The following is a 144,179-nucleotide window of genomic DNA, read 5'->3' as shown; positions in this document are numbered from 1 at the left end:
CTGTTTCTAGGGAGTGGGAAGGCCCAGGAATAAAGGCCTGATCATTCCTGCAAGAAAGGCATAGTTTTCAATCCCTGCACTTGGGCTCAGTGTTGCCATCCACAGATTTGTTCCTACTCCCAGCTCCCTGCTACCCTGCCCAAGGGCTGAGCAGAGCTCTCAGGTTCTCTTCCACTCCCACTTTGGAGTCCTGGCCACAGGGCCAAGGGAGACTGGCCTTCAGGGGCTGGGAGAAGGCTTTGCCTCTGGCCAGGAGCCTCCCTGCTTCCCTCCACACACACATACACACACACACACACACACACACACACACACACGCCCAGAAGCTGCAGGATTCACACCCTGTGGTTCCTGCCCCAGCCTCTGCCCTGGGAGTGGGGGACAAGCCTGGCTGTGCTGTTGGCCAGTCCTGCTCCATGGGCAGTTTTGGCCACTCCCTTGTTGCTGCTGAGCATCCTCCTAAAATCCCACAGGCTGGGGAGCCAGTCCCCAGAACAGGCTGTGGCCTGGGTGGGACCTAGGCAGGCGGTGTGGTGTGTGTGTCCACAGGGGCTTTGAATCAGCACACCCTCATCCAGATCCAGCACTGCCCTTCCCAGGCCCAGAGCTCAGCCAGGTCACCTCTCAGCGCCTCCCAACTGTAAAGCTGGGGAAATCAGAGTGCTTATCGCCACAGGTGGGTGACTGTGAGAACTTTGTGGTGTTTGCCTAGTGTCTGGCATATTCAGGGCACAATAAAAGTTTTCTTAAAATGACCAAAATCAGAATCTTAAGCTATGCAATTACACCAAAGCCACCATTCAAGTGGTGTGGGGTTTTTGGTTTTTTGTTTTTTTTTTTTTTGTGTGTGTGTGTGTGTTAGAAAGACCAGAGTTTTCAATTGCTTTTGTCTACTGACTAATGATCTTGAAGAATTTCTATTGAATATATCAGGTTTTCTTTTTTTTTCTTTTTTTTGTATATCTTTTTTAAGGCATTACTCATTCTTAAAATTCGATTTAAAATTTTTACCAAGTTGTAAGAATTATTGATATTTTCTTGACATAAATCCTTCATGGAATGTATTTATAGTGAACATGTTCTTAGGGCGGGTCTTACATTTTCATTTTTCACCAGGTAATTTTCAAGAGCAGAAGTCTTTGATTCTTGAGGAAATTGATTGTGTCAGTCTGTTTTCTGTTACTATTAAAAAGGTACTTGAGATTGGGTGATTTATAAGGAACAGAGGTTGGTTTGGCTCGTGGTTCTGGGGGCTGGTGTGCATCATGGCAGAGAGTGTCATGTGACAGAACAGCAGATAAGCCTGCTCGGCTCTCTCTCTTCTCATCAAGCCACTAAAGCCTTCTTGGGGCCTCCATGCTCATGACCTCGTGTCTAACCCTATACCCCACTTCCAAATACCATTAACACATTATTGTGGGGATTAAGTTTCCCACGAATGAACTCTTAGAGACACATTCAAACAATAGCATTGATTTATCAATTTTTTTAATGTTCTATGCTTTTGGAACCTATTTAACATTTCCTTCTGTGATTATAGAAGTTTTATAATTTTAGCTTTCATGTTTGCCTCTGGATCCACTGAAGCTAGTTTTGTGTGTGATCATATAAGGGCTGCAATTCACCACCAATTGCTAAATAGATGGTTTTACCTTTTGATTTACTTTGGTTCCTTCTGTCAAAAGTTAACTGACCATATATGTACGAGTCGGTCTCAAGACTTGTTCTTTCCTGCTGACTGTTTGCCTAATACTACTGTGGTTTTAAAGCAGTTCTAAAAGCAGGCAAGCATAGTTCTTACAGGTTGTCGCTCTATTTCAAAGTTGTTTTGTCCAATTGGCTTTTTAATGCTCCAATCTCAGTCATAAAAGGGGAAAACCAGGACCACTAGATAATATGAGGAAAGTCTGTAACATAAGAAAATTAAATCAAAATTAAGAAAGAACAGACACAAATTAGAAGAAATAAAGAAAATGCAAGTAGTGAAGATTTTAAATTAATATTCTCAGCAATATAAGAAGATATTGGGTCCATGGATGGAAAACAGGAAAGGATTAAAAGGAGTAGAGAATTGGATGGGTTTATGAATAGGCACACATGCACACACAAAGTCTGAAAGCCAACAGAAAGACTGGAAGATAAACCTGGGGAAATCACCCAAAATGTAGAGCAAAGAGACAAAAAGGTAAAAAATTGGAGAGAAGAGATAAGAAAATTAGAGGCCAGTCAAGCAGTTTATCATCCAAGCTTCAGAAAGAAAATAGGAGCAAAGGAATTATTAATAAAATTCAAGAAAATGAGTTTATTTGATTTAAAAATGTAAACTATGAGTTTCCACATTGTAATGCTCTAACAGGCTCCCAGCACAATGGTTCAAAATAGACCCAGGCAGATCTCTGAGAAATATGAAAATACTGGGGATGCAGGGAAGATTCTAGAAGCTTTCAGAGAGACAGAGAACAGGACCAGAAATCAGAATGTCTTTAGTCTTCCAAACAGTAACATTGGAAATAAGAAGACAACAGAACAACACCTTCAAAATCCTGAAGAAAAGTTATTAGTGTCCTAAAATTCTATATCCAGCATATCTATCAAACAGATGTGAAAATAAAGAGATTAAGAGGTTAGAGTTCTCCAAAATATTTACTGCCATGCACCCTTTCTCAGGTCAATACTGGAAGGTGCAAGTCACACACACACACACACACACACACACAACTAGAAAGTAAGCCAAGAGAGAGGAAAGCTTGGGATACAGAAAGCAGGATTCGACCCAAGAAGGAGTCAGGGGATTTCCAAGATGCAGCTGAAGGAGGCTCCGGGGGTGGAGGGCAGCCAGCCAGCCATACCAGGGTGGTCAGAAGCCCAGAGGAAATTCTTCAAGATGAAACACATAAAATACCTAATGTATCTATCCACATGGAGAGGATATGTAGACCACTGATAGGAAGTCTAGTTGGTGATCATTTCTGAGAAACCTGAACAAACTATAAAACAAAGAAAGGATTCATGGTAGAAGAAATAGAAACTTCAAGAAATGGCAGTACACTACATGTCTGAGTGTGAATGGCACTTACATGGTCACAATAATGACAATGTCGTGTATTTAGCTAACTAAGATTTAATAAGCCATACTTCAAAGAAAGAGGGAGAGAACGGGTACAAGTGTGTTTAGGGGTGTATGTGTGTGTGTGTGTGTTGTGTGTAAATTATGGGATTGTAGGCAAGTAGGGTTGGAAGAGAAACCCTCATATTTTATAGTGTGATTCTATAGGTAATGCTTGAAATTGGGGGGAGGGATCAAGACGTACCACAACAACTGGTCCTCTGTGTCCATGGGTTCTGCGTCTTCAGATTTCACCAAACTCAGAGAAAATGAAAAAAAAAAAATGCATCCTACTGAACACCAATAGACTTTCTCCTTATCATCATTCCCTCAACTATACAGTTTGACAACTGTTTACATAATGTTCACATTGTATTAGGTCTCATAAGTCACCTACAGGTGATAATCTCATTTTGTGACACAGTGGAGTTGCAAATTATAAAAAAAAAAAAAAAAAAAAAAAAAAAAGAGTAGATTTTAGCCAAGTGCGGTGTTGCACACCCATGGTTGACATGGTAGACTGAGGCAGGAGAATCCAAAGTTCAAGACCAGTTTCAGCAACTTAGCAAGGCTCTGTCTCAAAATAAAAAATAAAAACAACTAGGGATGTAGCTCAGTGGTAAATTGCACCTAAATCCAATCCCTAGAGATAGGATTTCCCAAGAAATAGAAAGTTACATGTAATTTATGACTAAGTGTGCAGAATTTACAATTCAGGTTATTGGATTTTTTGTTATTTGTAAATTAATTACAAATTAATTGTAAATTAATTAGCCCTCCTTTCTATCAGTTCAGTTTTAATGAGCTGTGTTCACATTCATGTATGCATTTTGGATAGCGGCCCTGCGGCCTTTCCCCCGCCCTGGCCTGAGGCTCTGGGAAACAACCCTTCCCTTGCCGGAGGACTCACTCCCCGGCCCTAGCAGTGCTCGCTCCCTTGCCAACATTCCCTTCATGGATTCACAGACTAGTTTTCCTGTTAAAGTTAAGCCTCCCTGTCCTCCACTCACACTCAGATCTAAAAAGAAACGACATGTCAACAATACCTTCTAGCCAAGTCCCAAGGCCCATGACAAATCTGAAATGTCCTGGTTGCAGAGCTTTTGTGGCTTTCCTTTGTCCTTGGCCCTGAGGGACACTGGCCCTGAATTCTGGAGTTCTGGTGCCATGACCCAGACACCAGGCCTGGGTTTCTGCCACTGCCACCTACTTGCAGATTTTTCATCAGGAAAAGCCAAGGGGAGGGCCTGCTCCTGTAGTATCAGCTTCAAGGCCCAGCTTACTTCTTTTAGAGATTTCTAGAGCTTTCTGGAAAAGAATAAGAGGGCTCCAGGCCCCAGGCGCAAGGATACTGTTGCAGAGCTGAGTCAGAGGGAGATGGCATGTTTTTACCATTTTTACTACTCTGGGCACCACAGCCGTCAGCCTTTCCACCAAGATGTTAGACCTTATAATTCAGAGTCTCTAGCAGTCACCAGAGGTGTGCAAAGTCTTAGGTGGGTCAGGAATCCGTAGTAGCCCAAGGTGAGGCACTTAGCTTTTTAGCTCAGTGACTCAGGGAGCGGGAATGGATGAGTTGTAACAGCTACCGAGCACCTGGCACTGTTCAGACATTTAATGCATTCCCACTTAATCCTGCCTGGAACCCGGAGAGGTGCCTCTGCAATTATCCCAGGAAATGGGTGAGGACAAGGAGACTCAGAGGATGCCACAGAGCGCCGGAATTGCATGTCAGCAATAAATGGAGACCTGGGATAAAAGCCTGCTCACTCTCCCAGCCCTGACTTGAGGCCCAGCTGGTCACAGCCTCTGGGCTGCCACCCTTCCCATGATGGCCACAAGGTCACATCTTTAGGAAATAAACCTGGATGGTGCACCCTACTTGAAAGGAATCACTCAGCCATGGTACCAGAAAACATAAGCTAATAAAAGTACTTAATCTTTCTATCTGTAAAATAGGTTAAGAAGCCTTAATGAAAAACTGAACATGCCCATCACACAGGGTTCTGCTAAATAATCATAACTGGATGACACTAATAAAGCACCCAGAAGAGAGCCTGGTACTTATAATGTGTTCAATCAACAATATCACTTGTTACAGCTAATGTTACAGTGAGCCTTCTGCTTCCAGAACACCCATGTGCCGTGGATCTCCGGTCAGCAGTCCTGATTTTCTGGGACACAGTGGAGACCAAGGTGTTTGTGTGGTGGAGTTTAGGATCCTATGGTATTATTTCTGGGGGAGGGGAAAGGCGTTCTGAGTTGCAAGTAACTGACTTACCTGTCATTTGAAAACCAAGCCTGTTTAGCTATGGGACATCTATGAGTTTCAAACCCTTTATGAAATGTCTTAGACACTTTGGTTCAACTAACATCCTACGTGATGACGTAGATATAAAACAGATTTTGCCCTGTGGATGGGCACAGTAGAGGTAGAGGTCGTCTGGAGCCGACTCTGAACACAGGGTTCTGCTGAGCCGAGTGGTGAGGCCCCCAGTTACATGACGAGCTTAGGATGCTAAGGCCAGGAGGGTTATTTGGCTCATGGAGGATGGTCGTGTGTCCACCACAGATGGGTGTTTAGGGTACAGAGATGCCCTTGTGGAGGGCTCTGTCCTATTTTGAGCATGCCTCTGTCGAGCAGCGGTGACTATTTCCTGGTGGCGGCAGGCTAACGGGGGCGCTCTGCTGAATCCTGCTTATATTGCCGATATTGCTTTCCATGGATCAAACAAGGCAGATCAAAGTCAAGATTTTTCAAAATCCTCCTGCAGGAGGAAATTCCTCCAGGCCAAGCTTTGAGGTTTTCCCAGTCCTGGAAACCAGCCCCGTTCTTCTGGCAACAACAAGAGAAAATCCTTTTATTTGTGCCAAGCAGGAATATATTTCTTCTCAGAAACTATTTCATAGATTACGTGTCATTTTCTACTTTCTGTTTCATTCTTGTAGTAATTACCTGCCTTTAGGAGCACGGCGGCCCAGCATACAGAAGCATGTTTAGACAGATAAGCGCCGCAAGCCGGCCCAGGAGGGAGCGGGGTTGGTCCTGCAGCCCTCTACATCCCAGGACCCAGGCTGTGAAATCAGAGCGGCGCTGCATTTGTGAACCAAAGTCTTGCAGCCAAAAGAGTAATTAAAAAGAATTCCAAACCTTACCTGGTTTTCTCCAAACTGTAAAGGGGATCCAAGTTCAGACCCCACCGCAGCAATCTCTTCTCCTCTCACCAGCTCCTCATGCCCACCCTGCCAGATTCCAAGCATCTCTGTTCACAGGTCTCCCAAGTCTTTCTCCATACCAGCTCAGCACAGAGGGTCAACTGCAGGATGGTCTTGAATAGGCGCCAGAAAGTTGTAGGAAGTCTGAGTATTCCCTCTTCATCTTGATAGTTTTCCCTTGAGGTTTGCTGTATTCTAAATTATATCCTTGTTATCGTCTGATGATACAACCTGATGTGCTATAGTAGTTTGAACTCAGCTGGCTCAAGGAGTGGTATTTAGTTCCATTACTTTACAGGTTTCCAGTAGCCCAAATGGCAAAGCAAATCTGATCCCAGTTACTATACGAGAATTCTTAGGGCCTCCCACCCTTTCTCACAGGATAAACGGGAGACTCTGCCTCCTTCTATTTGCACACAACTGGCTAACCTACCATACTTAAGGTTAAATAAAGTTCTGCAGATTGTTGTCAATAGAATGGACATTTTTTTGATTGTACAGCCAACCACCATATCCATTTGTTCCCCATTCATGGATTCGACCAGCCAACCACTGATCAAAAACAGTTTGAAAAAAATTGTGTCTGTACGAACCATGTATGGATGATTTTTTTCCATTGTTCCCTAAGCAATACAGTACAAGAATTATTTATATAACATTCACACTGTGTTATTATAAGTAATCTAGAGGTAACTTAAAGCACCCAGGAGGATGTCATGCCATATGCAAATACTAAGCCATTTTATATAAGGGAAGTTGATTCTCAGATTTTAGTATCTAAGGGGGGGGCGGTGGGTCTTAGAGTTCTACCATGAGTGTGGGCTGATTTGGGTGTATAATTAAGGAAAATAACATGAAATTTTGATATACACGTATGAAGTTAAATTATTACTATATTCAAGCATATTAACATATCCCATCATCTTACATATTTACCTTTTTTTTTCTTTTGTGTGGTAAAAGCATCTAAGCCTTTGAAAAGGCTGAGAGAAAAGGCTCACCCACTTACAAGTCTACATCCTGTGGAAGTATCCATCAAAAGGGTAGGAAGCCAGCTCCTTGGCTCACACCCATAATCCCCAAAACTTGGGAGGCTGAGGCAGGAGGATCACAAGTTCAAAGACAGCCTTAACAACTTACTGAGGCCCTGAGCAACTTATTGAGACTGATCTCAAAATAAAAATAAAAAGGGCTGGGGATGTGGCTCAGCAGCAAAGCACCTCTGAGTCCAATTCCTGGTGCCCAAAAGTAAAAAATTTTAAAAAGTTTAGGGGAATTGAAGACTTTCTCAGACAGAAAAAAAGTGGGGGAATTTGTTGCCAGTAGACCTACCTTGCTAGAAATATTAAGAAATTCTTTAGAGAGAAGGAAAATATGTCAGAAACTCAGATCTCCATAAAGGAAAGAAGACCATCAGAAAATAATTAAGTAAAAGAAAAACTTTCACTTTTATTATTCTTAATTGATCTAAAAGTTTATTCAAAAGGATAATATCAATGTTTTTCATAATATGTGTCTATTTTATATACTTACATGTGCTTATACATAAGTGAGATGAATGGCAGCAATGACATGAGGATGGAAAGGAAGAATTAGGGATATTTTGTTATCAAGTGCTTGCGCTGCCTAGGAAGCAATATGCTATCATTAAAGAGTGGACCTGGCCAGGCACAGTGGTGCCTGCCTGTAATCCCAGCAGCTTGGGAAGCTGAAGCAGGAGGATCATGAGTTCAACCAGCCTCAGCAACTTAGCAAGGCTCTAAACAACTCAGGGAGACCCTGTCTCAAAATCTAAAAATCAAAGGGGCTGGAGATATGGCTTAGTGGTTGAGTGCCCCTGGATTCAATCTCTGTTACAAAAATAAATAAAAATGTAATTGATATGCTAAAAAGAGAGAAAATTGAATCAAAACAACAAATTGCAGGAAAAAGTATGGAAGACAAAAATCTGGGGAAAAGAGCACTAAATAGAAAACACTAATAAGTGTGGTAGGTGTTAATTCAACTATAGCAATAAGCACTTTAAATATAAGTGGTCTAAAAACATCAGTCAAAAGAGATTGCCAAAGTGGATCAAAAACAAAACTAAATGCTGTCTACAAGAAACCCTGAAGACAGCCAGGGATTGAAAGTAAAGGGATGGAATGCCCTCCTGCCATGATTCTCACCTCAGGCCCCCCAAAAGAAAGTTTAAACAAGAAGAAAAAGACAGTCTTAATGGATCCATATAGAAGTAAAGAAATCAAATCGAATCAATAATTACTAACCTTTTGCAAAAGACCCTGAGGAGCCAACTCAACATTAAAGGAAAAGAACAAAGATGGAGGACGAACACTCCTTGACTTCAAGGCTTATTATAAAGCTACAGTGATTAAGACAGCATGGTGTTGGCAAAAAATAAAAATTAAAATAGACCAATGGAATGGAGTAGAGAATCCTAAAATACACCACAAAGCCATCTTTGACAAAAGAACAAGAGCAAAGGAGCCGAGATCATCTTTCCAGCAAATGGCAATAAACAACTGGAAGCCACACGTCAAAAAAAAAAAAAAAAAATGGAATTGGGGCTGAGGCCGTGGCTCAGTGGTAGAGTGCTTGCCTGGCATGTGTGAGGCACTGGGTTCGATCCTCAGCACTGCATATAAATAAATAAATTAAATAAAGGTCCCTCAGCAACTAAAATAAGAAGAATCAAAACACAGAACTTACGCTTTTCTCAAAAATCAACTCAAAGTAGACCATAAGCCTGAAACACAGAACTATGAGGTCCCGGTTCAGTTCTATCTGTGAAACAAGAGACAGACGAGTCTTAACCTTACTCTCCCCCACTTCATCTTCAAAGAAAGGTTATGAATGGATGATTCCCAAATGTCCCATAGGCCTTAAATTGTGACTCTATACATCACCTTTTTACAAAAGCAAATGCACTAGAATTCCAACAGAAATCCTAAATCAGAGACCAGTAGCAATTGTGAATATTAAAATAGATTCATGGGAGAAATGAAAACATAAATGAACATTCTCAAACGAATTGCGTGTTCTCTAACAACCTGCACAGTATAGCTAGAGATGTTATTGAATAAAAAGTCAAAGACAATAACCAAAAAAAAAAAAAAATCCAATGAGAGGCAAAAATGCTCTGATGGGAGGAAATTAGGGAAATTAATAACGATCTGCCTGAGAAGTCTCTTGAATTGGTTAAGGGCAGATCTTGAGAAAATCAGCACTTTCCATAAAACTAGTCAACTGAAGAGGAATCCCTATGAGCAGCTCCAGACCATCTGCTACGTCTTGTTCGTCATGCTTTTATTCATTTTCAAGTGACTTTGTATGTGGCAGCCCCGAAGATGCCAAAGAAGAGATAAAGTAGTCCTCGGCTCTGAGAAGCTCCAACTCAGAGAGGCCACAGCCACAGTGAGCAGGCTCCTATGCTGAGAAGTCTAGAAGCAGCTGTCACTGCAGCAAATAGATGGGGCCCACGGTGACAAGCCAAAGCCTCACGTCCTGGATCCTCCAGGGGCTGCCACCTCCCCTAGGCCCTTCCCCCTCTTTAACGTATGAGACCACTGAGGCATCAAGGATGTGACCCTCAGCTGAAGCCCTAGATTTCTAAGAAACAGAAAGTAATACTCCCATCAAAGATTAGGAAGCTTTGCAGAACCCTCAGTGACTGTCTGCCTTAGGGCAAGAGGCATCTAACTGTGCAGCTCAAACCAGAGCAGGGAGAAAGGCAGGTGGGAGAGGGAGGATCAAAGAGCAGCTCGTGGGAAATCCAGCCTCCATAGACAGGTACAGGATGGATGATGATATCCTGAGTTGTCCATGTCCTTGATACCATCTATTCATCTCTAAGGGTCTGACTCAGGAGTCTTTGTGCCTCTCTCCTTTTGTGCACAGAGTGTGCCTATCCCAACAAGCCTTTCTTCTTCTTTAGGTCCTCCCTTCCAAGGTGGTGCTGGATCTAATTCATTCTAATAAAAGCATCCACAACTCCAAGCAGTATGGCTTTCAAATCTGAATAATGGGCCACCCTCTGTGCCTCCCCTGCATCAACACTCAACATGAACACACAAGAAGAGCATGCCCAGCATTCTCTTCCGGGTCCTTTCCACAGTGCCTTGGAACCAGGAGTCTGGGGACCATAATGACTATTCCATTTGCAAGTGGTGAGAAGGGGCCATAAATTGTCCAAATTCCTTCCTGATACGGAGTTCCTGGATATTTGGAAAGTTTCACCTATCTTTTAAAAGAGCTAAGATCTGAAACACCAAATTCTCAAGCCTCTATGTGCATACAGTATCTTTTCAGCAGCACTCGGTAATCTCCACCACATCTTTTACAAGAAGCTGAGGTCATATGGAGTACTATTTAAATCTTGACCCCCCCCCCCCACTTTTTTTTTACTTTTTCCTTTTTGATATCAGCTCACCTTTCTTTTCATTATCCTTGCTAGAGACAAGATCCAAATAAGAAAAATAAAAATAATGTTTGGGTATATTAAGAGCCTTGGATTTGCCCCTCCTTCCCCTCACCCCACCCCCTGCATGCACATGCATGCACCAACACACACACACACACACACACACACACACACCACTAACTGGTGTACCTGGAAGGGGTCAGAGGGGATCTCTGTGGTCCTTTCTGCTCTAGCACCCTATGCTCTACCCAGTTTTGCACCCCCCTTGACAAGCACCATGCTTGACGCATGGCAGCTGCTCCTTACACATCTGGAGTGGGCGAGGTGGGGTGCTCTGCTTCTATGCTCCACATAGATTACGCAGTTTGAAGTTCTTTGCTCCCACTTCCGTAGGTGCATGGTGATCTGGACAAACATAAGTCCTATCCAAGGGAATTGTTACTACTGTTGTCTTCCAGGCCTTCCTTGATTGATTTTTCAGCAACCAATTAAGATATTTTTTAAAATACCATGGTGGCCAAAAAGAATATTTCTGGGACTCCATTCAGCCTACAGAACAATTATGCATCCTCCTGCAGGAGGCAGGATTCAACCTTGGCCTCAGAGGTTGAATTTGGAAAAGAGTTTGCTGATGCAGCTACCCCAGCCTACCCTCCAAGATGTGTATGTGTGTGTGTGTGTGTGTGCACACAGGGACCCTTACCATGGACCAAATCAGCAGTCACAGGGTGGGCAGTGACGCCGCCTGTGAGGGACATCAGAGTCCTGCAGAAACAATCCACTTAACAGTCATTACAAAATCCCAGAAAAGCATCCCAGTGCCAAGGTGCACAGTCAGCACCCTGGTGGTCACAGAGCACCCCTCAAACCCCTGGGGGTGCCCCTTGCAGACTCCGATGCTGAGAGGTGAAGCTGAGGCTCTTCAATCTGCAGCGGTGACTTGAAAGACAAAGTCACAGGGGCAAATCACAGCCGAGCAAGCAGGACAAGAGAGAATGACAGAAGACCAGGAGAGACAGAATGAGTGGAGGGACTTGCGAAGAAGGTGAGCACTCATCCTATCTGAAACCTCTGGAGGCTGGGGCAAGGGCCAGTTCAAGAGTTTAAGGGTTTTTTCTCAAAGAACCCCAATCGGGTAGGATTCAGGGGCCCCTTCCAATCTGAAGTTCAATGTCGTGCTCCAGCTCTGGCAAGTTCACAATGTGATGTTTTTCTTCTCTGGTTCTTCGTCTTACCTTTGTGAATCTCTTATTAGATGGAGACTGGGACTTGGATTTATCCTCTGAGATCTTTCTTTTCTCATGTCTTCTCTGTCTCTTCGTCCTTCTGAACGATGTTCTAGAAAGAAGTCCTTTGGTTTGATTCTCTAGTTTAATAGTTCCATCCTAAGAGTAAAAGGTCACTGGACTTTCTTAATTGTGTTCGTCGTGGTTTAACTCCCCAGAGCCCCTGCTGTTCCACCATTGCAGTGTGGTCCTGTTTGAGAGTTGTGACCCTCTGAAGGGCACACTTTTTGAAAATGTCATCTTCCATTTGTTCTAATGGCTCGGTTTATTTAAGTTGTGGCTTTTTGTTTGTTATTGAGTCTGTGGTTTCTCTTTTGTGGTGCTGGTTTTCTTAACCTCTGATGGCAAAGTTGCGTGTTAAGTGTCTGTGACCCACTGGGCGCTGTTTCCAGATGCTCTCTCTGTGACCTGCAGCAGTCTCTGATGATGGGAGGTGAGGCCAGTTGAAGAGAAAAATGTATTGATGGACATGTGTCACCTGAGTGGTTCATCTACTGGAATTTCCTGGATTTAGTTTATCAACATTAAATTCATATCAAAGTTTAGAAATTCCAATCAGAAGAGAAGACTTATTATAAAAACAGCAGTGCCTGGCATCTGGCATCCCACTTCCCATTCTTTTGCCCAGGCAGAGGCCACCACTTTCAACTATTTTAGGAGGACTCCTTTGGTAGGTGTCACCTTTCTCTAAAGAACCTGTTTATAGGTGACTCTTCTGCACATTGGGTAGTGCGTCAGACTTCTAAGTAAACCACTTACATAGTCATCCTTTGATACGTGCAGGGAATGGGTGCCAGGCACCTCCAAGGGTACCAAAATCCATGGGTACTCAAGTCCCTTGTATAAAACGATCTAACATTGACACAACCTATGCGAACCTCCTGTATACTATAAATCATACTGTGAATGCTGGACTGCAGTTCTAATCTGCAAAGATAGTCACACTGTTGATGAATGAGTGTAATTCTAATAAAAGTACAACCACCTGGTTGGCATTTTCATGAGACATAAAAGACAAATATTGGAAATTCACTTATTTGTCAACAAGGTGACTCCTTTGTTCAATCTTTTTTAATACTACAAGAATAATTCCTCGATTTTATGTGCTATTCATAATGCAACTGTTATATATGACACTCCTAAGTTTAGATTTTCGCCATCACTTTATTAAATGGAGACAAAGGACCAAACAAAGCAATCACTTACAGTGATTCTGGTAACAATACCCTATTGTGGCCATCTGAAGGTGGTGCTATGGTTTGGATGTGGATATTGGATATGGTCCCCCAAGGGTTCACACGGTGGCAGGTTGGTCCCCAGCATGGTGGTGGTGAGGTTGTAGAACTGTTAGGACAGCAGGCTTTGTGGAAGGTGATCAGGTCATTGTGGATGCCACCCTCAGAGGGAATGATGTCATTCTCTCAGGACCCCAGTTAGTTCCCATCAGAGTAAGTTGTTTTACCAAGAACAAGACAGTCCCCTGAATCTCTCCTGCTGCCTGTCTCACCACTCTTTCTCTCCCTCTCACACACACTCCTGAGTGATGCCATCTGCCATGTTGTGATGTCCTCAGAAAGCCTCACCAGAGCTGAGCAGATGCTGGCATAATGCTCTTAGTTTTCCAAAAATGTGAGCTAACTAAAGCCCTTTTCTTTATAAAGTATCTGGCCTCAAGTATTTTGTTACAACAACACAAAATGAACTAAGACAGCTGTGAAGGTGATGACGCTGGACATAGAACTGGGGGAGATGCTGGATAGAGCACTAATCTCTGGGATATATAAAGACCTCAGAACACTTGATACCAATAAATAAATAAATAACCTAATCAATAAATGGGCAAAGGAACTGAACAGATGCTTCACAGAAGAAGAAATACAATCAATTGACAAATATATGGAAAAAAATGCTCAACATCTCTAGCAATTAGAGAAATACAAATCAAAACCACACTGAGATTTCATCTCACTCCAGTCAGAATGGCAATTATCAAGAATACAAGCAACAATAAATGTTGATGAGGATATGGGGGAAATGTACACTCATACATTACTAGTGGGACTGCAAATTGGTGCAATCACTCTGGAAAGCAGTATGGAGACTTCTCAGAAAACTTGAAATGGAACCACCATTTCACCCAGCTATCCACTTCTCAGTTTATACCCAAGGGACTTAAAATTAGCATCCTAGAGTGATGCAGTCACATCATTGTTTATAGCAGCTCAATTCATAATAGCTAAACTATGGAACCAACCTAGGTGTCCTTCAACAGATAATGGATAAAGAAAATATAGTACATATACACAGTGGAATACTACTCAGCCATAAAGACAAATGAAATTATGGCATTTTCTTGTAAAAGGACCAAGTTGAAGAATATCATGTCAAGTGAAATAAGCTAATTCCCCCAAACCAACGGCCAAATATTTTCTCTGATATGCAAATACTAATTCACAATAAAGGAGGAGAGTTAGAGAAAAATAGAAGTATTTTGGATTCGACAAAGGGGAATGAAGGGAAGGGAGGGGGAATAGAAATAGGAAAAATAGTAGAATGAATCAGACATTATTACTATCCTATGTTCATATATGATTACACAACCAATGTAATTCTACATCATGTGCAACTAGAAGAATGAGAAGTTATACTGCATATATGTATAGTATGTCAAAATGCAAGCTACTATCATGTATAACTAGTAAAAACAAATAAAAAAATATGAAATAAAAATAAATAACAGTGTCCAAAATAAAAAAGAATTCAGGAGCTATGTAGACTTTACAAAAAAGTGTTGCATAACCTTAGCAAGTACATCACCTCCCTCTGAAGTTCTCCATTGCAAATTCTTAACATTAGTCATTAATTCTATGATACATACTTAGAATTTGATGGCAATTTGAAAATGAAATTTTAAGAAGTACATAAAGTAAAAGTTTTCTTTAATTGCAAAAAAAAAAAAAAGCTGGTAGAGATGTACAGTATCACACCTGTATAGTTATTTCCACCCTATGATACAATAGAAAAAATATTCTCCAGAACATAAATATATAAAATGTAAAGTAGCTAGGGAGAAATGAGTTTTGAGTATTTATCACCTTTGAGTTTAATAAAATATGATATAATTTAATTATCTATGTAACTTAATTGTTAAAATGGCTTTGTTTAATGAGCTCACAAAACCCTTGTGAGTTTAGGAATCAACTACCCGGTCAGCTCGAGGAGGCCTCACCAGCCACCGGCTGAGGGGTGCAGGGGGCAGGGCTGGGCCACTGTTCCTGGAGGCAAATCCGTGGTAAGGCTGGGGGACAGGAGCCGGGGACAAGGGACAGCTGTGGAGAGCTGCTCCACCAGGAGCAGGAGAAACAGAACCAACACGCGCCTCTTGCTGGGCAGCTGCCCTGGTGGGCATCTCCCTCCTCCTCACCTCAGGCCCAGCCCAGAGGCCCTGTCCCCAGGGAGGTCAGCTGTGACCGCCGGCTTCACACTTCTCCCTTTCCACATCCCTCATCCCATTCATAAGGACTTCCCAAGCATCGGCCGCCCTCCCCAGTGGCTTCTAAACCACCAAGGATGGGACTGTGAGGTTCCTGCCTCATCCTCCTGGGGACCAGCACAGAGCCTGGCCCTTCACCTGTACTTGTGGCATCAACCTGAGTGTCTGGCTCCAGCCTGGACATGAATCCAGCCATCACCGCCCTCGGCCTTATGGAAGCCCCGGCTTCCTGTTTGAATCCAGGTTCAGATAACAAGTGCAGGTGCGCTGGTGGCCTTATCAACTGGGCGAGTTTTGCAGGGTCACCTTTCAGATTAAGGGAGGGGAAGGCAGAGCATGAGGTCATAGAGGGAGCCTCTGGGGCTAGTTTCCATGATTTCAAAGCAGTTTTGTTCTCTTATTTACTCACCCATTCATTGATTCACTCATTCATTAACAGATATGCTTTAAACACTGACTGTGCCCAGCCCTACGGAAAGGCATCGGGCACCTGGTACCTGTGCAGTCTTTGGCAGAGCAAGGTGGATTGCACAGGGTTCTGGAACCAGGCAGATGTAGCCTCAAATTCTGAGTCATTACTGGCAGCCCATGTCATTTTGGGTATCTTTTTTAACTTCTCTGAGCCTCATTTCCATCCTTTGTGAAAAGAGCTAATAAGGTCTGTCTTACGAGGCCAGATGGGCGCTACGGGGATGAAATATCTAAAATAACCAGCCGCTGGCGGGACTCCATACCTTGTCCTCCCTGGCCCCCTCCCACACCTGCATCTCCACCACCTGCGCTGCCTCGCTGAGTGGTTCTTCCCCCTCCGTGTTCAGTGTTCAAGCCACTTGAGAGCTATGTTTGTTCTGCACTGGTGCCATTAGCAGCTTCTTGAGGTGCAGTGCCCAGACCACCGGCATCAGAGTCACCCAGGGAGCCTGTTAGGATGCCAGTCCCTGGGACTGAGAGAGTTTTATAGCATCGGGATCTCTGGGGGCAGCTCAGCAGATGGCATTGCAGACACATTCCAGAGGCAGAGGCGTCGGCACTTGGCACTCCCAGGCTCTGAGAAGCCCCTTGGCAGCAACCATTGGTGCCAGAGGTCTAGACTTGGCTTGCAAAGAACCAGGATGGAGAGAGGGTCCAGAAACCCGTGAGCCTAGCAAGGGGGCGGGGAAGGAGCAGGAGGTGTGACTGACGTTGGCACGGACGCTGGGGTGAGAGGGGGTGAAGAAGGTGCCAGCTGGCAGTGTCCTGGCTGGGCAGACACCGAGGTGCCACCGAAGCCCAACCGTGGGATCTGCCTGGAGGAGGCAGAGGGTTTCAGGTGCCCACTCCCCCAGGAGACAGGACCCCACCAAGCCCCACAGGTGGCATCCTGACAGTGAAATTCTCCAGGTCAGTTCTGGCTTCAAGTATTTTGTCACTTATTAGATTGTGGCCCACTGACATTCCTAGCTGTTCCTGTCAGGGGGCACCACGGTCAAACACTTGGAGAAGAGTCCAGGTGCTAGGGTCCATCTCCCATTCCATCCTGACTCTAGTCCTGGTCAGGGGTGAAGCCGGGAAAGTCATGTGACTTAGTGGACCCTCCCTTTGCTAGTCTGTAAAATGAGGATCACAAAGTCCACCTCTCAGGATGCTGGTGAGGAAATAATGGCTCCAAAGCCCAGCATGGAGACAGGCACACAGCGTGCTCTCTCTCCCTCCCCACCCAGGGTTCCAGAACCCGAGCCCAGGCGGCAGCCTGCCCCTGGCCCAGCGGAAGGAAGTCCACGTCCCGTTCACTCGGCAGTTCTGGCAGTCCGGTCCTGAAGCCACCCACAGCGATGATGTTTTTGTCTGCGAGTTGGACTTTGATGGACAGCCTGCACTGAGCACAGAAGGTTCGCATTTTCCGTGGGGTGGGCAGGCGGGACAGGAAGTGGGGAGGCGCTGGGAGGCTAAGATCCAGAGCCTGTGGCCAGCAGGCGAGCCCAGAAGGTGCCAGAAACCCGAGGTGGATGCACAAGTGGCCAATGAAGGACAAGGGGACCTTGTTTAAGACCCAGGGCCTTGGCATCTCTGCTGAAAAGGGTTGTGAGGCCCAGGCCTGGGAAGTAGCCCAGGCTGCTGAGCAGAGATGTGTGAGTCCGCGATGCCCTGCTCAGAGCTGCGGCTCGCATTTGGAGGAGAGTCGGGTTATAGATGCCAGGAGGGGCCAGCCTGGGGCCGGGCGCCCTGTCTAACTAGATTCTGTGGCTCCATGGCCAGTCCCCTGTTTGTCCCCCATCTCTGTCCTCACTCTACTTTTGGCCCTTGTCCCTGGATCGTCACCCTCGGGACCTTGTGGAGCAGGGCTGGGACCCACGTGGACATCCATAGCAGTAGGGGGCAGCTCCTGCCCACATCCCCGAAGCCTTTCTTGGAAGGTGCTGTGGAAACAGCACTAACAACTCTCAGCTTTGGGGGCTCTCGTGGGGACTTGCAGAGGCTTCCTAGTAGCAGGAAAATGTGTGCTCTGCTGGCAGCCAATGTAAAACCGCTGGAAGGCAGACAACTGACCCCAGCTTCCCCACCCCACAGGCCACCAGGGCACTTGACCCAGGGGCTCAGAAGGCCCTGAGAGAGCCCTGGATTTGGAAGCAAGTCTCACTTCCAAGTCCCAGAGCTGCAGGGTGTGATTTCATGGTGTAACTTTGCTGGTGTGTTTTAGGATTATCATTATAGTCATCCCCCAGTGTCATGGGGAATTGGTTCCAGGACCCTCTACAGATACTAAACTCTGAGGATGCCCCAGTCCCTTGCATAGAACCTACTACATACATCTTCCCATATACTTTAAATCATCTCTAGAGAACTTGAAATGCTTCATATAATGTAAATGCTCTGTAAATGCTTGTCATGCTGTGTTGTTTAGGGACTACTGACAAGAAAAAGAAGTCCCTATATATTTGTTACAATTTTTTTTCTGAATATTTTCTATCCACAATCTGTTGAACCCATGGATTCAGAACCTGCAGACACCAAGGCAGCTTCAAGCATGTGTCCTTACAGTGACTGTGGTCCTCCTTGTCCCAGTCCACCTGGCCCCCTCCCTCCTGGGGAATGGCACTGCCCAGCTAACGAATGGGAACACGCTGTGGCTCACTGGCCTCTCCGTGTTGAGCCTGTGGCCTGGAAGAGCCTCTAGTCCCTCATGATGGACCGTGCCCTACTCTCCAAGGCCCCTACTTTGTTCCGCAGCCCCTGAGCCAGTCTCCTGCCTCCAACGCCCCCTCTCTGCTGCAGGCCAAACCCCACAGAGCCCAGCCATCCACACATCTCCTCTGCCCAGAGTAGTCTATCCATGACCCCTTCCAACATCAGGCCCTGGTCTTTCTCTCAAGTCCTTTGTCCTCTGGCCACTAGTGGTCAGGGGAAGCAGGACAAGGCCACCAATATATTGATCACCATAAAAAAATGGACTGCAGTTTGAGGAACTGGAGGCTTGAGAAACTTGGGCAGGAGGGCTCCTTGAGGTGGCCTTCAGCAGTGACCCAACTCCCCCACCCTCACCTCTGCCCCTCTGTCACCATCACACCTTCCCCACTCAGAATTGTGTCTGTGGTGGAGGCAAACTGGCGTGGCCTGGGCTGTGACACCTGCAGCTTTAACCATCTGTCACCCCTTCTCAGTCAGCTGCCCAGAGGCTGCGGGAGGAGTCCTCCCAGGAGGTCAGCCCTAACCCTTGCACAACCCAGAGAGCTAGGGCTTCCTCTCCTGAACCTGATGCTGGACCTGCTCTCGTTCCTCCTCGGCCTGCAGGGTCCAGCTGAGAAGACCACCCCCCACCTTCCCATTAAAATCACAGGAAAAAGGGAAAGAGCAGCTCCCCCAAACCAGGAGCCGGGTGGAGAGGTCCCTCTGGGAAGATGAGCCCAACCCTCCTGCAGCAGCAACAAACACAAGCTCATTTCTGCCAGCACTGTCCTCGGGGGCCCTAGCCCCCAGCTTCCTGGATTCCAGTGGGTGTGGCTAGTGCTGTCCTTGGTCCCCACACTCCCCAGCACACATGCCATTGTCTCCCCACCCACATGATGAATCCCAGGCCTACCCCAGCACCTGGCACAACTACGTATAAGAACACAGTTGACTCATAAAAATGTCAAACTGAATGGCTGTGCAAGCCACGGTACATCCAATGTTAATCTGGCTACCAGCAAGTGGTTTCTAAGCTTTCCAATGACCAGCTTGGCACCTGACTGATATGCAGGTACCCTCTGACCTCCCCCAGCACCCCTCTGCTCAATTCTGCTATTGGGTCAAGTACAGGGATCCCCCACCCAAGGGAAACCCATAGCCAGGTCCCTGCCCTGTGCCCGCCTCCTCTCCAGGGCTGGCCCAAGGAGGGTATGTCCCCTTGTTGGACCCTTCAGGGTCTGCACCCTTCATTCCTCCTGTAGGCCGAGCTAGCATCTCCTCTAGTCTGTTGCATGTCTCCCGCCTTCCTACGTCCCCAAACCAGTCATGACAACGACTTGCTATGAGCATAAGATGACTCATTTGCTTCTAGCCCTTGATTATGGCTTTGGCCTAACTGCATGGTCTTTTTTAAGAAAACATTCATCATGCCTTGACATAGACCAGACACTGGGCTGAGGAGAAACATCATGAAATGCTCACAGTCACCCACCCTGCGGAGATAAGCACTATTATTTCCCCATCTTTATAGTTGGGAGACGGAGGCGCTGAGAGGTGACCTGGCTGAGCTTCTGTGCCTGGGAAGGGCAGTGCTGGATTTGGATGAGGGTGTGCTGATTCCAAAGCCCCTGTGGACACACACACCACACCGCCTGCTTGGGTCCCACCTGCCACAGCCTTTCCTGGGGACTCTGGTTCCCCAGTCTGTGCCATTTTAGGAAGATGCTCAGCAGCCACAGCGGGTGGCCAAGAACTGCCCGAGGAGCTGGGCTGGCCAACAGTACAGCCAGGCTTGTCCCCCACTCCCAGGGCAGAGGCTGACTGTGTGTAAATCCTACAGCTGCCCGCTGCCCAGCTGGGTGTATGGAGGGACGCAGGGAGGCTCCGAGGGCCCACAGGCCAGCCTCAGCAGCCCAGTGGCCAGGACCCTAGAGCAGAAACTGGTATAGAGTTGTTCTTGGCCTTGGGGAGGAGGGCTACAGGGAGAGACAGGGAAGAATGGTCCCCCAGGATGGAGCTCCCTCCAGCCCTCTGCCTGCAGTGCCCTTCAACTCCCTCTGCTTGGCTGACCCCAGCTCTGCTCAGACATCTTCTTCTGGAAGCTCCCTTGATTTCCTCCCGCCTTCCAAACTGGATTGGGCTCTCGTCTCTGGTTGTGCCTGTGCCCCACCGTCTTGGCTGTTAGCACATTGCATCTGATGGTCTTTATAAGCCCCTGCATTCTCCCGAGACTGAGCTCCATGGGTGCTGACATGGCATCCTCCCCATCTCTGGGTCCGTCCCTGTTGCCCAACACAGAACCAGAAAGTCCATGGTGTCAGGGACAGGAGGGACAGGGGGCAAGCGGAGCTGTGGAAAAGGAAAGCACCCGGGTCTGTGGCTGCTGACAGGTGCTGGGTTTTCTTGGAGATGGGGGTGCCTGCAGGAGCACGTTGGCAAGCATCTCTGTAGAGGTGGCTTGTCCCTATGATAGTCCTCACAGCCATGAAGGTTGTGTTTGCAGGAACTTTGGCTTCTCCCACTTTTCTTCAAATAGAATATGGGCCCAAGGCCCCAGGCTGCTCTTCTGTGCTGAACCTCTGAGTATGTTTGCTTTGCCATCTTGAGTGGAGCTGACTGCAAGGGCTCAGAATGCATCCCCGGATGGCCCTGGGTGTACAGGTAAAGGAGCATCTGTGCAGTCAGGGGACAGCACAACCCAATACTGTGGAAGGGACTGAGCTGTTGGCTTCTGGTCCACATTTCTTGCTCCCGAGTCTTTGAAAGTTAAAACATACTCTACTTGCTTGGAGGACAGAAAGGAACCCTAATCTTGTTCTAAGTTTCTGTGGCTATGAGCTCTTCAAGTGGGGTCGATTCAGGAGCTGATGCCAAGCCCTCCAAGCCTGGATGGTGGCAGCCACCATGTGGGGATGGAGAAGGAGCCTCCCTTCTGCATGTGGCAGGTCTCTGAGTGCTGATCAGAGTGATGCCCCCACCCAGGCAAGGCCCAGAGATGCCAGCCTGTGTCTGTAGGACGAGGCTCTACCCTCCAGCGAGGGATGCTGGGAAGCTGACTGTCCAGGTCCATTCTACATCCTAGAAATCTGGAGGCTCCTCACTAGGACTCAGAGACTTGTAGACAGCGGCTAATCACATGTTAACAGCGAGAGGTGTATTAAGAGCAGGGGTCCAAGAGAAAGATCTTAGAATGTGGGGGGGAAGAAAACATTGTTTATTTAGAAGGGGGGACTGAAGAGACGAGTTTGAAACCAGTGGCTTCGGACCACTCAGGAAATTCAGAATCTAATAACTGGAGAGGACAAAGGTCCAGCATGGAGGCAGCAGCATCACTGGGGGAGGGGATTCTTACCAGTATTTAGGGCGTGTGGCTGAAGGTGGTAGGCAGAATAAGGGACCCCAAAGATGTCCCTATCCCAACCCTGTAACCCGTGACTGTGCAAGCTGAGTGCAAAGGTCACTCTGAAGGTGGGACTAAGTGAAGGACCTTGAGACGAGGAGAGGATCCCAGACTGTCAGGGCGGGCCCCATCCAACCCCATGAGTCCTTAAGTCTGAGACCCTCTCCCAGCTGTGGTCAGAGGAACATGTGACTGTGGAAGGAGGGCCAAGGAGCAGCTGACTCTGAGGACAGAGGAAGGGCCCTGGGCATGGGATAGGCAGCCTCTGGAAGCTGGGAAGCAACAGGGGATGGATTCCTTTCCAGAGGATCCAGAAAGAGGCCCAGCCTGCACCACCTGCTCTCAGCCCAGTGACACCACCATGTTCATAGTCATGTGTGGCTGCAGCAATAGAGAGCTACACCATAAAGGCCACTCTTGAGCTTCACCCTCTTCTCTCCACCACCCTCCTGCCACCGCCAGCTCCCGGCTCCACCCCGCCAGCATCTCTGTGCTCCTCTCCGGCACTATCCCCATCACCTCCACTCAGACAGCTCTTCCTCCCTGCTTCTCTGAACCATCAGCCTCCCCTCCAGCCGGATTCCCTGTTAAAAGCCGGTGCCTCTTTACTCTCTTCCAAAAACCCAGCTTAGATGAGGAAAATTCCAACTTCAAACTGGTCTTGACTTCCTACTGCGAAAAGAAGAATGTCCAGTACTTCTACCCAGCACACAAGCCAGTTTCCTTCTTGATTAGCCAAATCTGTCTCCTTGCCACCTTTCTCTCTGTGCCCGCCCTTCTTTTCCCTGTCCCCTGACTTAGCTGGGAGAGGGGACCTCCATGGCCAGTCTCCAGATACTCAGGGAGCACCTCTGCTTTCAGGCCGCTGTGCAGGGTACAAAGGTCTAATATTTCTCTTCTCCAAGATCACTCACTGCCTGACTTGGCGTTTTTCTGTGGTGCAGAGATCTCATTCTGTCTTGTCTTTGCCTCCTGCCCTGCCATCTTGCCCTACTGTGGACCAAGCTAATTAACCAGGACAGGCTTGGGGCTCACTCATCTTCACTGAGCATGGGACATGCAGGAGGAGAAAGTGTCTGAATGTGTGCTCCTATCACAAATTATCATAGACTGGGTGGCTTAAGCAACAGAAATTGATGATTACTCACAACTTTAGGGGTTGGGAAGTCTGAGATCTAGGTACCAGCATGGTTGGGTGCTGGTGAGGGCCCACCTCTTGGTTCGCAATAGCCATCTTCTTACTGCTTCCTCCCCCAGAGGATGGAGAGAATGAGAAATTGCTCGTGTCTTCTGATGACAGTGCTAATCCCAATCATGACCTGATCACCTTCCAAAGCTCCCACCCCTTAATACCATCACATTGTGGGGTTGAGATTTCAACCTAGGAATTTGGGGGGAAGCATGCAGTCCATAACAGAGGGTGAGCTTAGGCTGCCCATAGGAAGAGTCAGGGCAGTAGGGACAGCTGAGACCTTTAACAAGTAATCCTAAAGGCTACATTCTACAGCACTTGACAGTTTCCTAATCACATACAAATCTAAGAGCACATTTGTGTCTCCAGTAGCTAATTTTGGCAAGAATCTTTAAATCCAACTGCTGACATTTACTAAGCACTTAGACATTAACACAAATCCCAGGAGATAGAGAAAAGGCCAAAATTTTCCTTACAACTCAGCTCAAGAAGCAAAAATGAATGAAAAAAATCACGGAAGCTGTAGTTCTCAGGCATCTCTATCAGAGCGTGTGACTTATCCTCCCAATCACCTGCCTCTGAGGCAAGCATGTCACAGATTGACCCCAGTGTGGCTTCCAAAAGAGGCGACCCCATCACTGGTGTCTGGTACTACAGCCCGCACTCCCTCCACACAGCCAGTGGGGAGCGCTGTTCTTTCCCAAGGTGATAGATTCCAACTTGAGCTGCAAGGACTAAGAAACTGTCTCTGATTTTCCCACGTTGAGGCAGCTCACCTCTGGGTGGTTGGGTTGAGATGTATCGACACTGCTCATTATGGGCTGTTGTGCCCCACGCACTGGAATTCCTATGTGGAAGTCCTGACTCTCAGCACCTTACAACCTAACCATGTTGACCATAAAGTCTTCAAAGAGGTCATGAAGTTAAAAGGAGGTCTTTAAGGCAGTTCCTAATCCAATGAAACTAGTGGTCTTATAAGAAGAGGAAATTCAGACACGTGGAGACACAACAGCAGTGGGCGCAGACAGAGGGACACCCGCGTGAAGACGCAGCAGGAAGGCGGCCATCCGCAAGCCCAGGGAAGAGGATGGCACCTTGATTTCAGATTCCCAGCCCTTAAAACTGTGAGCAAATAAATCTGTTGTGTGAGCCACTCAATCTGTGAGATTTTATCCTGGCAGCCCTAGAAAATGAATATTTCAAATCCATCCATACCTACTAGAATAGTTAAGAAGGGTGGGGGGGAAGGAAAGAAGGAAATTGACAGTAGCAAGAGTTGGGCAGGATGCAGAGCAAGTGGAATCTGCCTTCATTGCTGGGGGTAAGTTGCAAAGGTAAAGCCACTTTGGAAAAACAGTTTGGAATTGTCTTGTATGGTTAAATGTGCACCTACCATATGATCGATCAATTCCACTCCTAGGTGTTTACCCAAGTTAAGTGAAACTTATGTTCACTCAAAACCCTGAGCATAAATACTTAGAGTAGCTTTACGCAAAATAACTTCAAATTGAAAATAGCCCAAAAGTCCTTCAACTGGTGAAAGTCCTGTGTAGCAAACTGGTCTCTCAGACAACAGCATTTCAATAAAAGGAGCGATAAACAGGATGGATTTCAAATGCAAGGTGCTAAATGGAAGATTTCTCAAAAGGCCATTATCTGCACAATTCTGCTTATATAACACTCAAGGAATGACAAAAAATCACAGGTCTAGAACACTGGTCAGTTGAGGGGCAGGGTGGCAGTGCCAGGCAGTGCAGCTGCCCTGGGTCCGCAGTGTGTGGGTGGCTGCACAACTGCACACCTAGAAATAGACCCCAAAGAGCCAAGTTAACTGCATTTTTTTTTTCCATTTGAAGAATTTTAAGTGAAAAAAAAATAATGAGGCTGCAGTTAAAAAAAAATGCCCTACAGAGACAGGTCTGAGCTCCTGGAGGAGAGTGGACGCCAGTGCTTTCCTCTGTGAGGCACTTGTCCTTGCAAGCCCTGTCCCCTGCCTTCTCTTTCTGTCCTCTCGTCCTCTAGGGAGGGCATTGAGTGGGATTGCCCCTGACAGCAACATGGAAAATGGAGAGGGGACTCCCTGGGGAGCCTCTCTGGTTCCAGAGAGGACATCACACCTGCTGGGCCCTCAGCAGTACTCAGTGGTCACCAGCTGGGTGCAGAGCTGAGCCAGGTGGTTGGTTTGGATTTGGGCCTTTGTGGACTTGGGCAGGAACCAAGCTCACAGATTCCCTGGAATGGGGGGTCTGTATGAGGGGCACTTGCCAGCAGCCCTCAGACTGCCAGCCTGCCAGTGTCACAAAGGGGGCTGCTCCAATTGCTGGGGCCACAGAGCAGGGCTTCACTAGAACTGGCCCCACGCTCACCCTTGGGTTTCATCAGCTGGGACCCACATGCCCAGAGCTGCCCTCTTTCCCTTGGACACCAGCGTTACAAAATGTGGGTTTTACGTTTTTCCGATAGAGCAAGGCCAACAGATGGGGAGATGCCTGCCACTGGGAAAAGAATTTGTTAAATGCACGAATCTCTAGGGAAGGAGGCGGCCATGGTGTGGGTGCCATGGGGAAGCACCAGGTCAGGCAGGAGGCAGAGGGGGAGGAAACATTGCAAAGGCCTTTATTGCAGTTTCCGAGGGAACAGAGAGGCAAGGCGAGCTAAGCAGGTGCCAGAGTGGCTGGTTAGTATGCCGTCGGCTGTACCTGGTACCTGTTCCTACATCTAGTACCGGGGATAGAGAAGCGCGACAGAGGCAGGGCCTGGGGTGTGGGCTTGGGTCCACTGGCTGGTTTATGAAAGGTTTCTTGCTGTCTTTGAGGATTGGTTAGCTGTGAGAGGGGCTGTCCCCAGGGGCAGCAAGGCCCGAAGATGCCCAAACTTCAAAAGTACAGAATAAAAAGATGTGATTAATGCAACAGCCCCGGGCTGCAAAGCAGGGGCTCTCACTCTGAGCCTCTCTGGGTCGACCCCTCCCAGACAGGATCTTCAGTGCCTCGGCCTCACACCCCAGCTGGCCTTGTGGCAGTGTGGAAAGCCAGAGGGAACAGAATTTTCCAGAAGAGTTTGTGAATGCAGATACATTGTGAGGTTCTCCTGTCCCTCCCTTGTTGGGTTTTGCTACAAGAAAGAAACCCATCAAACTGTCCCTCGCGTGGCCAGTACGTTCACAGTCATCACCTGGCCGAGCCTCACATTCAGCTTCTGAGCTGGTGCCGCTGTCCCTACCTCACTGATGAGGAAACTGGGCTCAGGGAGACAGAAGGACTGGCCAAGGTTTGTTGCTACCCAGAATCAAAGCTCCCCTTGGGAGAGGCAGGGGGAGGGGCAGCTAAAGAGGTCAGAGGCACAGAAGCCTCCAGAAGCTCACGGTCTTCTTGAGGAGATCAGTTGAAAGAGTGTGAAAAACCGGGAGGATGACATCGAATTCCGAGCACAGGAGAGAGCCCAAGCTGGAAAACAGGAAGGCTCAGGAGGGTGGAAGGGCCCAGGGGACCTGAGCTGGGGGCCTGGGGAGCACTGCAGGAGGGAGGATGTGATGGGATGGAGCTGGGCAGATGCTGTCTCCAAGAGGTCAGGCCCCAGAGGACTTGAGACGCCCAACGAAGACAGAGAGCTGTCTTCTGCTTCCCCCGTATTAGGAGGTCTCAGGAGATACTTGAAGAGGCTCCCAGGCCAGATGGAGTGAGGTTTTAATCCCCCATTTTATCAATTACTAGTTGTTTTGCCCTCAGCAAGTTACTTAACCTCTCTAAACCTCAGTAGTCTCGTTTACAAAACAAGGCTTACCACGAGGAATTAATATCCCCAGAATCATTGCCATGATTACAGGAAAGCGGGGCGGGGTGGGGGGGTATAGCTGGGTGGAAGAGCCTGGCATTGCCCGGTATGCACGAGGCCTGGGTTCCCTCTCCCACAACACACACACACACACACACACACACACACATTTTTTTGATTTAAAAATAAAGGGTTAAATAACCATGTGAGGCATTCAACACCATGTTCAGCATACACCAGGCACTCGGCAGCAAATGCTCACTGCTCCTTGGAAAGGGCACCTAATCTCCTGAGCATCAGATACCTCATCAGTAAAATTTGGGAGATAAGACTTTAAAAAAACAACCATGCAAATTTATTCAACTGGCCAAGACAGGGGAGCCCCTATCCAAGTCTTAATCTCGGAAAGTAGAAGTTGGGGGAGGAGGTTGACAGGTCTTAAGTTCTCAGGTGTGTGATTTCAAGACAGCTCTTGAGGGACTGGTTGGGTAGGCAGAATCTAGGACATGGGACCTGTGGGCTGGGAGTACAGGGAGGCCAGGCCATTGACCCAGCTTCGCAGGCCAAGTTGTTGCTATCCAAAATCCTCTACAGTCGTCAGCTCAATGATTTTACCTCGTCCTGGTTTTTTAGCACCAAAAAATGGAAAGCATGCTTTGTCCCAGGGCTTCTTCCCACAGAAACAGGAAGTTATGTTGGCTCAATAAGGATGAGGATATTTATCTCAAAGGAGTTTTAGGAAAGCTAAGTGAAATTATGGAGGAAATGTGCTTAGCACAGTCTCTTATGAACATTGCTATCAATTAGAATGATGCAGAAAATAACCAAGACAGAAGGTGATAGAACAATTTAAGTAGGGCTACCAATCGTTCCAGTTTGGGAGTAGGGGTGTTTCCAAAATGGGGAACTTCCAATTTTAAAACCAGAACAGTCGCAGGCTATGGAATTTTTCACTGCTAAAACCAGGCAAGTCAGGTCTTGCTGGCCACTCAGTTCAAGACAGGAAACCCAACTTGCACATAGATGGGAATTTAATTAGTTCTTTTTTTTTTTTTTAAAGCATCAGAAATGTTGAAAAATGTTTGCAAGTTCCAGAGTAGAGAGGGTGTTGCTTGGATCATGGAGAGTAGGTTCCTTAGTGGCAGAGCTCTGTATCTCAGCTAGTGTTTTCTAGAACCCTGCTTTAGAGCTCTGCTTCCTTCAGTCTTCTGTTCAAAGGAAAAACTGAACTTGAATGCAGACACACTCAAAATTTGGGTTAAAACCAAGTTAGATGTACCTGCCCCCTTTGCCTCTGTGCCTACACTAAGGCTGGCTCCTCTGTTAAGGAGACCTGTGCTGGGGCTTGGACAGCACTGGTCCCCGTGGTTTTCACTACTGCCCTGCAAGGACACATGTTCACAGCCACATGGAGACCAGGAAATTAAGGTGTAGGGGTGGCAGGAAGGGGCTTTCAAAAGGTCATGCAGCTCTGAAGGCACAGAGCAGCTGGGACGTGGGGTTGTTAGGAAAGAACAGGGGTCTCTCCCCCCTGGCTCCTGAGAGTGGTCATCCACTACTGCCCTGCCCGGTGATCAGATCACCAGGATTAATGAGTCAACAAGACTTTCAAATCACTCTTAAAGGTAAACAAGTCACCATCACTTCTCCTTGAGGTTTGAGAATTACTTTTCCTCCCCTGGGTGAGAAACGGGTAATCTCCACCTAATTGAGCCCAAGGCGAGGGCTCAAGTTTCTCTGGGTCATCCATTGCTTTCAGCCCCCTCCCCTCCTGGCAAGTGCTCTTTCTAGGAGGCGCAGGGTTTGCTGCAACTACAGAGAGGGGGTGGGGGTGGGGGCACCCGGCCACAGCTGAGCAGTTTCCCTCTATCCTGCCCCCAGGAGCAAGGCCCCCTGCAAGGCTCTAACCACCCTGATCTTATCTCCTCCTGGAGAATTTTCCCACAAGGAAGCAAGAAAGGTCAGCAGCATGTCCTGGGAGCCCTGGAGCAGGCCCACCTCCTTCCGCTGAAGGGGGGCTTTGGAAGGGGCCCCTGAGCCCACAGACACCTAGGTGCTGCTGGGCTCTTGTGTCCTAAAACATACCAGGGACTCTGAGTAGGGGGGTACCACCAGGGTGCCTGGCCGGCAAGATGGCTGAAAAACAGCTATACCTGGTGCTGTCATTAAGCTCCTACATGATGGAGTTTAAAAGTGGCCAGCCTTGGTGGTAGGGGGTGGGGGACAAGGTTAGTAACCCTCATCCTACACTCGTGGGTCTGAAATGCCACGTCTTCGTGATTCATGCACCATCTCCATTATTTTTGCTACATCCATGTCCCCCCCCCCAGTACCATTCTGCAATTTTTAAATTAAACCATTTGTTTTATTCTTTAATAATTTGAAAAAGTATTGGCAGAGGTAAATGGAAAACCAGTATCAAAGTATTATACATAGAAAGTCACAATCAAAATTACTGACTACTCTTCAGCAATGAGAATGAACAATGGACCACTAAACAGCCAGGCGAGCGGAGCCCACACACATCAGGTGGGGAGAAGCCACAGCCGACTGATTCCCTGAGACATGATGCCACCCAAAGGCAAACTAACCTGCTGTGGGGAGTAGGGAGAGGGTGTCCCAGGGAGGAGGGAGAGTGACTGGACAGGGGCAGGGGCTCCAGGAGCCCAGAAGATTCTGTTTTCTAAGATTCAAAATGATCAAATGCTGTTCTCCATCAGGTGCTGGTTTCCCAGGTTGCTCTGTTTGTGACAAATTCATCCAGTTTAACATCCAGCTAACATCGATTGTGATGCTAAACTTCAATATAAAAAAAATTAAAAATAGGTAGAAATGCAGAAGTGCTGGGGTGTATTCAACTCTAGCCAGAAACCATGGTCAGTTGAGGGCCTGAAGCTGAAGTGACTACTACCCTGGAAACCAGGTGTCAACAGGGGCTGGAGATTGAGCTGATCTGTTCTCCACCCCTCCTCATAGGATGTCATGGCAGAGAGCTGGGAAAGAAGCCACTTCTCCCTGCGACCTAGAACTTGGGAAAACATTGAAGGAGGAAGGAGCCTTACTTCCAGCTCCAGGTAAATTATTAAAATGAGACCCAGTGGCAGGCTGGGGACACCTCCTGCAGGATGGGAAGCAGGTGGACAGGCTGCAGTGAGGTGGGGGCAGGGAGTCAGAACTGAAGCCTCAGTGCCAGGGCTCAGGCTGGAGGGATGGCCTTGTCACCGCAGCTGCACAGCTGAGGAGCCGGCTCTGGGGACTTTGTCCACTGCCCTGAATTCGCAGGGCGCCACCTGCCAGGTGTGCAGGCTGCGCACTGTTTACTTCCTGACTTCAGGTCTGGTCGAGAAAGTGGATTAGTGGCGCCACCTTTCCTGGACAAAGGGAGCTGGTGGAAGGAGCGGGTCCCCAGTGCAGTGCCGCCCAAGTGACCTGCCCCAGATCTAAGGCTCCCCCCGCGGAACTCCAGCCGAGAGCCCCATCTGCAAGGAAGGGCTGGGCCCAAACGCCACGGCCACACACGAAAGCCCCCAGTCTGCCTGACTCTGTGGGGCCCCCTTCCTAAGGGGGAGCTTAGGAGCCCGAGCTTCCTGGGGCCCTCCGCCCCTTGGGCTGGTTTAGTATTGAGCGTTAATGATTAAATGGGGGTTCTCCATTAACCCGCGCGGGCCTTTGTCTCCGGGCCGCCTAGGAGCCTCCTCCTTTGAAATGCCACATAAAAATGATAGATGACCTTTTCCTCCCTCCCGGGGTCGCCAGGTCCTGTCTCCCTTTAAAGTCCTAGTGGGCAGCACAGGGCGCGCCTTGTTTAAACACAAAAGCTCGAGGCCGCCCTGGGCTGCGCGGGAGCGGCCGGCCGCGCGGAGATAAGTGCCCGCAGCTGCAGGCGGCTGAGGCCGCGGGTCCCCAGAGCCACCGAGGCCGGCGGGAAGGCGCCCGCTGTCCCAGCGAGTGGGCCGCGGCCCAGAGCTGGAGGATTCGGAGAGCCATTCTCTTTGTCAAGGATGCGGTTGATGCCCCACCAGGCAGGACAAGGCTGGAGGCAGCAAAGCGTGTCTTGTTGGGGACTGAAGGAGAAAGGGGGTGGGTGCGGTTGGCCATTCCAGCTGCTGGCACCCTACACTGCTCAGGGCTGCAGGGTCCACGCATCCGTAGCATGGCATCCCTCTGAAGCTTGTTAGAAATGCAGAATCTCTGGTGGCTGGACGGAATCAGCCTATGACGAGATCCCCAGGTGGCCAGTGCTCCTTAGTTTGAGAAGGCTGGTTCGAATAGCCAGGGGTTCTCGGCATAACAGCAACATGCTGGCTAATAGGCATTGAGAGCTTATGGGCCCAGACTGCTTTAAGCACCTGGTGCCATTGCCCTATTGAATCCCATTGAATCACTTTCCTGATGAGAAGGTGGAGTTCCCAGAGTTTTGTTTTTTTTTTTTTCAGAAGTCACATATCTAGGGATTAGAAGCTCAGGCTGCAACAGGGACACATGCAGCCCCCACGCAAAAACCTCACAGGGAACTCTCCTGTGTGTGTCATTTCAAGTTAGGGATTGTCCTTTGGAAAAAACAGAGGCCAAATCCTGGAGGGTTAATCCAGCTGAGGTGGATCAGCAGGAAGCAGTCTTGGCCAGATTGCCTGCCACCTCCTAGAGGTGGACACCCTGCAGGCCTCCTCCCCAGATCCAGCCTCAGGAAGACACAGCCGAGCTGGAGGAACCCAAGCCCCTCTGCATACACCCACCCCAAGTGTTCCATGGCACCATGAAAGGGTTAATTTAGGGCTCAGTCACTACATAAATCTGTGTTTATCTGCTGCAAAGTAAGCTATTTAAGTTTCTGATTTACAGTCCTCGGTTTTCATAAAAGTCAGTCATTCCCAGTAAAAGAATGTGGGTTAAATTTATAGGATCTGCATTAGTCTTTAAAGCCTAAAGCCCGTCTATGACTCACTCTCCATAATGTTTTTGCTCTAGTCCGGAGATATTCATGTGCAAACAGCAAGATTCAGATCTCTGCCTTGAAAAATAAGACTTTTGGGGGGAACTAATTATAATGGCGTCAATTGTACTGTGCTTGTAAACTTGCCGTCAGCGGGCCCCCCTGGAGCCTGTTTTCCAGGGGTTTTATTCTGCAATAAAATGTGCTCTGGTTTGAGCTTGGCATATAAGACCTCCACTGGTATGAGCAAATGTTTTTTCCTACCAAATTATTAGAAATAAACAGCCCACCAGTGGAAAGGCAGAAAAAAATTATAAGCAAGGAAAATAAATCTTGGAATGTTTGCATTTAGTGACTTTAATAAAAATCGGTCACTTAGCCCAGCAGCCCAACTGACGAAATGGAGCCGACCTGGTATTTTTATTTTAATTTGAGTTTGTGTTTTGCCAGTGTGAAATGGGGTCAAGGCAAGACACCATGGAAAAGGTCTTTGATGTCTCCTTGAAAAATATTTTGCACTGTGACTTCACAGTACTTAGTGTCCTTCCCACCCCCCACCCCCAGCCTCCAGCTTAAGGAACCGATGTCCAACCCATGACCGTGACACTTAATAAAATATAGCCATCGTCAACAATCCCCTCTCCAACTCCTGCCCCTCCCCCAACAGAGTCAGAATTCAAGACAGAATCACATATAAAATTAAAATGCTGATCAAGATAACAGTATGATTAAAGGGGATGCAGGAAACTAGCCTTTTAAACTTTCTCCAAAGCAAAGCCAAGGTGAGGGGCCTCAGTGCAGGAGGAGGGGAAGGAAGGAAAGTCATGTGGATTGGGCGGTCGGCCAGTTCCCGTGGAGCTGGGTTAGGAGGTGGAGGCTCGCCAACGGGTTGGGAAATGGAGAGGGACGATGGAGAAAGACAGCAGAGATCCTTGGTCCCAGAATGGAGCCAGTGCTTCCCACGGTGTGAGAGAACAATGTGGTGAGATTTTCAAGAACTTCATTCAGCCTCATTGTGGGTAAAGGGAAAGACTTAGACGTTGTTGTTCTGAGGAATTTGTTCTTGGTCAGAGTTGGGAAGGTTGACTGCAGTGCCACAGAGTGTTAGTCAGATGACCAAGGCTTGCCCTTGACAGGGGAGGGAGCCGGGGAGTTGACAGTGGGTTTTCGGTACACAGAAACAGGGCACGCACAACATGACCAATCTGCATGTGGCTCCTTCGGGTTTCCCTAGAGCTGGGACAAAATATCCTGTTGGGCCTTGTCCTTAACTCCCCTTCACCTCCACCTCAGTACAGGGTATTGTAGGAAACTCCCCATGAGGAACAAACTGTGGTCCTGCCTCCACTAGTTCAGTGGGCACACAGCATGCCTATGGTCTACTACAGTACCGCATTTAGGAATGGCAAGAGCAATATGGAGGGAGATGATGTGTGACCCTGGACACCAGGAAGCCTTGGGGGAGGAGGAGGTGTCCCCATGGTTCTTGAAGTCTCAGTAGGAGTGTGCCAGGAGAGAGGAGAGGAACAGGATGATCTAGGGAGGAAGAAGAATGGTTAAAATGGCCTGTTTAGAAAGAGGCAGAAGGCCTTAATGGGTTCCTCATGGGAAGTGTGAGGACCACGGGCCATGGCAGAGACCCATGAGCTTTTATTCTTGACTTGATCCTGCCAGTCCTGGGGCCTTCTCTGACCCACTGTGTCAGGTGGGTGCCCTTATTTGTGGCCCCAGAGTTTACTCCCCTCCCTCCTCATCACAGTACTTTTCACTCTGTGGCACAATGTCATGTGTGTTCTCCCTAGGGCACACTGAGCTCCTGAGGATCTTGTTCACTGTTATAATCCCAGCCCCGACACCATGCCCAGAGCATAATAGCTATGCAAGAAATACTGGGTGCAAAGTCAATGGAGTTTTTAATAATTTCATTATAATGAATTGAAGACTTGTAGCAGGTGACAGAGAGCTTGGAGCTGGGCTGTGGAGAGCTTGGACCTTGAGTCTGAGGGTACACCAGAGTAGGGGAGCCAGGAAGCAGAGATCCATTGGCATTGGCCCGCAGTGGGGGGCTGTGGTCTGTGGGAAAGAGAAGGGGCTTCTAAAGACCAGGATCACAGAGCCTGGGGTAGCAGTAATAGCATCATAGATAGGGACACCTGTGGGCAGAGTGCTTTGGAGATGATGGTGACCAGAGGATCCCAGAGAAGAAAGGGAGGGAGGTCCACGTGGGATGTGCTGTGGTCTAGGGTGCCCTGCCTCCCAGCACAGTCTGTACCAGGCAGGTAGAAATTCCACACGGACAACAAGAGAAAGCCAAGGTCCGAGCTGAGAGGCCACCTGTTGTGGGGAGACGGAGCATCAGGCACTGGATGTGAAGTGCCCTTTGCCATGGTCTCCACCTTCTCAAGCTATTTTAGTTGAGATCACTTTGGACTCCCAGTGGGGTCAGTTCATTTTCCTCTGACCTTGTTTGGATCTTAAAGCCCCATAAATTGGGGTCCTCTCTAGGCATGTGAAGGGTAACCCAGCTCCAGCAGCACATTGAGAAATAGCTTGGCTGGCTGGAGCCTTGAACTTTGTGTCACATTGTGAAAAATGCTCTTGGACAATGAACAGCCTCCCTCCCCTCCCTCCGCAAGCTCCTGTGTTAGCTCTTTTGCAATAACGCCTACTGTCGGCCGCAAGAGTGTCTAAGCAGGTGCTCTCCACCCACAATTTGGAGCCACTCAGGGCATTTATGGGGAATGGAACAGAAGGTTTGGTCCTCATAGCCAGGGGGCAAGAAAATCGAAATGCAGGGAGGGTCAGAGGTGCACTGAGGGAGAGCAAGGGCCAGGTTGGAGTGAAGGTAGGAGGTGGGAGTGGTAAACTGGGGACACCGGCCTGAGGCCAAGCCTGGGGGCAGAAGGGGCTTCTGGAGACTGAGAGAGAAAATGAGGTGAGTGAGGAGGCATTTCCAGGGCTTACACCTGGAGAACAGCCCAAGAGCCTGGTGTCCTTTGGGATGGACAGAGAGGGGGTGAAGGGCCCAGCCAACAAGTCCTGGGTAACTTAGAAGACGAGGCAGAGGTTCCGGTTAAGCCCAACTCTGGACCAACAGTTGCCTCCAAACCTGCCCAGATCTCATCTCCAGAAGAATGGGTGTGAGAGTCCTTGGTCACTCACCTCCAGCCCCACAGGAGAATGCAGGACAGACTGTCCTCATTTCCCCAGGGGAGGGGCCAGGGCATGGTGATGGCACACGGTGTCATCCTCCTACACAAAGACTGAGGCAGAAAGATTGTTCGAGGCTAGTCTGAGCATCACAGAGAGAACCTTACTCAGAAAGGAATAAGGGGAAGAAGAAGAAAGGAGTTCCCAGGTAGTCTCAGGTATGTCTCTAGTGCATAAGGAACTTCAGGAATCTGCCTAAGACTTCTTGCTCTGGTCTTCATTCCATGCTCTGGTCAGCACTGACCACTGAGATGAACTGACCTTCTGTTACATTTCTAGAAGGAGCCATGCTTGTGCAGGAAGGGCCCTCCCAGCAGGAGAGCAGTGGCTGGGAGTACCTTGGTCCCATAGTGGGCAGGCCCACCAAAGTTTAGCCATCAGCCTTGACAATGATGGTGTCTCGATGGACTCATCAGGGTCAGGGGTCTTGGTCCAGGCAGAATTTATCTGACAAATTTAAAGACATTTAAACAGAGCAGTGCTTTGGATATGGTTGTTGTTGTTGGTGGTGGTAGTAAACTTGAGTGTCCCCCAAAGACCACTGTAATTGAAAGCTTGGTTTACAGAGAGGTGTTATTGGGAGGTCAGGTCTAGTGAGAGGTCTTTAGGTTATTGAGGGCATCCCCTCAAAAGGGACCCCAGTCTCTCTCTTCTTTCTCTCTCTCTGCTCCAGTTCAAGAACTAACCCTTTTGCTCTTCCATGGGCTGTGGGTATGATGTGCCACCACGTGCTTCCCTAACCAGAAATGATGTTGACCAATGACATTGAACCCCTCTTAATGTGCTAGTTGACCGTCCGTCTTTCTTGTTTGAAGAAAAGCCTATTCAAGACCCTTGCTCATTTTGACTTCTGTTGTCTGTTTGTTGTTGCTTTTTAAGAGTTCTTTGTGTAGTCTAGAAACGAGACTTAGCAGATGTGTGACTTTCAAATATTTTCCCCTGTTCTGTGGGTTTTCACTTTTAAGCTAGTGGCTCTTGATAGGAAAGTGTTTAATTTTGGCAAAATCCAATTTATCAATTTTTCTTTTGTTGAGTGTGCTTTCTGTGTCATAGCCGTCAATAAATCCAGCGCCATGAATCCTGTCTCTATGTTCTGTCCTAAGAGTTTTATAGCTGTGGATGTCCTATCTATGTCTAGCAGGAACTGTCACAGACGTGTGGCTACAGGGGACCAATGAGGAATGGCCTGGTGCCTCAGAGCCAGCCAGGCAGGGACGCTGTTGCCATCCCTGGGGCTGGGGCACAGCTGTAGCTGTGCCAGAGGGGCTGGCACCACTGTCCTGTGGCAGAGAGACACCCGATCCATAGTGCCTCCCTGAAGAGGGCACCAGGAACTCTGTTTTCTGATCTTTGCTGGTGTCCACCCCCGACCATTGGCTGAATCCTGGCAGCAGGAAGAGGGCGAGAGGACTGGTCAGTCTCTTGGTGCTGAACAGGGGGATAAAGAGGAGAGAGTGGATCTGGAGGTGTGGCCAGCAGAAAACCCCAAAATGTGTAAGTCCTAACACTGAGGACCTATTAATGTGCTCCCTTATGGCAAAAGGGACTTGGTAGATGGGTTTTCTCAGATCTTGAAAAGGGGAAATTGTCCTGTATCACCCAGGAGGACCCAGTACACCCAGAAGAGTCCTTGTGAAAGGGTCATTGTGAGAGAGTGAAAGATCTCAAGATACCTACCTACAGGTCTTGAAGATGGACAAAGAGACCACATAGGAAAGAATGTAGGGACCTCGAGGAGCTGGAAAGACAAGGAAGTAGGTTCCCCCTGAAGCCTCCAGAAGGAGCGAGGCCCTGATGACACCCTGATTTTGGCTTAGTGAGACCCATTTTGGGCTTATGGCCTCTAGAAATGCAAGATCATGAATTTATTTTGTTTATACCACTAGGTCATGGTCATTTGTCATAGCAGCGGTAGGGAAATCACACAGGAGGGGCTGGAGGGTTCCTCTGCCTTGGACCTGGGATTACCATGGGAAGGAACTCTAGGTCACCATGTTACTGTCTCTGGGGAGACCAAACCTCATGAGTCCCAGTCCCTGGTTCGTTTCTCGAGAGGGAGAGAAACTGCCATAACTGCCTTTGGTGATGGAATGTCACAGGTTGGATCAAAAAGGCGAATCCCTCTGAGTGACAGAGAAATCGCGAATTTCTTTTAGAAACTGTGTCAGAAAATACCAGAAGCTGGTAGAAAATTCTATGCAAGGGGTTTGGCTCTGGTTGAGCCTGGAGTTAATTTAATTCAGACAAATCAGCAGTGAGGGAGCAAAAGTCGGATGAGAATAGGAGAGAACGGACGAGCTGGGATCCACGAGGGCGCACTGGGAGCCACGCGGGTCTCCCAGCTTTGACAGCATGGGTGATCGGCTGAAGACCCTGTGCCCTTTGCCACACACCTGCACAAGTACCTGGCCCAGGATCTGGGGATGCAGAAGAAGGAGATTCAGTGGGAAGTCAGAGAGCAGCAGGTGCACCTCCCGCCTCCAGCCAGTGAAGTTGACAGCAGAGCAGGATCAGAGGTGCCCTGTGCCCCAGCCCAGCCTGCACAGCATAAAGTGGCTACCGAGTCACTCAGGTCCTCGGATCGCTCAGTGGCCATCCTAACCTAGAACCATACAGGAATGATGGTTTCAGCCTATCTGGGTTGAAATCAATGGTGGAGGCTGATCTCTGTTAAGGGACTGGTCTGTGTCAGGGACTGGACTCCAGCTTCACTGCCTTCTCTAATCTAATCACATGGCCAGTTACCTCCATTTTATCAGCAAAGAAACTGAAGCTCAGAGGGGTCAAATGCTTTCCTAAACCAGGCGGCTACTCCAAAGAACACACAAACAGCCTGTGAGTGCAGGAGATTCTCAGCACCATTATTCATTAGGGAAATGCCTATCAAACTCACATGAAAGACCTCTTCATATCACTAGGATGTTATGATAGAAAAGACAGAAAGTAACAGTGTTGTCAAGGATGTAGAGAAATTACGACCTTCGTGCACTGCTGGTGGGAAGGTGAAATGGTGCAGATTACTTTGGAAAACAACCTGGTAGTTCCTCAAAATGTTATGCATAGAGTTGCCATATGACCTAGCAATCCACACACAGGAATATATATGCTCAGGGGAAATGAAAGCAAGCATCCATGCACGAATGTTCACAGCAACCTTATTAGATTAGAAATGACCCAAGTGCCCATCAACATGGATAAATAAAAGGTGATCTCTTTATAATGGAATATTACTCAGCCATAAAAAGAAATGAAGTACCACACATGGTACAACATGGATGAACCTTGAAAACATTCTGTTAAGTGAAAGAAGCCAGACATAAAAAGCCACATATCATATGATTCCATTGACATGAAATGTCTAGAACAGGCAACTCCATAGAAACAGAAAGAAGATCAGCAGTTGCTTAGAGCTGGGGATGGGAGGAAAGGGCCAATGTGGAATGATACTAGTGGATACAGAGTTTCTTTGGGGGGTGGTCACAATGTTCACCAATTCACACTGATGGATTATAGTGACGGTCACACACCTATGTGAATGAACTGGAAACCTCTGACTTGCACGGGTTCACAGTCTCGTACTTCAGTGAAGCTGCTTTAAATATTGTGCTACATATAGAGAGCAAAGCACAGGATCCAGCAAGGGTTTTTCCGACTGCAAAGCCATGCTGCCCCTCCGTGACCTTCAATGTCCCTGGGCAGAAGACGTGCCCAGGGAGCTTGTTAAACATATGGATTCTCTTCCCGGAGTCCCTTCGGCAGAGGTGGCTGGGGATCGGGAATCTATGTGCTTAACGAGCTCCCCCAGCGAATCGCACACAGGTGGTCGGAGACACCCTGGAAAACCCTGCCCCACTCTGCATAGGGGTTCTGCATCTCGGAGCCAAAAATGGCATCTGGGGAGTCAATGAAATTAGAGAAATGAGAGATTTAGGGAGCCCGTATTTGGGGGTTTTGTTTGTTTGTTTGTTTTATAGACAGCATTGATTTCTTTTTTCCTCACTTGGAGAATGGGTAGAGGGAAAGAAGGGAAGGATTTAAGATCAAGATGGAGGAAGTCAGATGCTGGGAGGGGTGCTGGCGGGAGCTGTGGTGCAGGACTGGGCAAGAGGAGAGGGAGGGCGCACTGAGGAGGGAGAAAGGCAAGGGTCTGTGGAAACCACTGGAAAGAGGAGAGCGCTCACCCTCCCACACTAGCCCGGCTTCCTGGGTGCTTTGCTTCATCTTCAAGTGTGATCCTCGAGAGAAAGAACTGCAGTGAACTGGAGGTGACATCAGTTCTCTGGGGCTTCTTTTTTGAAGAACTAATTTGAACGAGTGAGGAATGCACCCAGCAGTGGAGGTTAAATTTCAATCTTTTCCGTGCGGGTCCATCTTTGTTCCCTTTACCTTCTCCTTGAAGTGGAAATGATTGATGCTTAAGCAACTCCAGCCATTGAGTAATGTTTATTCAGACTGCAGAAGAACCAGAGAGGGCTTAAGAATAAGGTGGGAGTTTTCCCTTTGAATGGCACGGGTCAAGCCTTTGAAAGTCAAGTGTATTCCCAATTGCGCGGTACAATAAAGATGGAGGGGCCGGCAGGTGAAAGGTCTCCCGCAGATGATCAATGCACAGCGGTTAAGTGCAGCTCAAACACTCTCGCGAAGCCACCTGAGCTGAAGCCCCTGGTTACAAATATTGACTGAGCCCTGGATTGTTTTAAGAAATATCTTACATCTCGTGTGAGCCTTTCAACCCGGGAACTGGAGAGCTTGGTAAATAAGCTTCTAAAGCAGGAAAGAAGTGAGTCACCTTCTCATATTCCAAACTCTAGATATGCCAGCTGCCCCCTCAGAGGTAAGTGGGGACTGGTGATGATGGTGGTGGTCCCTGGAGGGCCCCAGGCTGCTATCCACCCACCGTCCTGAATGTGTGGGCTTTTCCCCATCGGTCAGCTCAGGGCCCATGGAACGGTGGCTGCCAGGACTCAGACCGACCCAAACACACCCAAAGATTTGGCGTGGCACATACCTTTTGATCTAAAACCACCCAAGCAAAACCAGGCAAGAGTAACTACTTCTTTCTCTCTGTTTTGCTAGGATACTCTAGAAATTGAATGGGTGACCTTTGAACTATAGACTAAACAGGAGGCCAGGGACCTACCCCCTCCTGGGAAGCCAGGGAGTGTTAGGAGCTCTGGGGGGTCTTGGGTAATGGACCATCAACAGGCATTTGTGGGTCACTGTAAGAAAAATCAAAACAAAAACAGCCTTCTGCTCCTCTGATGGGGTAAGGTAGGGAACAATAGTCAGAGCCAAGAGTCTTCCTGAATGCTTCACTCCCTGGTCCTTGACCCTGAGCTGCAAGGAAAAGGTGGCATTCTGTACTGAGAGGACCATCCACCCTGCTGCCAGACATGCCCACCAGACTGGGTCCAGCTGCAGGTCAGGCCCAGCATGAAAGACAAGCAGGATGGGGGACATTGTCCCACATTTCCAAATGGGGATTTCAGCACAGGTTTCTCTAGACGGAGCTGAGGGTCTGGGAAGGACGGGGACACCGGAGTTGGCCGGTGCTCCTGGCTGCTTTAGAGTGTGGACTATGGACTCCAGAGCACTTCCACCTCTTTGTGCATTTATATTTTTATTCCCCACCTCTCTTCATCCTCCCTCCACCCCTTTCAGATTTTTTACTAAAATCATCTTTGAAAAGTCCCAACCATTTCTGTGGAGTTAAGCAATAAGAGAATTTCCCCCTTCCTTAAGTGTGTGGCATCTTCAGAAAGGAAGAGAGATTTATCAGGAGACCAAAGCCAGAGAAGACTGCGAGGGCTGAGAACAGGGGCAGCTGGGGCAGTGCCCCTCCAGAGCTGCCTGCCCCTGCCTGCTCATGCTGCAGCCCTGGGAGGTGCAGAATTAAAATACTGTTCACACGCTCTGCAAGCCAAACTTTTCAAGTGTACAATTCAAAGTTCAATGGTTTTTCGTATATTTTTAAAAGTTGTGCAGCCATCACCACTATCTCACCTCCAAACATTCTCATCACCCCAGAAAGGAAGCGCCTGCCCATTGGTGATCACTCCCCGGCCCCTCCATCCTCTCCAGCCTCCCAGGAGATTAGACAACCACTGATCACTGCCCGTCTCTCTGGACTGGTCTATTTGGCTACTTATTGCAAGTGGAATCGCCCAGACTGTTTGTGACTGTCCTCCTCCATGTGGCCTAAGAGTCCCAAGGTCATCCCAGGGCACCTTGTTATGTTCACTGCTGTGCGTGGCTGAGTAACATTCCAACAGTTCTGGTCACTCATCGGTCTGTTGATAGCACAGTGTGGTTTCCACTCTGGGGCAGTCATGGGTAATACTGCTGTTCACATCTGGATCCAGCTCTATGTGATTTTCCCTTCCTCAGAGCACCCATGTTTAGAGCATGAGATGCCGAGAGAACACCCCGCAGGGTTTACTCTGGTCAGAAGGAAGAGAGAAGGGGAGGAACACAGAGATTTATTGAGCTCTTACTGTGAGCTAGGTGACATACCCCAACACTGGGCAGTGAACTTTCCATTTACAGATAAGAAAACTTTGTCAATAAAAAGAGGTCAACAGATTTCCCCAGAACACATCACAGTTGAATTCAAAATTGGGGGCAATTCCCTTGCACCCGGCATCCATATGCAGTTCATAATGGCTAGGGGACAAAGGTCGGGTGTCAAATGATAGACGAGTTTGTCAGTCAGCTTTCTGTCACTGTGACAAATCCAGAGGTAACAACTTATTAGAAAGAAGGGTTCATGTTGGCTCATGGTTCCAGAGGTTTCAGTCCCTGGTCACCTGGCTCTGCTGCCCCTGGGCCTGTGGTGGCATAGCCCGTCATGGAGGCAGTGCAGCCACTCATCTTCTGGTGGCTGGAAAGCAAAGAAAGACAGGAAAGGGCTGGGGTCCCAAAGGCCCCTTCTAGGGCACAACGGCCTAGCTTCCTTCCACAGGCCCCATCTTGTCACCAGGCCCCATCTCATCAAGGCCCCACCATCTCCCAATAGCACCCGGGCTGGGGACCAAGATTTCAATCCATGGCCTTCGGGGGCCTCAGATGTGCCCACATCACCGAGCTCTTCAGAATCACTCATCACAAAGTTGGAGGAATCCTTTACCTACAAGTACAGAAGGTCAAGGTCAAAAGATGTTATGTGACTTTCCCAAGATCACACTCCTTGCAGGGGGCAGGACAAGGCCCGGACGGACCCTCAGTCTCCCTTTCGGAGGAAGAGAAGCTGAATGCGCCCTGAGATGTCCGGCAAGGACTTCTGCATTGGTCAGAATTTGCAGCATGCAACCCACGCCCCACGAGGCACTGGTGAGGAAAGGCAGGTGTGTTTTCTGCCCTCCAGGAGTGGACATCTAAGGGGGAAAGGCCAAAGTTAATAACTGAGAACCTAAATGAAGACAGAATTCTTCAAATGTCAAAGGGGCAGAATGGGTTGATCATTCAGGAGTGTGGGGCACAGGACCTGGTCAAGGAGATAAGAGAAGTCCTGGGTCACGGCCATCAGCCCAGAGGGAGGCCTGGCTTCCTGCGCCCACTGTGAGGCACGCCTGGTCTGAGGTAAAGCCATGTGAGTAGCCAGTGCTGGTGAAGCTGTCCCACACCAGCGTGCAGGAACAACACCCCTCAGGAGGGCAGGAGTCACCGGGGCTTTATGGAGGGGAGAGGGAGTGATCTGCAGCTGGGAGGTGGAGACAGTCCATGACCCCAGGTGGGGGCTCCTGGGTACAGTGGCCACAGCAAGTGGAGGATTATGAGAATAGACCTTCACCTTTCTCATCCAGGAGATGCCTGTCTCTGGCTAGCCGTCCAGTGGCCCTCTCATCTGCAGTGCGGTCAGGGTGTGGGAGATGGAGTAAATCCTCCCCCTCCCACCCCCAGCAAAATGTCTTTATGACCATTTTGAGACCGGGCAGATGTGACTAAGTTAAGGATCTACATTAAGATCCTTAACGGGAAGATTCTCCTGGTGGGCAGGATGTAATCACAGTATCCTCAGAAGAGGACACAGGAGGGTCAGTGTCAGAGAAAGAGCTGTGAGATGGATGCAGAGGTCAGGGTGACTGGAGGAAAGGACCTCTAGCCAAGGAATATAGGAGCCTCTAGGAGCTGGAAGACAAGGAAACAGGTCCCGCCCCAGCACCTCCAAGGGACACAGCCCTGGTGGCATCTTGACTTCAAGATTCTGACCTCCAGAACTGAAGATGTTAAGTGTGTGCCTTCTCAAGCCGTGACACTTGCAGTACTTTGTTACATCAGCAATAGAAAATGAGCACAGAGGGTTTAATGAGGTCCCAGCTGTGCACGTTCTTTGTAGGAGAGCCTCTGGGGGAAACTGGAAGTGTCCACGCTGCTCAAGAGCAAGCCCAGATGGGGCTGCTGCTGACCTACCACACATCCCTATGCGAAGATGACCCTCCTGCCCCCACCGAGGCCTGAAGATAGCACGGGGGAAGAATTGGGAAGGTGGGCAGACACGAGGGGCCCATTCCCCTTTCCTCCACCTCTAGCCTCTGGCCTCGGCTGGTGACTCTCCACACTGGCATCAGTTAGAATCACCTGGAGCACCATGAACATCTCCCAGTGACCAGCCCCACCCCCCAGAGCCCAGGTGGGCTTGGTCTGTGGTGTGGCCTGGGCGTCACTATTTTTAAACAGTCTCCCAGGTGCATCCAGTGTGCAGCCAGAGTAGGGCGCAACTGGCCAAGAGGGCCACGGTGCTGGCACAGGGGAGCATGGCTCCTCGCTGACAGCTCCGCTGGTGTCTGGTTTCTCCCAGCCCCTGCAGCCTGGCGTCAGCCTTGCCCGCGGAGCCAGCCCCTCCCAGACAGGCAGGCTCAACCATCAATTTTAATTCAAAACTTCTCCTTTTTACGATTTTCCATTGCTCAAGGCCCTGAATGTGCTGAGAATCTTTCTCACGCGGTGACGGGTGGCTCAGCCAAGGTGGAGAGCTTTTCTGCACGTCCCTCTTCCAGGTACATCGGATTTCAGCAGAGGCGGCTCCTGCTCCTCCCCACGCGCTCGCCCTGGGCAGCTGCTATTCTTTGCCTCTGTGGATACAGTTCTATCCAAGCGCAAGGCCAGGGACTTTGCTGAACTCTTTGTGTGGCAGCTCCTTCTCTGGGGCCAAATGGAAAGAAAATCCAGATAATCGTGGATAATGTAGTCGCTGACAGGCCCCGGGCGCACGGCTACACCTGTGCAGGAGCTTGTCACGGCAGGAGTCCCTGCTGCGCAGCCACCTGAGCTCACCTGCATTCCTAGGTGGTTTCGTTTCTTGACTGTGTGCCTGATGTCCCTGAAATATCCAGAAATCTCAGCTGAAGGCAACTTGGAACTGGAAACAATTCCTGGTTTTGCTACCTGCCCCCTCCTCCGTGGCCTGAGCCTCAGGTAGAATCGCCCCAGTCAGTGGCCCCCAGTCCGGGAAACCTCAGAACGGCACTCAGGGCCCTGGTACGCTGGAGAAATCTGATCCATTGGGCCTGAGCAGCTCCTGGGTCATGAGGAGGCTGCTGGGCCCTGGACTTCACTTCGAATAACGAGTCCTGAGGTTTCAACTGGCCCCAGATCTAGGTCCAAAGCTGGTGGGGGCCTTCATGAAGACACCCTTGGTTTATAGACAGAAGCTAGAGAGATGCCAGGTGTACCCGAGGGCAGTACCAGGGCATCTCCCGTCAGGGGCCTTACTGACCCCTAGGGATGATGTTGCTAAAAAGCAGCTGGTGGAGAGGCCTCCTTTCCCTCCATTCAGTTTTACACTCTGAGCTAGAAGCCCACACTGACCATTTGCCAGATCCTTGGTAGCTCCCGTAGCCTAGGGGATACCGGCCAGCTGCTGAGGGCAGAGGCTGGGCCTCTCTTAGATCTCAGTCTCTCCCAGACCCCAGGCCAGGCCTCCTCTCCCAAGCCAGGACCTAGGAACACCCCTGCCACTTCAGAAACTCAGCCCAGCCGTCACCTCCTCTGTGGTCCCACTGCCTTCAGCTAGAATTAATGGACCGCCCCCCCCAGCCTCTGCACACTGCCCTTTCTCTCCTCTGGCGCTTTCCTGGTTTTATGATAATCATCTCCCCTGCTGGCCTCTCAACACCTCAAAAATAGCACCTGCCTGGCACGTGGCATTGGGTCAATGCTTATTTAAAATATAAATGCAGCAAGTGTTGGGCCATCTGGCCTCACGCTGTGCATGGACTGGATGCAATCCTTCTCTGACAATAGAACAATAACACAAGGGCTTCAGAGCTGCAGGGAGCACAGAGGGCACTTCTCAGTGAAGGGAAAGCAAGACAGAGCGTTATCACCCTGAGACAGGAGGGGACCAGCAGAGTTCTCTCTCATCCCCCTCAGTCCTCTAACCAAAGAATAAAGTGTGGGCTGCACTGACCACCGTGGCCTATGTCACCTTCTTGCCAGGTTCTGGCTGAACACTTGGCAGGTGGGGGGAATGTCAGGATGTGAGCCCTGAGGACCTCTCGGGCAAGTGAGCTTATCCCCACAAAGCCAAGGGGCAGGCTCTGGGGCAGGCATCCCTGACCGCCACAGGTCTGTGGGAGGCCTCAGAGCTCTTGGGAATCTGTATTTCTTCCTCTCTTGGTGTGTTTCCCTGTGTGGGACAGGCCCATGTGACATGCTCCTTAGGCCTTGGGCACTTATTCTTGGGGAACCTGCTCCCTAGTCCATCAGCTAGACTAAAGTTCATCCCAGGGAGCCCTGGAACATGCTTTCATAGAGCCATCAAAGCAGAGTGAGGGTTGGCCTGTAGACAGAAGACTGTTTTGGAGATGTTCACCCATCTCTAAGGATAAGGGTGTGGCCTGTGCCCTCTGTAGAGTCTGGGCTCCTAGGTACACCTGTGCAGCCCTGTCTGGCTGCAGAGGGAGGCGGGGTCAGGAGCAGGGAGGCGGGGTCAGGAGCAGGGGGGCGGGGTCAGGAGCAGGGAGGCGGGGTCAGGAGCAGGGGGTGCCTTGGCTTTTCTTCTTACACAGGCTCCAGTGCCCAGCTGATGGCCTCTTTTCTGCCTTCAGGATTCTTCCTCCAACCTCTCGCCTCTCCAGGAGAGAGAGGCGTGAGTTCACTTTGGGGTGGAGTATCTCACCTCAAGCCAGAAACTGACAGCCCAGGTCTAAAGGCACCGGAAGTCATGTGGACCCAGAAATCAATTTAAGGGCCTGCACTTCTTCTGGAGAGGCCCCTCCAGGTGCAATTGTACAGTTTTGTCTTTTTGCTGTGGCACAAGCCCAAAGCTCTTTCTAGGGACACCAGCTTGTGTGCTGCTCAAGGGGACTCCTGCCCAGGGGCCATCCCAGCCCCTATCTCTCAAGACATCCCTCCCCTTTGCTGAAACTGGCAGTGTGGGGGACAGGTCCCTCTAGCCCCCGTGCCTTCTCCATGCCTGGCCCCCGTCCTGACAGATGCCCCTGGTAACAACACCAGCAGCCGGAGCCTCCTGACCTGGGCTGGCCCAGCAGGTGCAGGCTCCTGCAGCTGCTGCCCCTCCACATTCCTCCCCGACCTCACCTCTGGTCTGGCCCAGACAGCAGCTCCCCAGCCAGCCCTGGCTGCACAAGCAGAGACAGGGAGAGGTTCTGCTGGGCTCTGCCTGTCCTCGGCTGACAGGTACCTAGGTGCGGTGTCAGGAGGGGCCAAGCCCAGCATGTTGACAAGCCCAGCGGCTCCTGCTCTGGATCCTTTTGCAGCCAAGACTCTCTTCCGAGGCCAGCCACAGACACAGTGCAGGGAGGGCACTAATTAAGCTGTAGGCCCTCCCAGAGCCCCAGCTCATGTGTAATCATGCTCTCTGGACTCAGAGCTGTCTTGGGTGCTCTGGGAGAGCTGGGAGGGAAAAGGGGAGCTGCTGATTGAGAAGCTGATGGGGGCTTTTAGAATGGATTTCCGTGAAACTGACATTTACACCATTCTTGCAAGATCTAGCTCCCAGAAGAGAACCACAAGCCATGCCTGGTTCTGCAACATGATCCCAGAAGCTCCAATCGGCTGGCCCCAGGGGGACTGACTTGTTCTCTCTAGGTCCAGGGCCCCCTGCCTGGTGTGATTTGGAAAGGTCCCTTCCTCTGGCCTGCAGAACTGCCTCTGCTGCGAAGCTCACCCACCTAAAGTCAAGGAGAGCTTCGGTGTTCTCTCTGCTTTGGCATTGAATTCCGAGCCCTGGGCTTCACTGTGGGAGACCTCAGTGGGAAGGACCATGTTCCAAGATCTAAGTTGGGGCCAAATCTTTTTGTCCCCAACTTGTGTTTTATAAATCGACGAATTAAAACATGGCCTTATTTTGATACCTAGTTTTTTCCAAAGAGGGCCAGAAAGCATCAGTGGCTCAGGAAGTCACATGGGCAGATGTGGCACAGTGAGTCCTGCGTCCAAGTCCTCAGGTCTCAAACACAGCAATTGCTGACGTTTTTTGAATTGTAGAGTAGAAGAAGAAGAAAGTGGGAAAGCTGGGGACCTGCCCAGCACCATCCCACAGCAGCTGGGGCTGGGACACATTGCCGTGCAGAAAGGGACGGAGCTGGAACCCGGCTCCCATTGCCACCTTGGACACGTGTTGATTTGTGGACTGTTGGGAAAAGGCAGGTTGGGCATCAATGCTCCGGGAGCACGTTCCAAGTAGAAACCCTCAAGCTGATGAGCTCACAGCTGAGGAGCCCACCGCTGCATGGGCCCTGCTGACACCTGACGAGTCTGGGCCAGAGCTCAGTCTCTCCCAGAAGCCCCACTCCTGCTCCCCGTTGCCCTGACTTTGAGGAAACCCAGATACCATGAGGCTCAACCCAGTTAGGCAGGGGCTATTTCTTTTAAAAACAGAGGAGGCAGACAAATTCCTGCCTGAATCTGTTAGCCTGGTCCCTGTGGCCAAGCCCCAGGAATTCCGTCCTGGCTGGAAACCCTCAGGCCTCAGCACTTTTCTGAGCACCGGGAATTTGGGCCAGAGACTCCACCTCGGATTCCCGTTCCCAGAATGTCAGCAAGACGTGTCACAGGGAGCTGGCCCTCCAAGGCCTTCCAGATCTGTGGGAGGAGGCTAGGGGATCTTGGTCTCTATATTTATGATAAATTGTGAAATATAAGCAACTATTGTTTGTTAGATTTTAAATAGAAATTCAAGAGTTAAGGAACTTACCCAGTGCCTGGTAGAGAGTAAGTAACCCCTAAATTCTTGTTATAAGAACAATACTTTTCTAGTTAAAAAGGTAGCTCTGCCATTGTGAACACATTTAGAAAGCACCCCCCCCCAAAAAAAAAACACAAAGAGCAAAACTAAATTTATCTGTCATTTTAATTCTTAGACATGGTAACTTATTGATGTATAATCCTTCCAGATTTTTTGTACCCATAAACAAAGTATATTTAGATCATAAGCTGAGTTTGTAGCATAACTCATAAATGAAATATATTTATTCATAAAAATAGAACTGTGTGGGTATCATTTGTAGAGTTGGCCCTCGGTACCCACTGAGGATTGGATCTAGGACCTCCCACAGACACCAAAATCCGAGAATGCTTAAGTCCCTATATAAAACAGCGTAGCATTTGTATATAACCTGTTCATATCCTCCTCTATACTACAAATTATCTTTAGGATACTTATAAAAATGAATGCAATATAAATGCTGGGTAAATCATTGTTACATAATGTATTGTTCAGGAAATGATGACAAGAAATTGAAATCTGTGTGTAGCCAATACCTAGGCAATTTTTTTTTCAAATATTTTTGAATTGCAGCTAGTTGAATCCACAGATGCAGAAGCCATGGACGTAGAAGGCAGACTGTATTCTCACTTTACAACATTTTATAAACTTCATATTAATAAACATTCATCAATTCATTCTTTTTTCATGTTTGCATAGTATTCCACTGTCATAAATAGTTTTTCAAACAGCCTCCTTGGGCATAATTATTCACTCATCTGCCTGATGATTCTCTCTGGATAAGTCTCAGAAGTAGAATGATTCTGGTGTGTGTGACGTAGCTTCTCTTCAGAATGCAGATACCTGTTTTCATCCTGAGCTCTTTGCTGATACCGACAGCGCATATACAGTTGATCCCGTCATGGATTCTGGGTTTGTGAATTCATCTCCTTGGTGAAATTCATTTGTAACATCAAATTTGAATTTGGCAGTCTGTCTGGCAAGCATGGAGCAGGGAAAGTTCTGCGCTGCCTCAGGAGCCAGCGAGGCTGAGCAAGGTGGCGCCGTGCCTTCTGTGACCTTGGTCACTCTGCTGACAGGGGTCTTTTCTGGGCTGTTTAGGGCCACCCTTTTTGCGTTTGGGTGCTTTTTATCGCCTATTTCACTGTTGAAAACGGCCACCAAGCACAGCGCTGACATGCCTTCCAGTGTTCCCGGGTCAGGAGGGCTGTGATGTGCCTCCTGGACAAAGTGTGTGAGTCAGACAGGCCTCCTCCAGGCCACCAGCTCAATGCCCAAGAATCGGCAATGCGTGTCCATTCAGGGGTCTCTAACAGAAAGGCGCGTGCTCCTGGGTTCAGCCCTGATCTGTTGACAGGCACGTGGCAGCCAGAGGCTCATGGAGTTTCCCTAGAGCGGGGTCCAGGGTTCCCTAATTCTGGATCTACCTAGACCTGATAGATCGCAACTGCCAGAAATGCCCGAGGTTGACGGCTGTGTCTGAGGCCTGGGTCTCCGCCTGCCTCCAGACGTCTTGCCTACGCCTTACCAACCTCCCTTTCCTTTCCAAAAACCTCTCCAGAAAGTGATCTGTGGTAAATATGTTGCCCATTTTTAAATTTCAAACTTTCAATGCTCCCCTCACCCTGCTCATAAGAAGCATTCGGTTAAGACAGTGCATCCCAAAGTCAGAGGCTGTGCTCCATGTCACTCCAGCCCAGCATGCTGAGTGTCCCTTCTTCCTGCTGAGCGAGCCCTGCTTTTGCCTGGGATCCTCACTTGCTGGTTCTCAGAGGCACCAGCACCAGCCCACATGTCCCTCCAGGTGGCACCCTTGACCTTTGCTGCCCGCTGAGTCGGAAGGCCATTGATGGCACTGAGGGAAAGTGGTGGCCTGGTGCCTGCCGCAGTCTGGCTGGGCACAAATCACGAGCCACTGAAGCAGAAACAAACTTTATTTTTGAACTGCAGGAAAACACTTCACACAGCTCCCGGGGAATCCTCCCAAACGCCACGAGGCTCATCCAGGAACCCCCATCCGGAAATATCTCTCCCGGAAATCCCTCCTCCTGCACTTCCCCAACCAATGGGAACTCTCGGGGAATCCCCGGAAATCCCCACGGAGAACTCCAAATAGTGCGAGAACTCAAAAGTTGCGGCAGAGGCGGATAGTAATGCCTCGCCTGTCAATCAATACTGTTGGCAAAATGCCAGGGGCCATACAGACTCGGCCGTGGCTCTCAGCAGGTGCCCATAATCGTATTTCCTAATCTAGATAGTAGGAAACAAGGTTGGCATCTGATGATAAATGTGTTTATGTGGCAGAAGAAAAATACTTGCAGAAGAAAAAATATTTTGTGACATGAAAATCACACAAAGTTCGGATTTCAGGGTTCCTAGGTGCCCAGAATGCCCACCTGTCTCTGTCTGATGGAGGGACACTAAGTCTGGTAGAGACCAGGCACATCTGAGGCAGGTCCTCTGTAGCCCTTGACAAGAAGTTTGCCAGCCTTCACCTGGTTAGGAAAGGCCACTCGGTCACAAAACTTTGTGGTGCACGTCATGCGTGAGGCTGTTTTGGGTTACAGCAGAAGCTCTCCCAGTCTTTGGTCTCCAAGACCTTTATAATCCTGAAAATCACTGAGGGCCCCCAAGAGCTTGTGTGGAGTTCAAGTCATATCTGTTGCTATTTGTCATATCAGAAATTAAACTATGAGTGTGTAAAATATTTATTTAGTAGTTAGTTGAAAATAACATAATGAACCCATTACATGATAATAAGGAATGCATTTTTGTAAAAAAAAAAACAAAACTATTTTTTAAAATCCATAGCAGCTGAGAAGACCGAAATTGACTGATATTTTTTCAACCCTCTTTACAGTCTGTGGTGGATTCTCTGATGGCTCTCATGTTCACTCTGCTGACACCCTGCCCAGGCTGCACGCGGCCTCCCGGGAAATCCACCATGTACCCATGAGACCATGAGAGTACCCTGAGCTAGGGGATGAGGAGCTACTGTGACATGCCACCTGTGGTCCTGGGAAGGACCAAGTAGTCTCCTCCCATACCTGCTTTTGTTAAAAGCAGAAGGGCAGCCTGGATACTCAACCTGAGCCCCAGAGGAAGCCCAGACTGCTCTGAGCGCACAGCCAGGTCTGTGATGAGCTTGCGGTACCCCCAGCTCCATCGGTCGGGCAGGTAAGAGCACCAGCCCACAATCACTGACCATCACTAAGCACCCAGCACCATTTCAAGCACCTGGAACACAGAGTGCTAACTGCATACCCTGGTGTCTGCCTTCCTCCTCTTCTTTAATTATAGAGCCCATGGGCTTATGCTGGTCCCTGGCTTCCTGGGACTGACCCCATGTCTACAACCTCCCTTGCACTTAGGTGCAGCCATGAGACCAAGTTCTAGCCAGAATTGGGGTACAGAAGGAGCCGTTTGCCTTTGCTTTCTCCTCCCCTAACTATTCCAAGGTCATGGACCTGAGGAGGGGTATGGCCCAGATTCCAGCCCAGCCAATTGGAGTTCACAGCCTGCGCTTTACCAGCTGCCTCTCCCTGTGCAATCCTGCCACACACAACTGGCCCTCTCCATTGTGGGGGCTGATTTGCTGGCTTCGTTTACTATTTATAAAAACCTGTTGCTGTTTGATATCAGCTCCCAGGAGAGAGCCACTGAGTGGCCAACTACAAAATGGGACAGATATTAAGCCCTTTTATTCTCAGCTCCTCTGAACTTATAGATGTATAGACACACATGCACACATGCACATGTGCATACACACACACACACATACACACACATACACACACAGATGGTTATGCATTCAACTCACTCAAGATGAGAGGTCAAGTGCCTACCTCGCTTGCCAGAAATTGGCTTTTACTCCATCTCCACACGATCATGGTCCTGACCCTCTGGTATTCGCTGTAATAGAAATCATGTCAAGAATCAACTATTTACAGTGCTTGTGTTGCGTCCAGGGGAAACATCATTCATTGGCCATTGGGAGTCCCATATTTATTTTCCCCAAAGCAAAAATGAGGTGGAATTTCTTGTCCCCAGTGAAGTAGCTTCTCACAGCTGGGCCACCAAGTGGTGCCCTTCTTGGACAGGACACCCAGCCAGCCCTGAGTGAGGACATGGCCAGCACATGCTGCAGACCACGGCACTAGTCAGGCTGGACAGGGGTACCCTGCAATGACCAACTCACCCTCAAAAAATTCAGAGCCTGAACGTGACAGTGGTGTGTGGGTCAGGGTCTGCAGGACGGTCAAGGGAGCTGTGCTCTGTGGCCATTCAGGAGCTGACAGCAGCCCCTGAGTCTTCCAGCTATATACTCTGGAATATCTCACCTCCACCATTAGTGTGGAAGACAAAGAGGGCACTTGGATATCCGCCCCCCAACCTGGAAGTAGAGCACATCACTTCCTCTCATGGCTCTTTGGTCAGACCTCATCATTTGACCTCATCTATCTAAAAGGGACAGAAAATAAGTGGTGGTAGGTAATATATTTGGGGATCAGGAAGTGCTTCTGCCACTGCCGGTCGGCAGAAACTTCTAGACCATGAGAGCTAAAGCAACCTTCCTAGTCCTTGGTGGGGACGAGTGGGAAATTCTAAGCTTCAATTAAGGAGAAAGCACAGATGCCTAAGGACTTCCAGGTGCATCTCTTCCCAATAAAAAAAAAAAAGGCTAAGGTCTTGATAAATGGTTGATGGATGAGGAGCACGGGCCAAGCAGGGCTGGAGAACTGGGAGGCCATCATAATTGATAAGCAGTAGAAATGATCCTATGACTTCATGGCAAGATCAGAGTGAATTGAGCACTCTCACTGGAGCCCTGAGGCCCCACACAAGTACTCTGGCTGCTCCAAAGCAGCCATGTTGTGAGGAAGCCCACATCCCCTGTGGAGAAGCCACATGAACACCAGGAACAAGAGATTTCCCAGCCAGCCCCAGAGGCAGCAGCCCTCCCTTCTCCCAGTTCTAGCCATTGTCTGAACTGCAACTGCACGAGAGACCTAGAACCATCCACGCAAGCCCTTTGCAATTTCCTGTCTCACGGAAACTGTGAGAGATAATAAAATGATACTTGCTTTAAGCATAGCCAGTGGTGTGCTGGTCAATTTTTATTTAATGTAAGGATGTCCAGGAAAAAAATAAAAAGCAACCCTGATTTGTAGTGTTTACCTATTTCTGTGGTATCAATACTCCCACAAAGGCCAATCTCCAGCTACCAACGAGGTGAATAGAATTGGAACGAGAGGCACACCATGGCTCTCACATCCCTGGGGGAGCTCTAGAGCAAACCCTGGAAGAGAACAGTCCAGAGCTAAGGGATCTCCTGATAGGTTCCGGAGCTCCTTCCCAGTTTACAGGATGGGGCCAGAGCCAGCATCTGCTGAGACTGCTGGAGCACACCGTGCCAAGGTTGAGACCGAGGCCCTCTGGCTTCCTGGTGGACACCCAGAGCATGGCACCTCTGTCGACCCTGAGGCCCTAATTTGATAGTATCTTCTTATCACTTCTGACAGGTGGGTATGCAGACAGCTGTGGGCAATTAAGCCATAGCCCCTTGGGGTGTTGAAGACCATCTAGGTCTAGGCTGGGAAGCCTGCCCTGAAGGATCTGGCCAGTGCCCTTCCCCAAGAAGCCTGGGGAGTGTGGGGCCTGCTGTGAGAACGAGGTCCTGTTTCCAAGGAGACAAGACTCACCACCCACCAACTAGGAGAAACATCTATCTGGCCCGCACCAACAGGACCCATAGGAAAGATCAGGAGAATGGCTCTGTCATTTTCCAAATTAATAAATTTTATTATGGGACAAATGAACTCATCAGAAGAGAAAATTAAAATTACATCCAATCCCCACTAAACGCACTGAAAATTTTTGGATATTTTGTTCAGTCTTTTGCAATAGACAGCATAAATCCCTTGTACATCCCACATCTTTCATTAGTATTCCGTTGTCTCATGCCCGCATATCCTTAGATCTTACAAAAAATAACGACTGCATAATATTCTATCATTTGGTATTACTACTGAAGACTAGATGGGTAGACTGTTTCCTGACATTTTAAAGTGACCCCCCAAATGGATAGCCCTGTGTTCTTGTCTTATTGTAGAGCATTTGTAGAAAGGGGAAGACATGATATTGGGATGGGGCATCTTTAAGGCTCTGGGTGAACATTTTTGTTTCCCAGTGTCTGTCTGTGTGAACTCCTACCAGCAATGGGCAAGGGAACATATCTTATAGGAATTTGATGGGCAAAATGAATTTTCATGGTTGATTTGATTTATATTTTTACAATACATTTAAATATTTTTTACATATTTCTTGAACATTTATGTTTTTGTCATTAATCACTTTTGCCTATCTTAACATTGTTATCTCTTTCTTCACTTTGCAGTCAACTTTACATAAACATAAGATTAATTCTTTGTGAAATTTGTCATAAACATCATCTTAGTGTTGCTGATATCTAGACACATGAATATTTCTGTGGTCAAACTCAATAATCGTTTACTTTTAAGTCTGTTTCTAAAGTCCCCCTCTCAGGATCTGAAGTTTACCTGTGTCTTCCACTTTTATGCTACTTTTTGCATATAACAGCTAAATACATGTGGAATTTATTTTGGTATACGGGAAAAGCTAAGGATTAGCTCTAATTTTTTCCACATGGTTGGTCCTAACATCATTTATTGACTAATCTCCTTTTCCTCATGGATCTTTACCATGTACTAATTTTTTATCTATATCATCTCTATTAGGGCCTGTGTTTCAGACATTTGTTATATTGACCCATCTGTTCATGGTTTAATTTGGCATTGAAGTTTTATAATACGTTTTATTTTTCTTCTTTCTCCCCAGTGATATAATACTTTTAACATACTTTCTCAAAATATTCTGGACTGGATCAAGCTACCAAAATTTTCTTAAAAGGAATAATCCAGGCTACTATCGGCATGGTCCGAATATAATTCTTGTTGACCTGAGCAGTGACTTACCAGGTTTACAACTTTCTTCTGGAAACTGTTCTTTAGATACCTGTCCCCTTACTCTCACCCCACTCATACTGGCCTCAATAAATCAATTTGCATTGTCACCCTCTTCTTAGGAAGGGAATTATTTGCTAGTGGCCAGAAATCAGAAAGTTTCAACCAGTCACCTTCATTGCATGGAGGCAGGGGAATTCCCATTAAGGAGACTAGTAGCTGCTCATTAAAGAGCTCTCAGCACTGGTACAAGCCCTACTTGTAACTTCATCACTGAATTACCCTGGGTGTGCTGCTGTACCACCCTGGAACTCTGCCGCACCATCTGCAAAACGAGGCTTCCAGACTGGACACCCTCCCAACTCTACCACAGTACCCCTGGTGGCTGGCAGCCCCTTCCAAATCCTGCAATGAAATCTTCTGGTTCTGCTTTTGTTTCCCTTCAACCAGAATTTGTCAGAACTCTTCAGTGGCACCAGGTTCAGACAGCTCTGTGTTCTCCTGAGCCTTCTTGCTGTGTGAACAGTCCTTTCAAGATACCTGGGATAAAAGTGTCCCCAGTGCATGAAAGCAGATAAAAAGCAACGTCTGTACGGTAGAAGGAAGTTGGGCTTTTCTTCCTTCCCTTCCTCTCATTAGTTTAACTTCTGACCGATTTAAACATTTGTTACACTTTCCCTGGAAAATTAAAAGTTTAATTTGGAAAGCAGTCATGGAGTAAAAAATCTGTACGATGCAAAATATGGTCGCTAATGAGTGGCACTGATTTAACAGGACATAAGGAAGAAAAATAACAAATTTTGGAAGAAAGTAAGCAATTTCACAATGTTTCCACTTGTTTCAAATCCAACTTGCTTCCATTGCTTCAAGGGTTAGCTTGGAAATTTTTCTCATGAAAGCGCAGTAAATGTTCCCGAAGACAGTTTATTTTCTGGGCTTGGAATTAATGGGTAGAAATGACAAATTTCCTAGAACAACTTCTGGGAAATTTGTGTTGATGGTTGCTTCTGAGTTCAAGCTTTCATTCCCCCCTCCAGCAAGAAATATACCAAGTCGTGCAACCACATGGCACAGAGCAGCAAATTCTGGCTTCTTTAATTAAATAGTAATAATCCTTTGAGTCTTTGTGGCTTGCATTGCTTGTGTGTGAATGTGTGCTTCTGTGTGTATTTTTAATACATTTTTAAATAGTTTAAGGAGCCATCACAGAAGAATCTTCTTGCTGCCCATTAAAAATTCTGATTTTACACCATTAATTGGCATTTTCCAAACACTAAGCACCCAATTTGGAGTCTACAAATAAAACACAGGCCCAGATGCTGCGTTCACACTTGCGCTCATTTAGCACTTCATAAGCAGTTCATTAAACTGATAACACTTGGTAACACTGGCTCTCTCCGATTCCCTCAGCCTGCAATTGTCCTCAGGCATCCAGCGAACCCTTCCTAGCTGAGAACTACAGGAATTTACATTCTTGACGTGTGTCTCTTAATTATCGACACCCTGGCCCCTTTGTGGCTCAGAGAGGGCGGGCTGGGCCCTGCATGCCCCAGCGCACAGGGACAGGCGGGAGGCGCGGGCGCTCACTGCGCAGGGGTCCGGCCTTTGGACGCGCACCCGACAGCCCAGGAGCAAGGCTGAGCCTCAAGTTCTCCCAAGCAGCACGGCTGGGTTTCAGCTGAGCCTCTGGGCTCTGCTAAGCAGCTTCGTCCTGGGAAGAGTCGATCTCCCCGTGTTCCAAGGTCTTCTGATGCGTGTTTGCCACCTTGAGTGTCCTTCCAAGAGCCGCATTCTAAGCTGTCCAAGCTCCATTTTAGAAAATGGCTGTCGCCGGCCCGGTATGAGCCCCCTCTCCTAGCATCGACCTCTGCGACCTGGGGTTGTGACATTACTAGAGAGGCAGTGGGAGTCCGGGGGTGCACCTGCCCACCGCAGTCCACGACGGAGAGTACAAAGATGAACTGCATTGGCTCTGCGCGTTGTGCCAGGTCCCGCGCGCGGCCTATGGGTGTCCATTCCGTTCCGCGACGATCCCATGGACTAAGTGTGGGGCCACAACGTCCTAAATTTAGTGCAGGGACTGCGAGGTTCGCCTCACCATAGTCACAGGGCAGAGAAGGACGACCCTCCCAGCGCTGTTTAGTGAGCGCCAGGCCTGGTGCTGAACAGCCGTGGCGCACAGCTGTCCTTCCACCCTGCCAGCCGAGGACCCCTGTTGACCCAAATCTGCAAAAGACAAAACACTGGCAGAAAGACGGGATGCAATTAGAACTCAGGTCCTCTGACTCCAGATGGCGCACATGCGCCCCCCCACCCCCACCCCCCCCCCCGCTAAGGGTGGCTCTGGGGAGGGGCGCGCATGGGGAATTGGAGGGTCTGCAAGCCAGCTCCCGAGGCTTCACCCCAGACCATCGGAAACCTGCTCCCTTATGCCCCCGCTGCCAGGGCCTAGCGGGGTCCCCGGTGGCCGGCGTTCCCACGCCTCGCCCCGGGATGGCTTCCAGCCCCACGGAACTGATGGGTGACCGATGGCTAGCTGATGAGTAACTGGCCGCGGCTGATTAGCCACAGAGGGCTGCGGCGAGGCCCGAGGCGGCCCACGACCGCCCTTTCTAGGCCCGGAGCCCGGCGGCCGCGGAGCCGGGCACCGAACCTGGAATCTAACTTCCAGCCTGTGGTCGGGGCCGGGAGTCAAGTGAGCGACCTGAGGAAGGACGCGCCCCGACTGTGCAGCCGGGCACACGGCGCCATCGTGTGGCCAGAGCGGGCAGGGCAGGCGGGGCTGTGGCTCTTACCTGGGCTAAGACCAGGGCAGCCTGTGATCGCTGGGGGGAAACAAAAGGACCGCTTAGTCCCTTTGGGGACACCCCTTGTCTCTAGCGCAGGACGCTGATGGCTCATGTGACTACAGCAAAGGGCCAGTGGAGTGCTGCTTAGCAGGGACGCTTTTGTCAGGCCTGAATTCTTAGTGGGGGATATTCCCAAGGCTTTTTAGGGCGCCACAGGGCTGTTCCTGAAAAGAGCACAGATGGCAAAGGAGCTTGGGAACCTTCTTCTTAGGAGATGCATGGATTCCCCAAACGCGAGCAAGGTCAAAATGAAGACTGAAGTCTCGATTTGTTCAGTGGCTCACTCAGTCAACAAAGGTGTACTATGTGCTAGGTCTCAAGGTGGGTGCTGATGATAGGAAAGAGGACAACAGAAGTCTTAGGGGTTTTTTTTTGGGGGGGGGGGTGATTCTCTTTGCCAGCCCGGTGAAGCCCCTGGGCCCCTTCTCAGAATGTTTGAAATAAAGCAAGGAGTACAGAGCAAGCCCCCTATGCTGAAATACAGCTATCAAAATATTGCTTTATTGTAAAATAGTCATTCATATTATTTTTAATATTTGATGCAACAAGATCTGCAGACTGGTCTTTAATAGACCACTCTACAATCACTTCAAAATATCAATGAGCCCAAATGATATTTTGAGATGAGTGCATCAACTGTAACATGATAAGAAAATAACTGATTTCTGTCGGGCAAAATTACAGGTGCTGCTAATGCACTGGGGCATGTTGCCTAGATTCATAAATGAATAAAATGTTAGATTTCAGTTACAGGTTAATGAAAATGATGTCAGTATTTCCCTATTCAGGTTCACAGACTCTCTTCCCTAAGGAAAAAGAAGAGGGACTTTACCCACAGACACCCTTGGTCAAGAAGCCTCAGGTGAGCAGAATAAATAGGAGGAGTGTGGGTGGTGAAGGACAGTGAGGGAGTCACAGGGTGACTTACTAACAAGGTCAGAAGGAAGGGTTTGTGTGAGAGCAGTCTGGGAGGCCAGTCACCCACTTTGGACCTTAAGGAGCCCATACAGAACTTGACATGGCCACCAGGGGGCGCCAACTCCCCCAAACAGTCTTCACAGTCATTTTAAAAATTTGAATTCCGTCTTACAGGATCTGAACTCACCCTTTGATCACAGTGTCCCCAATCCCTACAGCCTGGGTCAACCTCATGGTCATCTCTTCCCCAGGCCCTGAAGGCAACTGATTTTGCAACTTTGCCACCCAGCCTGGGCAAGAGCCATGTTCTTGCAACACTGAAGCCCCCAGTGTTTAACCTGATTAAAACAAAGGTCAGTAAGAGTCTCTGAGTTCTCTGCGGGAACCAGGCTCTCTTCAATGTGAGGAGCCCCAGGCACTCCAGGCCCTGGTCCACCCTTCCTTGGAGCCAGGATTCCCCAGGGCCCCTTCTGAGCCAGCGCCTATGTGACATCTCTTTTCTGGTCCAGGCATTTCCAGGCCTGCGGCACACCACAGGCAGCGTTTGGGGGTGGCTGGTGAGTTTCGAGGCGGCCTTTGTATTTGGGTATGAAGCAGTGTGGCGAGCCTGTCGGGTGATGTCAGAGCTGGCACCAAAGGAGAACAACTTTGTTGACAAGAAGATTAATTAGACAAATGTAGTGCCCATCAGTTATGGCCACCACCCCCTCGGGGGTCAGCTCTAGTGGAGCCTTTGCTAGAGACTCATTTCATCTTTTTAAAAGAAAGCTTAATCTCCTAACAAGACAGGCAAAAACCAATTCATGGTGTGCCAGAAAAGCAAGCACCAACAAGCCGCGAGGTTCCTGCAAACTGCCAGACCGCAGGGCTCAGGCTGGCCCAGCCTGGGAGCCGGCAGGGCCCCTTCCTTCTACCTGTCCAGACCAGGCTCCAGGAAGTATGTGGAGCCCCGCAGCCTCCCAAGTGAGGAGGACGCCCTGGCTGTGAGCTCTCTGCCTTCTGCTGTTTTTCTGCCTTTCACAGGAAAGACAGAGAGGGGTGGGCGGCCAGCCTGCAGGGTCTCAGAGGTTGGAGGCTCCTGCCCCCTACACCTCCCTGAATTGCAAAGGCCCTCTTTCTCCAACAGGAGCCTGCCTGGTGTCCCGTTATGGAAGAGACAGTGAATTCCTAGTGGGAGTAGCCTCATTTAGTATTCAACAAATATTCATTGAGCACGTTACAGAGCAGCAATGCTGGGGATAAAGGGGTGACCTCAACACTGTGAGTCTCGGGGAGGGGCTTCTATTCTAGAGGGGGAGACACCCCAATGAGTAAAATAAACATATAACATAAATACACAAAAAAACTAATTTTTCCAATGCTAAAGGTCAAGAACAAGCTCAGTGAGAGGATGCGGTGGAGAGGGCATGAACATACAGCCATTTTGGAAAAGGTGCCCTAAGGAAGTGAAATTGGGGTTGAGACTTGGGCTGGAGGGGAACCTGCCTCCTACGATGCCAGATATCTGTTGACTGCATGAGTGAAAAAAGAAAAAGGTTTCCAAACTTGCTTCTCACACATAACTTCAGTGTGTGTTAGATGCTCTGGAAGGTAGGGGAGGAGTTCTTGCTAACATGTAGATTCTGATTCTGAAGGCTGGCGTGGAGCCAGAAAGTGGCCTTGGAGCAGCTCTCCTCTCCCACACAGCCTTCCCCCTTAGACAGAGCTGCACCCCGCCCGCAGCCTCACCTGCATGCAGGTGCTCACCCTGGATGGCTGCTGGCTCCGCAGGCCCTGACAGGAGGAAGCCCCACAGCCAGGCTCTGGCCCTTGAGGGCCTTCACAACCCAGGGGCTACACCTCCTGCAGGGGCCAGGCAGCCCAGGCCTGGCCTGCAGGGAGGCGAAGCCAGGCACAGGCTCTGCCGTGGAGGCTCCTCTGCTGGTTTGCTCTGTGGAAATGGGAGGTGGCTCTGGCCTTCCCACCGAGGGGCTTCTGAACCCGTCACCAGGGTGAGGTCAGGGAATGGTGACCACTCAATTACCCTACCCAGTCCTGCCCCCTCCTAGGATTCCCTGAGGCCCTAGTGGCCTTCCAGACACTGCATCTATTTTTGAGACCCCCACCTGCAGGAGGCAGCTGTGGCTCCAGCCTGCTTCTGCAGGTGGGACACAGTTGGGTGATCTGCCAAGAGAGGGTCCCTGGGTGTGCTGGAATGGGACAGTGTTGCTGGCCCTGCGAGGGGCACAAGGTCAGCACAGAGCTTCCAGGTCTTCGGAGGACAGGAGCCAGCTCTGCTATGCTGAGCACCCTTCCCTGTCCAGCACCCAGGAGCGGGGCTGGCACTGCCTCACAGGACTGTGCCCTGTCTCTCGGGGTCCCTGGGGCAGGGGATGCACCCACCTGGATCCTGCCCCCTGTCTTTGTAGAGTTCACTGTGGGGCATCTGGACTCCTGAACCCACCCCCAGGTCTGTTGGGCCTGTCCCTGATCCAGTCATTCTCCTGCTCAGCTGAATGTGAGTGTGCTGGAGCGGGGACACCAACGGAACTTGGACACTTGGGGCTGGTGGATCTGCACACATGGGGCACACACGTGTGCAAGGCCTCTCCAGTGCAATAAAGAGCTGCAGTGAACTTGGAAGGGCTGGGCTGCAGCCTGGCTGTCTGCACTGACCTGTTCTGATGGCAACTCTGGAAAGTCCTGAGTTCACTCCTGGCCTCCCAGAGACAAGGAAGCTGTCATCAAGGTAGAAAACTGACATGTTTTCTCTAACAGTTCATCACGTTGACTTCTGAGGAGACAGAAGGTACCAGAATCCCAGGACCCTCCCCATGGTTCTGAGCAGAGACTGAATTTCCATCACCGTGGTCCTTCTTACCTCCAGACTTAACCGTCCACCAGCTGTGGGAGGTGAGGTTGGGGGACTCCAGCCACAGCATCTCAGGGAGCCTGTTTAACGTGCAGATTCCAGGGCCACCCGGAGACCGGATGGCGGCTGGAGGTGGGCCTGGGGAGCTGCGGGTTTTGCCAGACTGGTGACTCAGAAGCGTGCCAACCACAGCTCTGGGAGAGGCGTGGGTGCTGACCGTGGAAAAGAAGACGGGGCTCTGTGTTTGAACATTGCTGGAGAGCACAGACCGGAAGTTTCCTGCTTCTCCAAATGTAGGTATGGGAACACCAGGTCCCATATTTGTAGGGAACTCCCTTTCCCAACAGCACATGAGGGAGAATCTACACTTATTGGGTCCAACTCTAGAAACCACTCACATTCTTCATGCGTCCTGCAATTCTCTGAAGCCCCCAGGGCACCATGGAAGGGAGCCTGAGCCTGCCACCAGCCTGTGACTAGGGGCTTCTTCCATTGAGGCACAGGGGCAATACAGGTGACTTAAATTATCTGACTCTAAGAAATAAACGTCAATGTAAAGCATCAATTCACCTTCCTGGTCACAAAGAGAATGCAAATGGATTAGGAAATTTCTTGTTGCGTGGGCTAATGGCTTTGGAGGGCGGAGGTGTCAAACAGGTGTTGTTCAAACAGCTCAGTGAACCTGAGATCTGCCACAGGGTGAAAGGGGACCTCGTCAAGATCCATTTTCTGTTCTCTGCTGCCCTCTGCTGTCCAGTGCTGGCGGAAACACCTGGGCACAAAGCATAGTCCAAGGCATCACTCAGGTTCTAGGAGGTTTCATACACACCTTATGAGACAGGTGGTCCTGTGGCTGGGGGTAGGGGTGGGAAGGAGGCCTCCAGCCCCACCTTTCCAGGGGAATTGCAGGCAGAACTTGGATAAAAGACTTCACAGAGCTCGGGGGATGTGTGGCTGAGACTTTTTACAACTAGAACAAGCATGACTTTTAATTTTTTATTATGGAACATAATAAAACATAGTTAACATTTGCAAAATATAGGACATACAGATAAGGTGAACATTTTAAATCATCTGCAATCCTACCATAACCACTGAGAGTTGATCGTGAAGCCATCTGGATTTTTAATGTCAGTGAATGTGATATAATATTCTGTTGCATCTTACTGTTCTACATGTCACGATTCCACATATTGTTTTGAAATTTTATCTTTTAATCAAGCAGGCTGCATGGACATTCTTTCTTCTAACGTTTTATTGAGCACCAATTACATGTGAAAGAAACGTGTAGAATGTTTAGTACTGGACATAGGGACCTGTAAGCAAAGCCCACAAGGGTGCTGCCTTCACAGATTTACTGGACTATTAAATAGAAAAGGAAGACAAAGAAAGAAGAAGGCACAATGTGGAATGATGAGAGCGGCCACATTTAAATAGGAAGGTCAAGGGAAGCCTCTCTGAGGAATGAAGGCCACTAGAAGTTATCAGAGAGAAGGTGCCCCCATTCAGTGGGACCACTGGACTAGTCCCAGGACCTGAGAAAGGGTGGGTGGGAAGGGGCACTGGTGGGGCTGTGATAAGCTCAGGGCACCTGGTTGAGGCTTCTGTGCTCCTGTGGGACCCCTGGAAGGAGAAGCTTCCAGTTGTGGGGAGTCCAGAGCCTTGACCTGGTGTAGGCTGGTGGTCCAGGGATGGAACTCATGCTTTATTATCTAAACACCGAGGGAACGTATTATGGGATTTTCAGATGCTGGTGGTATGATTTAGGCTCTGCTTACCCACCAAAAGGTATAAGTGACCTAGGAAGAACAGAGGGATGTATGGCAACCTGTCAGGAGACTTTGAGGACATCCAGGTTGGAGGTGACCCTTCCAAATCAACATCATTTGCACGGATATCTTCCTTAGCACAGGATTCCACTGCAGGCATGCACTAGAATTGCTTTAAAGCACTCTTGGGTATTTAAAATTGCAACAATTATATCTCTGCAGCTAAGTTTTTGTGCTCATCCTTGTTCTCTAGAAAAACATCTAGAAGTGGAATTTCTCAGCCACTTTGAAGACTTCCTAGGCAGCACTCAATGATGCTGTAGGTAAGGGGTATCAAATTGCACTCAGGTGGGTCCAAGGGCTCCCTTTGCTCAGCCTCTGGAGAATGAGGGCCCTGACTGAATAGCAGAAGCTACAGTGAGCGGGTAAGAGCCAGCTCCAGATGTGGTGGCTGGAAAGGAGGCCCTAGGAAGAGCCTGGTGGGAGGGATTGCCACACTTAGATGCTGAGTTCCAGCCCAAAGTGGTCAGACAGGAGGACTTTCCCTCCCTTCCCTTCAGAGTGGAGGGTACCCTCCCTCTGGATGTGAATTAGGCAGGTGATTGGTGGAGCCCTCAATCAATTAGTGAAAAGAAAGGGTAAAGAATGGGAAGGAAGGCGGAGATGCCAGGTGCACATAATGCCCACTTCGTCCTAATGCTCTGGGCCTCTCCCACACCTCCAAGCCAACCCTGCACCGTAGCAGATCACTGGCAGGATTTTTCTTAATAAAATATGACCACCATAGACTGTAGCAGTGTTCTAGGTCCTACGTGTGGAGATTCATTCTGTACCTACAGAGATGGCAAGGTCCCACAGACCAGGAGGGCAGGGCAGGGAGACCTGGGTGCTCAGGGCAGGAGCAAGGGGGGGAACAATGAGTCCTGAGTGGATGGAGCCCGAGGGAAGAGCATGGTGAGCACGGTGAGCCCAGTGAGCCGGAGTGTTCTGGACCCTGGAGGGAAGCAGAGGGGCAGGATGTGGCCCTCACTGACACGTATTTAAGGGCTGACATCAATGACAAGGACCATTATGTTGATAAGCATGCAGAGCCCAGTGCCAGCCCTGTGTCCTGGACTGGATATGACCCCAGAGCTCCATGTGATGGGGAGGGGTGACGGAACTTTCCACAAAGGCTCCAGTGACACCGAGAAGGGAGGCAAGAAGGGAGGGACAGGGCCTGCCCTGGGGATAAGGACTCCAGGACCAGGGCTGCTTAAAGCAGCTGGGTGTTTGCTGGAGGAGCAGAGGACGGATGGGGAGCTAGACACAGAGGTCTGGGGCCACCAGATACCCAGGACACTGACCTGACAGCCTCCCCCCACCAGCACTTCATGGCCGACTAGCTGCTTGCAGAAATTTGCTTCTCATCAGCGCGGATGTCACCATGTTCTTAAGAGAGAGGGGATGGAGATGGAATAGTCCAGCTAGCGAAGGATAGAAGGTGGTGCCCTCAGGCCTTGATGCCACTGCCCTTTCCTTTATCCCTGTGATGGCCTGGAGAGTGGGCCAGGATGCCTGCGGACCTCTTGCTGGGAAGACAGTCCTCACTTGGCCACGGGGACTTGGACAAGTAGGACAGCCCTTAGGGGCAAGTCAGCCCTTTGTCACTCACTGGTGGAAAGTAAGGAGAGTGGAGACCTGTGGGTCAGGGTGCAGGTCCCGCTCGCAAGACTCCCGCCAGACATGGTGCTACGCTCTGGTGACTGTCTTTATAATGTGCGTGTACAATTCAGGTGAGCAGGAATAGAAGCCCTTGTGTGTTGGTGTGGCCTGTAGCACAGCGAGACCAAGATGCCCCCCGAGGGTTGACTCATCTCAGCTTTCTCAGTGTATCAACACAGGGAATGAAAAAGGAAGCAAAGCTGATGTTTTCTTACTTTTATTATTAAGGAAGTCACAAACTGTGATGTGAGGGCCGATTTTGGCCCAAAGATGTATTTTGTTACACTTGCCCTGGATTTGTTTTAGTTACACCAACATTTTAAAATCTGGGTATAACATAGTTTTTGAACTTTCAGCTCCTTTTCAAAGTTTAAAAGATCTGACACCTGGAGTCCCCATTGTTCTGTGCTAACAGTGGAGCTGAGTAGCTGCTACTGACTTTCCTCTGGAGCCCACACCCCTGGGACTGTCCCTTTACTCCCCTAGAGCTGCCCCCAACCCAGAAACTGACTTTCTATTTCCTCTGGAGCCTTTGGATCACAGTCATCCATAAAAGGAAATTTGGGGGTCCATTTGAACCTGATCTAGACTATAATTGAGCTGTTGACATAGGTCACATAGCTCATGGGCTGTTTGTGACTCAAACCTGCAAATCCACAGGGGATTGGTTTCAGGACCCCAATACCAAAATCGTGGATGCTCAGGTCCTTACATAAAATGGTGTGTTATTTGCATATCATCTATGTGCCTCCTCCTGTGCCCTTTGAGCCATCTCTACAAGGCCTGCAATACCTAACGCAATGTAAGTGCTATGCAAATAGTCATCATACTCTATTGTTTAGAGAACAGTGACTTGAAAAAGAAAATCTGTATGTATTTGGTACAGATTCAGCCATCATGGGCCTAACTATATAGTACACTTCAAGCAACAGCAGAACATGCTTTCTAAATACTTTCCATCTGGGGCTGGTTGAACCCTCAGCTTCAGAACCCACAGATATGGAAGGTGATGGTACATTCATTCCATCCCAGGAGCCCACCAAACTGCACTAGCCAATCAGCCAAAAATACAGCAATGCTTCATGTTCTTATTTTTTTTAAATGTTCTAAAAGCAAACGTGTAGGGATAAAAAGCTGTGGGCCTCAGTGTCATGGGTTGTCACCAGTTCTCAGTTATACAGTGTGATTGTTACTTTGCTCATCAGTGGAGAAGCGCCATGAGACCTGTGGAAGATCTGTAGAGGCCTTGCTCTCTGCCACGAACCAGAGGAGAGCACTCACATGGCAGCTCCAGCAGAGCACGGAGCAGTCTAGCCCGGGTAGGAGGACACCAGGGCTTCCTCAGTCTTAGCTTCTTCTTCAAGAAGCGCCCAGATGTGTTTTCTTTGGTTTAAAACTACTGAAGGAGAGGCTGAGAACCTAAGTGGAGCCTTCTGTAGACAAAAGGGCTAGGGCACCCCAAAGGGCTATACTTGAAAAATAATAGTGCATCAGAAAAAGACCAAACCTTGTAAGGAAGGAAGCCTAGTTTTGAATCATCTCTGTTCCCAATTGCATCAGGGTAACCTGGAGTTGCTAATGCATCTGGTTTGTTTAGCTGCCTGCAATAGACATAAATCAGTCCTCTCTGGAGGATTCAGAGCCTCACAGTGTATAAAACACCAGACATGATTGATCAAATGATCCAAAATGATTGATTAGGTCTACTTACAGGAGAATCCATTAAACTGACAGCTGACTTCTCTATAGAAATAGCAGAAGCTGGAAGACAATGGAATGTCTTCAAAGTGTTGAAAGAAAATAATTGTCAACCTCGATTACCCACTGAAAATATCTTTAACACATGGAGGTGAGATGATTGCTTACTGGTGACAAGTATTTAGAAGTCAGTTACATTATTTCCCCTGCTTCTGAATGCTTGAAAATTTCTAGTTAAAAAAAATGAAAGCAAAACAAAGACAGTAAAGACAAGAAAACTGAGAGAATTCTTTACCAGTAGACTTGTACCAAAGAAAATACTGAACATTGTTTTTCCGACTGAGAGAAAATTATCCCAGTTGGCAGGAAGGACCAAGGGGCAATGGAAATGTGAGTTGACATAAACAAGTTTAAATGGATATTAGCCACATGGGATATTAGTAATATGCCTTGTCATATTACTTATAGGTGATAACAGTTGTATGTAAGTCAGAAGCGGGTTAGGCAGAATTAAAATGGTCTAGCTCCTTTTCACTGTCTGGAAGCTGGTAGGAGTAATAATTTATATTAAACATCAATAACAATTCAGGGTCAAATGATGTAATTGTTCAGATAATCACTAAATGGGTAGTAAAGAATTTATTAACAACGACATAATGGGGGGAAATGGAGTAATAAAATACTAATTAAAGAAGATAAGAGGGGAGAGAAAGAGACATAAAACAGGTGGGGTAAATGGACAGCAAATGATAAGATAGTAGATTTAACTCATATAGTAAATATTGTTATATATAAATGGACTAATGCTCTGATTGAAAGACAGATTTTAAAAAATGATGGTAATTAGAAGACATATAAGTTATATTAGGGTTAGAGAAGGCTAAATATAAAACAATATATGCCCATGGGAAAAGAAAAATATTGTAACTGGGCTAATACCAAACACCATGGATACTAAGGAAAGAAGCCAAGAGCACAAGAATCAGGGAGGCCTGGACCCAGTGGTCTCATCCTAGAGGCACCTCACCCTCTAGTCACCACCTGGCCTGAGTGTCCTGGGCCTTGAATCAGCAAATCAAGAAGCAGGTGTGTGAAAACCTGGAAACACCCAGCACTGTGGAAAATGCTGGAGATGCCACCATGGGGAGGCCCACTGGGCCTTGAGTCCAGTGGAGGCTAGCCCAGTGAACGGTCCATTATTTTGTAGAGGAAAGTCTTGCATTAAGCTGGGAGCTTCTGAGGGTTGGGGTGTGAGATGGGGTGAGTGCCATGCATTCAGATGTGTCCATGTTCCCCAGGCACCTACAGCAGGAAAGGGGCATCAGACAGCAAGAGTAAAGGAGTATCAGACAATAAGAGTGTCACGGGGTGGCTCTGCAAGTCCACACACAAGGATTTCAGGACCTCTGCACTGTGGGATAGAAATGACAGCTTGTTGAGAGGGAGTCATGGCCTGGCCCTGGATTATGTAGTCATTTATACCACTCACAAGTGAACTCGTGCCCGAGGCAGAGACCTGGTAAAGGGTCCTGGGCCGGAAGCCGTGTTGTTCCACTGATGTACAGGAATGATGGGAGGGGCAGGGTGGTTTTCTTAAAGGCTGGATGAGAAAGAAGGGAGGGATATCTTCATTGCTGAAGCTCATCAAGGCAGAGGCAAATAGAAGTGGGCAAAATAACAGAAAACTGTGATCAGTTGGATTCAGGGTCCCTGAATACTGGGGGCACAACTTGTATGTGCACTAAAGGCCCCATCAAGTTCTGCACAGAATAAGCTGGTTGAACTCCATTCATTTGGGTAGTTTTCAGTCTTACCTGCTCACGGTGTTTCAACAAATGTTTGGTAATATTTCACAGGACACTGTAGTCCCAAGGAACACAGGTAGAGGTATATAATATTGAAAAGGCATTCTTGGCTCTAGAAGCTCAGGAAGCCAAAACTATGGAGAATCCCTGACTCTTGAATCTCCCCCAACCACTCGCATGGCTCTAGACAGTCTGACAAACTATACTCTCCTAGGATAGCACAGTTTAGACAGTAGAGTCTAGGGATTGTTGATGCCTATAATTCTCTCTGGTCAGCAGCAGCCAGCAAAAAGAAACACCAAAAAAGTTCTGGATGGGTTGAGAATGGCAATGAGAGCAGAAGGCCCAGTGCCTCATGGGGTAAGTCTGGTCTGGGTCCAGAGGCAAGAGTGGAAGCCAAAATGTGGGCTGGGGTTTGCTCAGTGGTAGAGCACTTACCTCACGTGCACAGGATCCTTGGCTCCATCCCAGCTCTCCCCCTCCCAACAAACACATGGGTCCTTGCCTGAGACAACAGAGTCTAAATAAAACAAGAGCAAGAGCACAGCAGCGAGGTGTGAGAATTCTGTCACACGAAGAAGAGCAGGGACATTATCCTACAACTCCACATCCCTGAGGAATTCTGGGTCCTCATGTTTGGTCAACAGTTTAGCTTCCTAGGGCAACATGACAAGTTGCCACACAACTTGGGGTCTTCAAACAACAGAAGTGTGCTCCCTCTCACTTCTGGAAGTCACAATTTGAAGTGGGTGTCAGCAGGGATGAGTCTCTCCAGAGGCTCTGCAGGTCCTGCCCTGTCCCCACAACTTCTGAGGTCACTGGCCATCCTTGATGCTTCTGGGAAGTGACAGCACAATGCCAGGCAGTGTTTCCATTTGTATTACTGCTAAAGTATGTCCAGCTGCCTGGACAGCCTATAGCTTAAGATGGGACAGTCTGTTGAGCCTAGAGAGACAGTGGCAATTGCTTGACAGGCCCAGGGAACAAAGAGGTTTTCCCAGGACTCGGCTGCATGTCACCAGGTCTCCAAGGGCAGCAGCATTCATGGCTCACTGCTGAGGCTGCTGACTCAGACCCACCTTCCCCCCTCTGGGAAGCAGGCAGTGAGGTCAGGCCACTCTGCTAGTCTGGACTTGCTTTACCATTAATGGTCTAATGGCCTCCAGTGGCTTCCACATGGCCAGTTCTCACCCAGCAAGTCTCCCAGCGAATCTCACCTGGGAGTGGCCAGCTGCCAGGTTGCTCAGGGCTGGAAGGAAAGGAGGAGATGCAGAGGGGCGTGGTGGGTCTGGAGGCAAAGCCAAGTAAAGGGAGCGCCCTCCCACCTGCAAGTGCAGGCAGAGTCCTGACTGCCTAGAAAACCTCAGGGCCCATCTTCTCTTTAGCTTCGCTCACAATGCTTCAGCCTGCAGTGCTATTGGAGGTCTCAGTAGCTTATTTATTGAATTGAAGCCAGCCAGGATTTCTCAATAGACCATAGACCAACCAGTGGTATCTGGAGCTGATCCTGAGAATCTCTGAGACCATGGCTTGAATGAGTGATGGCCACTGCAGCCTGTCTGTGTGATGAATGTCCTTCTGCCACCGTCAGGAACCAGTGCCATCCTTTGCTGCCCTCATCATTGAAAACAGAGCCACCGCTGAGGCAGGAAGACAAGGACCTAGGCTCCAGAGCACTTGACCAAGTAACAGAGCAGGTGCTGAAGACCAGAATTTGATTTTTCAGCCAACAGCTACTGTTTCAGAACCCCCCCACACAAACATCTACTATTCATTCAAAGAAAACATAAGGACAAAAGATAAAGCGCTGACATTTTCCAATAGCTTCTGCTTGAAAGGGGAGCACCCCGAACCTGAGCAGCCTAACGTGCTCCAGTTTTGCAGACTAATCTCGGAACATCCAAACTTCCCCCCACAAAAGCCTGATGAATGTTTTGAAGGCTGCGTCCACACCTATGAGGACAGTCCTCTAATTCTGGCCCCCGCTGCTTTCCTCGTGGCACTGGGAGGAACTGGATTGGAATCTCAGGCACCAGTTGTTTTAAGCGAGGCTTCCCTTGTGCCTTGTCTCTTCCATTTGTGTCCAGATGCTGCCACCTGGCCTTGGACCTTCCAGCCTCCAGAAGCGTAAACCAAAATAAATCTCCACTCTACAAAGTTCCCCGTCTTGGGGGTTCTGTCGAAGCAGCAGTGGGCTCTGACAGCTGCCTGGGGAGAGCAAGCTCCAGACTTGTTCATACTGGTGGCAAATCCAGGAAAAGACTGAACTGAAAGGTGCCCCAAGAAGTCCCAGTTAAGAACAGAATAACGTCACACACTTGCACAGTGCCTCGGGCCAGATACGGCTGTAAGGGCTCGCATCCCTCAACCACTCTATAAACACAATGTATGGTCCTTCATTTTGCACATGAGCAAACTGGGGCAGAGAGAGGGGCAGCCTGTTAGCCATTTGTGCATAGCCTGTAAGCAATGGGGTGGGATTCTATCCTAGGAAATGCCACCTGAGTCCAGGCTTCATCCACTACACTGGACAGCCACTCCATGTGGGTGTCCCTGGAGACATCTCACGGTCACCAACAGCGCTTTCTGGTGGTGGGAGCTAGGAATACTACCAAGGGCAGCCTGGGAGGCAGTGGGCACCCCATTACAGGAGGAGTGTATACAGAGGCAGGGTGCCACTTTGAAGGGACCATATCAAGGCTGTCCTTGCAGCTGCAATAGAAGAAAAGCTGTGGTGACATGAACTAGTCAGAAACCCAAAAAGGCTAAGAGACTCTTCAGCGTGCTCCCTTCTCAGGGTTTTTGAGTTGGGGTGGCTCTGGTTTGTCTGAAGTGTTTTGGGTTTTTCTTTCTCAATGAAGCATCTAGGCTTGGAAAAAATTATTTGATGATATAAATCCTAGCTTCGTATATCGGAGTTTCTCTATGAGAAAAGACATGAAATCCTTTTGTGTTGACCAAGATCAGGTCAATTCAAAGAGAACACCAATATTATGCTCTAGAAAGAAGACCTCTGTCCCTGTAGTTCGGGTGGCAGCCTCTGGCAGGGCTGAGACCCTGGGCCACATGCTGAGCATTACAGAAATCCTGGTGAGTGGCATCATTGCTCTGTCCCCTGCTTAGAATGGCATCCTATACCCAGGATTCCCTGGGTGACTTCCCACTTCAAAGCACTCCAGCATAAGGAAGGAAAAAGAAGGAAGGAGGAAGGAGGAGAGAAAACAATGAGGCAGCTGTGTTGGCTGAGATACACATGGTTCAGTGCTTTACTGCAGGACTTCTCAGATCCTTTAGTGAGCTCATATACATGGTCAGTCTCCAGGAGGCTTGAGAATGCCTTCTCTTCTCAGACCATTTGGTTTCCCCTTCTTTTATTTTTTTTTTTTTCTGAGGCATATTTTGTTGGAATTTCCTCTTGGAAATAATATTCTAACTTTAAATTGTCATCTCTGAATTACAACCTTTGCTCTTCCCAATTACTTATTTCTGCAAATACTTACTGACTACTGTGAGCCTGGCTAGTCTTCTGGGGACATCTCAGAAAAGACTCATTTCTCCCTGTGGTTTACTGAGTTCAACTTATACAGGTGGTAGGGCTTTGGTATCATCCATAACCAGGGCCAAAATTCTTTGTGCCAAGCTCTGTTCTAAGGGTTTTACAGCTTGATCAACAAGGCAGGTCATTAAGCTGTCATTAAATCCATTTTACAGATCAGGAAATGGAGGCCTGGGGTTGTCAGGAATCAACTGCCAGATGCAGAGCTGGAACTCAGGCCTGGGGCCCCAGCTCTACTGCTCCAGGGAACAGTCTCTCAGGCACTTGCAGAGCTGCGGAAAGGACGCTGAGTGGCAGAGTCAGCAGACCACCTTGTGGGTGATGGGAACAGAGTTCACCCCTAAGTTGCTGCCCCCAAACATGCACACACAGGAGCAGAAATCCTGGCTTTTCAGGACAGAAGCTGCCTCTTGGTTTCATATCTGATTAGAGATTTCAGAAATGAAAACACCAAACCATGACACATCATTTTTCGAAGTAAATATACTTTGTCCTGTATTTATCAGCTACAACAGAAGATGTTATTACACTAAACACTCCAGGTATTAGGTTTTCTTAAATAAAATAACACGTACATTTGTTAAAGGAAATAAATATGATGAGAACGAGCAGGGTAGTTCTGTGCCAAGAAAAAAAAAAAAAAAGGAAGATTGGAACACCTGTTGATAAATTTTCTAGAAGCTTCTGCAGACAGAAGACAACTCTCAGAGCTGTCAGGGAGAAGGCCCAGGGTGAGTCCTTGGGCTGTCCCTCCTGAGGCCCCTCCTCTAAGCCTCTGTAAGCTGGGCCCTCCCTGGGCCACTCTTGTGGCCCATTAGCAGTCCCTTTCTTGGGGCCAAAATGCATATAGCTGATCCCTCATCATATGGGCTGAGGCTGTCTCCATTTTGACTCAAAATTCAGCCTCCTCTCTGGCTTTTCCCAAACAGCCAATCACATCAAGCATGTGGGGGCTGTCACTGTTGTATGGACAGTTTGTGGGGTCCAAAGGGGAAGACATATTGCAGCCAGAGGCATTCCTGAGAAACCACCATTATGTGTGCGTCTTCTCCTAAGAGGCCTCCACATCATCACTGGAGAGAGCACAGGGGTGAACAGGTCTTCTAGAATGTGCTGGAGCCTCTTGAAAGCTTTGTCTGTCTCCAAATCCTACTTATCCCAGGAGCAGTATCAGCTCCTCTCCATCTCCCGCCCCAGAGGAAAGACCAGAGGAAACAGATCATGGGCTGACAGAGCCACGTGTGAGCAGGCAGGCCTATGCTGGCTGCCAGCCCCAGCAGGTACACCTCTCTAGCAGGCCCCTGTCCTTGCCCTCCCACCAGGCCCAACCTCCCTTAACTTGCATCCATTTATCTAATATACATGTTAGACATATTTATCGAGTGCCTTCTATGTGCTACAACCTTCTGGGATCTGAGGACAGGAGGAAGCCACAGGAGATGTGGACAGAGACAGGAAGCAAGGAGCAAGATCCTGAACGGCCCCGCTGCCGACAAACCATGGAAAGGGATTTTATTCTAAGCATAGTGGGAGTCTCATCAGAGGTGTGGCCAGGACAACATGTGACAGGAGATCAGTGAGAAAGGCACCCCTGGTGTTAGGACCAGACAGCACAGCTAGCTGCGCAGTGTGAGCAGCGTGGGCCGAGACCTTGCCTCCCAGGCCTGTGCTTCCCTCTCTAGGGCTGGAGAGGGGTCAGTGGTGGTCTGCAGCTCAGCATAAGCAGGGCTGGCAGCTCCTTTCCTTTCTTTGGGGTCTCATCTGTCTCTGCCACCTTGTCCAGTCATACTGCTCTGAGGACAACTTTTTGTAACCTGGAACAGCTAACTAGGCCTTGCCCAGTCCCCCGGCCTGCACAGTGCAATGCATGCAGGCCTGGGCCCTGCAGGGCTCTGTGTGCTTCCAAGCAACAGGCCCGCCCACCCAGAGGACTGGTTCCGACAGTGCTGAGAAAGGGAGCCAGCTACTGGCTGTAGGCTCTGGGGTCATTTTCACATGTCCATGGCGTGCCTCTTGCTGTGGAGTGTCTGTCTGTCTCACACTCAGCCCTGAGGGTCCTAATTCTGCTCACCTTTCATGGCCATGCTCGTTCCAAGCCTCCCCTCAAAGCCTGCAGTGAGTCAACCTGCTCCTTCCTCCTCTTGCTGCGTAGTGACTCTATAATGGAGACCGTCCTGGTTTTGCTGTCTTGAACCATCGATCAATGCCTATATCCACTGCTGAGAGGCTGAGCTTTGTGCATCCTTGATCAGAGGTGAATTTCCCTTCTCCTCTGTTTCCTCCCAACGCCAGTAGCCCTTGGGGATCAGTGGGAAGGCAGAGGGGGAGGGAAGCCCAGGACATGCCCGGCTTGGACCTTGGAGATTGACCTATCACTCTCCCTCTGAGGCCTGGGAAAGTTGAGGCTGAACCCTGCTGCTCCTGTCTCCAGGAAATACACAGAGCAGGAGGAGACAGGAGGAGGAGAAGACGGGGTCCCAGCAGCTCATGCATGCTCCTGCCTGTGCCCTGCCTGGCAGGCCCTCAGCTGGAGGGCCCTTCCCTTCTCTTCCATCCAATAAATTCCAGGCTTTAGGATTTAGTTACAACTCCTTCAGGAAGCCTTGCCTCCCATTGTGACAGCACGTGACTCTTCCATGCCAGCCTTAGGCTAAGGGAGGTGTTTACCTTCGATCACTCTGGGGACAGATGTGGCCTGTGCAGCTAGCTGGTGCCGTGTCCTCAAGACACCAAGGCTGAGCACATGGCTCTTGCTGTCCTTCAGAACCTGCCTACCCTGGAGAAGTCCCAAGCAATCACAGAGGGACCCTCGAAACAGCACTTGGGGTGGAAGGCCCCATCCCTAGCCTCCTTGCAGCATCTCCAAGCTCTCCTTGGCCAGAGCCTGCTGAGATCACACTGGCCCCAAAGCAGCACTCTCACTTGCTCCACTTGCCATTTAGTCCATTCTGCCTGGAAGCTTCTCCTCTGCCACCCCAGCTTTCCCCTCCCGCCTCCCTCTTACTTGTGGCCGAGTCTTCTCCCACCACCTATTTGCTACTTTTGGTGCTCTTTTCCCAACTCCTCCAAGTCAGGTGTACTGCACATTCCTGACCATCTTGCTCATCTCTGCCTCTGAGTACCACCCACAGGGTGAGGGGTCCTTTGAAGATGTGGGGAGCTCAATAAATACTTTGAGTTTGGTGGTCCCTAAAAATGGGAATAGGGGTTTGAAGGGACCTTGGACAGTGGGATTTTCAGGAAAAGAAGTGCTGAAAGTGGACAGAGCCAGTTTCTGGAGATGCCTCAAGGACACAGACAGTGCTGCCCTTGCCAGGCATTGTGACACACACCTGTAAACCCCAGTGACTCAGGAGGCTGAGGCAGGAGGATCATTAAGTTCAAGGTGACCTCATCAACTTTGCAAGAAGCTAAGCAACTTAGGGAGAACCTGTCTTGAACTAAAAATTTAAAAGGGCTGTGGATGTAGCTCAGCAGTAGGGCAGGCCTGCGTTCATCCCCAGGACAGGGAGTGGGGGTGAGATGGTGACCCACCTGCATCCAGATTTCTTTCTGTCCAAAAACATTTTCAGAAATCAGTCCCAGAGGGAGCGTTTCAGAGGCTGCAGGAATCAATCTGTGCTTCTTTCTTCTCTTTCCTTCCCACTTCCACTCATTCCATTCCCTGTTCCTGCTCATCTCTGGACACTTCAGCAAGAACCCCTGTCCTGAATGAAAGGGAACAATGAGATCTCATCCCCCTTCCCAGGAGAAGCCCAGTTGACAGATTGCACATGTCCCTGAAAAACTGCCAAGGATGAGAGAAGATCTTGCAGGTATCTGTCTCTCAACTGCTGAGGGAGTCAGTATTATCACCATCTATAAATGAAGCTCAGTTAACAGGTGGCCACAGTCAAGCAGCTGGAGTGCCTGGAGGCGGTCCCAAGCTCCACTCCTTTCCCCCTTGCTTCCCATCTCTGGCAAGGGTGTTTAGAATCCTCCAAGTGGATTTGCTAGAGGCAAAAAGCAAAAACCAAGGTGTAGTGACAGTGTTAGCTAGAGTGGCTCCAATAGGTGCTGAGAGATGAGCCACTGCCATTCCCAAAGCTCAGACCCCAAGCAGCAAGCAGAGCAGCGCAGCAGCATTTGAGTGAGCTAACATGGGAGTCCTGTGGGATCCTGTCCTCCAGGCAGCTTTCTAGCTGCCTAATAGGGAAGGTGTATTTTCCTTGGTCTACACTCAGCAAAGATCAGAGAAGCAAGGGGCTGACACTCAATTTTTATATTTCTGATTGACAGACATTCCTGTAAAACACTGGGAAGCAAAAATCTGTAGGAAGGAATTATGTTGTTGGACAGGTAGCTTTTAGGAAAACCATCCAAGTTATTACCCCCAATCATTCTTAAGAAATAATTTCTTAGGCTTCCCTCCCACAACATTCCTCTGCAAACTTATGGTTTGCCAATTTCCTTCTTGAACTTCTTCCATTTTCTTATATTGCAAACTTTCCATTCTTCACTTCTGATTATTCTGTTCCATTTCCTGGTTCAGCTCTGTAAGATTGTTTGAGGTCTTAGTCACCAGGAGTAGAGGATTCCCTGACCCAGGATTCTTTTCCCAAGTAAGACATCTATTAGATTCTCTTCTGCAATAGTAATGCATGCCACTGGTTGAGAGCATGATGATTTTTCGTATTCTAGCTTGCCTGAAGTGTTTTGGCTACAAATGATGGCAGAATAAGATTGGAATTAAGTGAGGGTCTCATAGCAGAACAGGTTTGAGGGTGTTGGAATAAAACTGAAATTTGCTTAAACGAGTTTTGATAATGAAACAGCTCTAGGAGTTGAACTTACCTGCCATTCACTGATGGCTTTTACCTTAGAATTGTCCAAAGGGAAAAGATTCATAAACAGGTAGGAGGACAGGATCCCACAGGACACCCATGTTAGCTCATTCAAATGCTGCTGCGCTGCTCTGCTTGCTGCTTGGGGTCTGAGCTTTGGGAATGGCAGTGGCTCATCTCTCAGCACCTATTGGAGCCACTCTAGCTAACACTGTCACTACACCTTGGTTTTTGCTTTTTGCCTCTAGCAAATCCACTTGGAGGATTCTAAACACCCTTGCCAGAGATGGGAAGCAAGGGGGAAAGGAGTGGAGCTTGGGACCGCCTCCAGGCACTCCAGCTGCTTGACTGTGGCCACCTGTTAACTGAGCTTCATTTATAGATGGTGATAATACTGACTCCCTCAGCAGTTGAGAGAGATACCTGCCCATGTATATGCATGGTCCTTTCCTGGAGCCACTCCCATGAGACTTGGGCCCTGAAGGAGCCAGAGGGATGGGTGCATGCCACCACCCTTCTCAGCAGGTGGGTCCTAGTGAGCCAGTCTAGAGAAATCACAAGGGACCTCATGCTGATCAGTGGCCAGTCGGGTAGCTGGACATCAGAGATTACATCATAAGGAAGCAATTTCTAACTCCTCAGGCAGGAGTTAGAAAACTTCTGTCAAGGGCTAGATGGCAACACTCTAAACTTTTTAGGCCACCTGATCTTTGTCGCCAAGTACTCAATTCTTGTTGAAAATAGCCATAGACAATGAACAGGTGGGCCTGGGTGTGTTCCAGGAAAATTTTATTTACATAAACAGGCAGATGTGGGAGTGGGGCTGTGACTGCACATCATGTGCTGGGGCACCTACAGCAGCAGACACCCCCTACAGCCCTCTTCCTGGCCCCAAGCCAGCAGTCTTGCTTCATTTTATAAAATGCTGTCACTGGAGGGAGAAGGTCAACCCCAGGGCTACATTTTTAGGAAAATGACTGAGAAATGTCTTTTTATCTCATCTCAAATTCATCAAATCCAGTCTTTCTAAAGTAGAAACCAGCCTTCTTCCTTAACAACCTTTGGCTTTGCTAACTTTAAATACAGAGGACGGGAAAACTGGGAGCCACGTGGCCCATGGAAAGGAATCCTTTTTTCTCTTGTATTTAGGATGGTCACTTGTATTTTATGCATGTTTCTCAGTGACCTTAAAAAATACAAAGTAAGGGTGGTATTCTTTGGATTCTTTAGGCAGGCAAGCCCAATAGTGAATAGAAATGCCTGAAATAGTCTGCAGGGTCTTGCCTGATAGGCTGAGTCACTTAAAATCTGAGCAGAAGAGAGGTGGGCTCTCTCTCGACTTTGTGTAAAGTAGAATCCATTAAAAATGCCTTTAGGGGCTGGGGATGTGGCTCAAGGGTAGCGCACTCGCCTGGCATGCGTGCGGCCCGGGTTCGATCCTCAGCACCACATACAAACAAAGATGTTGTGTCCGCCGAAAACTAAAAAATAAATATTAAAAATTCTTTCTCTCTCTCTCTCTCCCTCCCTCTCTCACTCTATCTTTAAAAAAAAAAAAAAAAAAAAAAAAAAAAAAAAAAAAAAAATGCCTTTACATTTTAATTGAAAGAGTTTTCATTCACCAGGTGTTTTGAGTCAGGTCTGAGAAATAGCCCCATTGGCTAAAACATTCTCAACTGTCTGCCTTTCCTGCCTGGCAGAATTCTCCACAAGTTTGTACCTTAATGCTGTTCTTCAGTCATGTACTGTTGCTGGAAACGAAGATATCAGGATTCACTGAAATGTAGCCGTGTCCTCATGCAAAATGAATTCTCCAGGAAATAAGCAGCAGAGAGTTTTCTGATCAGTGTCTGTCATGGAGAGACTTTCTAATTAGGTAGTGTGAGAAGGACACAAGGTTTACATGGATGACACTTTGCTGACCACTTTAAAAAGAACGAAATGTCCTGCAACCACTTCCAAAGCCAGGAGAAGGCCTCCAAGACTGAAGAGGTAAGCTGCCTTTGGTAGAACAGCCCTTGAGCAACAGAGCAGGGAAAAGGCAGCAGAGAAGGGAAGGAAATGGCTCCGAGATCAGACAGGAGGGAGGAGCGCCTAGCACGGGCCTTCCTGTCACAGAAGTTGCCGACTGTTGCCCAGGCCCCACCAGGCAAGACTGGCATGGAATGTGGGGGGCTCCCTGAAGCCATTCTTGCTCTCATTCCCCTCTCCAGCTGCTGTCTCACTCTGAGGCCATCTGTTGATGCATCCTCTGTAAGACAGTGTTCTTAAAGATGGTTCATGAAGATAAACCAATACTCAGAAAGGCTGCATATGAAAAATGACTCAGATTTGTTCAGCTCTTGACTCAAGAAGCTTCAGAGAGATAGGTATAGCAGTTTCAGCTCGATGACCGCACTCCAGAGAGCACTCCCGAGTTCCAGTTGGAAGGGGACTTTCAATTGCATCTGAACACACACTTGGTCTATCTTGTCAAGAGCGCTGACAGCTACACTAACTGGCACTGTAGCACAGATGCAGGATCCTGGCCTTGTCTCCCCACTGGGAACCAGCTGCTAGCAGGGCTTTGTCTCACTTCTTTGTTTCTATAGTCAGGTAACACTTTGCTGCTTATCTGTTGGCCTCAATCTGAAGACTATTTAATTTTCAAAATATACTGCTCAGGAATAAAACATCTTCCTTTTCCTCTCTGCTTACTAAGTTCACATTCTGATTCTTCAGTTGGTTGGTGGTTATGGGCTGAATGCCTGGATCCACTCTTCAAAGTGAAGGTATGAGAAGTGATCAGGTTTAGATTAGGAGCTGAAGGTTCACTTGGCAGCTGGGATTAGTGCTCTTACAAGAAAGGGAAGGTGGAAAGATCTTGCTCTCTTCATGTGCATGCAAAAAGGGAAGGCCAAGTGAGGACAACTGAGTCTGCTGGCACCTTCCTTGATCTTGAACTTCCAGTCTCCAAAATTGTGAGAAATAAAGGTCTGTTGTTTAAGCCACCCAGTCTGTGGTCTGGCTTTAGCAGCATGAGCTGAGACAATGGTTGAATAATAAAAATATATCCGAACAATCACCTTAAATAATACACAATATGAAGAGAGCTGTGCTTGCCCACAACCTTTAGAAATTCTAATGTAACCTGCCTAAGCAAAGAAAGAACAGTGGAGGAAGCCAGGTACAGGACCAAGGAGTGAGTCCTGAGTGCTTCAGCTGAAGCACTTAGTCTGGGAGCAAGGACTCCTGGCAGGCCTTCCTCTCCATGCAGCTGTCTCCTACCACTGGGAGTCAGAGTGGTTGATTCCCAAGGGTAGAGAGAAGCTATGACCCTATCTAAAAATCATACATCCTGGTGGGTGAGGCCATGTGCCACCTGGAAGGTCCAGGAGGGGAAAGATGGAAATGACAGTGGGTCCCCACCAGGAACTCAGAGGCAGACGTGCCCAGGTATGGGTATCAGTCCTCTCAATGCTGACCCTGGAGGCTGGGCAGCTGGACAACTCCTGAGCAGCCAGCACAGCACCAGGCTTCACACACCATTCAGAGAACATAAGGGCCTGGCACACGTCCATAATCCCAGCTACTGGAGAGGTTGAGGCAGGAGAATCATTGAGTTCAAGACCAGCCTGCCTGGGCAACTTAGTGAGACTCCGTCTCAAAATAAAAACAAAACAAAACTCGAAAAACACAAGCCCTGAGTGGAATGTCCTTTTTATTTATCATTATTGTAAGTTACAGACATTTAAATTCTCAGCAATAATTTATAATTGTTACAACTTATATATTTCAGCCATTAGAAGAACACATACACAGAAAATTAAAGTACAAAGAGAGATGTAAAAAATAAGGTTACTGTAATGTATCATAGAAGAGGTTGAAATTCAAAATATCAAAGACCCCACATACTGAAACTAAACATAAAGTTTAAAACCTCCCCAGGAGAATATGAGCCTAAAATTACAAATGTCAGCAACTGCCTAAACCAAAGAATCAACTGTATTTTCAAGGTAAGAAAAAAAAAAATGCTTTGGTAAGCTATCTTTAAATACCTCTGCCCTGTTTTCATCTGGAATGATTGTGTATAAACACAGGCACAGCACATATTCGAGACTCAGTCTCACAAACTTCTTTACTAATTTTTCAAACATCTTTGTACTTCAGTAAATGAGAAAAGTGATTCAGTCTTTTGAATTTTAAGTTTAAAAAAAAATTAAAAGTATTTCCAGGAATCTTAAAGCTCTCTATCCAGAAGTAGAAAATGATACACACCTTCAAACTCTGAAGTGTTCACATTTTTTGAAGCTCAGTATAGGATAGAGAACTTGTTCTTAATATGACAGCCCACAGACTTCTGCGCATACACGACCTTACACGGTGGGAGAGCTCACAGGGGCCTGCCTTCCTCACTGGCCTGGGCTTCAGCCATGACCGTGGCCATAGCCTGGTCAGCTCTCCTCCCAGCCTACTTCCACCCTCGGCTTCCCTGGCACATAACCTGTCACTCCTCGATTAGTTCCTCCTTGGGGGATTCAAGCTCACTCAATAAATCTTTGCCAGCTGCTCCAGCTTTTGAAGCAAAAAGAAGTGCACCCTGTTTAAATCCAAGGTTCTTCAAGCTTCGAGCATAATCTGCATATATAGCAGTAGTGAGTTTCTGTAAACCACAGTTAAGGAAAGAAGAGCAGAAAGAGTGGGACTGATGCTCCACACAGGATCCCAGGGGCAGGAGAAGGGCCAGCCCTACCCTAGGGGGACCTGACACCCACGGTGGGTGGGCAGCACAGCAGGAGTGCAGGCAGCTCTGTGCAGGGAGAGGTGATGTCTCAATCTGTAACATCACTGCACTCTTTGCCAGCTGAGTGGACGCTTCTCCTTCCTGAGGATCAAGCAACATCTTTCCAGAGTCTCCCACCACCTACACCCAAGTGAAAACTAGAAAAAGAAAGATGAGAGAAGAGAACCTCCCAGACACCCCTGCTCTGTGTTAAAGTCTGAGAGGCCAGCAGCTTGGGGGGGCAGGGCATGGGGCGTGGGGCAGATATTCACTTCCCTAGCCTCTACATCATGGTGCTGGACTTTTGGACAGCACTGGTATGCTGAGTTTTGATGTCTCAAAGTAGTACTTTGAACCAAAGTCAATTTCACCAGTAACAAGCTACATGTCCTTGAGTAAGCTTTTGCTTTAGTTTTTAGTTTTCAAAAATTTTGGTTTAGTTTTAGTTTAAAAAAATATATATGTGCACAGAACTAAATACCTGACATATGGAAATAAGGCCAAATGTAAAAATTCAAGTAAAAGTGCAATGAGAAAAGTAGGGCTATGCAAACACAAGGGATTGGAAGCTGTATCCTTAAGCCTATTCTGTTCAAAGAAAAATATGTGACTCAAGAGGCATCTAGAAGAAATATTATGTTCTTGATTGTGGGTGGCCCACATGGCCTGCCTTTGAGACACATTTCTCTGAAGTGTTCTGTCTTGTTCCATATCAGACTGTCATCATGGGTGCAGTGGGAATCTTTCTTTTTTTTATTTTTCAGTATATACTTTCCAGATAAATACACAAAATTTATTTAAGAATACTATTTTATAGTACCAGGTCCTTATGCCTTTCTTAAATTATTTCTTCAGCTTCCTTTGAAATACAAACAAACATTATGGAATTGGGCTCCTCCTGTGCAGTCCTCTCAGTGTCCCCTCCATCAAGCCAAGGCCAAAGCCAGTGGTACAGTGACCCTTGCTCCAATTCTTCCTCCTCCCATCTCTCCCACCTGGCTTTGGTGAGTCAAAACATGGATCTTTTTCAATATAATATCATTTCTGCCCAGGCAGTTTGACTAGAGAAATTCCAAGCCCCACTCATGTCACTTCTTCCCCCTCAGCATCAACACCCTCATAAAGGATATCTGTGTCCTCACTGATTTCCAACGCACCATACTCGAGACACGCTTCCACGAACAAAGCGGCTCTGTCGAAGTACCGCATGCTGTCCAATACAACAGAACAGGCGTGAGCCTTTGCGGCCTAGAGGCAGAACCACCTAGGGGTATGTTTCTATATGAAGGTTTGTACTCACGTTCCCAGCACCCAGGCCCAGTTCAAAAAGGGAAGAAGAGAGAATACACAAGTCCTCAACCCAAGCTTTGCTTCAAATGCTTATGAACTTTGTCAAACACTTTAAATCACAGTAATCTACCAAGGCATGACAAAAGACTATGTCCTCACTGTATGGACTGAACAAATAATCTTTTGTCATATTCGCCTCTTTTAGTTTTCAATAAGCAAATGTTCCGTCAGAAGCAATGGGTTCCCTTCCTTGAAAAGGTCAGAAGGGACACCTTGCTGTAACCCCTTTTTACCACTCTACGGGCTTCCCTTCAACTGTTCTGCTTAAAGAGGAATCCTTCCTGATTCTCTCAAGATTTCTTTATATTCAATTTTTATTTTTTTACATACTAAACAAGCACTCTACCACTGAGCTATATTCCCAGGTCTTTTTATTTTATTTGACACAAGGTCTTGTAAGTTAACAGGCTGACCCTGAACTTGTAATCCTCTTGCCTCATCCTACCGAATGGCTGGGATTATAGGCTTGTGCCACTGCGCCCACCTGGGAGAAGGATATATTCATTTTAAATAGGTGCCTGTTAGGGTTGGCTAATATATTGGTAGTAAAATATCATAGTTTCTAGACCAAATGAATTATGAATACAGATGGTTCAATTCCCCTTCAGGTTTAAAAAAAAAAATAAACCTAAATTGGATACTTCTTTCATCCACCAGAGCCTCAAGGAAGTGTGACTGATCAATCAGGGCAGTCCAGAGAGCCAGGGGCACTTGAGATGTACCTGTGAAGTGTCTCTGCCACACTGGAAAAGCAGCCCAGAGAGAGCAGGACCAGGAGGGCCTTTGACTTCTGATTGACTTGTGGGGAGCAAAGGTGGTCCACCCACCGCTTCAGAACATCAGCACATTCTTCAGAATTCAAACGGACCTGGAAAGATGCCCACATTAGAAACAGAAACATCCTGCATTAAAATAATTACATCAAAGCGAGATCTGTTCCTATGAAGTAAACACTAGCCTTTGCTTTACCAAAACAATGCCCCGAGTGGCTGCTTACCACAAATGGCAGCCAGTGACAGTGACCTGCACCTGTGGGACCAAGGGGCCTGACAGTACCCCTGGACTGCAGGCTGGGTCAGACTCTAGCAGAGAGAAGAGTCAGTTTCTTTCACTTATTTGTTACCAATACAAGCTCTATTAATAAGAAGAGATGCAACTTACAAAAAACAGAGGGAGAATAAGAATTTTAAGAAAAATATTTATAAAGCAAGTTTGCAGGCATAAAACGCTTCCAAATCATAAGTGAGAAGTGAAGACAGAGCTTTCTACTTCAAATGCTCCTCTGGAATCACCTACCTTTGCAAGCCACGCTGCCCTATTCCACTCGCCATACGTCTGCAGGTAGCGGCAGGCGTCCGCAGCTTTGTCTATCAGGCAGAGCAACTGAACGCCCTCTAGAAGACAGAGAGCAGCCCTCTCAATAGCAACCTTCTGGACACATCATTAAAGAGTAAAATCAGCTGCCATCTGCTTCCATCTAGTCTTGAGCATCTTACACAGGCTGAGGATACAAATCTGAAAATCTGAAATCCAAAATGCTCCAAAATAGGAACCTTTTTGTGCACTGACATAATGTCACACATGGAAAATTCCATACCATGAAACTTTGTTTAATGCATAAAATTATCAAAAAAATTATATAAGATGGCCTTCAGGCTATGTGTATAAGCTATATAGGAAACATAAATGAATTTTCTATTTAGACTTGAATCCCATTCCTAAGACATTTCATTATTTCTACACAAAAATTGCAAATTTGAAAAAAGAAAAATAGAAAATCTGAAATATTTCTGGTCTCAAGCATTTTGGAAAAGGGGTACTCCACCTGGAACTAATGGAGACATTCTTGACTTAAATTTTAATAGAGTTCTACAAGATTACCACTCAAGTAATAAACACAAATACTGCCCAGAGAATAAATAGGTAAAGCCCATCTCACTAACAAGCTTGATCACACACACTAGATTTAGTGTGTCTGGGACTGTCTGGCTTATCTCTCTTATTTTTACAATTATTAATAGTGCCCCTTTCACTCTGAAAACAAGTTCTGGCTTAGATGAATAAATTACAGCCACCTGACAAATAGCTAGCAATAACTTCTTTCCTTCAGCATACACAGGAAAGACATGTCCTCAGTAACAAAGCACTTAGCTGAGCATGGGTCTGACCTTCCTGAGCACTGACAGATGCCACCACAAAGTGTACCTTACCTGCCAACTTGCCATTGGCAATCATGTTGGTTGCCACCAGCTTAATGGTGCTCTGAGAGGGACCTGATGAGGTGACAGTGGTGACCAAACAGGCTTTCAGTGAGTCACAATAATAATGCTGGTTATCTGCACTTGTTTCCAAAAGCAACTGTACCGCTCTATCTGTCTAATAAGAGAAACAGTTTTCTAATTATAATTAAGAATATCTTCCTCCAGTATAGCCTTTTAAAATTCATAATGTGGAACACTAAAGTCTATAGCTTAAGGAATACATTATTTTCAAAAAATGCTCCTGAATGTTTTGTTTACATAAGCGAAACTTAAATAGAAGAGCCACACTGCTTCTCTAAAGTAAATATAAAAACAGTGGGATATCAGGTGCTTTCAGCTCCTTGCTGGTCGATGCAGAAATGACAAACAATGCATCGGAGCTGGGCTTTACCCTCAATCAAGGAAGCCAAAAGCACAAGCTGCCTAACCACATTTGTGCTTTCTCACAATGCTACTTGTTTTATTTTTAAAGAAAGCCAAAATTTATTGGGAAAGGGACACACACACACACACACACACACGACAGTCTGAAATACTAATCAATTAGAAAATTCATGAAGCATGTAAAGAGTTATAAAAACTGACATACTTGACCCAGGAGCAGTAGCTGGTCTGTACATTTCCTGGTGTGATCATAAGTTGACCGCTTTACTTCCTGTAGATTAACCCTTTCTAGTTGAAATTTCTAAAGTACGAGAAAAACAAAAAAGTTGAGATGGATTATAAAAAACTTTAGAGTTATTTCAATTTTACTATACTTGAAAAGATTATTTTAAGAAAAGTCAGTTTAACTGGTGAGATTGCTAGATAATTAACTTTACCAAAATTCATCAATTTAGTAAGAATTTGGAAAGCAAAAATGTCGAAATGTACTATCCTTTGTATGCATGTCTGCTGCTTACAGCCACTGGCACTTGAATAGAACTGGATGAAAAAACCCTGCATGTACTGAAGTATTCTGATAGAAGGCAACAAAATTATGAAGCTATCTTTATACATTTTGAATAGTAAAGTTAAACTATGAATAAACGACTTGTTACTTGTAGGGAAATGAATCTTCTAAGTTGAAATATTTCAGACAAATAAAAAAATTAACATTGATAGTAAAATTTTAATGTTTATTAAAAACTCAGTGTTTGTAAGCTTTGCAAGTCCTGATTTTGCCAAAGGACTTATTTCTATAATATGGACTTTAACTTAGTTTTTTTGTCTTTTTTTTTTTTTTCCCAGAGACACATATGAGTTTGTCAGAGCTGAAAAATTAAGGCCATCTCTCTGTAGGAGAGAGATTTAACTTAGTTTTAAAGTTGTCCGAGATATTTAGAAAGAAACAAATAATCAAGATAAAAGCTTTAAATAGTTAAATAAATAGGTTAAATACTTTTTTAAAAAGTATAATACCTGAAAATAGGCATTTTCACAAAGGATATCATAGCATATATCCAGTGGGTTGCTCAATTTGTCCCGAGGAATGGCTTCCTTGGTCACCACTGTACTCCCTGACTTAGCCTGGGACAGGCTGTGCAGGTAGTGGGCTGCCACTGTCCAAAAGTGCAGCTCTGATTCGTCACCATAAAGCCTGAGGAGTGAAACCAAGGTTAATTATGGCTCACACAGCAAGCCTAGGCCTGCGAACGCTATCATTTCCAAATCCATCAGGACACTGCAGTAGAGCCTAGGAAGGGGACAGGGATGACATATCAAGTTCTTCAGCTCTGCTACTGGGTTTCCAACAAAATACAGGGGCCTGACTGCACAGGGCACCTGTGGACCCCAACATCTCTCTGTTCTATGTGCAGACCAACTGTCCATCTGGTTTGCCATTAGCAGACAATGTGGACTACAGTGGGAAGTTGTTTCTCTGGGACAGCTGGCTATATATTTACTCTGTGGAGCATGGAGGGAAAGGTCTTTTTTTTTCTTTTTTCTTTTGTAAGTGACAACTCTATAGTGATAAAGTACAAGCTAGTGCTTCTGAACACAATTTGTTGTATATTTAAACACATTCTGTTTGTACCTGATATTTTATTATTATTTTGGTACTGGGGACTGAACCTAGGAGTGCTTTACCACTGAGCTACATTCCCAGTGCTTTTTATTTTTTGAGATCTTACTAAGTTGCTGAGGCTGGTCTTAAACTTGCATTCCTCCTGCTTCAGCCTCCCAAATGGCTGGGACTGTAGGCTGAGCCATCTCATCCAGCCTGTATCTGATATTTTAAAACACATATTTTAAAGCTGTGTATAGGAAAAAGTCATTTCAATTTAGAAGGGCCTAGATCTCATGTTTAAATGTAATTCGATTTTCCCCATACTTGTACTACTACTGTTTTTAAAATTAACAGTCAAATCCAGAGGCAGAACTCACATATTTTTCTAAAATATGAGAATTTGGCTGTAGCTTTTACATAAGCTAAGATAAAGTTAAATGAATTAACTTGAAATTCTCTGTCTCTTACACAGAATACTTCAGAGTGTTACCTTGAAACAAGGAGGCACCTCTGCAGGAGAGTGAATTCTGGATCAAGCAAGAGTTTCTTTATGTCACTGTAGGTAGGAATCCAGAGAGGTAAAGCAAAAATTTTGAATCAAAAAAAAATGAAACCAGATAAATCAATACACTTTTTTGGGATTAGGGGGCAGGTACCAGGGATTGAACTCAGGGACACTCGGCCACTGAGCTACATCCCCAGCCCTATATTATATTTTATTTAGAGACAGGGTCTCACTGAGTTGCTCAGCACCTTTTGCTGAGGCTGGCTTTGAACTCGTGATCCTCCTGCCTCTGCCTCCCAAGCCACTAGGATTACAGGCAATATGTTCTTGAGATGTAAAAATTCCACCCAATGGATGTATTTAGAACTTATGAAAGCAAAGTCACTTTGCCTCAATACGGAGATTTCAAAAGGTGAGGGGGCTGAGAGGACCTAGGCCTGGAGCACCAGCATCTATCCCCCAGCAGGAGATGGTGCTCCAGCTCAGCCCTGAAGGCATGCAACAATTCCATGGGAGTTTCAGAAACTATGAACAGTTGCCAGCAACTGGAATCAGATTTTCATTGATTATTTTGCTAATCATGAGGAAGAGTACATACTTTAGAGAAGACAGCATTCAGAATTTATTTTGAAACTATTCTAAAAGTAAAATATTTAAGAAAAAAACAGCTAGTATTTCTATGAATTTATGTTTCTAAAATAGATAAATTTGGAATATTCATAAGTCAGAGGGAAAGTATTCTTTACAGTTTCCCACTTATTTAATTTTTGGATACAGAAAACAATAAAATAATTATTTTGAATTTTCCATCAACAGAACATTCTAGGATCCTTAATTTGTTAAATATTATAATTACTGTGGCAATGTAGTTTGCAAAAATATTTTACACTTTACCAAGAACTCCATGTGGACCCACGGTTTTTTATTTCCTTTGCTCTATTATTCCCAGTACATACTCTTGGCTCTGGGAACATATTAATTTCTCAGCCAGACCTATGCACACATAGTACCAGATACGGGACTCAGTTTAAATGAGGGAAGTAGTCTTAAGAGTCACCTGTGTGCATCTTCTAGCACAGGGTTTCACAGGGGTTTGTGGTAGAGGGTGGCAAAACATAAGGATGTTAAACACAGATCCTAGACCTGCCCTGAGGCCTGAGCAGTCTGGTAGTTGAGAACTTGGTGAAAACAAATGCTCTGTCCCTGTAATTATTAAACAGGTCCTTCTCTTACAAAACAAGAATGGTCTCTTCTTGGGCCATTTTTAAAAACACAAATTATTTAAATTTTAAAAAGCCCCAACTAATTTGTTTTTCTTACTCATATTCTTTGTCTTCTAATAAAACTCACAGCACTTACTTAGACAATGAATTCAACTGTTCTTGAAGGAGAGTCTTTATTTCTTCATTTTCTGGATAATCACTATATAGAAAAGATTTTGAGTAAGTTCATTTTCTCTCCATTTACAACCACTTTTTTCTTTACCAGACAAAAAGTTGTTTTAATATAGGAAAAAAACCTCTTTGTAGAGCCTAGTTAAAAACCCAGCTATAAATTAACATAGCAACAATGTAAACAGGACCCATAAATCATCTTTAATATCTGTTTTTATCTTACTGAGTTATAGAAATGCATAAACAGAGTCTCTTGGAAAATTTATCAGCTGGCTCTAAAAACTTTCAGGTTAAAAAAAAATTCATTTTAATGAAGAACTACAATAAATAAAGAAATTTGCTCTTTCTGCCTTACAGAGTGGCCATTTGTTTCCCTAAGTAGATAGTTCTTGAGAACACACATTCCATTATATTTTTAAAAAAACCCTCACCCAATGCCAATCTATCTGCTTCATATGGCAGAAGTTCAGTCACATTTGTAGATTTAATTAATAATAGTTCCTGTGACTTTTTTTTTTAACTATTAGGTAGATAGATGTTAGACTAAACAGACCTCTGAAGCAGGCCCACTGATGCTGCTTTTAAAAGAATTAGGCTTGGCCTCAAATCCCCCATCCTCCATTGGTCCTCTCCGCACTCACTTTTTCATCATTATGGCAAGCCCACATTCAGACTGCAGGGTGACCATCCAGCCACCTGAGAGCAACCTATGTATTCCCAGCTTCACACTGACCCACACTTTCACAAGGCCCCACAGAGACAGACACAAAAGGCAGACTGGAGATGATTAGTGTCTCTGCCTTCTTTTTGATTAACTTTAAGACTCCATTTCTTCTGAGCTCTGGAGTGTATACCATGGCTGATTTTCATGGGTGTCCTTCAACCTCCAAGTATATTATGAAAGAAAAATAAAAATGAAAAAACTTACACATGAGAAATGTCCAAAGAATACCATCCATTCCAAGGCTGGTGTAGTAAGAAGGCTTTCAGGGCAAGGGAGGCCCTTGGAATAAGGAGATACGGGCACCACACAGGCTCTAGACCAAAAAAAAAAGAAAAAAAAGAAAGAAAGAAAGAAAAATTCTTTTTAAGTAAAATAAGGTGTTAAACTTTGGTACTACTTGAATCATAGACTTAGTATAATGACCAAACAGATACCAACAATGGTCGTGATTTTAAAATATTAAAATAATTATATTTACTTGGCCACTGGCTTTTTTTGTTTTTTATTTTTTCTTTTTTTAATTTCTTTTTTTAATAACTGACAACAGAATGCATTATAATTAATATTACACATATAGAGCACAATTTTTCATATCTCTGGTTGTATATATAGTATATTCACACCAATTCTTGTCTTCATACATGTACTTTGGATAATGCTGTCCACCACATTCCACTATGACTGCTAACCCCCTGCCCTCTCCATTACCCTCCTACCCCTCTGCCCTATCTAGAGTTAGGCTGTCTATTCCTCCCATGGTCCCCCTCCCTACCCAACTATGAATCAGTCTCCTTATATCAGAGAAAACATTCAGCATTTGTTCTTTTGGGATTGGCTAACTTCACTTAGCATTATCTTCTCCAACTCCACCTATTTATCTGCAAATGCCATGATTTTATTCTCTTTTATTATTGAGTAATATTCCATTGTGTATGTATGCCATATTTTTTTTATCCATTCATCTACAGAAGGGCATCTAGATTGGTTCCACAGTTTAGTTATTGTGAATTGTGCTGTTATAAACATTGATGTGGCTGTGTCCTGTAGTATGCTGTTTTTAAGTCCTTTGGGTGTAGACTGAGGAGAGGGATAGCTGGGTCAAATGGTGGTTCCATTCCCAGTTTTCCAAGTTGACTTCAACAAATGGTGCTGGGAAAACTGGAAATCCATATGCAACAAAATGATATTAAACCCCTATCTTTAACATGTGCAAAACTCAAAGTGGATCAAGGACCTAGGAATTAAACCAGAGACACTGTGTCTAATAAAAGAAAAAGTAGGCCCAATCTTCATCATGTTGGATTATGCCCCAACTTCCTTAATAGGACTCCTATAGAGCAAGAATTAAAATCAAGAATCAATAAATGGGATGGATTCAAACTAAAAAGTTTCTTCTCAGCAAAAGAAAAAGTCTGTGAGGTGAATAAGGAGCCTACATCTTGGGAGCAAATTTTTTACTCCTCACACATCAGATAGAGCACTAATCTCTAGGGTATATAAAGAACTCAAAAAACTAAACACCAGAAAAACAAATAACCCAATCAATAAAAGGGCCAAGGACCTGAACAGACACTTCTCAGAAGAGGATAAACAATCCATCAACAAATATATGAAAAAATGTTCATCATCTCTAGCAATTAGAGAGACGCAAATCAAAACTATTCTAAGATTTCATCTCACTCCTGTCAGAATGGCAGCTATTATGAAGACAAACAACAATAAGTGTTGGCGAGGATGTGGGGTAAAAGGTACATTCATACACTGCTGGTGGGACTGCAAATTGGTGTAGTCAATATGGAAAGCAGTACAGAGATTCCTTGGAAAACTGGGAATGGCCACTGGCTTTTTACAACTCAGCCTCATGACCGACCCCTCCATGTTGAGTAGACATAATTACTTTACATTACCCAAATTTATCAATTATGTTGCCAATAGACTTCAGACTGTGCTACCCAATTCAACAGCCAATAGTCATGTATGGCTACTGAGCATTTAAAAAATGGCTAGCATTATGAAAGAAATGACTACAGTTTATCTCACCTAAATTAAAACTGATTTAGTCATTAGATAACTTTTAGCCATGTTTGGATCCATAGTTATTTTTTTTAGTGGAAAATTTTATAAAATCCAAATAGAGCTCAAGTATCTCCACTGAAATTTGTCCTCTGAATTAAGATAACAATTTATTTTGCAATAAATGCAAAATACTCACTGAATTATGAACACCAAGTGCTAAGAGATACAAATACCTCATTAGTAATTAGGTAAGTTAAAGGCAGCCCAACCAATATCAGCAGTAACTTGGCAGTGCCTCCAGTTTGAACATAATGAGAAGGGGCAGGTTTTTAAAACCTTACTAATCCAAAAGTACCAAATATAGACTCTGCAAAAGCACAGACATTTCTCAGAGTTGACTTACTAAAGACTAAATGAGTTTCTCAAGCACTTTTCTACAAAAATAGAGTCTGGAGTATGTACCAAAGGTATGCTAAGAGAATACCCAATGCAGAAAGTTCCTGCTCTGCTCCAGGTAGGATCACAGGAACTATTTCCTTCCACAAGTATCTTCCAAAGATGAACACTGCACTTCCTAAGACAAAAGCTGACTTTTTTTTTTTTTAATATTTATTTTTTAGTTCTCGGCGGACACAACATCTTTGTTTGTATGTGGTGCTGAGGATTGAACCCGGGCCGCACGCATGCCAGGCAAGCGTGCTACCGCTTGAGCCACATCCCCAGCCCAAAAGCTGACTTTTAATCTCTCAATTAAGAAGCCAGCAGTCTTATCACTAGATTCATCTCCTCTGATGAGTTCTTTTAAATTCTGAGTAAGTCATGATGAATGTAGAGATACTTGATCTTGTTAACAAACCGCACAGAAATGGGTCAGAAAGGGACACTTAGGAAACCCAAGTTGGGAATGACTGGCACCTGCAGTTACCATGAGCACACATCTCAGCAGTCATAAACTCTCAAGATTAAAGTTCATTTATTTTCTCATACTCAAGACTTCTGAAAAATGAGACTGAAATGAAAAAACAGCAGCTCTCTCTCTAGATGAAAATAGCTTGTGGCAAAACTACTGGTTTCAGAGCATCCTTTCATGAGAATTCCATACCAGTTAACTCCTGTTCATCCATTCTAAAACATGTAGACTTCATAGACATCTCTAGGACTCGGATGCAGCCATCATCAGACGCCAAGATCACTTTATCTGATGTGCACCAGTCTACGTCCAATATCCGAAAGGTCACATTTCTTCCACTTCTTAAACTGCTCACCATCTGAACCTGCAAGGGTGAAAGTTGTCATCACTATCAGACAGAAAAGAAAACCTTTATTATTCTGGATTAAACTATCAAGGAAGACAGTGCAGTGTGGCTAGGCCCCAAGCAAGGGCAGAACTCAGCAGCCTCTCCTGGCCTATCTTCCACATGCAGCCTATCTTTTAAAGGTTTCAAATGCAATGAAAGACCTGTGAAGCTGTCACCTTTAAAACAAATACTGCACAAGTAAAATATTAAAAGAAGAAACTAATCAGTTAGGAGATGCTTGACACACCTATTACACAGTTTTTCCTCTCTAAATCAGGAGAAGAGGAAAAACAAAACCAGCCCCTGTGACTGGTAGCCTCATTTATGTTTTACCCTCATGGGGTTGCCTACCTCTTTAGTATCCCACACTTCAGCACCATCATTGTACATTGCTATTAATTTTTGGTTTCCTTTGCCAGGAGCAAAACGAATCTTCCTCACCCAACTCCGATGTGTAGGTATTCCCCTAAAGACAAGCCAAAAAAAAAAAAAAAAAAACAATACAATTAAGAGAAAATCTAGTCTCCAGGAACTGTCCAATGTCTCTTTCTAGCTCTGTTTCTGATAACAGGAGAACAACTTTACGTTCTGGGATGGGGTCTGCATTTGACAGGAAAGCCTGCCCATCAACAGCTGCTTTTGCCTAGACCATTTGCAGGTAAGTGTTTACTGTGAATGATCCAGAGCTTGGCTCAAAGCCCTTCTTCCCAAGTTCAGGTGATAAGGGACCCAAGGCTTGAAGCTTCACTTGGCCATGTTTATTGGTCCTGTTTGTAAGTCACAGGACTTCAATGAGACTATACCAAGAGGTTACTTATTACCATTTCTTTTCTTTCTTTTTTTTAAACAAAGATTTCATTCTTGGCTCATACCTGGATACTCTGCCTTTCAAATCCCAAAAATTTAAATTTCCATCCATGTCTCCAAGCACTAATGTATCTCCTTTCCAAGCAATGCAGGTAATACTACCCATACTTCCCTAGAAAACAACAGCAATGAAAACACACATAAATAAGTTTTCTGGGTAGATCAATAGAGAAGGGATGCCTTTTGAGGGAGAAATACCTTGGAAGAAAGCAAGCTATATGAAGAAAGTAAAGGAAAATCTTTCCAGAGAACTGATTTTAACTTATTTCTCACTGCAAAAGGACAAATAAATTCATCCCAAGGAAAACATCATTAATTTCATACTAACTATGCATTGATTTTTCTATTGAAAAAGAAGAACCAGAACTTTACTGATATTATCTCGAATTTCTGCAAAGAAGTTACAAATAGCAATTTAATTATAAGAATGAAACACAACTGTAATAAATTCAACTGGGAAGAAGAGGACTCAGTTCCCACAGATGTGCAGAGGTGGTACTGCAGACAGCTTGGCAGCCTGAGTGCTGGACTCAGCCAGCCTGGACTAGACTCTCAGCTTTACCCACTGAAACTGGCATGGACTTGGGGCACATTTATTTAACCTTTCTGTGTCTGGGATTTATCACTAACAGAGTAGAGTAAGCTCATGAAACTTCAGAAGATGTTCCTCAGTGTTAATAAATTTATAAAGGTAAAGGCCTTAAACCATGTCTGCCACACTATAAAGACTTGATATATGTTAGCTATTAAATACTATTACTATTTAACTGCTTCTCTATTTATTAAATTAAGTCTTGGTTTTGCATTTATAGTAAAATATAAGAATTCACATGATGTCCAATGGTTAGGAATAGGAAATGATGTTTGACAAATTGACTATTAACTGACACTGCCACCTACACCATATATTGCATAAATCCTTGTGGCAGTCAAGAAATAAAGGAGAAGATGGCTTAAAATTAATATTATAATGAACTCAATAAGAAATTTATTTATATTAATTAAATGAAATTTTGTATATAAATACAATGCTCTCAAACCTTATTTCTATTTTCTTGACCAAACTAACATACCATTTAAGAATTTGCCTTTAACTTTAAAAAAGTAGAACATTACAGTTCAAATTAGCCTAGAAATCATTGTCACTCGGGCTGGGGATATAGCTCTGTTGGTACAGTGCTTCCTTTGCAAAATCAAAGCCCTGGGTTCCATCCCCAGCAACACACACACACACACACACACACACAAGAAATCATTGTCACCAGCTTTGAGTTCATGGTGATGTACTAATACAACTGCAGGGACTGTCCAGACCTTTCTATCTGAGTGCAGATGGGACACAACCACATGGAGGTACAGAGGAGCTTGGAGAAGAAGGGCTGAATACCTGCATTGTGGTGCTAAATAATCCCAAACCTAAGGAGAGCACACTACTTGATACTGCTATGCTGCCTATGTGTGAAATGGGACATTCAGTGATCACAGGTAAAACTGGTATAAGACAGAGACATTCACTGTCTGTTCCAGCTTTCTTAATAAGCACAATTACAGAATTCTCCACATACACATTATTTAAAATATGTCAAGCTTTCTCCTTCCTTTTGCCATTTTATATACTCCACAGTTCTAGGGTCAAAATCCAGAGGAAGAGTTTCAACTCAAAATGAATGTCAAATACTTTACATTTGAGAGCATATTAAAATAAATATTGGATTAAAACAAACCAAATCTCAGCCTACATTCTATATCAGTCACTGGAAAACAATTTCAGAATGTAAAAATAACAAATAAAAATTTGTTATTGATAAATTTCTCACATACTATATAGATGTCAATTTCCTTTCCCTAAAAGCAATCTGCTCTAAAATATTTACTAATTTCATTGAAGGCTGCATTCTCATGAAGCTGGTCATTCCTTCAGGGAGTTTTATCTTGCTGGCAGAACAAAGACTTGCTATATCCTTACTCAGGCCTCTACGAAGAGATGGGATTCTAAAAACTCTGAGGTGCAATGACAATTCTGAAAAAGGCACTTATAAAATGGAACACTCACATGTCTAATATCGAAATATTTAAAATTTCTCTAGGGCATGGGCTGGGGAACGGCATTTCAAAAATTACTCAAGAGTTTCTACATTTTACTCTCAATGTGCAATAATTAGAAAACAGAGAGACTGGGCTGTTATTGCATGGCACTGGAAGAGCTCAGATGGTGCTTTCTTTGGGGTTCCAGAGGAGGAGCCATATAGAGTGCTAAGAGAGTAAACTGGGACTTTCCAAAGGATGACTCCATTATGCTGAAACTCTATGGCTCAATTCTAACAATAGTTTTTCATTTAAAGTTCTTTACTATTATAATTACCAAACAAGCTTCCACTTTTGTATTATTTTATCCTTCCAAAATCCTGAATATGTTTGGCAATATTAGGTACCACTAGGTTTCAGGTGTGATTTGTTCTATACAATAATAAAGATCAAATTACATTTTGAAAAGCACTCTTGAATGTTAGCTTCAATTTAGAAGTCATAAAGGTTATTTTGTTTGTTTGTTTTAGAAAAAATAATCAATTCTTCTACAATTGTTAATATGGAAGATTGGAGCCATCTCCTAGGAGGTCCCCACTGATTCTGCCTTTTGGTACACATGGCCCTTGGTAGTCACTTCTACAGGAAAAGGGTTGATTTGAGAATAAAATGCATACTACAATGGAAATGATAGTGTGACTTCCCTCTTGCTTTCTGCTGGATCACTCCAGCAGAAGCCAGCTGACATACCATGAAGAGACTCAAGGAGCCTGACAGAGACGGTCCCAGGAGGAAGAATGAAGGCCTCTCACCAACAGCCAGCATTTTGTAATAGCCATTAAATGAGCCATCCTGGAAGTGGATTTGTTGGCCCCCCTGTATTTGAAATAACTGCAGCCCTGGCCAACATCTTGACTGTAATTTCAGAAGACTGTGAGCCTGATGATGAGGGGATTGGCCTTTCACCAGAACATCCCAATTTTAGAAGGCAACTTTAAGTAAATGAATTTTTTACTTTTTAAAAAAACTTAAAGTAAATGGAGATTTAAAAAATCTTCTCATTCCTCCATTTAGCCATTCTAGTAGTTATTAGTAAACAAAAGCATTTTTAAAATTCATCTGTTAAAAACAACCTGTTAGATGAATGTTAACAATAAATCTTAGTTACAGGATTCCATAAGGCCAAAAAAAGGTGTGGGGGGGATGTATATGTATAGATATAGATGTAAATACTAATACTATTACACTTAGAATTCTGATTACTATTCTCCATAAATAATGCTAGACTCTATAAGTCAAATCTGTCAGAGAAATTCCTGAAATGGAAATAAACAGATGATTAAGTTAGACCTGAGTTTCAAACACGGTTCTGCCATATAAATAAGCCAGGTAACCTTGAGAAAAGTTACTTATTCTCTTTCAGTTTCATTATAGATAAAATGGAGATAATTACACACCAATTATTATGGGGATAATAATGAGTAGTACATGGCAAATATTTCATCAAACAGTTACAATGTTTTTCTCTAGCAGTATAGTGCAATTTTAATCAGTTATAATGTCTTCTTAAACAGTAAAATTTATTTATATGAAGTTTTTTTGAGGAAGCCTTCCAATTTAACTATGCCTTCACTGACTATGGATCACAAAATCTTTGATAAGAACTGTGATGGAGATTTAATCAAGGGTTAGACTCACATCTGGTGGAATCCGAGCACTATCTTTCACAGAGTTTCCTTCAACAGTGAGATGATAAACTTGGCCATCATTATCGGTAAATACAAAATGCTCCCGAGCAGAGATGTTCTGGCTGAGTTCAGATTTACTTTCTGCCTCCTGCAACAAGCTTTGTGATAGAGAAAAATAAGATTTTTTTTTTCCCCTTATAGTGACACTCATCATTAACTAACTTGCCCACAATCCAGATGCATTAACAAGAGGTCCAAAACCAGTTAAAAAGTCTAAAATAAATCTTGCCCAGCTAATAAAGTAAAAATATAAAATCACTTCTAAATAGTTATATCATGGGAGAAAGTTTATCCAGTATGGGGGAAAATAGTATTATAAATGTAACAGAAACTTTTTTTTTTTTTTTTTTTTTTTGCTACTCAACTCAATCAACAGAAGAGTGGTGTTCCACTGACCTCTCACAGTCTCTGAAGCTTTTTGTTTTTAAAATGGTGTGGATAGGAATGATATAAAAATTTAGGATTTCCAAAGCATTTTCTGTGGTATACAGAATAACATGAGCTATCTCTATGTTTACACTACATTCATCTGAATTTTGGAAACTGAAGTGAAAGGAGCAGAAGGGCACAAAATGAACATATTCACTAAAAGATAGATGGGTGAATAGTATTGCATGTTACTGAATGCACTAAGTAATACAAAAATAAAATTAACTTTTCAGATTTTGGTTATATACTGAAATATGAAACCAAGTATGTTAAAAAAACAAAGTCTAACCTACTACAGCAGATGCCTTTAGATGACACTTGTCAACTTCACAGTCACAATACTGACAGTATAAATGATATTGGAAGGAAATGGCAAAATGTACCTGATCACTGAGGACTCCACGATACTCAGCTCTGTGTCTGAGACAACAGTCTGGCGGGCCATGGCCTCTCGGGTAGCAAGCTGTTTCTTCTTCAGGCTCTTCAGGTTGTGAGATGGTGACCACTCCTGTGAAGCAAACACAGACAAACCCAGAAGTGCCAGGTCTCCTCTGCCAAAGCATCCTTCCAGAATATGGCACACTCCCCACTGGCCAGTACCACTTACTATTGCTGCATGTGAATTGTTCTTCAGATTGTACCTTTTTATAGGAAGGCCAAATGAATGTATTTTAATCAGAGCATAAGGTAGAAAACTTAACGACCATTTTGATGCTTTCTCTTTTACAAAATGAAAAAAATGAATTCAATTGTGGCATCTCCTACTCCTCAACTCCCAAGCCTACCCTTCACCTGCTCAGGGTAAGAATCATGCTCCTGGAATCAGGGCCCATTATCAGGCCTGGCACTGTTCCCCTTGTTGATTCTTTTATATACCCGCCAATTCCAATACTTTTAATCCAATATCTTCTCATTTGTAAAAGTTCCTAAAGAGTAGTTATTTTACATAATTGCATTTCTAGTTTACATAAGTAGTACCGCTATACAGCATTATTTCTTCCTCTTTTCATTATTCTTAACATATTTTAAGTCATCTCCCTATTGGTTCTGCATAGTAGATAACACTCCACAGGCATTCACCAACATTTAATCTGCCTGTTCTCTCAGCAAAGGACACCAGATTGCCTCCAAATTCCCATCATGACAAATGACACTGCAGTCAAAATACTTATAAAAGTTCATTTCTGACCCGGATGCTCAGTGCTCAAGGATTCCTACTGTTGCATCTCACCCACAGTTCACGCTATCTGCTTTTCCAATTTTTGTTAGTCTAAAAGGTATAAAGTGGTTATTTCCCTTTGTGCATCTCTGAAAAACAATGAGTTTTATTTTTCTTTTCTTTGATTTTTCTTTTCTTTTCAACAGCACTGAGGAATGAGCCCACAGGGTCCATACCACTGAGCACACCCCCAGTCCTTTATATTTTAAAATAGGTCGATAAGTTGCTGAGGATGGCCTCAAACTTGCAATCTTCCTGTCTCAGATTCTCAAGTCACTGGGTTTACAGGCGTGCAGTGCCATGTCCAAGGAGCTTGAACATTTTTATATGCTTGTTGGCCTTTTGGGTTTCTCTGTCATATATTAAATGGTCACACTCTGTCCATTTTTCCAATGGGATTCCTGTTTCTTCATTGTTGATTTGTAGAGTTCCTAGTAAACTTTAGACACAGGAACATTTCTTATTTGACAACGGTACCCTTAATCAAACAGCATTAATTGGGATGAAGTCAAATTCATTAGTTCTTTTTTTTTAGTCTGGACTTCTAATGTACTCTCTTGCCCCTGTTCACAAAAATATTCTTTTGTACTTAGTTTTATTAATTTTATAGCCTTCCTTTTTTACACACAGGTCTTTAATCTTGTGGAGACCCCTCTTGTACATAGCTTTGGTTTTCTTCCTCAGGTAAGCCACTTTCCCCAACAGTTTCCTACAGTCTGCCCATCCTCTGCTTTGGTGCTGTTTCACTGCACATTCAGCAATTGAGTAGTCACACAGGTCTGTTTCTGGGCTCTTTGTTAGGTTGGTCCATTTCCTGTTCTTGTGTCAGTACAACACTGATTTTACTTCCATAAGTTTTATCATACGTTTTAATATCAGAGAGTGTGGGCCCCATGCTCCCACATTTATTCCTCGTTTTTCAAGGATAATAGCCATTTCTTCTGCTTATCAGGTTCCTCAAAATATCCAACTGGAATTGCACTAATCTAATATTAAATTAACCCATCCTAGAAAATAAACAGTTATCTCTAATTAATGAGATAATCTTCCCTCAAAAATTTTTAACAAGAAAAACACTTGGCAGTAATGATGGCAATTTAAGCTAAAGAAAACAAAATTTACCACATATTTAGATACCTAAATTAACTAGTGTTTAAACTATAACTTACCAAAGCAGTTATTGCAGGAAAATTTTTGGACATTTCCCTAAGAAGGGTACAAGTCCTAACATCCCATAATTCCAGTGGTTTATCTTTGAATACAACTGCCAAATACTGCCTAAAATGAACCAAATATAAAAATGAACAAAATTACTAAATAAGCTCCTTTTGCAAGAATTTCTTCATGAATTAGTACAAATTAAAAGTTAAATAAATCAGAAAGCTCAGATGACACATTTGAAGCATATCAACTTAAACCAAGTCAGCCCCCATGATTAATAGCTGTAAGGAGGTGAAGCTCTGAAACGACCTTTGGGAGTTACATACACCCTCCTCACATTAGGGAGGTAGATTACCTCAGAAGAAGGCGTGGCTGGGTTCTCAATAACTCTTCTAAAGCTCTAATTCTCACGTCTGCCATGGGAATACTACCACCTACGTCAATGAATTAGTACACAGGTTGCGATAACAATTAAAAGTATGTTAAGTTTCTATCATCCCACCACAGTTAAGTATGCAACAAATAAAGCCACTTCGTTCAGTCTTTCAAGCCTGGAAGTACAGAAGGAAGTCGGTGAAAGCAATTCCACAAAGGTGAACTGATATCTCAGTAACCACTGCAAGAAACTGAACCATTATACATAAATGATGGCTAACATCAAGGAAATGGGACAGAGTAGGAAGATCCCTGTACCCAGCACATCAAAGGACTCAGAATCTTCCACTCAGTATCATGTCTGCAACTTGATAATTATAGGGCTTCAGGCAAGCCACATAACCTTTTTGAATTTTACTCTATCTTTAAAATTGTGTTAATAATACCAACCATAATACCAATTATTAACACAATTTTAAATATAGAGTAAAATTCACCTCACAAAATGCTAGAAGGACTAAAGAGATAAGAACATTAGACACCTCAATGGACTATGTAAATACAGTACACTGCTTATTATGTCTAACATAACAGCATGTCTATAAAATACTAATGTTAAACAATGAGATACCCGCTAAGAAGATCCACTGCAAAAGAGGAGATTAATTCTGACAACAGGGAAATGGCCTTCTAGATAGAGTTACAGATGTGACAAATGACAACAGGAAAGGCAGTGTGTACTGGGAAACATGCACCTTAAATGCAGAGTATATGGGAAAAATCAAAAAAAAGAAGATTGAAATGTGAATTTTGGTTCACACTATTAGAGACCTTAAATGCCAGCTAGGTTAAAAAAGGATGCTCCCCTATTCTTGACACAGTTAATCTGTGTGTTCTGAAGCAGGGAACTTCAAAACCTGAATGTTTTGAAGCAGGGGAACTGTGATCAGTGTTTTAGGCGTATGAATTTAGCCAAATGTTTAGAATGAGAGTGAAAACAGAAGAAATTGGAATCCTATCAGTACAAGCAACTCTCAACAATTTTAGTCTTGGAGCTCCTTTGCACTCTTAAAAATTATTGGGTACCTTTAAAGGACTTTTGTTTATGCACATTAGACCAAATGATGTTTTATGTATTAAAGATTAAACTAAATAAACTAAAAAACCTTTACTAATTCATTTAAAATGAAAAAATAGAAAATATAAAATAACTAGCAATATGGTAGATTTAAACACAAGCCATATTGATAATTACACTATGTATAAATTATTTAAATACTGAAATGAGAAGGCTGAAACCGTCAGGCCAAATAGAAAAACAAGCCCCAATTACATGCTATCTATTAAGAAACAAACTTCAAATATAAAGACAAGGGTAGATTACAAGTGTAAAGATGGACAACTACAAAACACTAACCAAGAGAAAGCTGGAGTGGTGATACTAACAGCACTCAAATCAGACTTATTTCCAAATGAATAATAGTACTGAGGATGAGATATTCATAATAATAAAGAAATCAACAAGTCAAAGGATATAAACATGTATGTACCTAATAATAGCTTCAAAATAGCCAAGGCAAGGAATTCTTCACAAGAAAAATAAATATAATACTAAAGTTAGAAATGTCAACAATCTCAGTCCTTCATAGAATAAGCAGGTAGAAATTAGTAAGAATATAGGAGACTTGAATAACAGTATCAACCAACTAGACAAGACATGGAATACTCTAATCAACAGCAGAATATACCTTTCCAAGTTTGCATATGGAACATATACTAACTAACATTTTGGGTCATTAAACAAATCACATTAAATTTAAAAAACTGAGATAAAATGAAACATGTTCTATGGCCACAGTGGAAACTAGAAAACAACAAAAAGATGTATCTAGGAAAAACACCCAAATAGTTCAAAGTTTAAAAATACACCTATGAATACTCCATGGAAATGTTAAAATATTACACAACAATTCAAAAAATTATAGGTTATAGAAAAAAATATTTCTTACATAGCATTAAATGCTTATATCAAAATTTCCAGGATTTAAGATCCTGGAACACAGCAAATATGTCGGCTCTCTCACCACTTCTATTCAACATTTACTGGAAGCCGTCATCAGTGTGATGAAGCAAGAAATAAAAGGCTTACAGACTGGAAAGAAATATGTAAAAGTGTCTTGCCAGGCGAAGCACTGCACGCCTATAATTCCAAAGACTTGGGAGGCTGAGGCAGGAAGACTGCAAATTCAAAGCCAGCCTCAGCAACTTAGTGAGGCTCTAAGCAACTTAGCCAGACCTAGTCCTAAATAAAATACAAAAAGGGCTGGGGATGTGGCTCAGTGGTTAAGCATCCCTGGATTCAATCCCAGTACCACCCCCCCCCCCCCCGCCGCCAAAAAAAGTGTCATTATTAGCAAATAACAAAATTATTTATGTAGGAAACCCTAAAGGACAAACAAAAATGCTACCAGAACTAATAAATAAGGTCAGCATGGTCACAGATACTAGGACAATATCTGAAATTATTTCAGTATACAAATAATGAGTAATTGAAAATTGAAATTAAAAGAAGTAAAAAATTCCATTTATAATAGCATCAAAGAGAAATAAAAATTATTACATGAAGACTTACACACTAAAAACTTCAAAATATTACTAAAATTAAAGTCAACTTAAATATGTGGAGAGAGATATCAGGTTCATGAATTGCAAAACGTGTCAAGATGTCCATTCTTCCTACTCTGATATACGGATTCAATGCAATCTCAATCAAAATCATAGAAAGCTTTTTTGGTAAAACTGATAAACTGACCCTAAAATTTACATGGAAATACACAGATCCTAAAAAAGCTAAAATAACTTAGAAAACTATTAGGACGCTTACTCTTTCTTTCTTTGTTTTTTTGACTGACTTTCATTCAGTTTCTATTTTTAATATCTTTTTACATGTATTTTCTCTTGGAACAAAAAATTTCTGAAAATAAATGGGTCTAAATTATAAAGAAAATGAGTTCTTTCACTCAATAACCCCATGCTTAGTGGAAATACACAAGAATTTCACAAGATTAAAAGAATAGTTTTTTTAATGGGTAAAGCACATTTATATCAACCCAACTACCACAGATCAAAAGTAGGCCACTGGTTTTATTAATCTAATGACATGTTAAGATTTCCCCAAATTACTTCTCTTTTTTAGAAGTGGGGAATTTAAAGTGATAGCAACTTAATTTGATGGCCAAAATATTTTCTTTGATGTGGGTGCACATCACCATTTATAATAACCAAGATATTTCATATGTAGTTTAGTATATTCCCACTTTCTTAAAAATCTTTTAACAAATCTATAAGATTTCATTAGATAACACCATAGATTTCTTCAGGTTGATACTTACTTCAAATGAGATACTTTAATCATTTCAATGGGCGATTCATCACTCCCTCGTTCACCACGAAAAGCAATGCTCCTTCCTTTAATTGCAAACATTAAAGAAAATGTGAAAAAGCACCAAAAACATGTAAGAAATAAGAAGCTATAATGATGTCATCTGATCAGTGCTATCCTGTCTCCTCCTGTTCATTCTTCCATTTACTTCTAAGATGTTTCTAATAATTAAATTCAAAAAATAGTCTCAATATACAATGACCTATCACTTACATTAAAATATCTATTTTATAAAAAGACATTTTCATTTGTTTTAAAAGTTTATTAAATACCATTTTCTAAAATTTCAAGGCATCTATAATAAAGCAATTGTCTACTACAAAAACTACATATATATTTAAAGTCCTATAAAATCTTCCAGGTTTCCAAATACTAAGTAGTAGAAAAAAGTATCTTGGAACAAGTATTGACTATTTCTTGTCCCATATGCAAAATAATGTATTTTGAACATGTTGCCACCAAAATATCTCTATACATGGAAGTCAGGGAACTATAATTACAGTGCTTATGTATGCTGTATAATTAGTTAACTGCTAGAAGAAAGAAAATGTTTCTCTATGAATAAAAAGTACACCAATTTTAATTCATGTCTGAATAAACATTTTAATATCATTTCTTAGATTTTGGTTACCTTGAATAAAAGAGAATGTAATGAATTAAAAGATGCTGAATGCTTCTCTGCTAAAGGCAGTCAATCTCATAGAATCTTACTATGCTATTTTTGTACCCCACAAACCTGTCCGTCTCTGACTCTGCTGGTCTGCTGTCTTCCTCAGAGGAAACTACAGGCTGGAAACTCCAATGCCCACTGGAGGAAGTCAGTAACTGTTACTCTTGGCATTCATTCCTCAAAAGGTAAATTTTTAGTTACTTAACAGTCCTGACTTAATCCCATTGGAAAAAAAACAAGCAAGGAGTTTTTGTTGTTGTTGTTTTTTGTTTTCAGTGAATGCTACTAGAAAATGACATTGTGGGACACTACATTACTGGACAGAGGGCCAGGGCAATGGCAATCAGGAAGCTGGGGCTGAAGGTCACTCCCACAGGTAACAACAGTCATTAATTAATTTTGAGACTACACTGGAAAAGGTGGGGCTAATTCTTTGAGTTAAGAACAACTATATCTTTGAGAACTTGGAAATATATATTGAGAATATACAAAAGCAATCATGCATGTGACTTATTACATATATGTGTCCTTATTACTTAAAATCATCTATATTAATTTTATTACATTATTTTAAAGAAACATTTGTTTAAAAAAACCTATTCAAAATCACAGCCCATGTTATAACATGATGAAACTATCAATCCTATCAAAGCAATTTTCAATTGCTTTATTTTGAAACTCATTGGATTATTTTAAATAATTTTGAATAAGTTACATTTACTGGAATGTTTTCTATTATGAAGTCTTCAAACTACCCACTGAGCTTTCCTTTCAGTCAGCCAGAGACTATCAAGACTATATTTTAACATTTAAAAACTATTTTGGGGGGATGGGAAGAAGAGAAGTTCACTGGATTAGACAAAGGAGAATGAAGGGAAGGGAGGGGGGATGAGAATAGGAAAGACAGCAGAATGAATCAGACATAATTCTCCTATGTTCATATACAAATACACAACCAGTGAAACTACACATCATGTACAACCACAAGAATGGGATCCTAATTAGAATAATTTATACTTTGTGTATATATGTCTAAATACACTCTACTATGATGTATATCTAAAAAGAACAAATAATTTTTTAAAATGAAAACTATTCTTAATCTATAAGTTTTTAAAGGAGTTTCCTACAAAGGCCCAAATTTTTTTTGCAGAGGGAGGGAGACAGGGACTTGAAGTCAGGGGCACTTTACCACTGAGCTACATCCCCAATCCTTTTTATTTTTTTATTTTGAGACAGGGTCTTGGTAAGTTGCTGAGGGTCTGGCTATGATGCTAAGGCTGGCCTCCAACTTGCGATCCTTCTGCTTCAGCCTTCTGAGTCAACTAAAGGCCCAAACTCAAAGCAGAGAAGCTAAAAGTGTAACTATAAACAATTATTTTAAAATTAATATTTTAGTTTTATATAACAAAATACTTCAACTGGACTGAGTATCATATTTTTTTAATGAATCTGTCTGTTTAGGCTAATGTTATTCCATTTTATCATGTATTTGTGTTAACAATATTTCCCTAAAAACAATGATGAGATTTTTCTGGGGCAATTATTACAAAACAAAAGAATGAATATATAAACCCAGAATGTAAGAAAAAACTCCTAAGTGAAAGAAAATATTCTGGAACATGTTCTATAAATAGCAGCATCTTTGACAAATATGACAAACAATGGTGAATCTTTTAACAGTCTAAACATACAAACCTGTTGGAAGGTCAACCAGCTGAAGTTCATTTCTCACTAATCCCATATTGTTTGGTGTTGAGGTAGCAAAAGAAAGAAAACCTGTCAAACTTGTCCATTCAATACCCCTAGAAATAACAAAGATTAATTTAATACATTTTTTGTTTGGAAAGTTTATTTGAAAAATAAGGTTTTCCTAATATCTAATTTTACTATAAATTTCAATTAAAAACTACTAGTGTTTTAATATTAAAAATACTTTCAGTATTAAAAATACTTTAATTCAGAACTTATTATCATATATTTCTGACACAAAATTATTTCTAATTTAAACTTTATCTGTGGATATAGTAACATGATAATCATCAGAAGTCATGCTATCATTAAGAGGATTATTAAAATTTGGCTAGGGAGTCATATCACAGGAATTTCCAAGAATTTCAATTGCTTAAAAAAAAGTGCTACAGGAATATTCTGAGTAGAACGCTTAAAGTTGAGTACATTTAGGAATTTTATAAATTTTATCAAAATCTTAAACAGAAATTCTTAAAGCAAAGACTATGAACTGAGCAATTTCATATGGAAGTAGATGAAAATTTCAAATAGTATATCAATTAGAGAAAAGCATAAGGCAAAGTCTCAAAAAGAAAGACATGCTGACACAACAGCAACTGATAAATCCAAAGCCCTGGGGGTCTTGTGAATGTGGGACTTGACAATAAGTGACAACACATTCCTTCCTGCTAACAAAACTAGACAGTGTACACCAACACAACACAGAGGGGGAAAAGAAAAGGTGCCATGGAACAAGAGGATTCCTCAGAGTCCCGAGAAAAAGGCTCTATGTTGCTTCTATGCAGTGAAAGCTGGCTGGGAGTGAAATCTAAATTTGGTTCTATATGCAACTGCTCATTGGTACTTAGGGACAGTGTTTTCAAAAACAAGGTATTGTCAATGGCTGCACTCAAAATACAAAGACAGAGCTGAGTAGTTGTGATAGAGGTTTTATGACCTAAACATCATAAGCCTAAAATATTTATTATCTGTCCCTTTACAGAACACATTTAACAAACCCTGATCTAGTCTATCTATTTCTAAACTGATTTGAATGTAATTGCTAGATTTAGTATGAATATTGCTTTACTTTTCTTGCTCATTTTCCCAAGGAGGTATAATGGCTTCCTGCATCAGGTCCAAACTCCTCTCTGTGGCTTTCAAGGCCATCTACCTCATCCTCCCTAAGTAAACTCCAATCATATGCATCTTATCTGCTACTTTACTAGAGTAATCTGACTCACTAATCCCTATGAATGTACCTGCATTCTTGTCTTTTAGCAGAGGAACAAACATAATCCAAAGAGAACTAAAACAAATATTTCCAATAGGAGGTGACAGTTTTTGTTATCTAGGTTTTTTTAAATGTAAAATTGTGTTGAAACAGAACTTAAAACTGAGTTCTTGGACAACTGAACCCAGAATCTTGTGCATATGAGGCAAGCACTCTACCAACTGAACTATATCCCCAGCCCATTGATGGAATTTTTGTACCTAAAATGACCACTCTCCTTCCCTCTACAGATGCTGCTATAGTTAAGTACCGGCTATAGCACTTATTCACTGTGATTTCTCTGCATCTCTGTTTCCCCGCTTATTATGTAGAAATAATAATAGTAAGTGAAAACAGAAGGACTGGCACATAACCCATGCTCCATGCACTGGCAATCACCACCTTCATAATTACTACTCTTATTTCAAGAGCTAACTCAAGCCCCATTTTCTTCATCAGGTCTCTCCATGTACTGAACTCAAATCACACCCACAATGAACACCATATAATTTCATTAATTATTCACAGAAAAGTTCCTTTGTCTCCTGTTTCTTCTTTCTTTTCTCCCACAGGTAACAATACTCATTAATTTTTCTACGTAGCATGAACAAAAGAAAAGGAGTCAATTTGGAGTTATTCCACTCTCTTTAAGTCTAGTAGCTTTAATCAGATCTATTTGACCACAAAATCCCTAAGACCCACCCTCCAAGCCTTGTCCCTAACAGTGTGAACTACCTCCAGTACAGTGAAGCCACTATCTCTAGACACTAGTAACTCTATCCTCCCATTCCTCATTCATGATTTTTAAAAATTTATCTGTTAAGAACCAAGTTAGTGACTTGTGCTGTCCTTCTGGAGCTTACATTCTAACAACAAAGAGACCCCATACATGTACGTTCTGCATTACCTGTTGTGAGAGACATTGCTGTGGAGCTCAACAGGGGCTGTTTTAAGAGTCACCCATGACTTGGTCTCAGGGCAGGCAGGGCTTCCTGGAAGACCATTAAAGCTGACACCCAAAGGGCAAATAGGGTTTTGACCTAAGCCTGAGCCACTGAGGAAACAACTGTGAGTGGCTGAGGAACAGTGTGCTAGACTGCATTCTGTGAAGGGAGGTATCATGACTCTCCAGGCATGTGACAGGCACTGGGGATTCTGTTAGACTTAATGAATGATGTCCAAGAAAAGCCTAGCACTCTTTCTTGTGTTTATTAGTGCTATGAGTTCTTGTTGCCCAAAGCTTGGTCCTTGTCCCTGATGCCAATCCAATAACAAGGACGGAGTTTTGAGAAAAAGGAAAAAGGAGGCTTATTGCTTTGCTAGCAAAGGAGAAACACAGGGGACTCCTGTTCCAAAGGCTGTGATTCTGCCCATCAGCAGGAACAGGGGGCTTTTTATAGAGATGATTCAGAGAAAATGAGATTAGGGAGGAGGAGGTTAGGGAAAAAAAGATCAGAGAAAAGATGATCAGGGAGAAGAAGGTTGGGAAAAAGCAAAAAACAAACAAACAAAAAAATACGTAAGTTTGAAAGCCACAAGGGATATAGTCAAAGCATCAAGTTACATCCCAGTGTGTAGGATGTACAGATCCAAGATGGGCCAACTGTAATCTAGCAGAAGCATGTTGCCTTTGAACAGATTATGGTGGAATCTGATATATCCAATAACTACAGAAGAGAATAAAAAAATCAAGATGGACTTCAAAGTGGATAAGAAGGGGATTATTTCTCAAAGGAATGAATAATTTTGTCAAAGGAAGCTGAGCTCACACTGCCCTTGGGATTAGAACACTGCTATCTTGGTTTAAATACACACTAAGGTCTGTAAAAGACCAAGAACAGCAGCTCACTCTCCAATCTAGGACTTTAAGAACTCCTAGCCACTGAACAAGTGTAACCTTTGAACTTATTAGCAGGTATCTGTGGATCTGACTCCTATAGGTCCCTAAGCTAAGCCAAGCACACTGACCATTTACTGGAGCTGCTACATAGACTACTGCTCAGCATGGTGGTAGAAGCACACTTTTGAAATGCCTAAAAGTACTAAGATTCTTCTGCAAATTTATAGACAAGAACGAAGATCACCTTACTTTCTACAAATCACTCAATTTAACCAAAGTCAATCAGTGTTCTGATATCTATAAAAACTATTGTTAATAATTTTTGACACCCAAAATAGTACTGGGCAATATTATTTTAAATAGCCTAGTATACACAAACACAAACTAATAATCTAAGAAAATTAACATGTACCACTTCATCTTGTTCACTTTTAGGTTTTCTCCAATGAATTATAAGAATCAAAGCCTTTGGCTCAATAGATGTTTATAAAGCATTCTGGTTAAAAGATCACAGTTTTAAAGCACATACACACAACCATCTGCAGTTACACAGTCCCTGGCCACATGTATACCCAAGATTCATTTACAAGGTAGAAAAACAACTTTCTAAAAGTTAGCTTTAATTTGCACATAAAAATCTAGCATTTATTGGGTTTATTGCTAATCAGTTCAGAATTTTTTATAACACATCTGTGAAGTCTTCATAATAGCTTTTACTTGTAACATTAAAATTGCATTAATTGAAACACAAAGACAGAAGGATTTTAGCATCCTCTTGGGCAGCATCTCTAAATATAAAATAGATTAACTTTGAAATGACAATTAAGAGGGAAAATTCATATAAAAACTTGAGCATCTGAATATCATCATCCACAACACTAATCTGTATAAGCAGCATATCCCTTAGAGTTGTTCAGTATCCATCTAACACTATAAACAACTGCAGTATTACTCAATCAGAAATGTTATCACAGCATGTGTATAAGTAGTATACATAGTGACATCTACAACCTGATCAATCCAAGTTCACAGATCACTTAACACCAACACTTCACTGAGAGCTGCCAAAGGTTTTGGTATTCAGAAACAAAATGACAGTGAGTATGATTTTCCAGAAGCAAGCAGAAAATGCTTAGCATGAATCTTGGCCCATTTTTATTTTACTGCCAACATGGTTCCTTCTAGTATGGCATTTCTGAACAGGAGATTTAGCTCATGTACTGTTAAGTATATATAAAGGGCCCAGGCTCTGAAGTTCTAAAAGCCTAGAATGAATTCCATTTATCTCTTTCACAGATTACTCTGTAATTTGCGTTTTTTCCCTTCTCAAGTGGAAATACAATAGTGCCTACCCACTAGAGCTGTAGTGGGTATTCAGTGAAATGATACATGCAAAAGTATTAATAATTAACATAACCCTTTGAAAGAGCACTGGTTAAACAGAAAATTCAGATTGGTTGGTGTTAACCATAAAAACAAATTACTATAGATGAAAGACGAGGGTAAAAAAAATATGTGAAGAGCAGAAACATTGACAAGGAGAAAGAGAAAAGATAAAAGCAGTGGCAGCAGAGACTACCGAAAGAAGTACAATCGCATACTGCAGTCCTTAAAACAGAAGAAGATCAACAGCCTGAAAGAGACCAAATGTGCCCATGTTGCTGTAGCCCTAAAGTTCAATGCTTTTGAAGACACCACTACTCCAGGTAAGTGTATCAGGAAGGACACAGCCTAAGATGGCAATATATAGTGATTTGGTCTACACAACAAAACAAAGCAGTAACCCTTTTCATTATAATCAGAAGCTGTGATACTCAAAGGGTTAACCTCTCTCCATCCAGAAATTGCATTTACTCAGAACAGAGAATTCACTAAAGGTTAAAAATCTGAATGTACATGAGGCTTACAATTATGTAATATACAGAAGATACAAGATGACCTTTCTTATGCCTTCATTAAAGATCAAAAATATACTGGAAATTTATATTATATATGTGTGCAACTTTGCAATCTATCACTGTTAGAGCGAAAAAGGAAAGTAGTCTTGCACTCAGCGGAATAATGCTATCAAGCAGGTAGGTGTGCACTTTACAGCAGAAAGCAAAAGGTAGACTTCTGTCAACTTAGCCTTTTCTAGATATCTTTGTACACACAACACTCCCACAGATCACATCTCAAAAATCAAAGAGTAAATCCAAGACATTTGGGACCTTTTCTGATGATATTTTAAACAAAGAAATAAGGTTAATCAACAGCTAAAATGCCTTTATTCAAATGTGTCATGAGTAGTCCTACTGACAGATCGTCACCAAACTGAAAAATAAACTAAATAAGCCTAAATAAGGCAACATGGTGATTTCCATTGAGAAAATAACCTGGACTTAGGAGAAATAAATAAGATGAGCAATAAAAGAAAAATAGGTTCTACTGCTTATGTCCTTTACAAAGAAAGCAATTAGTACTCATCCTTGATTAGCACAGCCATTAGCTGAACATTAATACTTATTATTTAGACTTTTCAGTGAAATAATCACCACTGCAGATTCATTGAATCAGAACATTTTCTGATCTCAACAGAACATGTTTTAGACCGCAATGTCACAGTGACTTACTCACTTGACTTCACATGAGTGGATGCTTAGCTCCTTGTGCAGCAGACCACTAGTGAGATGATATACCAGGATGGAACCGTTACTTGTACCTATCAAAGTGACATAACAGCAAATAAAAAAAAAATTAAAAAGATGTAACAGTAGAGTATTAACTTAGTGGGAATTCAAAGTTCCAATAAAAGTCTTCTCTCAAAATTTTAATCATTTTCCAACACTTATCTTTTATGAAAGAAACCCAAACTACATGCTAAACTACAATGCATTTCTCTGTCTTCTCATCAAAAATGGCCTAATATCAGATGCTCTGAAAACTTACTTAACTCGAGGGATAGGTTTGCACAGAAAAATTTTAAAACCTCAATCAATACACACAGCGATTTGAAGAAGCACTTTCCTAAGCTTTCTACACATGGGAGTTCATGCTTCTTGAGATTCAGAATGTTATTGTAGCTAGAACCTAGCTGAGCTCACTATCCAGTTTTTCCTATTTTTCTTTACAGTGTTTAATCTTATTTGACATATCAAGTAAATCATGACAAGGTAGTAAAATATGGTAGTTAAACTGTGGTTTCTATAGTGAAGGAAGCTTGGGTTCATGCTCTGGCTTTGGACACCTAAGTAAGTTACTTGCACAAAACTGAATCTGTTTTTGCCTCTTTAAAATAGAAATAATAGAAAATCTACGTGCTATAAATGAGAAAATATGTAAAGCACTTAGAACCACACTTACACAAACTAATTACCTGGTAACTAATATTAACTTGGTTAACCAGTATTTCTGTTATCACTGTAATGAAACATTTTGTGGCCTCAGGCAATATGTCTAAAGTTTAAACAGAAAAGACATGGATATACCTGAGAAAGTTTTAGTCTCTAAAATGTTTTTATAAGTTAAGGAAAGTAAACTGTGTAGTTGTTTGGACAACCACTTTTTCACTATGCATGGTTTAAAAGGACTAATGGATTTATACAAAGCAAAAGAATGTAAGTAAAAATGCTAGGCAAATTCCAATTTTAGATTATTTGTGAATAAAGCTCCAGTAGTATTCTAGATAACTATTCTAGAAAAATACATTTCAAGGTTGTACACACTGATCATCTATTCTCTCAGGTATCTTCTGGTACTGAGAAAGTAGCTGAATAATCTTCATAACAGTCAAATGATTTCTACATTCTGCAAGTCTTGATCTGTGAAGACTACGATCTAGTATTTCAGGGGCACCAAAGAAGAATCAGCTGCACATATTTTCCCTAGTGACACTGGAATACTTTAGATACTTATTTTATATTTTTTGCTATTATCCTAAATTTCTTTAAAATGATATTCATTATGTGCTAGTATAGTACAGCTTATTTGACAATGGAAATCTCAGACCTTGACATATTTCTTATTATATAGCTATAACAAGAAGTAATTTTCCCCAAGAAATTGACAAAAAATCCCAATGTCATTGTAATTAGGTAGTGACATTCACTAGGTACACGAACATTGTATATACAGGCACTTACAACATACACTGCCAAATCTTAATTAAAATTTCTATAAAACATTAAATATGAATCAATAGTTTATAAAGCAAAAATTAAACTTATCTGCATTTTTATAAATCTGAACACATGTAGAGACTATTCAATCTTCAAATTTAAATTGCTTTCAGAAGATAGCCAGAGAAAAATTAGAATATCCAAAGAAGTTATTAATACTTACTTACCTAGTAACCTGAGATATGCTGGTCACAAAATAAGTTTTTATTTAGGAAAGAAGAAAAACAATAACAAACATGTCACAAATAACATGTTTGTAGACTTGAGGAGAAAGCCAGAAGCCAACCAATAGCATCTTAAGAGGAAATGTTCACTATTTTGAATGTACTCTCTTTTTCAATTTTAGAATAAATGTAATTTAACCTTACATACTTAAGAATAAGCTAATTTCTGGTTTTTGCTGTAGAGGAAATCAGGTTCATTTTATTATTATGAAATTAATATAATAGCAAGTTGAAGCCCAGGCAAATTTTTTTATCTATAAAATAAGCATATGTAATTTCAAATCAAAAAGCAAATCTTAGTTACAGGGACCATAATCTCTTTAAACAATAAAGAACACATAATTCTTAACACATCAAGAACACTGCCACAAAATTATTAACTCTGACTACATTATTACTTAACGAAGACCTTCTACAAATGTTAAGCACAGACAGCTGGAGGCAGACCAAGAAAGACAAGGGCCTTCGATTCACCATCATGCCAGGCCCTCCCCCTGACACTTCAACAGCATCAGGTGATGAGTTTCACTGGATTAAAAATAAGACACTTTGCCGGGCATGGTGGTGTATGCCTGTAATTCCAGTGGTGTGGGAGGCTGAGGCAGAAAGATCGTGAGTTCAAAGCCAGCCTAGCAACTTAGTGAGGCGCTAAGCAATTGAGACCCTGTCTCTAAATAAAATACAAAAAAGGGCTGGGGATGTGGCTCAGGGGTCAAGTGTCAATCCGCAGTACCCTCAAAACAAACAAAAAGACACTTAAAGGAAAAGGATAGAATATATAAGAAATATGCTTCAAGATGAGTACTTCCACAATTTACTAAGCCCATTCCTTTTTTTTTTTTTTAAAGCATCCTCAAACAGGATATAGGATTTTCTAGAAATCAGGAGCCAAAACATCCTATCAAATAAGTTTTAAAAAGAGAAGGTCAAATACTCACCAACAGCAAGCAATGGCTGATACATCTTGATGTTTTTTGTGGTCAGTGGTGGGCACATACGAATGGCAAACTGTGGGGAGGGCAGTCCTGAAAGCAGTCCTGTTAGCAGGAATTTGAGATGCACTTCCTGTAAAATGGAGCCTTTGGGCTGTTCTTCTCCAGCAATTGCACTTTGCCCTGATTTGTCATTAAAAATAGAAAATTATTAATTATAAAGCATGCTGACCTTAGATTCCTCTAGAGTACTACTACCTATTATTCAGAAACTAAAGTCTTCTAAGGAACAAGTTTCAGCCACAGTTCCTGGCATGAGGGCACTAAACAGAGACTTCAGAACAAATCAAGAGAAACTGGGTTAGACAACACTTTCCATAGCATGGTGTGCTGGAAAACATTCCTATGTTACTGTCTTTCCAAAAGATTACTTTTCAATCTGCAGTGCTTTGTAAAGTATATATAAAACTGATGATCACAAAAAGCATGTTCAAAGAACTAATTTATGATTTCTAATGAGAAACTTTAATGTGTCAATGTATTTATAAAATTTAAGCCTTATAATTAATTTCTATGTAAAGACCTAAAACATAAAATACATATTAATAAATAATATATGTAGTATACAGACTGTCATTGTTAACAGTTAAGTGTTAAGTAGCATTATTTTTAGAGACATGTTGTATTTAGGTTATCAAGTCTCAAATCAAAATGACTCCAATAAAAACCACTCTAACACAATGTCAATATAAAGATTACAATAAAATTAAAACTGTTCACTAAAAAAGCATACAAATTTCCTTCCTATAAATCACTATTGAATATTGGAATTAACTTGCCAAAAACAAAAAGATACGTGTAAGCTGGGCATGGTGGGGCACACCTGTAATCCTAGTGGCTTGGGAGGCTGAGGCAGGAGGATCAAGAGTTTAAAGCCAGCCTCAGCAACTTAGCAAGACCCTAAGCAACTCAGTGAGACCCTGTCTCTAACAAAATACAAAACAGGGCTGGGGATGTGGCTCAGTGGTCCAACACCCCTGGGTTCAATACCCAGTAACACACACACACACACAAAGAATATGTGTGAGTGAATATATATATACACACACATACACACAAACATGTATTCTATAATGGAAAAATATAAATAATTACTACAAGTGGGGGATGGAACCATGAATATAGTCCTTTGAGGCATAATGTTATGTTAGTAATAATGCTATTTTTAAACCTATAAAATATAGAGAAAAAATAACCACAAACTTAATCAAACTAAAATGATCCCTTAGAATTCGTCATACAATTGAACACAATCTCTCTGCTTCCCTTTCCTTAATGTACCATCCATTTGGTAACAATGGATGGTACATTAAGGAAAGGGAAGTTCAACAGGTAGGTCCTGCAAATACCAACACTATTAGCTTAAGAGTGGACTCCTGGGAACTGCCACATTTTTCAAGTATTTTTCATAAGAGCAATTCACAACGTAGGGCAGATTAAGCCTTAATAAGCAGCAGCCTTTATCCAATGAATATAAATCAGCCTCTGTATTTAACTGAATTGCTTTCAATTATCACTAAGTACACAGTGAATTTCAAATTAAAAACTTAATTAAAAGTTTTAATTAAAATGTTTTCAAGTGACAAAGCTTTAACACTTTTAAATCAACTACATTGTCAAGAACTGCTATATAATCTGTATCCTTTTGTTTCTTAAACACTGTTGTTATATCACTTATATACCTAAACAGCATAAAACTTCAACCTCCTATGGGCTTCATATTACTGATTATTTCTGTTCATGTGTGTTTACAATTCTTTCCCCTTTAGTATTTTATATTTAAAACAGACAAGGTCAATTAACTCAGAATATCATGTTACTGATAAAATGAAATCTGCAAAACATGCAAAATGTGTCCAAACTTCTTCATATGAATTTGTTTCTGGATGGTGAATAGGAAGAATTTTAACTATGAAAGTGCCATTGAGCAAAGAGTTCTACAACTGCAAGACATCGAAACCAAGGCCCTGATACTTCAGGGTCTTGCCCTACATAGTAGAGCAGCCAGAAATGGAAGCCACTGCTTAGGAGCAGGCTCCAAAGTCAGGAGGACTGTGTTCACATTCTGGCTCTTCCACCAACTGGTATTTGGTATGGGGCAAGTTTTTTAATTTCTGGGCCTCAGTTCTCACCCATAAAATAGGGCTAATATCACCCACTTTGCAGGGTCGTGGTGAGGTAATATGTAGAGTATGTAGCACAGCATTTAAGGTAATATTTAAGCACTCAATAAATGCCATTTGATTAACATGATTAATAAAGCAATGCTCACTGTAGTATAGCACCTATCCATTGCATTTAAGCAAAAAAAAGTACTAAATAATATGCATTCACAATTGCATTATGGAGAACAAATAATGACAGAAAAGCTTTTGTAAACCACATCCACAATTTTAAAAGATATAGATATGAAAATTACTTGGCCTATTTACAAAATCTTATAAATTCAGGTTACATATATATTTGAAATCACAAATCCTCATTCTTCTTTAGTATGTACTAGTCCTATAATAATTAAGTAACTGAATATTTTATCTATAAATACCTGTTTAAAGTAAGGATTCCTAACATAAGAATATGAAAATTAATGTGTAAGAGTTAAAGTGATTTTTTTTCTAACAATGCTGAGTTACTTTATTCTTTAACTAACTGCACATCTAGAATACCCAAGGCCCTGCATGGAGTGCTGGAGTACACAAAATTCAATCAAACCCTTATAATTTACTAGAGAAAATAGAAGTAAGGCCACAATTACAATACAGTTATTAACTATTAGGGGGCCACAAAAAAAAAAAAAAGACATTTATATCAGGCTTGACCTAGGCGAAGTGGCACATGCCTGTAATCCCAACAGCTTGGAAGGCTGAGGCAGGAGGATCATGAATTCAAAGCCAGACTCAGAAAATCGAGGTGCTAAACAACTTAATGAGACCCTGTCTCTAAATAAAATACAAAATAGGACTGGGGATGTGGCTCAGTAGTCAAGTGCCCCTAAGTTCAATCCCTCATACCCCCCACACCCCCCCAAAAGCAATACTTCAGCTGAATTTTGAATCAGGGAATGGCAGAGAAGGGAGAGAAGGCCCACACCTAAGAGCAGAATCCAGAATCCAGTGATTTCTTTCATTTTAGATTAGTCTCTAAGGAATGACAACATTCTAGTATCCACAACTATAATGCCTATCCATGCTACTTCAGGCACTTTTATCCTAATATTTTATACCCTTCTGGTTAATTTAGGAAAGAATGATTCTACATTTTAGTTTTCTCAAGTATTATCTTTGACTTTATAATAATTGCAAATCTATGACTATTAATTTTGCCCTTCAAAAATAATACCTAACATGAATGTTAAAAAAAAAAAAAAAAAAAAAAAAGCAGCTTACCAATCATGTTATCTAGGGAAAGGTCAGGGAGTTTATTCTGTAGCACTCCTACAGGAATTCCACAGAAAGACACTGGTGAATACAAAGGCGACACACCAGAACTACTGCAAAGACATAATAATTAGATGGTTTTTACATATATAAAACCATGATTACATATTAGGAACTCAAAGTATTAATTCCAGCTCATGACATTTTATTTTTATTGTAGTATTATCTCATTCATAGGTGAAACAGCTTTACCAGGTATACATGCTTCCCTAATAATCTAAAGTCTTAATTATCTCCTTAAAATATTTTTTAATAGAAAACTGGCCCTTCTACTTTTAGATGATCCTACTAAGTTTTTTTAAAGAAAGAAAACAGAAAATAAAAGACACAAAACTCAATCCCAGTGATTCATTTACCTGCTCCGTGAATTTCGACTGCACACAGCAGACTTGAGTTCCCATATCATGACCCTGCCGTCACTCACTATGAGGGCAGCTGCATTCTCATTGACAGGACAGCACACCATACTGAAGGGACGGACAGTTTTTGTCACCCTGATTGCATCGCACTGGCTTCGTAAATCATAGGTAAGCTCCTGAACAGGATCTGGATCTTAACATAAGATTGATTATTTTAAATGTCAGAAACATACCAAATGCACTACTGTTTATTTCCACTTAAATAAAACTCCAACTAAAAGAATGTAATTCTGTCATTCCTGGGGCTGGGGTTGTGGCTCAGTGATAGAGTGCTCACCTAGCATGCACAAGGCACCAGGTTCAATCCTCGGCACCACATAAATGTAAATAAAGATATTGTATCCACCTAAAGCTTAGAAATGAATATTAAAAAAAAAGAATGTCATTCCTTCACTAGTGCAAACTGTTGAGTACAGCTTCACTTTTTACAATTACTACTAATTTCCTCAGAATATAAAGATAATTTGCTTAGTGTCTGCACAAAAGTTTAATCTATAAATTAACAAGATACTTTGTTTTAAAATATTTTAAAATAAAGGAAATGTTCAGAATCATATGTCAACAGTAACATATGATTAAATAATAAACAATGCACTATAGAACATCATAATTTGCAGGGGTCTATAAGTCTGAAAATACCAGGAATTTTTGAAAGATATAAGAAGTACTTTCATCTTCATGTCATACATCACTTCACAAAAATATTACTTCTACACTCCAAGACAAGACTGACCTGACAACTGAGTGCCCTGGAGACACGTTAACCTGTCACTTTACAATGGAAGCTCCTAAAGCAGAAAAGTCAAAGAATGTAATACTAAAGATGCATGAGGCTGCACTTAGACTGAAGACTCACTAAAGATATTGTCTACATGGTCCACGGATACCATCAAGAAGAAAGAATTACAAGATATCAGTCTCTTTACCATTCATAGAAGGAACACTGTTAAAACACTGAGAGACTGATCCTGGGCTGAAAACTTTTTTATGCCTTATGCTGTAACCACTGCCAAGGCAAGTATTATCATCAACACTATGTGCATTGGCCGGCAATTAGAAGGTGAGGCTTTATAATTATTTTTGGCGAGGGGGGGGGTGGTTACTGGAGATTAAACTCAGGGGCACTCGACCACTGAGCCACATCCCCAGCCCTATTTTGTATTTTATTTAGAGCCAGGGCCTCTCTGAGTTGCTTAGTGCCTCGCTTTAGCTGAAGCTGGCTTTGAACTTATGATCCTCTTGTCTCAGCCTCCTGAGCCTCTGGGATTACAGACATGTGCCACTGTGCCCAGCTAGGCTTTATAATTTTGAAGAAAAATATAATTAACATTGTTGTGAGGTTTAAACTCACCTGGTTCATCACCTGAAGTGGTAAAAACGCTACTGTAAGATCTTCGAACACGTAAGGTTATACACCCATTTTCATGAAGGCAAAATAAACCATCACGCTGAAAGCAGGGTATTACCTTTAAATAGATGACATATTTATTTGTAAAAACACAATAGCTAAGTGAAGCATAGATACTGTGAAACTCAAAATCACATTTAGAGAATATGGGCAAAAAAAGAAACAAACATACATACACAGGGGCTGGGGTTGTAGCTCAACGGTAGAGCGCTCGCCTAGCACGTGCGAGACGCTGGGTTCAATCCTCAGCACCACATAAAAATAAATAAAATAAAGGTATTGTGTCCAACTACAACTAAAAAAAAATTTTAAAAAATACATAATACCTAAAATTTAACACCAAATGAACACTTAAAAAATTCAATTTATAATTCTAAAAAAAAAAATCTGACTTCATCCATGTGTATGTGACGTAAATAGCTCAGTAAATATCTCAGGAGAGGTCAGAAGAATTTTTAGGATAAATCAAACCAATTAGAAGTGCAGAAAAATAAGGAATACAAAACATTGCCATTTATTTTTTAATAAACAGAAAAAAGAAAGTGGTACTAATGACTTGGAAGATTATAGTCTTTCTCTAAATACCATCTCTAGAAATTTCTGGGGGTGTAATTTACAAACCGTTGGATACCTGCAAAAAGGGAACTCCTGTCCGTTCTATTGCAATCACGCCCACTGTTTGATTCACCTCGAGGTCAAGGATTAAAATCTCTCGAGGGTAGAGCAGCAACATGTGGTTCCTTTTTGAAGGAAGATATGCCAGCTGGAGGCAATCATTGAGAGTTACAAATTCAGCACTGAAAAAAGTATCAAGAGATGAACTGATATCAATATTAGTATAAAGACTTGATTCACTTCAAAAAAGATTAAGAAAGATTTAATTTTGTACTTACTATGTAAAAATAGTCAATAAGAATGTACAATTATTTCTTGAAATTACCAATGTGGTTAGCATCCAAAACTTAGATCTCTACTTAGTGCTGGAATCCAACAGGCTAAGTGGACATAAGTATTTCTAAATTTTTGAATGACTTAAGTAAAACAGAACAGCATTTTATCCACAATAAGATGAAAAGTGGTAATACTGTACTGGAGTTCATAAAATAGTTTTGTTTTTACTTTGCAATTAGGAGCAAGAGACTGATGAAAGCAAGACTTGGGATTAAAACATTAACTTTTGGGGTAATTAGCATCACTGCACCAAGAGTTATTGGACTATCTGTATAACCTACAGCAGGTCATCTCTGCCCTACTCTGCCTTTCTTAGCTTTTTTTTTTTTTTTTGGCAGTGCTGGTGATAACACCCAGGGCTCCACGCATGGTAGGCAAGTGAGCTACATCCCCAGGCCATCTCACTCACTTTTACACTGCCTTAAATCTGTTTTGGAACAAATTTGGGTATTTCATTCACTATATCCCAGCATTTTCTTCTGTGTAAATAAGAGATGAAACTATGAGGATTGTAAAAAAGTGTTAGTCCTAAAAAATCATTCTAGTAATTTGTGACTGTTGCATATATTTAATCATAACCTTTAACTATATTTCAACAGAAATATATTTACATGATAATTTTATTGAAAGGTTTAGAAATTTCAAATTGTTACTTTAGAGGACTAGAAAGGGAGAGAGATTTGTAGTGCAATAAATTCCTAACTGCCATGGATGGGCCTGAGTAAGTTTTCTTTCTCTATGTGATGGGAACAGAGCTACCACCTGGGACTAAGATTATATAAAGTAATGAAAGTAAAAGCACCTAGGTCAGTTCCAGTTGAAGGATAAAAAGTGCTCAAAATGTACATGTAATTCACATAAGAGATTAAATCACAACTTATAAAATCATTTGCCTGCCAAATAGTTATTTGCACATGATAGGGAATCCATGAATAGTGGAAAGTTCTCATAAGATACTTACGGGATACTCAATTCATTTTGGCACAAAATGGATCACAAATAAGCAATTTAACCAGCCTATGGTTTAATAACATAAAAACATTTATCCACAAATTTAGAATGTATTTGTAGTGAAATTTATATTTTTACTATATTTTTTTTACCCACAAAGTCTAGATAGCATAACTTTAGCATATTAAAGATAAAGGCTATATCTTAAAAATGAATGCCAAAAAATCTTGCCAAAACAGGAAAAATAAAACTAATACATAAAAGTAGTTACTTAAAATTTTATATAGGAACAGTTTTTGTTGTTGGGTTTTTTGTTTGTTTGTGTCCTGTATTAGGGATTGAACTCAGGAGCATTTAAGCACTAAGCCACATCCCCAGCCCTTTTTGTATTTTATTTAGAGACAGGGTCTTGCTAAGTTGCTAGGGTTTTGCTAAGTTGCTGAGGCTGGCTTTGAACTCACCATCCTCCTGCCTCAGCCTCCAGAGCAGCTGGGATTACAGACAGGTGCCATTGCACCCAGCTCAGGTATAGTTTCTTAAACCATAACAGCTCACATTTTCTAAATGAAAGCTTACAAAGTATCAACCACAACATGAAGTACTCTATTAACATTATCATATCTTTTAATCTCTATAACAATCCTAGGAACTACTTTAAAACCCTATTTTATAGATTGAAATCTGAGTAAGACTAAGGAATCTGTTCTGAGTCACAGTTATGGATTCCCCCAGAACTTAGCTCTTAAGCAGTATGGGAAAAATCTTCAACTACATAAGAAAAACACTTATATTTTATTGGCTAATGAGAGGCACAGCAAAGTCAGGAAAGCATACTAAAATAAAATTCAGCTTTTGTTTCCCAATTCTTCATGTATTCAATAAGCACAACTTCAGAATCATTTCATATTTTCAGAAGTAAAAATCAGGAGTGAAAAATTTTAATCTGTAAAATTCAGTGGGGGAGTTTAGCATGGCTGGAGGATGCAGAGAGACCATGCTAAAATGTTGGATCTCCTCCTATGGGAAAAGGCAGAATATTTTTTTTTTCCTCTAATAAACTTGAAACTAGGAAGTGAAGTGAGATGAAGAAGAATATCTACCTTAGCACAACTCCAAAAGAATGCTTTGATATCTGACAAACTGATGAATGCTGTTAGGCTTACACTTTTAACTTACCTAGGTTTCTCTTGAGTGATTAAAATTTTTACTTTATTAAGAGCCTTCTTGGCTCCTGTGGCTGCAGCCAGCTTGTTATGAGCTGGGCTAGAGTGTGGGCTGGAGATGTACACTTTTTTCCCAGGTCCCGAGGGAGGCTTAGATGGAGAGAAGTCGGAGATGAATACAATACCCTCACTGGTGAGTACTATATTAAAAGAAGCAAAAGTCTTATTAAAGTTTAGTCAAATTGAGCACAGAATTTTATTCCAATACAACATGAGAGAAAGACAATGATAATTTTAACAATATAGAACATGCAATGTTATGGTCATAACATGATGAGAATTTTCTCCAAGTTGAAAAGAAACAAGTAATCCATTACAATTCATCAGAGTCTTCCAAGCTCAGCATTCTGAATTATGTTTATATATTAAAGAGACAGTAGAAGAGTGTTGGCAGAAAGAACAAATGTTTGTTCTTCCTGATAAATTCTGTGCACAGAATTTCATTAAAAACTCTGTAACTTCAAAATCCAAACACTTTCCAGAATATAAGATACACAAGAAGAAAAATACCCCATATGTAAGATATTCTGCATATCACAATTAGCTAAGTTCAAATATTTGATTGAATGATACTAAATTTTGTAGGATTCTCATGAGCTACTCAGTCTTCTTGAACATCAGACTGTACCTTAGGATGAATAAAGACTGTTTCCCTTTATATTTAAAAATGACAAAAGTCCCAACAGAAGATTACTAAATGTCCATGAAACAAAAATAGTTTAACACAACATTTGGCAATATAAACTATGCCTTTTTATGACTATAAAGAGAATCTCCCTCCTAACTGGAGCTGACCAATACTGGGATATATGGGCAGGACAACCTCATCCACCCTGAGTCTTGGCAATCTAAGGCTGCTGCAGGCACAGAGATCAAGAGAGCATACAAGTTATGAAAACCCTAACACAGTGAAGTAAATAAAAAGTGTTAGGGCAAGTGGCATTTTGAAATATTTTCACCAGAAAAATCACAGAGACGTAGAGCTGATGCAACCAATCTGGGCTAACACCTTGTCTCATTTCCAGGTTCCAGAATCATCTTTGAAAGTCTCACTGGCTTCTCTGCTTTTGTGATGCCTTCCCTCCCTGTGCTGCACTAGTCTTCTGTTGTGTTCTTGCAGCACTGCATTTATATCAGCAAACTGCTGAGTGAGTGAATGTATGCATGCACAAATTCATATAAATATTCATACACACAAAGCCTTGAACAGTCCATACTGTGGTTACTTTTTAGCCATGTGTCCCATTTCAACTTCCACTTATCTGCCTTTCTCTGACTCCTTCATTTCACTATCACACATACACATTTAATAAATGTTGACGGACCAGAGTCAGAATTGAGTCATTCAAATCCAGGAAAAACAGCTAATTCCCTTACTCCTTCAAGTTTCAAGTTTCTGATCATTATTAGAATGAAGCCTACTTTAACCATTATATCTATCACAACTTGACCACCGGATACCCTATCCCTCTTCATCCCCTTCATCCTATTCACATTCTTTATATCACTTATCACCTTTTAACAGACTAGAACTTAACTCACTATGTTCACAGTTTATGATCTGGCTCAAACTAGAATGCTAACTCTACAAAAGCAAGAACCTTCATATTGGTGTCAATAGCTGAAGAAATATTGTTGAGTAACTGAACAATGAGTATCTTCTAAATAATTTATCTATAAAAATATCTAAAATCTCATCTGATCTATAAAACATCAAATAGTGACAAAAAATGCCTCTGCAAGAAAAGATTCCTTTGGGCTTATTCCATTTTTTACATGCATCTGTTTAGGGCACTCAGAACACATGGCATGAATTAGGATAATCTCATTTTTTTAAAATTTTTTTGTAGTTGTAGATGGACATAATGCCTTTATTTTATTTGTTTATTTTTATGTGGTGCTGAGGATAGAACCCAGTGCCTCACACATGCTAGGCAAGTGTTCTGCCACTGAGCTACAGCCCCAGCCCTAGGATAATCTTTTTAAAAAGTAAGAACTTAATTTGGCCACAGAGTAAATGAAATCCTTGATTCAAGGTTTTTAAATATTCCTAAAAAAATCTAATTCAATTAAATCTGAATTAGAGTATCACAGTAACACTCTGTCCCTGGCCAGTCCAATATTATTCACAAATTCAACATAGTGAAGGTGTGGATTGCTGGCTCATATTTTTAACTATTAAAATAGGTGCAAATGATAAGAAGTAATGATTTAGTACATGAATCAGGACCTGCAGATATATGGATGAGATGTGCTTCTCCACTTTGCTCAGTCATCTTAACATTACAGATGTATGTGTACATATATATATATTGCATGGGATATAGCATTAATTATATTGTTAGTACTTCATTTAATTCATTTTCCACAAGAAACCAATACTCACAAGTTAAATGTGAGGGATCAAAAGGGTCAAAAGAAAAAGAGAGAATGTTATCTGCATAGCTTTTCTTCCACAGTTTTGTGCCAGTATCTGCATTCCAGAGCACAATGTAATTTGGCGGGTGGATAGCAAGCAACAAATCTCGGGAAGCATCTTGATTCCACAACCACTGAACGTCTGTAAAGACCAGATAAATAAGGCAAAATTAAAAAAACTTCCATTTCAAAAGAGGTGGATAACTTGACATTGAAATTTAGTTTACTAGGTGCAATCCCTAAAATCTTAACACACTGCCAAATGTGACATATGCATGCTTACCAATACTGTATTGGTTTTAAGTGAGTAACATAAGAAAAATCTGCAGAAGAAAACTTTATTTCATGTAAGAATGAGATGTTTGGTTAAAATTCCAAGTAATCTAAAATATCCCACTTTCAAGAAAATTCAACACAATTAATCCTCCTTTAAACATAAAATTAGGAGTTAGGGTATATACCTCAGTGGTAGAGCCTTTGCCTGGCATATGTAAGGCCCTTGGTTTGATCCCCAGTATCACAAAAAGAACAAACCAAAAACAAAACTATAAAATCAACATATGAAACTCTCTTAGCCACAATCAAGATGCCACACTCCCCAAATGCTTTCCTGGAGACTCTGAAGTTTTTCATGATTTTTCAAGATGATAAACAGACTAAAGATGTAGTTTAATACCTAGCAAATAGAAAATACTCAAAAAATTTTTAAATTGTCATTTAAAAATTTTAAATTTTTAAATGACAATTTAAAAATTAGGTTCTCAAAGATATATACCTAAAGAATATTTCATTGGTTTTGGATTAATAACAAAGAAAAAGTTAAACAATCTAAGAAAATGAAAATAAAATGTTGTTCAACTCTATTAAACATTGATAGCTAATTCATAAAAGCAGTTCAACCAAGTTTACTTATAATATAGATTTCAAGATGGTAGCAGCTTAATTTTCTTATCATGCTTGAATGAGGCTAAAATTGAAATTAAGGGTGAATCAATTGAGATTTGAGAAAATAAGCCCAGAATTCAGATCAGTAGAGCAGGCTAAAAATCTCCAAGAGTTAATCAGCAAACAATGATATTAAATGAGAGGTAGAGGGGAGGGGGCAAGAAAATATTCTAAGTAAGTACATCAATATGAGCTCTGAGGAGAGCACATTTTCCTCACCCTGGATAGGTCTGGCATGCTCCTGGATCTCACACTGAGCTACTCCTGCTGCCACATCCCAAACAATGATCTTCCCACTGACATCAGCAGAAGCTAAGCGCAAGCAATATGGTGAGCCAATGTTATGGTGGTAATTTTCCCTGGCCCATTTAACCTAGTATCAAGAAGAAATCAGATCAAGTAAATACTTGCATTGGATAAAACTAAACATCATTTTACAACACATAAACCAGAACCCATACTATATTTGTATTACAAAAATCTTTAGCATGAATAAAAGGAAACTGGTTTGCATTTTGAAATTTGATATTTTTATTATACATGGCATTTTTCAAATGTTGCATTGCAAATATTTTTTATCAAAATGCCCCTGCCTTGAAAATGTGAAAAATGATGCATAGCCTTAATATTTTGGGAAACTCAGGTTAAAATCAAAATAAAACAAAACAACAAAAATTCTCCAGAATACTTTGCTTTTAAAACCTCAGAATACCTTGGAACTAGTTTCCCTAAAATCTAGTTTAACAAAACATATAATATCATGAATTGCTAAAAAGAATGTTTTTCTATATTTTGTTCTCCTAATTAAAAGGAGACAATTAGAGACAAACAAAGCCTCCACAGGGAAGCAAAGGAAAAAACAAAGCAAACAAAAAACTCTGGTTCTATCACCTTCATAAAAATGTAAGTTTTTCTATAAAAAGAAATTTATGCTTCATACCTCCAACAACATTAAAGGACAAGTAAGAATAGAATTTTAAAAATAAAATTCACAACTCCAGGACAAATCTGATTAAATTCTTGGATAATTAATACAGAATAAGAGACAAGTCCTATAATCCTTACCATGACCTGAGACATTCCCTGGCCACTCCCCGGTCACTCTTCTGTGGTTACTACCACTTGTTTTTTCTATCTTAGCATCCTGTTTGTTTTCTTCAAAGCACTTTATTATACCATGTGTAATTATAATTTTTTTTTTTTAAATTTATCACCAACCCAGCTCCCAGGGGTACATCCTGTAGGCCTTGTTCATATTTCTAGTACCAGACCAGTAGAGCATCAGTACAGTACTCAAAGTTGGTATTCAGTGTGTGTTTATAGATGAATTTAAATCCCAGCATCTCAGGAGGCTGAAGCAGGAGGATTCTGAATTCAAAGCCAGCCTCAGCCAAAGCTAGGTGCTAAGCAACTCAGTGAGACCCTGTCTCTAAATATAATACAAAATAGGGCTCGGGATATGGCTCAGTGGTTGACTACCCATTAGTTCAATCCCCAGTACCCAACCACCCAAAATATATAAATTGAAGCATCAGAAAATCTCTAATTGTACACATATAAACACATATACACGTGTACATATATATAAGCACATCCACAGATAATGATAAAGTAGGAAAGTAAGCTAACAAATTAAGTATTTATGAAAAAGATGAAATCAAGTTTTCCAAATATTTTAATAATCTTTAAAGTTTTACTGTTATAAATCTTCTGAGGCAAAAATCTTTCTAGTAAAATGTGCATGCTATGCGTATTTTTTGTATGTGTTCATTTAGATATGTCTATATATTTAAATGTATGTGTATATGTGTTTATACATTCTGTGTCTGGATGTATATAGTCAATCCTAATTATTTGCAGATTCCACAAATGTGAATTTGCCTACTCAGTAATATTTGTTTGTAACCTCAAAGCTAGTATGTGCTATGCATTTGCAGATAAGAACAGAACATAAAAATTTAGTCAGACACACACGTGTGTTCCCAGTTGAGGGCAAACAATGTATTCTTGCTTCAGCTCTCAAAGCACAAAAAAAGGGACCATTTCACATCTCTTGAAATATCACATTTTCACATTTTGAGGCTTTTTGTTGGTGACTTCATTGTTTAAAACAGCTCCCAAGTATAGTACTGTTCTGTTCTTTAGGGCAAAAAAGTTGTGATATGCCTTACAGAAAAATATATGAGTGAGATAGCTTTGCTCAGCGATATGCTATAGACTATGAATTCAATATTAATGAGTCAACAATATACATTAAATGTCCTTAAATAGAAACACATATAAAATAAGGTTATATACTATTGAGCTGATGAAAATGTTGTGACCAGAAATTCACACAACCCAATTGCTGGGAGTAAACAATGTTTCAGTATTCACCAATTCAGTGTTTGCAATGACTCTAGAGAATATAACTACCTATAACTACCTTTAATAACAAAATGATTGTTGGTATATATATGCATATACATGTATACACATGTGTATGGTATTGAATCCTATTATGCAAGCTCCAACTGATATACCACTTTAAAAATCACCTAGACACATCATAGACAAGCTGCTGAAAACCAAGGATAAGGAGAAAACCTTGAAGGCAAGAGAGAGAGAGAGAGAGAGAGAGAGAGAGAGAGAGAGAGAGAGAGAGAGAAACCAAGGCAAGAATTTCTCATCTGAAATTAAGTAAGGAGAGCATAGTAGAGTGATATTTTTAGTACTACTAGAAAACAAAATTGCCAAGCCAGCATTTTATATCCTTTAAAAATAGCCTTTTAAAAACAAAGGTAAAACACTTTCTCAGACAAATAAAGGCTGAGAGAATCAAGAAAGATATGCACTTCCAGAACTTAAAGTACATTCTTCAGGTAAAGGGAATATAACACCAGACTGAAACCTGAATCTACATAAAGAAATAAAAGCTCCAGAAACAAAAAAAAAAAAAAAAAAAAAAAAGAAACAAAGAAAGAAAGAAAAAGAAAAAAGGAAGGTAAATATATTTTTCTTTAAAAAAACTTCTGTACCTTACATCGGACTCAATAATGAAAGACTAAATATTTTCCTCTCAAGCTCAGAAACAAAGAGTATCCTCCTACCACATGGATTCTCTGGTTCTGACGGCAAGGGAAAAAAAAAAAAAAAACCTGAAGAAATACAGACTATCAATGATTAAATTAAATTGTCTTTGTTTTCAGATAACGCGATTGTCTATTTTAAAAAACACACCCCTAAATTACTAGCTCTAATGTGTGAGTTTTGCAAGATTGCAGAGGCATAGGTAAATATACAAAAATCAATAATATTTTCCCCCACCTCATACCATGTATGAAAATTAACTCAAAATGGATCAAGGACCTGCACGTAAGAGTTAATACAGTAAAACTCTTAAAAGAAAACAAAATTGTAAATCTTATTGACACTGGAAAAAGCAATGGTTTCTTGGAGATGGTGCCAAAAGCACAAGCAACAAAAGAAAAAAGAAAAAAAAAAGATAAATTGCACCATATCAAAATGAAAAACTTTTGCTCTTGAAAGGGAAGACGTACCTACGAATGAAAGTAAAGAAAACCTAAAAAATGAGAGAAAATATTTGCAAATAATATATATGTGATAAGGGACTTACATCTAAAATACATAAAGAAAACTTACAGCTTAATAATAAAAAGATAATACAGTTTTTAAATGGGCAAAGGATCTGAAGGAACAGTTTTACTATGAAGACACACAAGTGGCCAACAAGTTCATGAAAAGATTCTCAACATCATTAGCTACCAGGGAAATGCAAATCCAAACTATAATGAGAACCACTTCACACCCACTTGGATGATTATAATCAAAAGGACAGAGAATAAGGATTGGGGTAATTTGGAGAAATCTAAATCTTCACATACTGCTAAACAGAAAGTAAAATTTGGAAACAGTCTAGTAGCTCCTCAAAAAATTAAACACAGAGTTACCAAATGAGTTAGTAATGCTACTACAGATATATACCCAAGAGAAATGAAAACAGATCAAATATAAAAACTAGTCCAGGAATGGTGTAGTTATGTAATTCATAATAGCCCAAACTGGGAAACATCCAAATGTTCAATAAATAAATGTGATATATCCTTCCAGTGGAATATTGTTCAGCAATAAAAAGAAATGGAGTAGTGATACATGCTATAGCAGACGAACTTTTAAAACATTATGTTAAGTAAAAGAAGACAGGCATAAAAAGCCACATACAGTATGATTCCATTTATATGAAATATACAGAGCAGGCAAACCTCCTGAGACAGAAAATAGATTAGTGGTTGCCTAACAAGGGGAATGAGGCAAATGCGTACACGGTTTCTTTTTGAGGTGATGAAATTGACTGGTGATGGCTAAATAATGGTGAATATACTAAAAACCATAAAACTGTATACTTTAAACGGGTGAATTCTATAGTCTATCTCAATAAAGTTGTTATGAAGAAGACCTCAAATCTCTATCCCCAACCCTGAATTCTCTCCTAAACTTTACCTCACTATAAAAAACACATCATAGGGGCTGGGGATGTGGCTCAAGCGGTAGTGTGCTCGCCTGGCATGCGTGCAGTGCTGGGTTCAATCCTCAGCACCACATAAAAATAAAGATATTGTGTCCACCGAAAAACTAAGAAATAAATATTTTTAAAAAAAATACATCACAGGTATCTCAAACTTTTCATGTTGAAAACTTAAAACTCATTGACTTCACACATACCCATCATTACTGGTCATACTGTTACTCAGTTATTCAAATAGAAACCTTGGAGTCAGAGACTATTCCTTACATTGATCATTATACAAGTTATCCAGTTTGCCTATCACACAGCTCCTAAAGATGACTCTATTTTTGTCTCATTCTTATTTTAGCATCTTAGAATTTCTTGCCAAAATTACTCAAAGTCTACTAAATGATTTCACTGCCTCCAGTCCTGTCTTTCTCCAACAGATCTTCCACAGCTGCCAAAGTGAGTTTTTCTAAAATACAAATGCAGTTATATCAATCTCCTATTTAAAAAAAAATCAAACTCCTTCCTAACATTATAAAATTCTCAAGACACACAGTTGAATCTCTTGGGCTGCCTCCTCTTTCAGCACTTCTATAAGTGGAGCAGTCTTTTGACCATCTTTGCAGCACACTAGTTAGCTCTACACGTGTTTCCTTTCCCTAAAATACTACTCCCCAGACTTCTCACTTGGCTAAATACTTTTTACCAGTCCCTCAACTGGAAAGACATCTGTGACCCATCCCCAAACCCCTACAACAAGCTGAGCGGTTCCTCGTTTTTCTTCCCACAGCATGTTAAGGGAGTCCTACCATGCTCTGAATTCTCCTCACAAGATAATGAATTGCCTAAGACCTTTCTGTGTGTCCTCAGTGCACACAAAGCACCCAAAACTAATCAATGGAATGAGTGGCCTGATAAATGGCAGAAATGGTATTCCCGCATAGCTTTAAAATGACTTAAGTACTTTAATAACTCATCCTAGATTGACATTATGCTGGGTTACCCTAAATAGATCATTATATTTAAGAGTATTCAACATGTATACCTATGATTTAATGAGAACCTAGTGATATATTAAACTTCACACTATACAGAATGTTATGGGGTCAAAGTGAGATTTGACTTACCTTAACAACATCAGCTTTATGTTTTTCTAAAACTTGAAGAGTTTGGGCAGTACTGGAATCAATCACTACCACCAGCGAATGACATCCATAAGCAATTAAACCTTGCCAGCCCCTGGCAAAAGAGCAACATTAAAACTCAAGTATGCAACAAAGCAAGATTCAACTTCTCTGCTGCTAATCCTAAATAAATGATAAAGGTACACAAGTACCACCATTAATAAAATTATCACTTAAACCCAAAGGCTTGTATGTAACAGTATCCATTTAAATAAAAGGTCTAGCTAAGATTACAAATGCTTGTTGCAATTCATTTTTAATTTGGTTAAAAAGGATTCTAAGGCTACGTTTATACAGCGATGAACATGTATAAAGCAACTTGTGTGTCTTTGTAGGCCTATGCTTTGTCTTATTCTTTTAAATCTGTTTTCAATGTTGAGTATCGACCATGTGCCTGGGATATGTATCTACGACGAGTCCTAGATCTTACAACCCCATAAAAAAACGACACAAGTCAGGAGTTTCAGTCCTTTTGACAACAATCCCAGCGCCACAGCTTCAGAATTTTGCTTCACATCCGTTTTATTATTAGTTTCGGAGCTGCTGTTACTTCACAGTGAAAAGACAAAAGGTAACAGGGGCGAGCTGAACCAGAAAAGAGAAAGGTGCGAAAAGGCAGGGAATGCACAGGTGCCTAGCAGAGAGTCCGGCACGTCGTTGAATGAATGCAAGAGAAGGACGACACAGAGAGAGAGCGAGACAGGTGGACGGGAGCCGGGAAGGGAAGGCGGGCGGCGGGCTGGGGAAGAGAAGCCTGGATCCGGGGAGGAAGGGGAAGGGAGGGTCCAGTACGGAGCGCGCAGGCAGGGCCGGGGACACCGGGGCAGGAGGGCAAATGCATCTGCAGGGGTTCCCCACATGGGGCACCTGCCACCATCAGGACAACAAAATTCATCATCTCGAGGAAAATCGAACGCAGCAGTGGGACTGCCGCCCTTCTGCGCGAGGCCGACACCAGGGAGGGAAACCCCTGTTCTCTCCCCTTCCCCTCAGACTCTGGCCGCTCCCGGCAGCCCGGAAGCCCACCGCCCTCACCAGTCCACCGCCGCCTTGTTGTGGGCGTTGAGGGCCCCGGTGAGGGTGCGCGCCGACACCTTGAAGTTCACGGTGTAGGGCAGCATCGCGGCGGCTAGCCAGGGCTCCCCAGCCGGCCCGCAACCCGGAAGCGGCCGAGGCTGCCCTTCCGTTCAAGAGTCCGGGGAGCCCATCGGCGCCGCCATCAGGTTCCGCCGGCCCCAAGGTCCCACCATCTACAGGTTCCGCCGCTTCCAGTTTCTGCTGAACTCAGGTTCCCCGCCTCTGGGTTCCGCCTTCTCCAGAGTCCTGCGGCCCCAGTGGTCCCGGGTTTTGTAACTTCTGTGGCTGTGTTTGCAAGAAGTGTCATATCTGTTTCCTCCAGGTTTGGGGAAAACATTGCTAGAAACCTGAAAAACAAGACACACATGTGCCAATTCGCCTTTCTGCCTTAAGTCGGTTCGTTTAGGACAACGACCAGCGCCTGGCCCCGCTTGAGGTGTCTGGTGTGCTGATGAAGACGCAGCCTCCCTCTCTTGGAGTTTACAGAGAACAAACGAATGGACACTAATTGAATGAGATGGAGAGAGTGAAATTAATAAGTGCCCCCAAAGCAGTTAATTACCAAATGCAGAGAACACTCCATATGAGTTTTGGGAATACTCCCTTTGTACTTGAGGAAAAGTGGGTGTGCTATGCTTGGGGTGCAAGGACCCCCTTGCCTGTTTGCTGGGCTGGCTTTCATCTTGCAATTTCTACTCTGCTGCTTTTCCAATTATGACCAATCCTTCCCTTCTCTGTAGTCAGCACTTGGTTTACTCTACAGTAACACTTAGTGAAATGATTTCTTTCCACTTTAAACCTAAATAAAAGCAATAACAGACTCTGTTTTCCCAGGTGTTTATTTGGGAATAGCAGACCAATGCAATAGGAATATGCTTGCCATAGTAAACTGCAGGCATATTCAAAGAGGTTGAGGCAAAAATGAGGAGGATTACATCAGGTATTGTCAAATAACAATCCTTGGCCACAATGATTAATAACAAGGGTGGCGTCAGTCTGAGATTGAACAGGCAGTTGCTGGGCAGATGTCCTTGTAGAAGTGCTTTTGTAAAAGGTTGCAATGCCTCTGTGCAAACTTGTAATTCTGGCAGAGTCTTTTGTGATAGCAATGATGTAGGACAGATGAGACTGGACACCCGAGGAATTTTCGGGAAGCAGGTTTATTAAGCTGCAGCAGACAAGAGGAGTTAATGCCTAAAAATCTCTGGATCCCAGAGTCTGGAAATTCTTTAAATTTCATTCTCAGTGGAGTGGTTACCTGTCAGTGGGTAGGTTCATAACAATTTCTCTTTGACCCATATTCGTAGGCTAGACAGAGGTTCATGTGTTTTGTTTACAAACTTGGCATTTACAAGAAAGAGGAAGATTCAAACCATGTTGAACACTCTGCAGAAATTTCTGCTGATATCCTGTTGCTAAAACAATTTTGCTAAGGGTCTTTAGAGAAGCTAATGACTCTTTGGTGGAGTAGGGGAGCACTATAATGGTTGTTATCAGGCAACTGCACATAAAAATCTTTCTTCCTAAATATCAAGCTCTGTTTCCTTCCTTCCTTTCTTCCTCTCTCCTTCCCTCCTTCCTTTTTTTTCGGTTAATTTTACTCAAGGGGACTCCATTTTGATTATGAAAACTTTCATATTTCTTTAACATCAGGAATGATATTTTCAGATGCTTTTTTCCCCTCAATACATCAACAGAAATTTGGATGTCCACCTTATCACTCTTGAAAAACAGCTTTCCCGAAGGTCACCTCCAAGAAAGCAGTAGGAACATTTTGGCTCTTAGTTGCCCTCTTGCAACTAGTTGCTGTTGCTGATTCCCCTTTTTTCCCTTGTCCCATATTCTTCTCCACTGGTTCTTTTGGGGCCACCAAGATGTGCATAGAGTACAATTTCCTTCTTCCCTTATAACTAGACCAAGCCATGAGACTCAATTCTGGCCAATGTAATGTGAGTGGAGTTGTGTGTAGTGACCTCTGAAAAGTCATTTTTCTATGTTGTTCTTCCATGCTATTTCAGTATTTATATCCAACGCTATTGTTACCTGCAGAAACTTCTGTCTCATAGGGGAGACCAACACATTTTTAGGTAACCATAATATAAGGAAATAAATATACCCTAGTAAAATTAGAACTTCTTTTAGAAAGGAACCAAATCCCAACCTTCTTTCCTTTGCAATGCCTCGTACCCTTCCCGACATACAGTTGGTCCTCTGTAAATGTTAGATGGTTCAGGAGCTCCAAATGCCCATTAAGTATTAGGTCAAACAGGCATGAGGTGACAATCAGGAGTAGGCAGGAGCTCACAGATGAAGGTGAGCAACAGGTACCCAGAACTCCCTCCCCCCACAAGAAAAAGTTTTCTCCTTTTTGACTATTCTGAATACTGCAATATTGCCACAAACATTCTTTGCATTTTTTGTAAATCAATGTTTTCATTTCTCTTGAGCATATACAGAGTAACATTGAGGGTTTGTCTAGTAATGCTATGTTTAACTTTTTGAGGAACTGCCAGACTGTTTGCCAAAGAAGCTCTGCCATTTAACACTTTTATCAGTGATGTGTGAGGATTCCAGTTTCTCCCTATACTCACTGAAACTTGTTTTTTTTTTCAGTTTTTATTATCATAGCTATCTTAGTTGCCATTGAGATAGGGACTTAGGATACAGAGAGAGAAATATTTAATCTTAAAGGAAAGGTTCATTGAGACATTGAGATGCAGAAAGCACAGTTGTATATCTTAAGCAACACAACCTTGGCCCATGCCCTTATAAAATGAAGAAAAAATACAAGTGCAGAGAAAACTGGCTCAAAATTGTGCAGCTCCATCCTCCATAGATGGATCTTCTATAAAGATTGGGAAAGCGTTATACAGATTCCTATTAAAATTCCAATGACATTCTTCATAGAAATAGAAAAAGCAATCAGGAAGGTCATTTGGAAAAAATAAGAAACCCATAATATCAAAAGCAATCCTTAGCAAGAAAAGTGAAGCAGGAGGCATCACAATACCAGGCCTTAAACTATACTACAGAGCTATAGTAACAAAAACGGCACAGTACTGGCACCAAAACATACTTGTAGACCAATGATACAGAACAGAAGACACAAAGAAAAACCCAAATAAATACAGTTATCTCACAGTAGACAAAAGTGCCAAAAACATTCACTGGAGAAAAGATAGGCTCTTCAAAAATGGCACTGGGAAAACTGGAAATCCATATGTAACAAAGTGAAATTAAAACCTTATCTCTCACCTGGCACAAAACTCAACTCAAAGTGGACTTAGGCACTAGAACAGAGACCCTGCACCTAATAGAAGAAAAAGTAGTCCCAAATCTTCATCATGTTGGCTTAGGAACTGACTTCCTTAACAAAACTCCTAAAGCGCAAGAAGTAAAATCAAGAATCAATAAATGGCATGGATTCAAACTAAAAAAATTCTTCTCAGCAAAGGAAACAATCAGTAATGTGAAAAGAAAGCCTACAGAAAGGGAGAAAATCTTTACCATATGCACCTCACACAGAGTATTAATCTCCAGGATATACAAAGAACTCAAAAAACTCAACAACAACAACAAAATAACCCAATCAATATAATGGGCTAAGGAACAGAACAGACACTTCTCAGAAGATATAAAACTGATAAACAAATATATGAAAAAATGTTCAACATCTCTAGCAATTAGAGAAATCAAAACTACTCCAAGATTTCATCTCACTCCAGTCAGAATGGCAATTATCAAGAATAAAAGCAACAATAAATGTTGGCGAGGATGTGGGGGAAAAGGAACACTCATACATTGTTGGTGGGACTGCAAATTGGTGCAACTACTCTGGAAACCAGTATGGAGATTCCGCAAAAAACTTAGATTGGAATCACCATTTGACCCAGGTATCCCACTTCTTGGCATACACCCAAAGGACTTAACATCAGCATATACAGTAACACAGCCACATCAATATTTATAGTAACTCAATTCACAATAGCCAAGCTATGGAACCATCCCAAGAGTCCTTCAACAGATGAATGGATAAAGAAAATGTGGAATACTACTCAGCCTTAAAGAAAAATGAAATTATGGCATTTGCCAGTAAATGGATGGAGCTAGAGAATATCATGCTAAGCAAAAAAAAAAAAAAAAAAGCCAATCCCAAAAATCAAAGACTGAATGTTTTCTCTGATATCCAGATGCTAATTCACAATAGGGAGTGGGGTGAGGGAAAAATAGAGATACTTTGGATTAGGCAGAGAGGAGTAAAGGGAGGGGAGGGGGTATGGGGGTAGGGAGGAGAGTGGAATGAATCAGACATTATTACCCTATGTGGATATCTGACTAACGACCAGTGTAATTCTACATCATGTACACCACAAGAATGAGAAGTTATGCTCTATCTATGTATGATGTATCCAAGTGTATTCTACTGCCACGTATAAGTAATCAGAACAAATTTTTTAAATCTTGAAAAAAAAAATTGGACTCCCAGCCCAAGTCAGGGCTGTTTCTCACTCTCAAGGGAGCCCATATGCTCCCTTGAATGTTTTTCTACCTCCTAAGTGAACCTCTATTTATGCCTGTGTCTGGCTCATGCAGGAAGTCTTTCCGTCATGTGTGCCAGGAACCTGGGGAGTCCTAAGCTGAGCTCCCCCTCTCCTCTGGGAACTCCTTAGACCCTTCTCTAGGAACATCTCCAGTGACACCTTGCTTTGTGTGAATGTCTCTCAAAGGCCCAGCTGGTAAGGCTGGGTCCCCATCCAGTGGCATTGTTGGAGGTGGTGGAACCTATCTATGGGGCCCAGTGGGCGGCTTCAGGTCCCCAGGGACTGTGCCCTTGGCCTCTTCCTCTCTCTCTGGTTCCAGCCATCAGGGAAAGACTTTTCTGTGCTCTGCAGCCATGAAGTGCTCCTCACCACCACCCGGGAGCCAGGCACCAAGCAGTCAAGGATGAAACCCCCAAAATGAGGCCAAAGTAAGCCTTTCCATTTATATGCTGACAGTGTCAAGCATTGATCACTGTGAGGGAAAGCTGATTAATAGATTATTGGGTGTGAAGAGGTTCCCTCTGTGGCTTCAATTTGCATTTCTCCATGTCTGAGGAGGTTGAATGTGCTTATTGACCATTTGCAAATCTTTTTTGTAAAGATATCTAGTCAGGTTCTTTGCTCCTTTTAAAGTGGTTTATCTTTCTTTTCACTACAAGGTTATAAAATTTCTTTGCATATTCTAGATTTAAGCTCCTTTTCAGATATCTGATTTACAAAGAAAGTGCTCCCATTCTGTAGGTGGCAGCATGGACTTTGAATCACATGGCTAAGCAGATATTTCCAATGAAGTCAGAGGTCAAAGTCTTACTTCCAATAGTAAGAAAGGAAGCACTGGTCTGGTTTTGACCTGATTAAGGACGCCAAAAGGAATATGATTTTGTATATAAGAACCGTATACACTCCCAGGAATAAGTCAAAGGGAAAATGTGTGGATTTTTGTTCTTTAATCACATTTTACTATTTGTGTATCTTTTATTTGTATTTTTGTTTTAATTTGTCTTACTGGTAATGACAGGTTGGCGGGTGACTGCATTGCTGTCACCCTTGCTAGCCATGCTCAATGCCTGCACATGTGAAAATTCATGTGAACGTCATACTTGTCCAGATATCTTCTGGGGAGTCATAGTTGATGACATTTGTAATAGAAAGGCATTCACTGTGACTTAGGGCAGACTACTTGACCTTGTTATGTCTTTTTCTTCTTCTAATATTGGGATAGCAGGAGAGTAACTATCCCTGGATAATTCACACCATGAAGTTAGATAATATAATCAAAGACCTCACCACAGCTCAGAGTCTCCTACTGTATCTTATTATTGTTTACTGACAGAACTGGGGCATAAATCTAGGCCTCCTATTTTCAATGAGAGCACTGGCCCCTCTAAGCTATACCACTTTGAATTTGAAGAAAGAAGTTTCTCTCGTTAGGCATGGCTTGTAAGAGTAGAATTAATAAGGATTTGGGTATAAATGGAACTGAATTTGCTGGTGAGTCTTCAAGAAGCTGAAACCACTGCAGGACGCTTTAAATCAGGGGCTCTCAGGTCCTAACAGTGAATACACTGGGTACATTTGGGAGTTCATGGCTGATGTTGGCTCAGAGGGAATAACCTCACCCTTCCCCAAAGGCCAGGCTGCCCTCACACAGACAAGGACAAAGCTGTGTGAGCCGTCAGCCACAGTGCCCCACAAGAGCCATGGGCAGGGACGGTTACCCTGCCAGTCACATGCTGCTGACTTCAGCACGTGCTGCTGGGGGCTGCCAGCTGCTGGTTGTAGGGGACAACGTGAGAGGAGAGGGGTTGCCACTGGTATACCTTTCAGCCCGGTGCTGACTCACATTCAAAGGAACTCAAATTCAGAAAAAACAAAGAGCACTGTGACTCCACAATGAAAGGACAGATAAGCCAATTTAAAAAATGAGCAAAGGACCTGAATAGATGGTGTTTACCTAAAATACCCAAATGGCCAATGAGCACATGAAGGAGATTCGACAGCTCGACCAGCACCCTGAGCGTCCCTCCGGCCTTGCCTGCACTCAGCACCTTCTCCTGCTGTGGGACGCCTCACACTCCCCTGACTCCAACCCCAGCATGCTCCAAGGCCTTTATAGACTTTGTCAGATTAATTCCCTTCTAACATTGTGTTCTCGATGGGTCGATTCCTCATTATTCAAGCAAAAGCATTTGGATTTTAACACAGCTCTACTTTGTCACCAATGCTGTTGTCTAGATGAAGGAACTGAGCCTTAGGGAGTCTCAGCACCTTGCCCAGGCCTACACATCGCCCACGAGATACAAAGACAAACCTGGGCTAGGCCTCCCCAGGCCAAAGCCAGTGCTCTGTCTAGGATAGAGAGCTGCTTCCCCGTGAGCTTCAGGAGTAAACAAGAGTTCTCAAGAGTTCTCATGGGGGATGACATGGGGATGTGGAAAACACACATTTACAGCCAAAACGTTTTAAAGGGACATCACCTGGTAAACGTGGAAGGCCAAGCCAGCTGGGCAAGGGAGCACTGACTCACAGCCAGATCTGCACGGACTTATCTTTCCTCATGTTTGTCTTTAAACATCCTCCTCCCACTCCTCACTTGATTGTAGACGGTCATCAATCTGATTTATTATTTGGCTACACTCGTTATCCATCTCTTTTTATGTCTTTACATGTTATGGGTAATAATTACAGAACAATGGATTAGTCACTCCTCTGTGTGACATGGTAATTGAGGGTTATTAGACTGAAGAATGTTTCCAGGAAGCAGTCATGTTGAAATGGACTTGAACTGAGTGGGCCTTCTGAGGGGTGTGCTCCTCCTGCACCCCCGGCACAGCAGAGGTAGCTGAGTGGTGCTACAGATAGGGGGGGCTCTGCAGGCAGGCAGACAGCAGGCCTGCCTTGGCCCTGCCACCTCGTACTCTGTGGCTCTGGGCAAGTTTAGGGGATAGAAATATCACATGCATGGTGGTGCATACCTGCAATCCCAGCAATTCGGGAGGCTGATCCCAAGTTTAAGACCAGTGGGTGCAACTTAGTGACACCCTGTCTCAAAAATGTAGCTCAGTGATAGAACACCCCTGGGTTCAATCTCCAATATATGTCAGAGAGAACACAGGATGGGAGCCAGGTGACTCGGGTACCAGGCCCAGGGGCACACACTTGCTGTGTGACGTTGGAAAAGTCACATAGCTTTGCTGAGCCTCAGTTTTTTCATCTGAGTAATGAGGCTGATCATAAACCACCTGGTAAAATTGTTGAGTGGTTCGAAGGAGGTCATGTATGCAATAGACAGGGGCAAGTGCTCCGTCTGTGTTTTTCCTGTAGTTGTGAGGATAGGGCCCAGTCCTGAACTCTAGGTCATTATGCTTCTGTGGCCTGCTCCCTGGAGCAAGGACTGATCCCTGACCCCTGTAACAAGGACTGAGTCCTGTTCCCTGTTCCAAGGACTGAGCCCTCCTCCCTCTACTAAGGATTGAGCCTGGCTCCTTCAGGCTGAGGGAGGATACCGCATGCCTCATTCCTAGGGCCACTTACGTCCTTTCAGTATATGTGTTTCCCAGCTATTGGCTGTTCTTAAAGGAAAATAAGAGAACTTACTTAATTTCTTCATCACAATTTTATTAATCCAAATAAATAATATCTTAACATTGTGCTCTTGGAATAACATTTCATACATTAGATTAAACTAACAAGGCTGTGTTTAGTGTATGCTCATGATTTCTGGGGCAGAAGCAGTTCTATTGATTTCTCCTTCTTACCAAGCTGAGCCTCGGTAGAAATAAGCTGTGAGACTCTGTAACGGGTGAAAGGATTTCATAGCGTTGTCTGGTCTTTCACGGGCTCCTCCAATTGTGATGATGAGAAAAAAATGGGAATTTACTCTGCTTCTTTGAATCTTGAGCACACTTGTGTGTCAACTCAAGGTGAGACTAATTTTTATCATTCAACGTCTGCCCCATCATCAGTCTTGAGTATGGGCAGATTGAAGGAAGGGTCCTTAAGGCCAGCACTGGACACTGCTGGGACTCAGGATACCCTGACCTATGCTGACGACCTCATCTCACTCTTCAAACATGAAGAATAACATAACTTTTTGTGTGTGTACGTGTGTGTGTGTGTGCATTAGCGCACATACACATGGTGCTGGGAATTCAACCCAGGGGGCCCTGCACATGCTAGGCAAGTACTCTACCCCTGAGCTACATCCCCAACCCCAATGATTTTTTTTTTTTTACTTTTAGTTGTAGATGGACACAATACCTTTATTTTACTTATTTATTTTTATGTGGTGCTGAGGATCAAACCCAGTGCCTCACACATACTGGGCAAGAGCTCTACCACTGAGCCCCAGCCCCAGCCCCCAATAATTTATTTAAAAGAGAAAAATGTATCCATAATCTTCATTTGTTAATATTTTATTGTTAAATTTACATATATTTTCCCAGTTCTTGTCAAAAATAAGATATTTTTACATGGCTGTATAATATGCACATACCTTGTTAATTGTTTCAACATTCTTTCATAATCATATTTATAATTTTTGTGCAGTCATCACAGTTATCTTTGGAATATTTGATAATATTTGGTAGAGTGGATGTAGCTATGCAAGAAATATTTAGCTATTCTGGTATTAACTAAAATTTAAGGGATTTTTTTTCAATTTTTCAAATAATAAAAATAGAGCTATATATGTAGCTAATGTTATGCTTATAGTTGGTTTAATTTTATTATTTTCTTAAGATAATTTTCTGAAGTGAGTATAACTATTTTACAATTAAAATTTTCTAAATTAAAGAGTCAATAAATACTTATTGTGAAAACATGGACATTTCAGAGAAGCATAAATACACAAAAATTGTTTTTTTAAATGATTTCCTTAAAAATGTATATATGTATTATTTTATTAAATTGAGATTATAGTATAAAGAAATATTTTCACTGTCTTCTTTCAATAATCTGATGTAATTATTTGCAGTTTTCCTCTTATCATCTGCCTTTTATTTTTATATATTTGTTTTTAAAATACAGGAATTCACATTTTTAATGGAAAAATGCACTGACGTTTGATTCAGCATGTCTTCCATTGCTTGAATTCCCAATAATTTGACAACACAGTGTTCTATATTTGGGATAGTGCATCTGACTCTACGCCAAGGATCAGTCACAGAAGCTAAAGAAAAGAACTCTTCCTGAAGGCCCAGGAGCAGAGTCAGTTGCCCTGCTCTGGGGACATTACTTCCTTTCCTGTTGCTGTTCCTGTCTGGACTGTTCTCAGGCACCCCTGCAGGGGGCTCTCACTTGCAGAATCCATGTTCAACATGGTGGGCCATGCAGCAAGCC

At 43.6% G+C, this 144,179-nt stretch overlaps 1 protein-coding gene and 1 long non-coding RNA gene across 3 annotated transcripts; both read right to left on the bottom strand.

The window, feature by feature from the left end:
* Window positions 1-65,638: 65,638 nt before the first annotated feature.
* Window positions 65,639-78,678, bottom strand: LOC124096578 (uncharacterized). 2 transcript variants are annotated; one of them, XR_006852896.2, is made up of 3 exons: window positions 76,031-78,678; window positions 69,379-69,460; window positions 65,639-68,735 (listed from the first exon to the last, which is right to left on the bottom strand). It is a non-coding gene; the product is annotated as an uncharacterized LOC124096578 (long non-coding RNA). The 2 variants fall into 2 exon arrangements; XR_006852895.2 differs by having other exon boundaries at window positions 65,639-69,460.
* Window positions 78,679-81,002: 2,324 nt separating this feature from the next.
* Wdr11 (WD repeat domain 11) lies at window positions 81,003-134,444 on the bottom strand. Its single transcript, XM_046450191.2, has 29 exons — window positions 134,257-134,444; window positions 133,165-133,276; window positions 127,744-127,897; window positions 126,548-126,721; window positions 124,115-124,301; window positions 121,668-121,833; window positions 120,980-121,094; window positions 119,566-119,761; window positions 119,159-119,262; window positions 115,719-115,895; window positions 113,016-113,100; window positions 107,254-107,360; window positions 104,836-104,911; window positions 101,077-101,185; window positions 99,072-99,196; window positions 98,210-98,357; window positions 94,492-94,598; window positions 93,971-94,085; window positions 93,424-93,595; window positions 90,510-90,618; window positions 89,547-89,609; window positions 88,173-88,238; window positions 87,094-87,271; window positions 86,282-86,377; window positions 85,642-85,807; window positions 84,728-84,825; window positions 84,154-84,299; window positions 83,212-83,291; window positions 81,003-81,963 (listed from the first exon to the last, which is right to left on the bottom strand). The coding sequence occupies exons 1-29, from the start codon at window positions 134,340-134,342 to the stop codon at window positions 81,806-81,808; spliced, it is 3,675 nt and encodes a 1,224-aa protein (XP_046306147.1). The 5' UTR covers window positions 134,343-134,444; the 3' UTR covers window positions 81,003-81,805.
* Window positions 134,445-144,179: the final 9,735 nt, after the last annotated feature.

Source organism: Marmota monax, unplaced genomic scaffold (assembly GCF_021218885.2).
Source record: "Marmota monax isolate L192 unplaced genomic scaffold, Marmota_monax_Labrador192_F-V1.1 WCK01_AAM20220418_F8-fsc00004, whole genome shotgun sequence".
In the NCBI taxonomy this organism is placed as follows: Eukaryota; Metazoa; Chordata; class Mammalia; order Rodentia; family Sciuridae; genus Marmota; species Marmota monax.
This window is presented reverse-complemented; position numbering and strand designations above follow the sequence as displayed.

Bases quoted from the DNA above. Each gene is read 5' to 3' on its own strand.
- Wdr11 (XM_046450191.2), bottom strand. From the start codon at position 134,342: ATGCTGCCCTACACCGTGAACTTCAAGGTGTCGGCGCGCACCCTCACC. The intron at 119,762-120,979 runs GTGAGTTTAAAC...TCTTATGTTAAG, and splicing joins CACTTCAGGTGATGAACCAG to ATCCAGATCCTGTTCAGGAG. The intron at 99,197-101,076 runs GTAAGTTATAGT...TTTGCTTCACAG, and splicing joins TTCCTGCAATAACTGCTTTG to GAGTGGTCACCATCTCACAA.